The 141,300-nt window shown below is 42.5% G+C and overlaps 7 protein-coding genes, 1 long non-coding RNA gene and 2 other non-coding genes across 13 annotated transcripts in view; 5 read left to right on the top strand and 5 right to left on the bottom strand.

Annotated features, from left to right (window-relative positions):
* The window catches only part of Sod2 (superoxide dismutase 2), a 13,633-nt gene extending 13,327 nt beyond the window's left edge, over window positions 1-306 (bottom strand). Inside the window, exons 1-2 of the mRNA XM_076858073.1 lie at window positions 177-306; window positions 1-57 (exon numbers count right to left, since the gene is read on the bottom strand). The exon at window positions 1-57 is cut by the window's left edge and continues 146 nt beyond it. Coding sequence (XP_076714188.1) covers window positions 1-57; window positions 177-199 — 80 coding nt within the window. The 5' untranslated portion in view covers window positions 200-306. The remainder of the gene's footprint in view (window positions 58-176) is intronic.
* Window positions 307-605: 299 nt separating this feature from the next.
* Window positions 606-3,886, top strand: LOC143401770 (uncharacterized). 2 transcript variants are annotated; one of them, XR_013091700.2, is made up of 4 exons: window positions 606-669; window positions 782-1,017; window positions 2,332-2,387; window positions 2,469-3,886. It is a non-coding gene; the product is annotated as an uncharacterized LOC143401770 (long non-coding RNA). The 2 variants fall into 2 exon arrangements; XR_013091699.2 differs by having other exon boundaries at window positions 618-1,017.
* Window positions 3,887-25,764: 21,878 nt separating this feature from the next.
* Window positions 25,765-56,432, top strand: Wtap (WT1 associated protein). Of its 2 annotated transcripts, none has more exons than XM_076858072.1 (8): window positions 25,765-25,992; window positions 33,987-34,024; window positions 37,053-37,108; window positions 40,409-40,467; window positions 41,730-41,857; window positions 47,012-47,190; window positions 53,144-53,298; window positions 55,187-56,432. In XM_076858072.1, the coding sequence occupies exons 2-8, from the start codon at window positions 33,995-33,997 to the stop codon at window positions 55,765-55,767; spliced, it is 1,188 nt and encodes a 395-aa protein (XP_076714187.1). In that variant the 5' UTR covers window positions 25,765-25,992; window positions 33,987-33,994; the 3' UTR covers window positions 55,768-56,432. The 2 variants fall into 2 exon arrangements, with proteins under 2 accessions (XP_076714187.1, XP_076714186.1); XM_076858071.2 differs by lacking the exon at window positions 25,765-25,992 and adding an exon at window positions 26,126-26,237.
* A 6,327-nt stretch (window positions 56,433-62,759) lies between these two features.
* On the top strand, window positions 62,760-80,360 carry Acat2 (acetyl-CoA acetyltransferase 2). The gene is made up of 9 exons (XM_076858068.1): window positions 62,760-62,901; window positions 63,540-63,674; window positions 66,263-66,444; window positions 68,412-68,529; window positions 77,126-77,269; window positions 77,937-78,059; window positions 78,884-79,038; window positions 79,524-79,634; window positions 80,109-80,360. Exons 1-9 carry the CDS (start codon window positions 62,847-62,849, stop codon window positions 80,277-80,279), a joined length of 1,194 nt encoding a protein of 397 aa, XP_076714183.1. The 5' UTR covers window positions 62,760-62,846; the 3' UTR covers window positions 80,280-80,360.
* Window position 80,361: 1 nt separating this feature from the next.
* On the bottom strand, window positions 80,362-89,513 carry Tcp1 (t-complex 1). Its single transcript, XM_076858067.1, has 12 exons — window positions 89,256-89,513; window positions 88,592-88,677; window positions 88,294-88,422; window positions 87,074-87,171; window positions 86,421-86,531; window positions 85,857-86,038; window positions 85,475-85,601; window positions 82,349-82,524; window positions 81,885-82,008; window positions 81,235-81,427; window positions 80,987-81,150; window positions 80,362-80,664 (listed from the first exon to the last, which is right to left on the bottom strand). The coding sequence occupies exons 1-12, from the start codon at window positions 89,320-89,322 to the stop codon at window positions 80,448-80,450; spliced, it is 1,674 nt and encodes a 557-aa protein (XP_076714182.1). The 5' UTR covers window positions 89,323-89,513; the 3' UTR covers window positions 80,362-80,447.
* On the bottom strand, window positions 81,702-81,829 carry LOC143402673 (small nucleolar RNA SNORA20). The gene has a single exon (XR_013091746.1). It is a non-coding gene; the product is annotated as a small nucleolar RNA SNORA20 (small nucleolar RNA).
* Window positions 86,787-86,926, bottom strand: LOC143402680 (small nucleolar RNA SNORA29). The gene has a single exon (XR_013091752.1). It is a non-coding gene; the product is annotated as a small nucleolar RNA SNORA29 (small nucleolar RNA).
* Window positions 89,514-89,539: 26 nt separating the features above from the next.
* Mrpl18 (mitochondrial ribosomal protein L18) lies at window positions 89,540-96,311 on the top strand. Of its 2 annotated transcripts, none has more exons than XM_076858070.1 (5): window positions 89,540-89,671; window positions 90,168-90,421; window positions 90,644-90,824; window positions 94,968-95,199; window positions 95,945-96,311. In XM_076858070.1, the coding sequence occupies exons 2-5, from the start codon at window positions 90,370-90,372 to the stop codon at window positions 96,014-96,016; spliced, it is 537 nt and encodes a 178-aa protein (XP_076714185.1). In that variant the 5' UTR covers window positions 89,540-89,671; window positions 90,168-90,369; the 3' UTR covers window positions 96,017-96,311. The 2 variants fall into 2 exon arrangements, with proteins under 2 accessions (XP_076714185.1, XP_076714184.1); XM_076858069.1 differs by lacking the exon at window positions 89,540-89,671 and adding an exon at window positions 89,700-89,800.
* Window positions 96,312-97,367: 1,056 nt separating this feature from the next.
* Pnldc1 (PARN like ribonuclease domain containing exonuclease 1) lies at window positions 97,368-115,740 on the top strand. The gene is made up of 19 exons (XM_076859391.2): window positions 97,368-97,443; window positions 97,854-97,911; window positions 98,196-98,269; window positions 99,875-99,914; window positions 100,591-100,714; window positions 100,945-101,033; window positions 102,779-102,879; window positions 104,883-104,959; window positions 105,080-105,223; window positions 105,734-105,803; window positions 107,016-107,101; window positions 108,499-108,554; window positions 111,139-111,203; window positions 111,603-111,656; window positions 111,813-111,855; window positions 113,177-113,276; window positions 113,563-113,738; window positions 113,867-113,965; window positions 115,659-115,740. The coding sequence occupies exons 1-19, from the start codon at window positions 97,368-97,370 to the stop codon at window positions 115,720-115,722; spliced, it is 1,596 nt and encodes a 531-aa protein (XP_076715506.2). The 3' UTR covers window positions 115,723-115,740.
* Window positions 115,741-132,916: 17,176 nt separating this feature from the next.
* On the bottom strand, window positions 132,917-133,924 carry LOC143401732 (mas-related G-protein coupled receptor member H-like). The gene has a single exon (XM_076859358.1). The coding sequence runs from the start codon at window positions 133,922-133,924 to the stop codon at window positions 132,917-132,919; it is 1,008 nt and encodes a 335-aa protein (XP_076715473.1).
* Window positions 133,925-141,300: the final 7,376 nt, after the last annotated feature.

The raw sequence follows: 141,300 nt of genomic DNA, 5'->3' as shown, positions 1-141,300 counted from the left end.
CTGTGCTTCTGCCGGCAGCCCAGAGCCCCCAGGGCCGGGGCCAGCCTCGCGCCCGCGCTGGAAGACAGAGGGCACCCGGGTCACGTGCGACCCGCCCCGCGCCCGCCTCCCGACGCGCGCACCGGACACCTGCCGCCCCCGGCGGAGCGCCCCGGGCCCCGGCGCCCGCGTCTCACCTGCACGCTGCCCGGCACAACATTGCGCTCTCTGCCGTCGGCCGCCGCCTTAGAGCCTCTCAGACGCCACGCCGAACCAGACCAGCGAGCGTTTGCCCCCGGCGTCCGGGGCAGCGCATAAGGACCTTCGCCGTCTGGGCCCCGCCCCCTCCGGCCGCGTCCATCACAGGAGGAACGCGGGGGGAACCCAGGGCGGCCGGAGACCCGTCATCCCATGCAGGCCTCACACCCTGCGTCCAGTAGGCTGGAAGAGGGAGCGGCAAGCTTTTCTCGATCGTGACCACCCCGCTGCCCATCTGCCTGGGCTCCGTGACGTGTAGCGAGAGGAAGTCGCACGTTTCCCCCCCCCGATGTAGAGTTGGTATGGCCCGCAGGCCCGCCCTCGTCTCCGCCCCTCCGAAGGCGGGGCCTGCGCGGCCCGCTGCAGCCCTTCCCCTCTAGGCCTCGGTGGTACTGCTGCTGCCGCACGGGGTCTGGAAGCCGCCCCTGGAAGGTTTGGGGACTTTTTCTCTCCCTAAGGGCCCCAGGGACCGTCCCTTGGAAGGCAGCCAACGTGTTAGTGGAGGGTGAAGGGACAGTGCCCTCATGTTTTGTCTTCTTGCCAGGTGCCCTTAGTGACCTTGCTTTGCCAGTAAACTGGCCTTGAGTCCTTCACCAGGCCAGAAGCCAGGCCAGCACCATCCCGCTGGCTAACAGTAGTGCTGCTATGGACGTCTACCATGGACTGCACTGCAAGATTTACATGCATTTATCTCTGTAAATGTATGTGTTGTCGACTCCAGGCGACAATGAAATATTGTCGCTGAGATTAAGCAGCTTGCAGTGGTCCCCGGTTAATAAGGTAAGAGTCCGGGATTAGAGGCAATAAGGCGGAGAATGCCACTAATCTCAGGGCCTCTGGAGGTTGAAGCAGGTGGATCACAAATCGCCCAGCCTGAGAAATCTAGTGAGACTCTCTGTCTCAAAATACAAAACAAAAAGGTCTGGAGATGTAGCTTAGTGGTAGAGCATCCCTGGGTTCAATCCGCACTACAAAAAAAAAAAAAAAAAAAATTGTTGGAATTAGAACCCAAAACACAGAAGTTTATGCTTCATGACTACTAAGCCCAGTCAGTCAAGCTGTATGTATTTGTTCAGAGTGACTTCTATGAACCAACTGCCCAGGAGGATATAAAAGATGGACAACCGGGAAATCTTTCCTATGCTGTATGTCCAATGCTATGTTCCTGTGTCCAATAAGCTGTATCAAACGTTTTCTCAACAATTTTAAAATATCCTCAATTGTGTTAATTAGGAAAACACTAAGCTGTCTTTGACATGATTTGGGTCTTTACTGAATAGAATAATATCAAAAGAAGCAAAGCTAGGAGTGATGATGCTGGCTATAGTCCCAGCTACACAGTAGCTGAGGTGGGAGGATCACTTGAGTCCACAAGTTGGAGACCAGCCTAGGCAACACAGCCAGACCCCTCTCAAAAAAAAAAAGGTGGGTGGGGAGCAGAGTTTCTGTTATTTTCTTCCACACCCTTTGCAGCCTAAGGATGACTAGGTTTCCCCGTCAGGCAAAGAGGAACTTCCAGGAAGGGCTGAGGTTGTTTACAGATGGCAGGAAAATGAAACTCAGGGCATATGTCCGGGTGAAGGAGGAAATTCAGGTTGGGCCCTCATTATGGATTTTCTCTAAAACTCAGAAGAGCATGGATTTGATAAGATTGGTAAAGGGAAGTTGAGACATCTGTTAGCTGAGGAAAGTCATTGAAAGTAATTTTTCAGGCAAGGCAGTCTGGCATTGATATGAGGGCCAGGCTAGTTAGAAAGCTGTTGTGTTAATCCCAGAAAGAAGTACTGCCAGCCATTTTTAGAGTACTAGCTATGGGAACTTTGGGGAGAAACAACATTTTGAAGGGTAAAACAACAGAATTCAGTGATGGGTTGGGCACTGTAATGAAGGGGCTTGATCTAGTCAGAACAGAATGTCACACAAGGAGAGAGAGTGGTCAGGCTATATTTGTGCACTTCTTGTCTGTAGATAATATGCTACTTTGAGACTAACTGACTCCTAGGATATGTCCTTTTGAACAAGCAACAAATGTTGGGGTCAGGGGGAATGACAACAGCAAAAAAGAAGTATATCTAACATAATTAACTGCTTCAGCTCCATCCTTTCAGAAGACCACGCCAACCTCTGGAACACCAAGCACTGAGACCAAGGTGATTGGGGGTGGGAGATAAAGAGAAGTTGATTATCATCTTTGCATACCACACCTACTAAAAAGGCTTTTTCTTTTTTAGATGGCCACTGAAAGGAGTACCCCCCCCCAACCTACCCCATTCAAATGGCCCAGGGAGTTACATGACTGTTGACTGGGTTCTGTGCTCTTACTCCAGGCAGCTCATGACATCCTCTGCAACGTCAGGTCACCATGAGTATGCACTTCCCTCAGAGAAACTTCCTCAGGCTACTTCACAGCCATTGTGAGACCCCTGTAGTACATGTATTGATGGGAGCAGGCAACCAATGTGGGTTGAATTGAAATTTTAAGCCAGCTGTAAATTGCATTCACATCCCAGTAACAGCCAGTTGCAGTGTCTTAAACACAAAAGAGTATATTCCCTCACATATACAAGGTCTGGGGTAGACAGTTCAGTGACGTCATCATGGACACAAGCTCACTAGGTGTAATGACACACACCTGAAATCCCAGCAACTCAGGAGGCTGAGGCTGGAGGATCTCAAGTTCAAGGCCAGCCTGGGCAACTTAGTGAGACTTTGTCTCAGAATAAAATGGGCTGGGTGTGGGGACTGGGGAATAGCTCAGTTGGTAGAGTGCTTGCCTCACATGCACAAGACATTGGGTTTAATCCCCAGCACCACACACAAAAAAGATGGGGGACTGGGTGTGTATCTCAGTGGTAAAAGCCCCCACAGGTTCAATCACCAGGACCAAAAAGACTTAAAAAAAATCAAAAAGAAAAGATACAAATTCCTCTATCCCCATAGTTGCCTCATGATCTGTTAAAACTTCTAAAGTACCAGCCATGTTATTACGTTTCCAGGAAGGGGAAAGAATAAAAGGTTGGGTTCCATTTGTCTCCTTTTATGGATCCTCTGTGGGAGATTGATCCAACAAATTCTACTCAAAACATCACTGGTCAAAATTTACATAAAAAGCTACAGTTATCCAGAAGGAAATCTGGTAAATGTAATGATTTTGCTGTGCACATTTTCAGTTTGAAAAAATGTGGAATTCTGTATCTAAAGGAATAATAAATAGTGAATTAGAAAATGACAGTTTTTGTTACAAATCCTTCTATAACTTTATTTCCACACCCTTAGACATAAACACTATCATTAATAGAATCATCTTAGGTAGATTCTCTTGTTTTTCTTTTATGCCTTCTTTTACTTTGGTGTGTCACAGATCTGACCACACAGGAATCTAAGTGAGAAGGTCTTGTATCCAGTGTTGATCATAATCCCCAACACCAAAATCCTGAATGTTGCAATCCCTAAGGTATAAAATCCTGAAATCACTATTTTGAAAGATTATAATCCTGAATGTGGAAATCCTGACTGCTGAAATTCCCCAAACCTCAGTTTCGACATTGGGGAAAGCTCTCTAATGGGATAGTAATCCTGTTCCGGGAAGTGATTGCCATGACAACAACTTGAGTTTAAAAATGCATTCTCTGTTTGTACTGAAGTTCTTTCCAGCTGATGAAATTTCAAAATTTTTTTATGAAATAAAGCTGTATTTGCTTAAAGGAACTAGTGAAGTTACTGACTCACAGTTATGTGTGAATGAAATTGACCAAACTGTGTTATGTACATGTGCAAATATGCCATAATGAGCCCCACTATTGTGTATAATTAAAACACACCAATTAAAACAAAAGAAAAAATTATATGCTCAGTTGGATAAGAAGACACAGCTGGGTGCAGTGGTACATGCCCGTAATCCCAGCAAGATGATTGAAAATTTGAGGCCAGAGCTGGGGTTGTAGCTCAGTGGTAGAGAGCACTTGCTTCGCACTTGTGAGGCACTGGGTTCCATCCTTAGCACCACATAAAAATAAATAAATAAAGATGTTGTGTCCATCTATAACTAAAAAAATATTTTAAAAAAGAAAACTTTAGGCCAGCTTTGGCAACTTGGTGAGACCCTATTTGAAAATCAAAAGGACTAGAGATAGAGTTCAGCACCCCTGGGTTTAATCCCCAGTACAAGAAAAAGGAAAAAGGAGATACTTAAACAACAGTGTTGCTATTCAGTTGCCAGTATTGTTTCTGCCAAATCTGTGATCTGCATATGGGGGTTATGGAACAGATCTAATGCCCTCCAACATTGAACTCAACCCTGTCTTGTTTGTGTAGAGTTCAAGTTGTTTTGTTTGTTTTTTGACACTGGGAATTGAACCCAAGGGGTTACTTAACCACTAAGCTACATCCCCAGCTCTTTTTATTTTTTATTTTCAGAAAGGGTCTCACTAAGTTCCGTAGGCTTTCACTAAATTGCTGAGGCTGGCCTCAAACCTGCAAACCTCCCAAGTCTCTGGGATTATAGGGATGCACCATGAAACCCAGGTCAGCACAGTTCTAAGAACAACTCTCAAGAGCTACCAAATTACTCAAAAGTGGCCCAGAGAACTAAGGACAGTGACCAGGTATAAGGATCTTGGCTGGCTATATCTCCATCAACACACAGGAGGCATAGCCTTGTGTACCACTGAGGTTCTGTGCCAGAATGTAGTCCACTGGGAACTGTATGAAGGTCAGAGCATTTTGTGAGAAACTGTGTTTCGTCCCAGATGCTACCATCCTGGCCCGAATCACCCTACTCTAGTGCTAGCTTATATCTACGAGGCCCTTTGGTGAGAATGTCGCCTGTTTTGCCCACTGCAGTGTGTCTATCACTGAAACAAATTTTATCACTGAGATGAATATTGCTGAGGTGCACAGGTGTGAGGTGACAGGAGACCTCAGTTTCAAATCCACCTCTCTGATGCCAATGTTTGGGGATGTTTATGGGATAAAGAAGCAGGGTAATTTCAGGCATGGGAAAATGAGATTGGAAGGGAAGTAAACAGTGATCTGCTGAAACATAATCAGCCTTCGTGGCTCTTCATGGGGTACATGTTCAGAAAATGGCAGTGTGAGCATGAGATGAGGGCGTTTTCAGCCTCCTGATGTCAAAAGCTCACCTATTGGTGAGCTACATAGGCCCAAGGGAAGAGTTTGTGGTTTCCCAAAAAATGGCCCTCAGGTCCCTGAAACGTAACTTAGGCAAACATCTTTATAACCCATACCTCAGTAAAGATAGTGGGGGACTAATAATGTAATATTATTTTGAAGGACAGCTGTGTAGCCTCCAAAATCAGCAACTTAAAGCCTACTAAAAGCAAGTAACCAGGGGTCTCAGAGTCAGAGAAGTAAAAAGTGAAAGAATTCCCCACGCAAAGACACTTCTCCGGGAGAATTCCAATTTTATTGCAAAAAGCTGTGTGCTTATATAGAACTAAGGGGTAGATGATAGGGCTTAGATAAGTGGCAGGCAACCCGTTTATTGGCAAGTTCTTCCAAATATCAGCTCTGGAGCCCAGGAATTAGTTCTTATTGGAGCTAAGGTTCCCCGCCAGCGAGGTTTGAAATTGGCGCCGGCGGGAGAGTTCACACGGGTGGGAACTTTTCGCGCCACTGCAGAGAAGAAGAAGGTAGGAAGAAGAGGTCCTTAGGCGCCATGTTGGGGTTTTTTCCTCTGGGGTATGGCTGCCGTTTATACTTTTCCCAACAAAAAGTACAAAGGGTTGATAAGTGTAAGTGAGACTAGGCCATTTGAAAGGTTAGGATTCTGTTGTTCCATTCCTGAGAATAGCTCTCAGGTCCTTTAGAGAAGCTTCTGAGCTGCAAAAGATGTGTATTTACAATTATAAACCTTTGTTTTAGTAAATGCCAGCAGAAGGTTGTAGCCCATCAAGCAAAGACTCAGTTTTAAGAAATTTATAAAATCATGTAAAGTAAGACTATGAGTGTTCCATACATTAAGTAAAAGTCACAGGAGGGCATTGTTTTGAACTGAGTTCCTGCATTGGGCCCCATAGGCTGAAAATTAAAATGGAATCAACTTTGCTGAAATTCCATGTCACCAAAAGTAAAGCAAACTCTTTATCTGACCTGCTGAAGAATCAGAATCAGATAGAAACCATCCAGATTTCCCAAGCAGACTGGATTGATAATGAAGTTAATCTTTACTCCACAAAAATTAGTCTGTTATTAACCAATCAATTATTTTTCTATTGTTTTTGTCTCTTTCCTGCTTTCCAAGGAAAGTAACTTTGAAATGATCAATCCATTTTTTTGTTTCTGGTTTCTTCAATTTTTCACTCTATAAATCTAACCTTCTTTGTTCAACCTATCATAATACTCATTCTGTTTTGTGGAGTGAAATGTTGCCCAATTCTAGAATAAAAAAATAATGCTAGTCAGCATTTCTGTGATCAGTGACAAATCTTCTGAAAGGGAAATGAGGAAAACTACCCCATTTACAATACCCTCAACAACAACAACAACAACAAAAAAAAACACTTGGGAATCAACCCAATGAAAGAGGTGAAAGACCTCTATAATGAAAACTACAGAAAGCTAAAGAAAGAAATTAAAGAAGACCTTAGAAGATAGAAAGATCTACCTTGTTCTTGGATAGGCAGAATTAATATTGTCAAAATGACCATTCTGCTAAAAGCACTCTACAGATTTAATGCAATTCCAATCAAAATCCTAATGACATTCCTCATAGAAATAGAAAAGGCAGTCATGAAATTCATCTGGAAAAATAAGAGACCCAGAATAGCTAAAGCAATCCTTAGCAAGAAGAGTGAATAGGTGACTTCACTATACCAAACCTTAAACTGCAGAGCAATAGTAACAAAAACAACATGGTATTGGCACCAAAATAGACTGGTTGACCAATGGTACAGAATAGAGGACAGACTAACTAACCCACATAATTACATTATCTTATATTAGACAAAGGCACCAAAAACATACATTGGAGAGAAGATAGACTCTTCAACAAATGGTGCTGGGAAAACTGGAAATCCACATACAACAAAATGAAATTAAACTCTTATGTCTCACCATGCACAAAACTCAAAGTAGATTAAGGACCTTGGAATTAAACCAGAGACACTGCATCTAATAGAAGAAAAAATAGACCCATATCTCCATCATGTCAGATTAGGCCCTGGCTTCCTTAATAAGACTCCTATATTTCAAGAATTAATAAATGGGATGGATTCAAACTAAAAAGCTTCTCAGCAAAAGAAACAATCAGGTGAATAGAGACCCTACATTTTGGGAGCAAATTTTTACCAAACACACATCAGACAGAGCACTAATCTCTAGATACATAAAGAACTCAAAAATCTTAACACCAAAAAAACAAATAACTCAATCAATATATGGGCCAAGGAACTGAACAGATACTTCTCAGAAGATGATATATGATCAGTCAACAAATATATGAAAAAATATTCAACATCTCTAGCAATTAAAGAAATGCAAATCAAAACTAATCTAAGATTTCATCTCACTCCAGTCAGAATGGCAGCTATTGATAATACAAATAACAATAAGTGTTGGCAAGGATGTGGGGGAAAAGGCACGCTCATACATTGTTGGTGGGACTATAAATTGGTGTGACCAATATGGAAAGCAGTATGGAGATTCTTTGGAAAACTGGGAATGGAACCACCATTTGACCCAGCTATCCCACTCCTTAGCCTATATCCAAAGGACTTAAAAACAGCATAGTACAGTGATACAGCTACATCAATGTTTATAGGAGCACAAATCACAATAGCTAAATTGTGGAACCAACCTAGATGCCCTTCAGTAGAGGAATGACTAAAGAAAATATGGTATATGTGCATAATGGAATATTATTAGCATTAAAAGAGAATAAAATCATGGAATTTTCGGGTAAATGGATGGAGTTGAAGAATATAATGCTAAGTGAAGTTAGCCAATCCCAAAAAAATAAATATAAGGAGGCTGATTCATAATGGGTTTACGGGGGAGCATGGGAAGATTAGTGGAACTCTAGATAGGGAGAAGGCATGGGAGGAGAAGGGTGGGGGCATGGGGGTAGAAAGGATGGTGGAGTGTGATGGACATCATTACCCTAACTACATGTATGAAAACATGGTGTGACTCTACTTTGTATACAACCAGAGATATGAAAAACTGTGCTCTATATGTGTAATATGAATTGTAATGCATACTATCATATATAACAAATTAGAATAAAAATAAATAAAACCAGTGAGGCTTCAACTGTAGCTCAGTGGTAGAGTGCTTGCCTAGCATGTGTGAGGCACTGGGTTTGATCCTCAGCATCACATAAAAACATAAATAAAAATAAAGATATTGTGTCCATCTATAAATTTTTAAAAAAATAAAGCTAATCAAGATTTCAATTGTGATTTTGTTCTTTGACAGACACTAATTAATTAATTAGTTAATTTTTGGTACTAGGAATTGACCTGAGAGGAATTCTACCACTGAGCTACATTCCCAGTCTTTTTTAATGTTTTATTTTGAGATGGAGTCTGCTAAGTTGCTGAATCTGGCCTTGAACTTTGGCTCCTCCTGCATCAGCCTCCTGAGTCACTGAGATTACACACGTGCATCACTATGCCCAACTATAGGCAGACATTAGCTTAGATTATGAAACTTACTGTGTAAAAGTCTAGATCTGCTCACATGACAGGAAACCAATTAGTCAAGGGGCAAAGCAATGGTAGTTTCTATGATGAGCAAGCTGAATGGAAAAACAGCAGTCTAAAGGACCATCTTGGCTAACAACCACAAGTGAAGAGCTTACACAGAAAACTTAAGGAAGTGTGTTTTTAACCACTGATGAGTGGGTATCAAAATCATTAATCATGCACTGGTCTATTTGAGGCACATTCTATTACTATGTGAAGGTCACCAGATATTCTGTGTTCTATAAATCTAAAGAATGGTTACTAGGAGCTGGGGATGTGGCTCAAGCGGTAGCGCGCTCACCTGCCATGCATGCGGCCCGGGTTCGATCCTCAGCACCACATACAAAGATGTTGTGCCTGCTGATAACTAGATAAAATAAATTTAAAAAACTATATATATATATAAAAAAGAATGGTTACTAGATATATACAAATAACTCAATAAATGAGCTAAGGCACTGAATAGCCTCTTCACAGAGAAGAAATACAAGTTGATCAACAAACATATGAAAAAGTGTTCAACATCTCTAGCAATTAGAGTAATGCAAATCAAAACTAAGATTTCACCTCACTCCTGTCAGAATGATAGGGAATACATCAAGAATATAGGAAACTTGGGCTGGGGTTGTGGCTCAGTGGTAGAGCACTTGCCTAGCATATTCAAGGCCCTGGGTTCAATCCTCAGTACCACATAAAAATAAATAAATAAAATAAAGATATTGTGTCCAACTAAAAAATAAAATATTTTAAAAAAAAAGAATACAGGCAATAATAAATGTTGGCGAGGATGTGGTGAAAAAGGTACACTCATACATTGCTGGTGGGACTGCAAATTGGTGCAACCACTATGGAAAGCAGTATGGAGATTCCTCAGAAAACTGGGAATGGAACTACCATTTGACCCAGCTATCCCACTTCTTGGTTTATACCCAAAGGACTTAAAATCAGCATCCTATAGTGATGCAGCCAATTAATGTTTATAGCAGCTCAATTCACAATAGTTAGACTATGGAACCAACCTAGGTGTCCCTCAATAGATGAATGGCTAAAGAAAATGTGGTATATTTTCAATGGAATATTACTCAGCTTTAAAGAAGAGTGAAATTATGGCAATTGACAGTAAATGGTTGGAATTAGAGAATATCATGCTAAGCAAAATAAGCCAATCCCACAAAACCAAAGACTGAATGTTTCCTCTAATATGCGGATGCTAATTCACAATAAGGTGGGAGCAGGGAACTAGGGAAGAATAGCAATTACCTTAGGTTAGGCAGAGGGAAGTGATGGGAGGGGAGGGGAGAGGATGTGAGATAGGAAAGATAGTAGAATAAAACAAACATTATTACTGTATATATGTGACTACAGGACCAATATGATTCTGCAACATGTACACTCAGAAAAATGAAAAATTATTTCCCATATATGTATGATATATCAAAGTGCATAAATGCATTCTACCAATGTATAACTAATTAAAACAAATTTTAAATTTGAAAAAAAAAGAATGATTACTACCTACTGTGGTGGTGCATGCCTGTAATCCCAGTGACTCTGATGTTTCTCTTGTTCCTTTTCCCTGTAATGGCTGTATTTAGGTTCAGCTTTTCCTTAAAACTAGGAAACAAAAATTAAGTTTGCAAAGCTCCAGAACTAGTCAGCTCTGTTCAGTACAAAGTACCCCAGTTAATAGTGAGACGGCTCATCAATTTCTCTTGCACTGGGTTTGAAGAGTATCCTCTCCATAATGAACATAAAACTCTTTCATCTCAAAACTGACCCTGAACCGATGTGATTCTGCAATTTGTATTTGGGGTAAAAATGGGAGTTCATAACCCACTTGAGTCAAATGTATGAAAGATGATATATCATGAGCTTTGTAATGTTTTGAACAACCAATAAAAAAAAAAATCAAAACTGACCCTGGAGCCAGGCATGGTGGTGCACACTTGTAATCCCAGTGGCTAAGGAGACTGAAACAGGGTGGTGGTGGTGGGGGGGGGGGATTCTGACTTCAAAGCCAGCCTCAGCCAAAGGAGGCACCAAGCAACCCAATGAGACCCTGTCTCTAAATCAAATACAAATAGGACTGGGGATGTGGCTCAGTGGTCGAGTGCCCCTGAATTTCATCCCCCGCACACCCTCTCCCCCAAAAAACAACTGACCCTGAACACTCAACTCCTCTTGAACATACATCTTAGATTTGCCCCAGACCAGCTCAATCCTGAATTCAGTTCTTATAGGCTTTAATTTGTTTCCCCAATTCCTATGAAATTTAACATATTGAAGTTTAACACCCAGTATCTCAGAGTGTGACTATTTGCAAACAGAAACTTTATGGAGGTAAGTAAGTTAAAGTAATGTCACATGGACAAACCCCAATCCAACATGATTGGGTGACCTTATAAGAGGAGACTCAGACACACGCAGAGACCAAGAGGCAACCATCCACAGACTGAGGAGAGAGACCTGATGAAAAAATCAATCCTACAAACATCTTGAACTTGAACTTCATAGCCACTAGAACTATGAGAAAATATGTCTGTTGTTTAAGCCATCCGTCTTTGTGGTATTTTGTTATGGCAGTTGAAGCAAACTAATACACCAGGTCAGCAATTTCTGTAATCTGACCTGGTTATCAAAATTTTAACCACCGTTTGTGTTAATTGCAGCCACAGGACTTTCTTCCTACCTGGGACTCCCCCCTGCACTTATCTGCCCTTCCCTGCTGTGTTCCTTCAGAGAGCTTGGTGGTTTCTACCAGCACTCAGCTAGCCTTTCTCAGCTGGCTCTTGTTCTGTTGTCACTAGGCCCTGGGTATTAGTGACACCAGCTCTAGCCTTAGGCAGAGACTGAGAGAGAAGAGGTGTTTCCTGGCTTGGCCTAGTTCACTTCAGTTTTTTGTTTGTTTTTGTTTTGAGACAGAGACTTACTGTGTTTCCCAGGCAGGTCTTGAACTCCGGGGCTCAAGGTGTCCTCCTGCCTCAGTATCCCTAGTGCTGGAACCACAGTTTCATGCCAATGCACCTGGCTTGAAGTACTTTATGTCTTTCACACATGTCAGAGTTTTGGTACAGGTGACATGTCTGGTATTTTTTGAGCAAGATGTCCTGGACCCAATCTAGGTAGTTGCTATGTCTGCAGTCCTGAGATAGGACTTGTACATACAGCAGGGAAAAAAAAAAAAAAAAAGATACACTGAGTCTCAAATGAGAACTGCCAAGCCAGGTATGGTGGCGCAGCCTGTAATCCCAGCAACATGGGAGGCTGAGACAGGAGGGCTTCAAGTTCAAAGCCAGTCTCAGCAACTTGGTGAGGCACTTAGCAACTCAGTGAGACCCTGTCTCTAAATAAAAATACAAAAAAAAAAAAAAAAAGAAAGAAAAGAAAGGCTGGGGATGTGACCTTGTGGTAAAACGACCCTGAGTTCAATCCCCAATACCAACAATAACAACAAAAAAGAACTGCCAAAAATGAAAATTTTGGAATATGAGAAATTCCCATGAACTGTGGAAATGCAGGAAATTCCCTGAACTGTTAAAATGCAAAACAAGCCACTGTGAGCAACCCAGCCCACACCCTTGCATCCGTCTTCTTGACCCAAAAAAGGGACATGATGTGGTTAAAATGTGCTAGTCACAGGGAAAACTGGCATGAGTTGCATCTCCACCTCTAGCTCAGCCCCCTCTGTAAATAGTCAGACATCAGACCAATGCTTCTCTCTCTGGAGACCGACTGTACTCTCTCTCTCTTTCTCTTTGAGGTGTACTCCTTTGCCTTCCTAAATAAATCCCTTCTGGTGCCTGTCTCTGATGAACCTGACTGTGATCAGAGACAGACTCACTTCCATCTGGCTTCATCAGAGGTGGGAGAGAAAAGCACTCTCTAGCTTTCCTCTCTCACCTCTACCCATCTGATGCCAGTAGCACTGACCCACCTCCAGGGTGACAACCAAAAATGTTTCCCAAAATTGCTAAATGTTCCCTGGGGACCAAATCCCTCCTGGTTAGGAGCCACTTTCATAGAGGTATAACTATTACAAAATATCAAGTCAAATGAGTCAGCAGAGGGTGCCAGACCATGAAGGCCATGTTGAGTAAGACCAGAGACAACAGAGGGTTCAGAGGACCAGAGGAGCTCAGGCTGCGTCCTCAGGCCTGGGTGGTGATACACAGGGCACAGAGTGCTCATTGCATTTGATGATACCCCAGTTCCCCTGTGTTCAAGTCTTCTCAGTCTCAAACTAGCCATGGCCTGAAGCTGGTTTGAGGGGCTTACAATAAGTAAGAAGATAAATAACCTCTATGAGAGAATAAACAAGCTCTTAGGATCCATTACAAAGAAAGGATGGTTGGTTAAAAACAACAAATTAGAGCAAGAATTGGTGTACTTGCAAAAAAAGAAAAGACAAGACAAGAAAAAGAAAGAGGTTCACCACCACTGCATTACTCAGCTTCCTGCCATGTGATAAACACTTTTAAAGGAGAAAAGATTTATTTTGGCTCAAAGCTCAGACATTTCAGTCCATGGCTGGTTGGCCTGTTGTTTTTAGGCCTGGGGAGAGGAAGAACATCATGGCAGGAATGTGTGGCAGAGGAGATTGATCCCCTAGAGGCAGCCAGGAAGCTCAGGGAGAAACAGGAAGAGGCTGGGGTGACAAGGCATGCCCCCAGCAAGGTGTGCCCACTGGGCACCCCCCAGGAGCACCATAGGCTGGGTAACAAGCCTTCAATACATGGGCCTTTGAAGACATTTAAGGTCCAAACTATGCCAGAAGGGGTGGCCACACCTGTAATCCCAGCTACTTAGGAAGCTAAGGCAGGAAGGTCTCAAATTCAAGACGAAGACCATCTTGGGCAATTTAGTGAAATCCTATCTCAAAAAAAAAAAAAAAAAAAGCTGGGGATGTACCTTGTATACCTCTTATGTAGAAGGCCCTCAGTCCAATCTCCAGAACACACACTGAAAAATTTAAATAATGATATCAAACAAGAGAGATTATTAACATTTTTTCTTTCTATCTTTTTTTGAGACAGGGTCTCTCTAATTTGTGAGACTGACCTTGAATTTGTGATCCTCCTTGGAAGCTTCAGGCTTCCAAGTTGCTGGGATTGCAGACATGCTGCACTGTGCCCAGAAGGTGTATCTCATTTGTATAACTGACATTGATACCCGGGTTGAATGTAGGAATAATCTATGCTGGTACACAACAACCCATCTAGCCCAAGGTCAGGAATGGCCTAATGAAATTCAGTGGGCACTTGACTCTGGCTTTCCAAAAGTCAAGGCCAAAGCCACCTAGTAAATTTTAGAAAAATAGGTCAAAATAAAACCATGCCAAGTTTTATTCTTGAAATACTCACTAAATGTACATTTCTTCTCCCTGCCTTCTAGTGAGATTCCTATATAGGACAGGGATACCTTGTGCCATTTATCCATCTTGTCATTTGCTATTGACAGAGTTCGAGGCTCCCAAACACTCTAGGGGCTGGATCCCCATCTCTGTGTCCTGGACTTCTTCCTAAGGTCTGTCTTGGAACATAACCAGCTGATATATGTATACCTCTGCCTCCTGTGTCCCTGCTGGGCCCTGCTCAGGCAATAGTCCTCTCCAAACCTTTGTTGGCCTAGAACACACCTAAGTTTCCCATGGTTCTGGATGTGGCCTTAGGCAGCCTGGTTTCTGTTATTAAGGCTCTGTGCCTCTCATTATTTCCACACAGCCCCCTTAGCTTGCCTCCTGCCCAAACTTGTCTACACTATTCAAACTTATTGGGTCACCTGGCTATATTAAGTATTTTCTCTCTCTTATTTCTTTCCTAGGGAGCAAGAATAAAACCCACTTCTCCTGTGGCTAAGGTTTCTCCTATAAAAAAAGAGGCTTGATGTTCAGTTCAAGAGTATGTGGGCATAAATTGTGCACACCTGTAACACCAGTGGCTTGGGAGGCTGGGGCAGGAGGATCACAAGTTCAAAGCCGGCTTCAGCAACTTAGCAAGGCTCTAAGCAACTCAGTGAGGCCTTGTCTCAAAAAAAGGGGGGGGGGGGGCTGGGGATGTGGCTCAGTGGCTAAGCACCCCTGGGTTTAATCGCTAGTAACAACAATGAAAAAGTGTAAAGGCATAAAAATAAAAAATAAAAAAAAAGATGTTCCAAATATGGGACAGTGACTTTTTTCAGAACATCAGTCTGATGAAATTAAACGTACTTTGTCGCCTTCTATGAAGTAGTGGTAGCCTTGTGTTGCTGGAGGGTTGTCTTTGCACGTGGAAAACCTCTGGTGTGTGTTCAAGAGTGGGCCCTGGAATCAGCCCGTCTTCATCAGAGTTCATGCGTTACTACTTCTTATCTGTGCTGTCCAATGCCTCTGCTCTCCCATCTGTGGAGTGTCACCAGCCGTTACTTCCCCAGAGGTCCCATAGCGAGGAATAATGGAACATCATCTCCCATCCCTCTTGCTGCCTCTGCATTTCCCTATTCTTTTTCCTCTCCAGAAACCCAGCGGCTTCAGAGTTCCCCTAGCCCCCCTGGTCGAGGCTCCTCGCACGACTTTCCCCTCCCGCGAGGGATGAGCTTGGCTTTGATCAGATTCAGACTACTAAGTGGCCGCTGGCCTTCCCGGGTCCTCGCCACCGCTCCTGCCGGGTGGTCTGAGAGCCCACCTCGCCGCGGCGTGCTGCTCTCCTCGCGTCGCCAGGGGGTGCTCTTTCGCCGAGAACTGTCATCGCGCGCTTCCTGCTTCGGCTCTGGACGGAAAAACACCCGCAGCTCCGCGTGCCCGGGCTGTGCAGCGATCCTACCCGGGTCTCCCTGGGTGAACTACGTCGCCTCCCGCGGGTCTCCGCACAGGCCTGTGCCGGAGTGGATGGGTGCCCACCGGTTTTTCTCCAGGATCGTCGGAGCAGAGCAGTTATTGTCTAAAGCGTTCTGTCCGACAAGGGCGCCCCTTCCTGCTCTTTGGTTTGAGAGAGCAGGGTTTGTCCGGCGCTGTGGTGCACGCCTGTAATTGCAGCTCGGGAGGCTGAAGCTGGAGGATCGCGAGTTCAAAGCCAGCCTCAGCCATGCAGAGGCTCTAAGCAACTCAGGACTTGAGTGCCCCTGAGTTCAATCCCTGGTATCAAAGGGGAAAAAAAAAAAAAAAGAAAAGCAGGTGGTTGTTGTTGTGGACTTTTGGTCTGTGCTTGTTGGTATTTCCAGATTTCCAGCATCTGGGATATTGGGGCAAGAAAGAAACCTAAGCATCCCACTCCTTATACACTCTTTATATTTGTTTTATATAAAAAGCACAGGATTTTTAATGAGAGGAACAAGGACATTTTGACCATTCCATTTTCCCAGGAATGTGAAAGTCCCGGGCTTGTATTTGGAAAGGGCTTGCTATGTGGGAAGATCGTCTTGATGGGAAAGCAGGGGTGAGAGGATTAACCGGGAGGTTATTGCTTTAGTCCATGAGATAAGATAAAGACCTAGATATGGCCAGTAGCATTGGGTCAGAGATGAGAATAGGGGGAAAACATAGAAAGCTAATATAGGCAGAAAAAAGGAAGAAAAATAAGTCGTTTTTCCATCGTAAAGCATGTTAAACATCCCTATAATGAAAGACAGGTTAACAAGAGAAAAACAAAACATTTATTTTTGGTGCTGAGAATTGAATCCAGGGTGTCACCAATGCTAAGCGCACATTTAACCACTAAACTACACTCTCCAACCCCATAACAAATTTATTATTGTACATAAGCATGATAATTATAGGAAATATAAAACTCAAAGGTGGGACCATTTGATTTTTCACAGGATAAGAGACAGGAGCCTGTAGGCAATTTTTGAAAAGTAGTACAGAACTTCTGGAAGAAATGAGCTCTGAGAACAGACAATGACCTGGGGCAAATTCCCTCTGAGCTCTGGGTGTGGTGTTTGCTCTTTAGTCTCTTCTTCTGTGATATGTATTTGGTCTTTCTCAGTTCATGAAATTTCAGGAAGAAGATTGAGGACAATCGTGTTCCTCTTAGGTGGATCTGGTCTTTGGGTAGATAAGGGAACTTCAAGGATACCTCTCCTTGAGCTTTGGAAGAAAGAGACAATCAATCAAAGAGGATTAAGAGACAGGGATGAGGCTGGGGATATAGCTCAGTTGGTGGGGTGTTTTCCTTGCAAGCACAAGGCCCTGGGTTCAATCCCTAGCACCACAAAACGTGGGAGGGGGAGGGGGGGCGGAGTGGAGACAAGGGATGGGAAAGAGCAGAGACTTTGGTTTGAGAGTATTTCTCCAGCTCAGCAGTCAAAGCTCCACACATCAGGGTATAGTTTTCTGAGTCCAACGTTGCTGTAGCAGGTGTCAGTTTGACCACCAGTAGGATGATTGCCCATTCAGTACAGAGAATGTTTCTTATCTGTCAAGGGTACAATTTGCAATTTGTCAAAAGGCACATATTTTTGTATTGTCTGTCTTCAGGGTTGTGGTCTTCAGTCGGTGATAAACAGAGAGAACTGTCCTTTTCAAAAATTAGGAAAAAACTTCACTGAGTGTTCAACCAAACAAGATTTTATCTGTCCTATTCAGACGGTTAAACAGAATTAGCAAGGATATGAGGTTGGGCTGGGGATGTGGCTCAAGTGTCATGCGTGTGGCACGGATTCGATCCTCAGCACCACATACAAACAAAGATGTTGTGTCCACCAATAGCTAAATAAATAAATAAATATTTTTTTAAAAAAGGATATGAGGTAGAGGGAATAGTATTTTGAAAAGTCCTGAAAATGAGATTTCTCCAATACTCTTAATTTTGAATGTGGCAAGGTCTGGCTAAGCTTGGCTTGCTGTAAGAGAACAGTGAATTTTTGTCCCATCATACTGATAAACATTGAGGGCTGCTAAACAATAAAGCCATATGTCCCAGAACCTCTTAGAGATGGAGCCCAGCTTTATTGGCATTTTCCTGTTTTGTTTTCCTGGTGTATGACATAAATACCCTCCCTCTCTGTGTAGGTTAAAATGTGTTTGGCTAGGGGTAATTGGCCACCTAATGGGCTGTGATTTTAAATATAAGAATATTCCTGTTTTCTTAATAAAAAGTCCAGGGCTGGGGTTATAGCTCAGCTGGTAGAATGCTTGCCTTGGATGCACAAGGCCCTGGGTTCAATCCCCAGCACCACAATAAATAAATAAATAAGTAAACAAACAAATAAATAAATAAATACCAGGTGAGGTTAGAAGCTTAATATCATCCAGGATCCAGGGGCTTTATTTTATTTTATTTTTTATTTTTTAATTTTTTTTTTTTAAGATAGAGAGAGAGAGAGAAAGAATTTTTTTTTAATATTTATTTTTCAGTTTTTGGCGGACACTGATAGACCCAACCTGATCTTTTCTTAAAATTGGGAGCAATCTCGCCACAAGCCACGAAAAGCTAATTTCGGCTTTACTATAAATTACTGCAAATTCTGAACCTGCTTGGAATGCCTGCCCGTGCCTTGAACTCACCCATGCCTGGCTCTCTGACCAGATAGCAGCCCTCTCTGAAACTTAGTGACACCTCATAAATATTGGCCTTCCCTGGCCAGACAACAACCTCTCTGAGGCTCTAATGGTCCTCATAAATTCTGATGTTGGGGCCAGCAAAAAATGTAAACTACCATTAGTGTGATGCTTGTCAGAGTTCTGTTATCTGTAACCCCCCCTTTGTGTAACTTTTGGGGCTGTAAAGCTGGGCTGAAGGAAACCTGGGGGGCTGTCTTGTTCCCGCCATTTTGGGAGGGAAAGGCAGCCCGGCCGGTCGAAATAATAAGCTTGCTTTAATTTGATTTTAATTGGAGTCAGTGGTCTTTTCTTGCATCCTGGTCTAACAGACACAACATCTATTTGTTTGTATGTGGTGCTGAGGATCGAACCCGGGCCGCACGCATGCCAGGCGAGCGCGCCACCGCATACAGCACCACATACAAACAAAGATGTTGTGTCCGCCGAAAACTAAAAAATAAATCTTAAAATTCTCTCTCTGTCTCTCTCTGTCTCTTTAAAAAAAAAAAAAAAAAAGAAGAAGAAGAAGAAGAAAGAGCAGGCTGGGTGTGATGACACACACCTGTAATCCCAGCAGCTCAGGAGGCTGAGACAAGAGGATCAGGAGTTCAAAGCCAGCCTCAGCAATGGTGAGGCACTAAACAACTCAGAGTGAGCAACATTATTTAGTTAAAAAAGATCATGATACCCTATCTTAGACCATAGGATCTCATCAGGGACACGAGAGTATTGGAAATAAGTGGAGACACTGTTGGTTATAACATGAATTGAGAGGTGATTCTGGAGTCTATTGATGCTAAGTAGCCTAAAATGCATAGAACAATTTTGCATTAAAAAAAGATTTTTTTCTGCTCAATATCATGCTTGTTGGAAACACTGTCTATGCCAGGCACAGTGGGGCATATGCCTGTAATCCCAATGACTTGGGAGGCCGAGGCAGGAGGATTGCAAGCTCAAGGCCAGCCTGTGCCACCTAATGAGACCCTGTCTCAAAATTTAAAAAAGGTTGGTGATATGACTCAGTGGTAGATCACCCTGGGTTCAACTCTCAGGACCAAATAAATAGAAAAAGGAAGGAAAACACTGTCCCATGCCAGCCATAATCCACACCTTGGGTTGAAGATACTGCATTAAACTCAGTCAAGGCATCATCAGCAAGAAGAGGCATACACCTTCCTGCAGCATGTGCCCTGGTCTCCCAGCAAAAGCTGGAAGGTGATCAGTGGTGCTTAGTCATTCTGGCACATTGAACTCTTTTTAGAAAGCTGCTATTATTTGCACTGACCAAATGACAAGGAAACACATTAGAGAGAGCAGAATAGGGGAATTACTTCCAAAGGGTACCTTTTTTTTTTTCATAATGAAGGGATTTCCCCTGGGGTTGGAGGCTAAAGTTCAAATCTGGAATGTCACCAAAAGGCCAGGTATTGAAAGCTGAGTCTATTGAGGAGTAGTGGAGCCTTTAGGAAGTAGGGTCTGGTATAAGCAAATTAGGTTATTGGAACTGTGCCCTTGAAGGAGACTTGGGACCCCAGCCTCTCCTCTTCCCTCTCCTCTCTTCTCTTCTCTTTTCTTCTTGAAGTGGCACCCCCTTTCTCCACAGAAAAGCCCTCTTCACCATGGCTGATTTTAGGACTGTCAGAAAAAGAGTCCATTGTAGATAAACTTCCTATTTTCATGTCACCCTGTTTACTTGGCCACTGGCCCAGAAGATACCAGCACTCCAGGTGCTGGACACCCCCTTACTTGTTTTTCACAAACGTATCCAGTATAATACTTTGAAGAAATGTGCAAACAAGGTCTCTGGCCTTGAGCTGGGCTTCACAGAGATGTCTACATTTTTAAGATAAGTTACAAATGGGTCCATGGTAACAGCTGGCAGGGGGAGGAAAGAAAGGGGAGAAGAAGCTCTCCCCTTCTCAGGTGTTGTCCTTGAAGAGTTAGCTTGCCCAGAACAGTGAAAGCAAAAGCTGCTTTTATGTGAACTTCTGCAGACTGTGAACTTCTGAGCCCCTCCCCTTACACACTGGGTATAAAACTGTGAAACTCCCTGAACTCGGGATTCAGGGGATTGATTGATTACAGCAAAGGCTGTACCCTCTGAACCTGGCTGAAGCCAAATAAAACTGTTTCCTGCTTCTTTGGTGCCTTGCCTTGTTTGTCCCTACAACATTCTCTCTCTCCCCCCAGCCCCCCCCTCTCTCTTGCTTCCTGTAGGCAGACAGTCACTCTAGCCATCATGTTCTGTGTTGCAATAGGGCCAAGTAATCCTTGTCTGAAACCTCTGAAACCATGAGCCGAACTAAACCTTTCCTCCTGTAAGTTAATTTATCGAAGGTATTTGTCACAGTGACAGAAGCTAACACAAAGTTAATGTCCCTATCCTTACTTTTAATTAACACACTATGTACATACATATTTGTGTGGTACAGAGTGATCATTTAACACATTAATACAATGTGTAATGATCATAACAAAGCAATTAGCATTTCTGTTTCCTTAAACATTTCCTTGTGTTGGGAAACATTGAACTCCTCAATTCTAGTTCCTTATAAAATATATAATAAATTGCTGTAAATTACAGTTGCCCTACTATGTTATAGAACACTAAAACTTGGTGATTCAGGGGTAGAGTGCTTGTCTAACACACACCTCCTGGGCTCTATCCACAGTACTGGAAAAAAAATAAGAAAACAAAACAAAACAAAACAAAAAAACCTCTAGAACTTATTCCTCCCATCCAATTTTGGTGCCTGTTATATAGTCTCCTTCTATGTTCCCAACTCTCCACCCATTCTTAACCTCTAGTGACCACTACTATACTCTAATTCTATGAGATTGAGTTTTTTCTTTTTAAAAATTTGTTCTAATTAGTTATACATGACAGTAGAATGCATTTTGACACATCACACATAAATGGAGTATAACTTTTCATACTTCTGGTTGTACGTGGTGTAGAGTTACACCAGTTGTGTAGTCATATATGCATATAGCATAATAATGTCTGATTCATTCTACTATCCTTCCTATTTCCATACAGCCACCTCTCCCTTCACTTCCCTCTAATTCAAAATACTTCTATTCTTCCCAGCCACCACCATCCCTTATTGTGAATTAGCATCCGCATATCAGAGAAAACATTCTGCATTTGGTACTTTGGGATTGGCTTACTTTCACTTAGCATGATATTCTCAGGTTCCATCTATTTACCGCCAAATGCCATAATTTCAGAGATGAACACTTTTGAGACAGGGTCTCAGTATATTGACCAGGCTGACCTCAAACTCATAATCTTCCTGCCTCAACCTCCTGGGTAGCTGGGATTAGTAGGTATATGCCTGGCAAGAGATCATCTTTTTTAGTTTCCCCATGAATGAAAACATGCAGTTTTGTCTTTCTGTGCCTGGCTTAAATAAATAATTTCTCTTAAGGCAATTACTGATGATGGATAGGGTATCTCTCTTGGCAAGGAAGAGTAGAAATAGTATTCCAGCTGGAAGGAGTAGACCCAGAAAATGTACTGACTCATGAAAAGCATGATGGTCATAGTTGCACCAACTCTGAATCCAGGAGAGTATCTGGAACCACTACCAGCTTCTTCAACTACCAAATTGGGACCATCTTCAGTCTGCCTGAATTTCTTGGGTGTCAATACCAAAGGTTAGACTATTGCTATTGTCCTTTTCTTTTTTCTTTTTATTAAAAAGTCTTACAATAACTGAATGTTTGTGTTTCCTCCCTGAACTTCCTATGTGAAAACCCTAACCCCCAATGTGATGGGTTTGAATGTGGAGGTCTTGGAGAGGATCAGGTCATAAGGGTGGAGCTCTCATGAATGAGATTACTGCTCTTATAAAAAGGGACCCGAAGAGTTCTCTCATACTCTTTCTGCCAAATGAAGATAGGAGAAATCAGTCATATGGAAGCCAGAAGAGAGCCCTCATCAGAACCTGACCATGCTGCATCCTAATCTCAGACTTCAGCCTCCAGAACTGTGGGGAAAAACATTTCAGGGTGACCTCAAACTTGAAGTCGTCCTGCCTCAGCTTCACAAAAAGCTGGGATTATAGGCATGTGTCACCACACCTGGTTAGAGTAATAGATTTTTATTTATTCTGTTTTTATTTATTTATTTATTTTATTTTTGTGGTGTTGGGGATTGAATCCACAGCCTTGTGTGTGCAAGGCAAGCACTCTACCAACTGAGCTATATCCCTAGCCCTATTTATTCTGTATTTATAACCAATTGCAGTCACCCCCCCCCTTTTTTTAATGTGGTGCTGAGATCAAACTCAATGCATCAAGTACTCTATCACCAAGCCACAACATCAGCCTGTTATTTTCCTTATGATGCTAAAATTGCCCCAAATTCGACCTGTGGGAAATCCTTTGAGCTGGCTCCCAGGACTTTAAAATTTACAATGGCCATTGGGGATGTGGCTCAGTGGTGCAGTGCCCCTGAGTTCAATCTCCAGTATCCAATACATACATAAATTTACAATGGCCACTACATGTTGTACACTAATAATTCTAACCCATAACCTGTAACAAATGGCCCAAGAAATCAACCCCTTATCAACAATAACCCATCCTAAAGCCAACCTGCATCAATAAAGTCAGACTTGTAGGAAGTCAGACTGCCATCATAATAATCCAGGAAGCTAAGCAATAATGTTTATAAGAATCACCTCAAAATGGCCAGGATTTGATTAAAAACTGTCAAATTCTCTAATTTTGTTCCCACTTGCAATTTTAATTTGTGCCCAGGCTTCCAATCAGGGAGCTGCCCTTTCCCACTGTGAATGCTTTCCCCTTCTCTGCCTGCTCTGGAGCCTCTGCCAGAACCAAGAACATGGTTCATTCCCTTACTGCACAGCAAGCTCTCAATAAATGGCCTTTGTTTTTCATTTGGTTTGTGTATTTTCCACACTTCACTGAAATAAAATTTATGTGCAATACAATGCACCCATTTTAATGATAGTGTGAAGTTTGACAAATGCCTATATTGGAGGTAATGATATAGAATACACAACATATACCTGGGTAACCATAATACAGAGCATTCCATTAGCTCCCCCCCTCCCCCCAGTTTCCTTATGTTCCTTTCCAATTGATTCCTCCTCTCTTTTCCTCTTAACCAACTACTGATCTAAAGTCTATTACTATGGATTAGTTTTGTCTTTTCTCCTAAATCCTGTTGACATGGCCTTGATTGCCTAAGCACTTCTTGAATTCAGGCAATGACTCATCTCCCCCAGAAGTGGAATCCAAGGAGCTCTGGATCCTTTTAGAGGGAAAGGAATGTAGCAGCCAACATATGGGTGCCACATCTTAGAGTGAAAGCCATCTTGGTTTGCCTGGGGCAGTTTTAACCTGAAAGTTCAGTTTCCCAGGAAATCCTGGCAAACAAGACAAATGGTCACCCTTGCTTCCAAGCCATTGAAGTGCATAGAACTAGGAAATTTATGAGTTCAAGTTAGTATTTCAAATTTAATCTTTTTTTTTTTTTAAAGAGAGTGGGGGGGGGGGAGAGAGAGAGAGAGAGAGAGAGAGAGAGAGAGAGAGAGAGAGAGAGAGAATTTTTTTTAATATTAATTTTTTTTTAGTTCTCGGCGGACACAACATCTTTGTTTGTATGTGGTGCTGAGGATCGAACCGGGGCCGCACACATGCCAGGTAAGCGCGCTACCGCTTGAGCCACATCCCCAGCCCAAATTTAATCTTAATATTAGAGATTTTTTTCCCCTGAATGTCTTTGGTCCTCTCTTTATATTGCATCTCTCTTACCCTCAAAGTCTTTTGTACATAGTAACATTAAAATACTTGTGTTGTCCTATGATAGACATGATTGCAAAACCACAGCAACAATATTACCGTTAACTATAAATCATTTGAGTGAAACAAAAAGATTACTTTGTACTTCTTTTTCATCATTAGGATGTCCTTTCATACTACCATTGTGCCAATTTAAACCCTCCAGGGAATAAGTCTTTCCTCTGTGTATCTCAGGTAAGTTACTGATTTGTCTTAGTGTTAAGTTCATTTGTTTCAGTTTGCTTTCAATTTTGAGGTTTACGTTGTTTCCTTTTTTATTTACCTTTTCGAGATGTAAAACAAAATTCAAGAACTCAAGTAAGCCTTGCTTCTAGTTCTATCCCCTGCTTTTCCCCACCACCTACTTTAGGTAATAATTTTTATTGTTTCTAGGGTATCTTTCCAATCCCTTCTACTCAAGTATTTCTGCACCTTGCTTCATTCACTTAATATAACCTGGGACTCATTCCAAATCAACATGTAACTGTTTCCTATTTTATGGCTGCCCTGTATTTCATTGCATGGAGATACTATAGCTAACAGTTCCCTATTACTGGACATCAAAATTATTTCCAAACTTTTGCTTTCTCTGTCACTGCAAATTAACCTTGTGTCCATGTTGCCATTTGTGGAAGTGTATCTTCAAAACAAAGTCAGGATTTGAATAAGAATTAGAAGGTATGGGGTAAATGCACATGTAATTTTGGTACTCCACAAGGCTTGCATAATTTTTCCATTTCACCATGAAACGATTTTAATGTGTATTTCCAAATATTTTCTCCATACTGGCAGATTATATCCTTTGACCATCTGGAGGATGCTTAGTCTTATCCTTATTAAAAAAATCACTCCGGGGCACCTTCCTTGCGGATGAATACTTCAGGTACAGTCTGTTAAGCAGACCAATGCTGAGGATTCCCTGGTCCCTCTAGAAAAGCGGTAGGACTTCGCTTTACAGGTAACACCATGGTTCCTGCTCAGCGGCCCAGGCGGCGCTCACGGTCTGGCGCAAGGGAGCGCATGGAGGTAAGGGCTCGTTTTTACCAGGTTCTTTAAAGCCTCCCAGGATTCGCCGTCTCCTTTCCAAGTTTACAGGGTGTCCTCGGAGGGACCGTCACGTCCTGCCTCCACTAGGGAGCAAACAATAGCGCCTGGCTTTCGCTTCCAGAGATATCCAGGCGAGACGGACCAAAGGCCAGGAGGCTGCCGCGGCGGCGAGGAGAGGGCGCAGTCCCCGGGTGCCTCGGAGTCTGCCCGCCCACGCCGGGCTCCCGCGGCTGCACCTGGTCCGCCGCGCGGAAGCATCGCCTTTCATAACGCGCGCAAAGAGCGGCCAATCACGCGCCGCCTTCGCCAGATCCCTCCGCACGAGGCCGCGCCGCAGTCGCAGGTGCCCCCGGCGAGCGCGTCCAGCGGCGGCCGCCGTCCCGTGATGCCTCGCGGCTGACCTCCGACCTCGGCGGCCCGCCCCGCGCTCCGGCCGCTTCCCTCCCCGCCCCCAGGGAGCTAGCTGAGCCCCGGCGGCCGCCGGGCGCGCGCCGTACTCCGGGAAGGGCCGGGGCGTGGCGCGGCGCGGCGCGGGGGTGCAGCTGGTCTATTACGGCTCGAGGCCCCGCTCGGGCCAGGCGGACGGCCGGCCTCTCTCGTCTTTTCCGTCCCGGCGGGGCCGGCCGCTGGCGGGCGGGCGGGCGGCTGCGGCCGCGGCCAGGAGGCGACTCCTCGGTGAGCGGCCTGGGCGATGCTGGCGGGAGGCTGCGGTGGCGGCGCTTTCTGGCCGACGGGGGGGCGGGGCGAGGCGGGGCGGAGCGGGGCCGGCGGCGGGGCGGGGCCGGCGGCGGGGCCGGGTTTCCTCCCTCAGCGCCATTTTGTGGCAGCGAGACCCGCAAATAAAGGGGAGCGCCGGGGCTGCGGCGGCGCGGCCTCGGCCCTTGTGACTGGCGGCGCCCGCGCGGCCGCGGCCTGGAGAGGTAGGTGCGGGCGGGCGGCGAAGCGGCCGCGGGACCCCGGGACGGCGGCGCGGCTGCCCTCAGCCGGGAAGCGGGGCGCAGGGCCCGCGGGGCGCCTCGGGCCCGCCGCGCCGGCCTCGGGTTGCGGAGGCCGCGGTGCGCGGTACGGGCGGCCGGGAGATCGCGGGCCGCGCCGTGCCCTCCCGGTCCCCGTCGCCCCCTCCGCTCGCTCGGCCGGACTTGCGAGGGCTGCACCGCGCTGGCGGGGCTGCCGGGTTCCGCGCCGCGCGCCGGCTTGTCACTGTGGCCGCCTGCCCCGCGGACTCTCTCCCTGAGCGAGGGCGCGCCCGTGAGGGGCCGGCGGCCTGACAGCGCGGGAGGTGGTTGTGCACCTCGCTCGCGTCCCGGTCCCTGCGGGGCTGTGTTGGGCGGTGTTCAGGCCGCTCCCCGAAAGTCAGCGCCCTCGGCGGAAAAGCCCCAGCTCCGGTCTGTTGAAGAAGAAAGTCAGTTCATTTGCTGGATCTCGGAGGGTCATTAAAGTCTTCACTGGTTGTCAAATATAAAACGGTTCTTTCGCCCGGTAGGAAAGTACTTGGTCCAGCACCCCGGAGGCGTGAGTTGTCTGCCGCTTCGCCTAGCTTTTCATTAGCGATTTCCGTTGCTTTGGAAGAGCAATGGAAGTCACGGATCTGTCATCACGATTTTACCCGTTTTTTTTTTTTTTAATTTAAAAAATTTGACCCTTAAGTTCTCCACGATAGGTAAACATGTAGACATTTAAAATCCCATTTAAAAAATTGTGGGGACATTTTTAAGATTGGTAAATTTTATTTATATTTTAATTCATTCAGTAGTATATGATTAGGCAAATTGGGGAAAGATTGCAGTTCATCAATTAGCGTTGCGATGTGGTTGAGGTTAACTTCCTGAAGGGTTAATTAAGATAGGTGTGTTTTAAGAATGCTTTTAGATCTTCCCAATCTTAAGCGGATGGCTAAGCGGATCAGTACTTGCACACACCTTTCAGTGCCAAAGAAAACTACCGAATTTTCTGCATCCTAAAGCATGAACTGTAGTAGATATGGAAATAAAAGTTGTAACAATTATGTTTGTACAGTAAATTACAACTTTGAAGGTCTCTTGTGTCTTGAATGTATATAATATAGAATCGACTTGAAAATATTGTTTAAGTAGCAATCTTGATAATTACTGTATAATGCAGTTATATTTGAATCTTGCTCTTTGGAAGTTTATGTAGGTGAGTCCTTTATCAAAACAAGACTTGGATAGCATTTTGATTTTAGTCTTCTCATTTTTTAAAATTACTCCCACTTTCCTGCCTGTAAATAATTTTTATTTCTTGCAATTGCTAAGCATGGAGAAAACTTTAAAAAATATTTCTATGCTAGTATAATCCATTGGTTATATTAGAGTGTTTCATCAGACTAGAATTCAGTATTATAAATGTTTTTTGCCTTTTTTTTTTTTTTTTTTTTTTTGTAGATGGACACGGTACCTTCATTTTATTTTTATATGGTGCTAAAGATTGAACCCAGTGCCTCATACTTAGGCAAACACTCTGCCATTGAGCTACCACCACAGCCTTGTTGTTCTTCGATTTTGGGGATATATTTTATGGGATTTACTTTCATTTACTGAATGCTGTTGAAGTTTTCTTTTATGTTCATGTTATGTTCATGTTTTATTTATAATTCCTTGTACGTATAGCATTTTTATGGAACTGAAAGCATTGAGATTTGCAGCATTTGTGAGGCAGAAGAAGTTGGTATCTTCTTTTATGCTGTTTTGGAAACTATACCCCATAGAGCTAAGTGATTTGCTCAAGATCACACACATGACTGATTGATAGAATAAGGAAGTTAGGAATTCCTGACTTTCTGCTGCATTGCTAAAGCTACTACGATATCAGATGGTTGATTGCTTGCAACCAATTATGGTTTGTTTCAGTGATTTACATGCTTTTTCTAACTAAAGGTACATAGACTGGTGTTTGCCGCTGTACAGAGAGAACTGAGTTTCCTGCCTTAGGATCTAATGCTAAGAGCCAGGAAACTGGGATTTGGCATACTAGGCACCCGACTAACCAAAACTGAGCTCCCCATCCTATGCTGTTTCTCTGTGTGAAGGTTTCAAGAATAAAAGTTGGTTATGACATTATAAATTTGAGATATTACCTCCAAAGTATCTACATAAATAACCTTTATAGATAGTTTTAAAATCAATCATCTTAGACTTTTGAAAGGTAGCCAGATTGGCTATTTTGCTTTTCATTCTCTATCCCAGCTAAGCTTAATGGTTATTGAGGATGGGGGAGTGGGCCGTGTATCCATCTTCATTAGTTACCAACTTTTGAGAGGCACTGAATTTAGGGCCCATGCCCCTAATTTAATAGCTGATTTAATCTGAGCAAATCACCTAATGACTCAAGTCATTTCCATCCTGGAAAATGGGGACTGACTTTTGAGTTTGAAGGGTTGTGATTATTAAATAAGTCTGACTCATAAGTACTGAGTGTATATTCTTCAAGGTTCAGGATTCAACTTTGACTCCAAATGGTGTTTCAGTCATTCCATTTTTCTGATGGGAGAATAGTTTGTTCTTAGAACTTTGTATAATCTTTTGTCTTTATGTATCTAGATTTGACTTTAGATAGTTATTGTGCTTGTTAGTCTAAAAAACTTGAGGAATAATAAATTTGTTAGCATACTCATACATTGTGAATGTTAACATTTAAGGATCATTTTCTGTTTTGACTGAATAGTTGAATGTTGTAGATATTTAAAAATTTTCAATTTTTTGTAATTCACCTTTTGTTAGAGTGTGCATTTAAATCCATCTATGTGGTATATCGTGAACTCTTGAGGAAAGATTGACTTTTCATCAATTAAAGTTAAGGGAATATTTTCTTGCAAATGCTGAGGCTCTAAATTTCCCAAATCAGATTACCTATTACACAAGGAATAACCTGTGATTCTAAGAATTGATTTATGAAGAATGTTTATATGAAACAGATATTTATCCCTGACTTATATTGCAAATTTAAGATTTATTTATTTATTTTTTTGGTGCTGAGGATTGAACCCAGAGCCTTGTGCATGCAAGGCAAGCACTCTACTAACTGAGCTATATCCCCAGCCCTAAGATATTTTTATAAAGAAAAATTTGGATAGCATTCAATTCTAAAATCTGCCCAACATAAACTTTTTATGGTGTTTTTTTGTTTGTACTGGAATTGAACCCAGGGGCACTTTTACCACTGAGCTATATCCCCAGCCCATTGTATTTTTATATTTATAGATATTTTTTTTTAGTTGTAGATGGATATAATATCTTTTATTTTCATGTGGTACTGAGGTTCTAACCCAATGCCTCACACATGGTAGGCAAGTGCTCTACCACTGAGCCACAACCCCAGACCCCTATTTTTTATTTTGAGATAGGATTTTACCAAGTTGTCCAGGCTGACCTTGAATTTGAGATTCTCCTGCTTCAGCCTCCCGAATTGCTGGCATTATAGGCTGGTGCTTCTGTATCCAGCCTAACATCAGACTTTTTTTTTTTTTTTTTAAGAGAAATGAACATAAACCAACATTAGATATTTAAATAATTGGGTTTTTAAGAATTCTGAAAATTAGAAATCATCAAGAATAATTCTGTGAAAGAAACAGGAAGGCCATTTTTGGGGGGAGGAAGGTTACTAAGCATTTAACCCAGGAGTACTTTACTATTCAGCTACATTCTCCAGCCCTTTTTATTTTTTATTTTGAGACAGGGTCTCACTCAGTTGCTTAGGGTCTTGCTAGGTAGCTGAAGCTGGCCTTGAATTTGCAGTCCTCCTTTATCAGCCTCCAGAGTTGCTGGGATTTCAGGTATGTACTACCATAGGCAGCCCAGGAAGGCTTTTTGATTGTTCTTGTCCACTTGTGAATGATCTCTTCAGGTTTTTCAACAAACACTGAATGAGAGTCTTGTGGTATTTTGTGGGGGGCCATGCTGGTAATCTTTTTTGAGATAAGGAGCTAAGGCTTAGAGGTTCTATTCCTTTTTTGTTTGTTTTCCAAGTTTAATGTCCTTTCCTAGAAAACCAGGGTTATCTGAATTTCCTTCATATGTTTTCTAGTCATTTATTTATATATTGTAGTACCAAGTACTGAACCCAGGGCAGTTTACAACTGACATACCTAATTAACACTTCCCAGGGAAAGTGTTGGGTTGTAGGGTATATAATAAAGTTTAAACTAGAACTTATATGGAATGATATTTAAGGATTTTTTGTTTTTATTTTTTGGTATCAGGGATTGAACCCAGGGGCGCTTAACCACTGAGCCTCATTCCCAGCCATCTTTTTATATTTTATTTAGAGAAAGGGTTTCACAGAATTGCTTAGGGTTTTGCTAAGTTTCTGGGGCTGGCTTTGAACTTTCTATCCTCTTGCCTCAGCCTTTCCAACTGCTGGGATTACAGGTGTGCGCCACTATGCCTGCTGATACTTAAGTTTTATAACCAAAATCCTACATACCAAGTTGGTAAGGTGCCTGGTAACTAGATAACAGGTAGGCTACCTAGTCTTAGTAATAAATTTAGCTGTTTTTAAACTGTGACTCATATAATTCTGCCACAGTACTTATTATATTAAGGTCTGTTTTATCAGTTGCAAAATTTTATGTAATGATCACCAGCACCACTTAAAAAAAAATGTAATGGTCTGGTCATCTTGGTTAATTCTGAAGATAATTAGTTTGGCTTATTTAAATAAGTTCACCTTTATGATTTTACTATAACAGAAGCATATTCATTTGTTTATACTTTCAAGTAACATACTTTAGTGCCCGGTAGGCAATAGGACATCAGTGAATGAAACAATTCTGCCATTATAGAGCATATTATAATTTCAGGAAATAGGAGGTAAGCATAAAAAATGTCAGGTTGCAATAAAAATTATGAAGAAAAATGAAGGTTAATAGAAGGGGGATACCAAAAACTGGGTATGTAGTGGTTTGAGTGAGATGGGAAGCCTTTAGATTTTGGGTTTTGCTACTCTACCTTCCACCCCTGCAATCCAAAAGGGGAATTGTTCCAAGGGCCTTGTGAATGCTAAGCTCTTAGGAGCTGTACCACTGAACCACCCCCTCCCTTCCTCTTTTTCTTTTATTATATAAAGTACTGGGGATCCAGCCTAGGACCTTGTGCAAGGTAGGCAAGTGCTCAAACACTGAGCTATATCCCCAGCCCTTTTAAAATTTTGAGATAGAAGTCTTACTAAGTTGCCCAGGATGGTCTCAAACTTGTGATCCTCTTTCCTCAGCCTTCTGGATTGCTGGGATCATAGGTGTGCAATAGCTCACCCAGTCTGAATTAAACATATTTAGTGTGTGTCTATGTATCACTATTCTGGTTAAATCTTAAAGGCTTCCCATCAACCTCTGCAATATAGGAGACCCTGAAAGGCTGGGTGCTGTGGTGCACATCTTCAATCCTACCTGCTTAGGAGGTTGAGGCAGGAGGATCGAAAGTTCAAGCAAGCAAATAAATAAATAAATAAATAAATAAATAAATAAGCAAGCACAGTTCAAGACCAGCTAAATAAATAAATATGTACAGTTCAAATTATTAAAATTGTGGGTGATTTTTTTTTTTTAATTAAAGAGGTTCTTTACATTTACTTACTATATTTTTCTGTGAACAACTGTAAAATTACAAAGAGGTGCCAGGCTTGATTTCTGTTATAAGATTTTGTAGTCTAGTGGAGGGAAGATATAATCATGCAAAAATAGAAGCAGTTAGATCTTTGTGCAGATAAACATAGTGAGGGTTTCCTCAATGATTGGAATGAGTGATTGCTATCACATTAGGATAGTCACTAAGCAACTTTCTGTAACTATAGCATAGTTTATAAACTGCAACAAAGGCTGTAAAGTTGGTAGTGATGCTTTAAAGAAAAAGTAAAAATAGTATATATTATGGAAATATGGTCATGACTACATAGGAGAGAAAAACTTGATTAAAGAAAAAAAACCAAAATGTAGAACCAGGCAAGAAGGTATGTACCTATAGTCTCTTGAAAGTTTGTGCCCGCCCCCCTTCTGGTACAGGGGATCCAATCCAGTGCCTCGATGATGCTAGGTAAGCACTCTACAACTGAGTCACACCCCAGACCACATATGAAGATTTCTAAAGAGAAGAATGAAAGTAGTAATTTATGATATGGTCAGTGTATGATTTTCTTCCCCTCAAACATTTCTGAAAGGCAGGGTTTAATGATGATATGATTAGAATATCTTGACTATATGTAGAGTTGGGATTTTGTGTATAAATAGTACTAGAAAATAATCTTGCGGAATCCCAAATATTCACTAAGAAATGAAGTACCTTTTTAAAAAATTCACCTAAACATAATTTTTTAAATTACATCTCTAGTATTTTAGAGTTATACTAAATGTGAGTAAGTAATTTAAACTGGATAAAAATATTTTAAAATTTAAGAGAACAGTCATGAACCTGCTGTTACAAATAATACCTAGGAATAACAAAATTAGCTTGTCTTCTGATTAAATTTGAATATTAGGAAGTAGCAGAAGTGTTTGCAATGTAAGAGCTAATTTCTTAGTTGGTATAAATTATATTTCAAACTCAATTAAGATGTTTGTTAACAAACGGTCCAGGAACCCAAACTGTTTCAATATTTTATGCTTATAGAATTCATATGAACATTTTATTGGGTTAAGTTATTCTATCACATATACCTTTTTTCCAGCCTTATATTTATTTCCTTCATTCCTTCCTTCCTAGAATCGAACCTAGTGCCTCACATGTGTGAGGCAGGCACTCTACCACTGAGCTGCAGCCTCAGCCTTGTATTTTAAGACATTATTTAAAGTATGTCTGTTATACATTTCTTTCTCTCCTTTCCCCTTCAGTTTCTTTTTTTAGTTTTTGAATTGGTGTTTAACAAGTAATGACTGCTATTGGCCTCATTCTAAAAGACAGCATTATACAGTGGATCTGCAGTTAAATTCATTATTTATCTTTAAGGCATCATGGTTAAGTGAATTTTGTATAAATATATTTGAAGAGCTATTTTTCAAACATTTTGTGGAATTAGTGTAGAAATGATTTCATTAGGTATAAACATGTATTTCAGAACACATACATAGAAAGATAGCAGGTGTATGTGACACTGGAAAGTAGTGAATCGTAATATTATAATAGATTCTACCTTGCTATACAACATAATTCTGTAAAAGGAAAGGCTTGGAAACTGATACTACCTACCCTTCTCTATTCCTTCAGCAACATGTGTAGGTGACTGCCTGTGGTCAGTGTCTGATTTGAGCAGTTACCACTTCTGCTTTCACTGGAGGTTGGGGTGGGGGAGTTGTTAAGATCGCAGTGCAAAGTTGTATTTCTCTTGATCCTTTTTCTCAACATCAAAAGGATTCATTCCTTTGTTATAGGGAATTATTAAAAATTAACCAATAACCATGATAATGGAGACAACAATGGAGCTCATTAACAAAGAGCAAATTTGGTGTAGGGTATGCAGGAATTCTAATATCTTTCCACTTTTTTTATAAATTAAAACTGTTCTAAAATAAAAGGTTTATTTAAATTAAAAAAACGCTAATGATTTAACCAAAACTTAGTTTACTAATAAATTGCTTTGAAAGAGTATTTTTTGTTCTACTTTACTTGGAAAATAATCGATTGAACCTCTTTTCCCCAACTTTTAATTTTTTAAATTTTTTTTAGGATTCAAGATGACCAACGAAGAACCTCTTCCAAAAAAGGTATGTTTTCTCAGCAGTATTTTTTTTTAAATTTTATTTTAGTTGTAGATGAACACAATATCTTTATCTCTTTATTTATTTATTAATGTGATGCTGAGGATTGAACCCAGTACCTTAGGCATGAGGTGGTGAGTGTCCTACTACTGAGCCACAACCCCAGCCCTCTCAGCAGTTTGTAAGCACTTATTTTTTAATAATAGAGTTTAAAGGACTTTTCTGTATTGTTTGCTTATTTTTTTACTCCCTTTCCTTTATAACAATAATAGCATCTGGGCCATAGGGGGATGCAGTGTGCTAGCTAATTGTATCTTATATACACTCTATATTTAGACTATTTGTAGCTTTTGAAAAACATTTATCTTGATAAAATTTCCATCTTTCTCTTTTACTATATGTATGTATGTATCATACTTAATAAGTAATATATAATGTATAATAAGTAAATGTATCTGAAAAAGCTATTTTTGAAATACAGATTATTCTGTGGTATACAATTAGTATAGAAATATTTTCATTGGGTATGTACTTAATAAGTAATCACTGCTATTGGCCTTGATTCTAAAAGTCAGCATTATATAGTGGTTCTCCACTTGAATTCATTATTTATCTTTAATGCAAAATGGTTAAGTTACACAAATACACAATGTCAATTAAAAAAAGATTACTTTTCAAGTTCCCATATTGTTCCTTTTTCCTAATTTAAATCCCCATTATCAGAATTAAAAATTACTTCTATATATTTTTTAAGATTATAGCTAGCCATTCCCTTTGAAGTTGTTTTTTAACTTGAATTTTTCCCTGTTTTCTATCCCTACCTTAACTGATTTTTAGACACTATTGCCTATAGTCTGTATACATACACACACAATGAGTGTTACAAAAGAGTAACATAATTTCTAGGAGAAATTTAGGATTCAGTTAGTAAATAGGGTATTTGCTTAATAAATAGTTAATACTTTAATGCACAACTTAGATAATGTGTCATAGAAATTTCTATCCTAAGTTTTAGAAACATATTATTCACAAAATGAATAAAGAATTATATTGTTTTACTTTTTTGTGGGGGGAGGTACTGGGGATTGAACTCAGGGGCGCTCAACCACTCAGCCATATCCCCAGCCCTTTTTTGTATTTTATTTAGAGACAGGTTCTCACAGAGCTACTTAGCACCCTGCTGTTGTTGAGGCTGGCTTGGAACTCCTCCTATCTCAGCATCAGGAGCCACTGGATGTTTGTTTTAATTTCTTTGGGATACATAACGTTACTCCTTTGTAGCCATATGCACCCCTTCCCTCCAGCTCTAACACCACCACCCCCAACTCCTAATTTGCGTTCCCTTCCTATGTTACATAAAGGAAATCATGTGGTATATAATTTGAGATTATTTTTTCACTCAGCATAATTTTCTTAGGATTTATTCAAGTTGTTTATTTGTTTATTCCTAAATGGTATTCCATAGAATGGATGTATCAATAGTTTAACAAACATCTACCTTTTGAAAAACACTTGGGTAGTTTCCAGTTTGGGGCTTTATTTATTTATTTTTTTCTTTTTTGGTAGTTGTAGATGGACAGAATGCTTTCGTTTTATTTGTTTTTATTTTTATGTGGTGCTGAGGATTGAACCCAGTCCGTCACACATGCCAGGCAAGCGCTCTGCCACTGAGCTCCAGCCCCAGCCCCAGCCCAGTTTGGGGCTATTTTAAAGCTACCATGAATATTTGTTTTAATTTCTTTGGGATACATGCTTAAGAATGCAACTGCTGGGTCACTTGGCACATTGTGTTTAGTTTTTGTTGTCTTTGTTTTTGTTTTTATGTTTTTAGTTTTAAAAAGAACTGTGTGGTTGTGCATGCCTGTAATACCAGCTACTTAGGAGGCTAATATAAGAGAATCCCAAGTTCAAGGCCATCCTGGGCAGTTTAGCAGGATCATATCTCAAAATGAAAATTAAAAAGAGTACTTACCTACCAAATGCCCTGGTTTTGATTCTAGTACCACATGAATAAAGAAACAAACAGAACCAGCTATTTTTCATGGTGGGCATTACCATTTTGCTTGCTTTTTTTTTTTTTTTTTTTGCACCAAGGATTAAACCCATGGGCATTTCAACCACTGAACCACATCCCCAACCCATTTTTTATTTTTTATTTTGAGATAGGGCCTTGCTAAGTTTCTGTGGCTGACTTTGAACTTGCTGTCCTCTTGCCTCAGCCCTCCCAGCTGCTGTGATTACGGGTGTGCCCCACTGTACTTGGCCCATTTTTTCTTCTCACCAGCAATGTATGAAAGTCCAGTTTCTCCAAATCTTCACCAGCAATTGTTGTTACCACTTTTTTTTTAAAGCCATTTTAATCAATGTGTAGTGATTCCTCATTGGAATTTTAATTTGCATTTCGGTAATGATGATGCATATTAAGATACCAAATAGTGCTGGGCCCAGTGGCCCCAATATATTTTTTTAAAAATAAATGACAGTGGAATGCATTACAATTCATATTACATCTATACAGCACAACTTTTCATATCTCTGGTTTTTATAAAGTATGTTCACACCAATTTGTGTTTTCATACATGTACTTTGGATAATGATGTCTATCACATTCCACCATCATTGCTAACCCCCTGCCCCCTCCCTTCCTCTTCCACCCCTCTGGCAGTGGCCCAATCTTTAATCCTTGTTACTTGAGTGTCTGAAGCAGTAAGATTGCAAGTTCAAGACCACCCTCAGTAACTTAGCAAGTCCCTACGTACTTTAGCAAGACCCTGTCTCAAATATAAAGGGTTGGGGTGAGGCTTGGTGGTAAAGCACTATTGGGTTCAATCCCCAGTAACCCCACCCCCCCAAAAAAAAGATACCAGATAGTTTGCCTTTTTAAAACTACTGTACTTTTGAAAATATGATAATAACTACTTAGCATTATAAGTCTTGATGTTTTATAGGTCTCATTATAGAGCTCCTTTTGGGAATAACTTTGTGTATTTTCAGGAAGAACAGCACTCAGTTCATTTTTTAATTCTCTTTATAGGTTCGACTGAGTGAAACAGACTTCAAAGTTATGGCAAGAGACGAGTTAATTCTAAGGTAAAATGTTTTTTAAATCCTTTCTTTAGGGAGTTCATAACCCACTTGAATCTAATGTATGAAATATGATATGTCAAGAGCTTTGTAATGTTTTGAACAACCAATAAAAAACAAAAACAAAAACAAAAAACCCTGAACAACAACAACAACAAAATCCTTTCTTTAGAATGTTGTATTTTTATTCTATACTGTTATGTTTTTTTTTTTTTTAAACATTTATTTTTTAGTTGTAGATAAACACACAGTATCTTTATTTTTATGTGGTGCTGAGGATCGAACCCAGTGCCTCACATATGCAAGGCAAGAGCTTTACCACCAAGCCACAGCCACAGCCCCCTGTTACGTTTATCCTTATGGCAAATATTATTTTGTTTTTGAAGTTAACCTGTTCTTAAGTCATTTGATGTCTTTTTGAACATATTTACTTTGGTGTGTTTCTTCATTACATAAGGACTGAGAAACACAACACTTTATTTACAACATTAGCTTGGGTAACTTATAGACAAACATAGATAACATAGATTTTGATTTCTTTCTTTCTTTTTTTTGGTAGAGGTAAAATGTTCAGAGTTTGTTACTTGGGAGGCATTTGTACTTAATGTGTATAACTTGCTGTAAGGAAAGACCTGGCTCTAATTTTCAGTATAACAAATTAAAAGCTTATTTTGATATATTTTTCTTACTGTATATTGAAAAAGTTGTTCTAAATAATGACATTCAGTTATGGAAGGAATGCATGATTTACTAATGTTGGGAAGTTACTCTTCCTTCTAGGGTTGACCTTGACCAATTCATTTAACTTAATGTCCAAAGGGGTTGGATTAAATTGTTTTGAAGCTCACTTCCAGTTCTGAATTTCTGTGTTTGTTTTTTTTTTTTTTTGGTACTGGAGATTGAACCCAGGGCCTTGTGCATGCGTGGCAAGCACTGTACCAACTGAGCTATATCCCTAGCCTACCTTATAAAAGTTTTACCAAAGGAGATTATCAAGTCCCATATTATAGTATTTAAATATAAGGAATCAAAGAATAGGATATTTTGTGTTTTATAACTTACGTATATTTTTAATGTAAAATTATTAACCGTGGTTATTAAATTAAATACTTAAAAAGTTAGTATTTTTCAGGGCAACCACTGGAAAGTCATTGAACTCTGCTTTCCCTAGAAATTTCAAGGATTTTTTATTTGAAGGAAGCAAGTTTAACAGCTTGAAAGCAGGGAAGAGAAAAGATGTTTTATATGTTAAGGAGCCGGATGATGAGCTTCATCCGTCTACCTTTTGAAGACTCTTTCCAAGAGTCTGATTCAAATTTCCTACTTTCATTTGTATTAAACTATTCTATTGTGGACTTTAAACTTTATCTTTTGCTATGTAGTCTCAGGTATAAGACAGTTTTCTGAATTGAATACGTTTATCACTCTTGTCCTCTTTTGCTGAGAAAGACACCTGCTTGGGATATGATGTATCATATGGTCTCTTTTGTATTTTTGACATAGGACCTCCTTGTTTATCCCTTCTTAGGTAATTTCTCTAGTCTGCAGTTCAATTTTTTTTTTTTTTGTACCAAGGATTGAACTTGGGGGGCACTCAACTACTGAGCCACATCCCCAGCCCTATTTTATATTTTATTTAGAGACAGGGTGTCTCTGAGTTGCTTAGCACCTCACCAAATTTTTGAGGCTAGTTTTGAACTCGTGATCCTCCTGTCTTGGCCTCCCAAGCCGCTGGGATTGCAGGCATGTACCATTACACCTGGCTGTTTTTTGTTTTTGTTAGTGCTGAAGATCAAGCCTGGGGCCTTGCACATATAGTAGGCAAGTGCTCTATCACTGAGCTATACCCTCATCACTGCCCCCATCTTTTTTTTTTTTTGAGATTGGTTCTCCAGGCTGGCCTTGAACTTGTAGTCCTCCTGTTTTGGCCTCCTGAGTAGCTGGGATGACCTGGGATATTCTAATAATGTTTTTTTTTTTTAACTCTTGTCCAGGTTTGTTTTGAACTTTCAGGCTCTAGTGATCCTCCTGCCTCAGCCTTCTGAGTAGCTAGGATTATAGGTGTACAGTACTGTATCTGGCATGTAGTCTTTTCTTGATTTAATTATAGGAGGAAAAAACATGATAATCTTGCTGGGTGTGGTGGCACACACCTATAGTGAGAAGCTGAAGTAAGATGTTTTGAAGTTAAAATAAATTTTTGGCCAGGTGTGGTAGTGTATGCCTGTAATCCCAGCAATTATAACTAAACTGTCTTTGGTGGAAGATTAGGATGAATGAAAAATTCACAATTATACATTAATGAGGTAGCAATGGTATGTGGTGACATACAGTAGTCTGTGATTTCCGTTCTAATATGTATGGTTTTGCTTGAACATTTATATTTTTTAGTTCCTCTGAAATAGTCCCATGTATCCCCACCACCCCCTTTGATACTGGGGATTGATCTCAGGGCCTAACACATAATAGGCAAATATTCTACCACTCAGCTACATTCCCAGTCCTTTTAAAATTTTATTTTAAGGCAGGGTCTTGCTGGTTACCCAATCTAGTCTTAAACTGGTGATTCTCCTGCTTCAGCCTCCCAAGTAGTACTGCAAAAAGAAAGAAAAAAGTTTGAGAAAGATCTTTATTGTTTATCTCCAGTAGTGACTAAGAGCTGCTACTGATCTATATATATATTGAGGACAAAGGAGTTACAACAAGAAAGAAAGGCTGTCTCACCCTGGTAACATATGGCATTTGTATTACTTGACAAAGAACTAGAAGGTAGACGTTTGAAGGTTCTTGGTACAGAGGCATGGTAAATGTTTAGAGAGATGCAAATGCTGATTGCCCTGATTTAATCATTACATGTTGTACACATGTATAAAATTATTGCAATGTACCCTGTGAATATGTCTGTCCAATTATTATGTCAGTTTAAAAAGTAGGAAAAAATTAATACTTTGAGACAGTGACATGGTATTTTCACAAAAGAACATTTTATGTGCCTTTTGTTTTAAATGGAAAGTAGTATGGTGTTTTTCATAGACCTTCTGTAATCTATGCATTGTCCTATGTATCAGTGATACCAAATGAATCCGGGATGTGATCTCTCCCAGAAGAGTATATTTAGGGAGTTTCCAGCAGAGAACACTTTTCTTTATTTCCTTTTACCTGTCTTCTGTAAATAACTAGAATTGTGTATCTCACAATTAAAAATCATCCAGCAGAATTCTCAGTATTATGGATATGATTTTCTAGAATATTTAATAAAACCAATTTCAAAATAATAACTAATATGTGGATTTAATTTTCTACTAGATGGAAACAATATGAAGCTTACGTTCAAGCTTTGGAGGGCAAGTACACAGATCTCAACTGTAAGTTTGAATTTTAGCTTTCTAAAGATTATGTGAATAGTCACCTCATTTTAGATTGTTATTACATAAAGGATAATTCATTTTACTAAAGCAAATGTAATTTCTACTCAAGCATTTTATTGTGAGAATTGTCCAGGCACTTTGTTGAATGCTGGGAAATGTAATGATCTCTTGTGGAATTTCCAGTCTTTGCGGCCAACAGACATGTAGAAATCATATAATGGCATTACTGTTTTTAGTAAAATTAAGTGCTGGTTTCTGAGTATATATTATGATAACTCAACACCTACTTGAAACTTTACTTGATATGTACCTCCTTCTACATAGGAGTTTGAATTGAACCATGAATTATTAGTCTAGAGGGAGCTGTGTTGAAGCAACCATTATGAGAACTTAAATTGTAATGTTAGGATATAGCTAGATATTTATAGATTCCTTTCAAGGTCTGCTAAAAGTAATACCAACAAATTTAATAATTTTCAATCATTTTAGTCTCACTTTTCACTGAGTAACATTTGTGAGTGTAAAAACCAATGTAGTTTTCCAAGTCTAGAAAGCTTAATATCCTGATGTTTTAATAATTATGTAACTGTATTATTCATAGAAGTTAGGAACATAATGAATTATTATGTTTTGGTACCAGGGATTGAACCCAGGGGCACTTAACCACTGAGCCACATCCCCACCCCTTTTTTATGCTTCGATACAAGGTCTTGCTGAATTGCTTAGGCTTCGCTAAATTGCTGAGGAGCTGGCTTTGAGCTCTGTAGCTGCTGGGATTACAGGCGTGTGCTACTACACCTGGCACGAAAATTTAAAGTACTATTTGTCCATGCAGTTATTGGCAATTTTTTATATTGAATTGGTTAGAAAATACCAGTTGGCATTTTTGTGGATATTATATACAATAAACAAATTCAAATAATGCCGTTTCCTGTTTTGGTTTCATTGTGGTCTGACAGGTTCTCACTTAGTTGCTGAGGCTGGCCTTGAACTTGCCATAATTCTGCCTCAGCCCCCTAAGTCACTGGAACTATAAACTCATAACTCAGTGTAGTTAGATAGTTGTGGAACATAATATCATTACTTCCTAAAAAGAGTTCTCATAAGCAAGAACAAATATCCTTGTTTTAAAAATAGGAGGAAAACTATACTTGATTGACCCTGGATTTTATTAATCTTGACAGAGGTCATTGAAACTTTCTTTTGGTTTATCTTGAAATTATATTCATAATGTTTTGTAATTTTTTTCTTTTAATCAGCAAATGATGTAACTGGTTTAAGGGAGTCTGAAGAAAAACTAAAGCAACAGCAGCAGGAGTCTGCACGCAGGGAAAACATCCTTGTAATGCGACTAGCAACGAAGGAACAAGAGATGCAAGAGTGTACTGTAAGTATTTCACATTGTGTAAGCCTTTAGTTGAGGAATTGGATTTTAATTCAGATTATTATATGTTAATTTTAAATACTTACAATGGTAAATATGAATGCCTATTTATTTATTTATTTTTTAAAATTTTTAGTTGTAAATGGACACAATACCTTTATTTTATGTATTTTTATGTGGTGTTGAGGATTGAAGCTAGTGCCTCAAATGTGCTAGGCAGGTGCTCATAAAGAGTGTCTCATCATTAGATTTTAAATTTTCATCTGTGGCCAAGAAGGCATTCTCTGAAATTCTCATGTTTTATGAGAATTAGTATATATGACCCTCAGATATACTCTCAGCTTGATATCTGAGGGTGTAATTAATTAAAAAAAAAAAAAAACTCTTTTTGTTTATTGCCTAATTTCTACTGTCTAGGCAAGGCATCTGATTTCTTTATCTTCTACTCTTGACCCTTTGCAAAGAACTATTTACTCTAGCATCAGCAACTTCTGTGTCTCCTTTTTAATTGTTAGAGCATAAATTTGTGCTGTTTGACATGTCTACATAGATCTGAAATCTAGTGTTATGTTTGATTGTCTGTCTTTGATAATTTAGATTCAGTGTGAGATTATCTTTGACAGTCCTAGCCATTTCTTTTTTTAAGTGTGTGAATATATAAGAAAGACAAATTTTATTTAAAGATCAGAGGCAACACTACCATTGTGAGCCAGAGGGATTATAGGCATGAGCTATTGCACTTGGCTTGTTTCGAGTTTCAAAATCACAAATGCTTCTTCAACTCTTATTTGATCAGTCTATTAAAATCTTCTAATGTATAAGGCATTATTCTGGTCACATGGATATACTAAAAGTATATAGTGTGTGTATGTGCATGTATGTATACACAGTATAAAATACATTCCTATTTTTGCTTTCTTATAGAACATACATTAGGGCCCAGTAATGATTCTTTCATTTCCTGCTCAGAGAGCATCTGCATTTCTTCAAAAGCCTTATTCTTTTTTCCTTCATTTCATAGCATAAGATCTGCACACATATTCATTTTCTCTCTCTCTCTCTCTCTCTCTCTCTCTTTTTTTTTTTTTTTTTTTGTAGTACTGAGGATTAAATCTAGGGCTCTCTACCACTGAGCTACATGTCCCCAACTCTTTGACTGTTTTTTTAGGGGAGAGAGGGCGGGTTGGTGATGCTAGGGATTGAACCTATGGCCTCATACATCCTAGGCAAGTGCTTTACCCTGGAGCCACATCCCCTTCCCCCAGCACTTCCTTTTTATTTTTTGAGTCAGATTTACCAAGTTGCTCAGTCTGGCCTCAAATTTTTGATCCTCCTGCCTCAGCCTCCTATATTGCTGGGATTATACGCAAACACCACCATGCCTGGCTACTTTTTCGCTTCTTTCTTCACTGAGGAAAAGAGTTGGGGCTGGAGTTGTGGCTCAGTGGTAGAGCACTTGCCAGCATGTGTGAGGCACTGGGTTTGATGCGCAGCACCACATAAAAATAAATAAATAAAGGTATTGGGTTCATAAAAAAAATATTAAAAAAGGAAAGAACAAAGAGTAGCCTTGTGATCCCCACCCCCACCCCACCCCCCACCCCCGCTTTTCACCACTTTTCATCCTCAGTTTAGTTTCTGTCCTACCACTGCTACTTTTTTTTCTCCATGAGCAGTAACTAATGTCTTAACAAATACCCTTTTTATGCAAACCTTCAGAGTGCTACTACCTGGGAGAGAATAAATGGATGGTGTAATGTCTTATGTCATTTCAGTTTCTTTTAAGTTCTTTCTCTCCTCCTGATTTCTACTCTTTACATCATAGTTCGGGTTCTTCTTACTAGTTGCCTAGACATTAAGTATTATTGACTCATGTCTGAATCTCCAGCTTTTCATACATACATACACATATAGTGGCAGTTATGATCATTATCATGCTTGGTTGAATCCTGGTGGACAATATGCCATGACCCTTGTAGTTGTTTTTGTTTATTTTTGGTTTTTTTTTTTTTTTTTTTTTTTTTTTTAGTCATAGATGAACAGAAGGTCTTTATTTCACCTGTTCATTTTTATGTGGTGTTGAGGATCGAACTTAGTGCCTCACACATGCTAGGCAAGTGCTGTGCCATTGAGCTACAGCCCCAGCACCCCTTTTACTTTTTCAGTCTAGATTTTAAGATTATTTCAAGTAGATCCTAACTTTTTCATAGCTCTGCCTTGCATAGTACAGCCGGTTCCTTCAGTTATTATATACAGAGAGAAGGAGTAAAGCCCCAAGGAAAGGGTAAGATTATATGTGGCAAGTAACATTGAAGTTTCAGCTGAGGGTGAAAAGAAAGGATGAGGATCTGGGATCCTGCATATTATTCTCGGTAAGAGGGAGCCACTGAAGAATTTTGAAGCAGGAAATTTATGTGGTTGATCAGATTGGTATTTTAAGTTGATCATTCTGGCTCACATATTTAAGATAGATTTGAGAATGGCCTTACAACAAGAAAACCAGTTGGTAGTTCTTAAGTAGTCCAAAGAAGAGGGAGGCGTCCAAATGAGATAATAAAGCCGCTTGTGATAGGGAGTGGGAGGACAGGATAGATGTTTTTGAGGCACAATCAGCACAGCTTGTTCAGCTGGATGTTGTTGGGGAAACAACAAGGACATTTATGGGAGGAATCACAGCCGGATCTCAGGTTTGTCTTTTGTGTAACTGTGAGAAATGATGCTACTAGGACAGAGCCTATAAAAGAAACATGAAATTTAAAGATGCAAAATATCGTGTTAGGAAATAAAGAGCAAAATATAGTGTTAGGAAAACTGAGGAAATGCAATCCCATCCCATCCCTACAGTGGTAAAGAAATTGATTAATAGTGTGAAAGGCAAAAAGTAAGTTTCAGTAAAATAGGAATTTTTTTAGTTTTTATTTTTAAATATTTTATTGGTGTCAGAGATTGAGCCCAGGCCACCTACATGTTGCAAGTGCCCTACCCCTTTCTGGTATTCTTTTTTTTTTTTTTTTTTTAGTCTTTTGCCAGTCAAGTCAAAATAACATAGGAGTAAAACTGACTTTGAAAGTACTTCACTCAGTCATCTCTCTTCCCCAGCCTGTGGAATTTATTCTAGTTATGTTTGCCTCTCTTCATGACCAAAAAGTATTAATTGTTTGGAACTTTGCAAACCTATATATAGGAACAACGTAGAAACTGTTTTGGAGTGGGGTTTTCAGTTTTTGTTTTGTTCTGTTCTGTTATTGTGGGTTTTCTATTCTTTCTTTCTTTCCTTTTTTTTTTTTTTGAGATTGGATCTTACTCTTGCCTAGCTAGACTGATTGAACTTCTGGGCTCAGGCAGTCCTGCTTCAGCCTCCCAAGTAGCTGGGACTGCAGGTGTCTACCACCAACCATGGCTGGCTTAAATCACATTTTACTCTGTGATATCAGCATGTGATTTTATACTATAAGATATACCTTATTCTTCCTGTGTTAAATTATCTTTTTTTTTTTTTTTAAAGAGAGAGAGGGAGAGGGAGAGAGAATTTTTAATATTTATTTTTTAGTTATCGGCGGACACAACATCTTTGTATGTGGTGCTAAGGATCGAACCCGGGCCGCATGCATGCCAGGCGAGCGCACTACCGCTTGAGCCACATCCCCAGCCCCGTGTTAAATTATCTTAGTAGTTGATTTTATATTGAATAAGAAGTTGTACTTTTTTGTTTAAACTGATTTACTTTTAAAAAATCTGCATTAAGTTAAACATTGTTTCTTTTGTATGATGAAATAGTAATTAAATATATTCCTAATCCATTTAGTATGTTTATGCCTTGTGCTAAAGCTTTGGTAGGAAATTTTAGCCTTCATCCTGTTTAAAAACAGCCTTAATGTGGAGCAGAATCTTGAATCAGTTCTACTTTGGATATGAAGAAAGTGATGAATTTAATACTAATAACGGTATTTCACATTTTAGAAATGTGTTTTTAGTGTGCTAGTACGTAATCAACTCAAGTTGCAATTGAAGTTTTCATGTGTAAGTAGAGGGGTTCTTGAATGGTGGGAGCAGCTCTATGCTGAGTGCCAGGAGGCCCCAGAACTAGAATTCTAGTCACAGTTCTGGCCGTGACCTACCTTATTCTTGAACAGTGGTTTCTTTGTTTCTCAAAAATAAGCAGTTGGACTAGGTCAGTTAACTATCAGCTTTATAATTCTGTGATTTAAATCTACTCAGAAGGAAAATAAAAAGGATATGTACTTGATTTTGACTTAAGGTGCTTTAGAATTTTGCTTTTAGAAAGGTATAATGCCAACTTATATAACTATATGTACTGTATATTTTTAAATTTAGAAATGCAAATGTTTTTAAGTTATAGTCTTGTGTTTGGTATATTTTTAGGAGAATTTATGATTTTTTTTTAATGTAGAATAATTTCATAGGCAAAAATCACAACAACTAATCAAGGACTCCACTGACGTTTTTCTTTCTTTTGTGGTACTGGAGATTGAACCCAGGGCATGCTGTACCACTGAGCTACATTCCCCATCCCTTTTTGTTTTTGCTAAAAGGTCTTGCTAAAGTTAGCAAGGCTGGCCTTGAGCCTGCTATCCTCCTGCCTCAGCCCAGTTGCTGGGATTACACAGGCATGTGCCACCCCACCTGGCTCCACTCAGTCTTTTATAATTAATATTTTAAACTTTGCCTTTTTTTTTTTTTTTTTTTTTTTTAGTGTGTGTCAGTATTCTTTAGTAAATATAGCCTTTTTTTTTTTTTTTTTTTTTTTTTTGGTGTGTGGTAGTTTTATGTTTGCAATGATGAGGCCTTTTTGTTTCAGTGTCCCAAATACATGGAGATGCAATCAGATGGCCACAATTCTTGCATGAATAACAACTTTCAATTATAGTTGTTCTTAATTTAATCAGTGCTTTTTCTAGTGGATTTGTGTGTGTGCAGGGAGAGAAGCCAGGGCTTTGCATTCATGCACTCTGTCACCTCATGTGCTCTGTCACCTGTCTATTCCCTTAGCCCCTTAGGGGAAAAATTGTAAGAGCAAAGGGGATAGGGATTTTATAAATGGAGCTGGTAAATCAAGTTAATGCAAGGGCATTTCCCCCATCATTTTACATATGTTTTCTTTGATTTGGTAATAATTGTTTCTTTTGCTTTGCACAGACTCAAATTCAGTACCTCAAGCAAGTCCAGCAGCCGAGTGTTGCCCAACTGAGATCAACAATGGTAGACCCAGCGATCAACTTGTTTTTCCTAAAAATGAAAGGCGAACTGGAACAGACTAAAGACAAACTGGAACAAGCCCAAAATGAACTGAGTGCCTGGAAGTTTACGCCTGATAGGTAAACAAATCATACTCCCCAGTCAAGACTTCCCTGACAGTCCCACTGCGAGAAAGCTGTGGTGGGACAGCCAAGTACTCGTTTCCACACCAAGACTCAGACTTTTTGAGCCAAAAAAAAAAAAAAAAAAAAAACCACATTCTTATACCGTGCAGCTTGTAATGATTAATGTAAAACTTACCAGATGAACCTTGTGTTTCAGCTTTTTTTTTCTTCCCCTTCCCTTTGCTTCTGAGGCCTGATGTCGTCGGACTATTCCGAAGAAGAGGCCACCTCCGAAAAATTCCCCTTCTAGAACATGTAGACACTTGAGAAATGTTTCTGTTTGAAGAAAATAGAGGGAGAAACAGAAGTCTTAAGTCTGTGGCACACTGTGTCTTCAGACAGTTTGGAGGATTGAAAACCTAGAGATTTAAAAATCATGAATTGAACATGTAAAATTCCAGTAAAATGTAAAAACGGAATATGCATCGCTCTTAGCCTTGAGCATAATGACTTAGAGACACTGTGTATCAGTTTTGCCAATAAGACTGTGGACTTCATGATTGTTGTTGAACTTCTGGGTCAAAACTCACATGAGGTGATATTGCCTTTAAAGGTTTTTCTGCTGAGAACCAACTTTTAATAGTCATGAGAAAATCAAATAATAGCTGTCAGTACAAGTAGAGCATATATTTAACCATCTAGCTTAGGGCTCTCTCTTACATAATGGAGCCTTAAATCAATGGGGTTTTCATCAATGGTTTGTTCTTTGAATGGTTTTAAAAACTGCAGACAACTGAGGACTGTGCAGACATGAAGGTGTGGTATTGAACTTCAGGTTTAAACTGTGTGAAGCGTTATGAACGTTCATTTCACAACTAGATTGTATAAGGACATTGGCTGTGATGATGAGACTCACTGCATTATTTTTTCTCAGTAGTGAACTTTATGAATCCCCATCCCATTCAACAGGCACATGTTAAAAGAGCATTGTCACTGGTGTTAATGGGGGAATGTGTTCCTTCGTTGTATTGGGGCCTTTTGTATTACACTCTTGATATTAAATTAAATGTGCCTTGGAATAGTCGCTTTTTTTTTTCCCCAAAGTTCAAGGAATACTATGATTTTGTTGTACTCTTAACATTTTAATTTTGGGGGGCTGTGGAGAGCAGATTCATTTTGGAAAAATGGTTGCTGTGCTCTCAAAGTGAAGGAAAAAGTTATCTCATTTTTAAAAGACCTACTTTGTTCCAGCTGGTATCATAAAAGACAAGGAGACTTGATACTTATTACTTTTTGACACTTTGTCCTAGAGTATTGTAGTAGAAATTAATGTGGGACAATCTCACAGGGTGCCTGCCAGAAGATTGGGGACATAATATGTTGGAACTATGGGCTGGCCTAAGTGAGACATTTTGCGAAACAAAAAAAATGTATAGTGACCATTTCTAGAAAATTCATATGATCATTTAGATAAATGAGGCATTATTTTCTTCATGCTTCCATCCAATCCTGGAGATGAATTTTTTTTCATCAGAACATTTTATAAGTCACCAATTTGAATTTTCGCTTGGTGATAATGGAGTCTGAGATGAGTAGAAGATAAATGTTCCAGCTTGTCCCATCGTTTAAGTGCAGTTTTAACAAGGGTGACTTAAGTTCTTTCTTAATCATTCAAATCAATTGTAAGTATCTTGTATGTTTGTGCTTTAGGGAATTTATGGGGCAGAGGGTGGGTTGAGGTGGTTTATGTGACTTTGCAGCAAGAAATCTGCTTCTAAAAATTGTGTTTTAAATTATCTTATTGTGCCCACATTAAGTCTTTTGTATTTATTTTGTGCTTTTTAAGATTTATGGCCTAACTATATTTATAGTAGGTCAAAACGTAGTTCATAAAATGTATCAATTAACATGTACTCAAATTTAGCTAGCATCTTTCTTTGCCACTTAGGTACAATCACTTTGAGGTCTGTGGGCTATTATGTTATTGTAAAACTTTTCTCTTAATTAACAAGATAATAGATGCTTGTATGTAAAATTGAAACACTTGGAAAAAGGTAGAAATGAAAAGTGAGTGTCAGTCCTGGATGTGACCTCATTCTTCCACTCTGCTTTTCAGGAGTAGTAACCATTGTTGAATTTCTTGGGTATCATCAAGATAATTTGTATGCATACACAATCATTTTATGTGTATTGATTTAAACAGATGTGATTATACCATTACATACAAATGATTTGTAGATCCCCACCACCTTTCTTTTTTCTCTTGGGCATTTTTTAGTACATATAGTTTACTATATTTTAATGGTTACATAGTATTTCCATTTTATTAGTGAATCATAATTTATTTTAATGAAATTTTGTTCTGTAAAATTAGGCTATAAATCCAAAGTTCTTTGGGTACTAAAAATACATTATTAATTTGGAACAAATAATGCTCCATCAATTATAATCAATGTGTAATAATTCAAGTAGAATGGGGTTTTGTGTATGTGTGGTTATTTTTTTTTCCACTTTAGTATTTTACTGCTTTAATTTTATGGGAGAAAGATTCCTGGGTTATATTGTCCACTTTAGTCAAAATATTTCATTCATGTGTATAATGCGTACATTTTAGCCTGTGTTTCAGCACATTTAAAGGGGTATGTTTTAGTATTTGGCAGTTTTCAGTTTGCATTTAATCACATAGGTAATTGTGTGCTCATTTCTGCAAAATAGCCTGCCGGGCCTCCCTTCACCTCGAAATACAATGTTCATTTCTTCATTCCTTTTTTAAAATCCTTCTCTTCAAATATTTCTCATTATATTTGTTTTGTGAGTTATTTGGTTTTAGAAATGGGGTGTGTGTGTATGTGTGTATAATTTAAAAATTATTTCAGAAACATCTGAATGAATGAAAAAAAGAAAAAGAAAGAAACATTTGAATGAGAGGAATGACCCTGACTTTTTATTCATCTTTCAAACACTTTTTATTTATTTATTTGGTACTGGGATTAAACCCAGGCCTTTTTAATTTTTGTTTTGAAACAGGACCTCGATAAATTGCCCAGGCTAGCCTCATGTGCGATCCTCCTTTTTTTTAATATTTATTTTTTAGTTGTACTTGAACATAATTTAACTTTTGTTTATTCTTATGTGGTGCTGAGGATCAAACCCAGGGGCTTGCATGTGCTAGGCTGAGTGCTCTACAGCTGAGCTGCAACCCAGCCCAATATGTAGCAATCCTTCTGTCTCATCCTCCCCAGTTGCTGGGGTTATAGACCTGCCCCTCCAGTCCTAACTTTCAACTATTTTGTATGTTTTGTTTCTTAAACACTTTATTTACTTACTTAGTTGTGTTGGGGATCAAACCCTAGGCCTTGCACATGCTAGGCAAGTGCTCTATCACTGAGCTGCACCCCACTCCCTGTTTGCTGGGGGCAGGTGCTGAAGCTTGAATGTAGGGCCTCACATGGTAAGCACAGGTTCCACCCCTGATTATAACCCCAAGCCGTGTGTGTGTGTGTGTGTGTGTGTGTGTGTGTGTGTGTGTGTGTTATGCATCACATAAATTTTACATGAGATAATTAATAAAAATGAGATAAAATTACGGAATTTTTTTGAAAAGTTTTTGTTAGTGTTTGAGTTATCACTAATTTTAGAAGTGATAGTGTTATCTTAAATCAACTATTTATAAAAAGATGAGTTTTTTAAATCTTTTTTTTGCAATAGAATTTTTTTGGGAGGTGATTGAGGGGGATGCCAGGGATTGAAATCAGGGGCACTTGAACACTGAGCCACATTCCCAGCCATTTTTGTGTTTATTTAGAGACAGGATCTCATTGAGTTGCTAAGTGCCTTGCTTTTGCTGAGGCTGGTTTTGAACTTGAGATCCTCCTGTCTCAGTCTCCTGAGCCGCTGGGATTATAGGCGTGTACCACCATGCCCAGTTTGCAATAGAATTTTTGATGTTTTTATATGGGGTTAAGTCAGATCATTAATGTATTTTACAGCTTTCTTTTCTTAATCTATTAAATTCATACAAAAGAATTTTCAGTTTAATTGCTGTATGCCTTGTAAGAAATAAAGTTGTTGCAGCATTGGTAGCCAAGTGGAAAGAATTCCACTGCCTTTGACAGTGGTGTTCGTTATATCTTTTTTGTTGTTGTTGCCCATAATATCTTATTTCCTCATTGTTTGGTTTCTAAGTGCTTGTTCAGTGGAGGGTAAGTCTGAGGATGCTTATGAAAAATGGGATAAATCTGAAGCTACAGTAGCAATGAAGAACACCACCAGCTAATATAATTGAAATATAAAAGAATAAAACCCTTGTCATGTGCTAACTCGTGAGTTTCACCTTGTACTCATTTGAGTAGTGTTAAACTGGGTTTTACTGTTCCACAGATTTTTGTAAGGTAACTTACAGGCTTTTTGTTGGGTTAGAACATAAGCTGTGATAGTGAAAAGAACTTTGCCATACTACTTGAAAGAATAAGAATTATCTATCAAGTGCTCCCATTTTTAAAGTTCTAAGTCTTGATAGAATCAGATGCAGTCAGAAGTAATATATCAGGAAAGTGCATTACTACTAGAACAAGGAAAAACTAGAATTAAAATATTTTTAACCAATAAGGTCATTTTGAACTTAATTCAGTGAAAAGAATGTCATACTGTCCCTATCCACATCCCAAAGTTATTATCACAGTTATATACTTAAATTAATACCTTTAAAAGTACCAGTAATTTCTGTCAGTATTGCTGAGACTGAAGTAAAGCTGTTATCAGGGCTTCTGATTTTACTTCTGCCATTGCTGTGCATGTGCTTATAGGAACTACAGTATATGGCACTAGCATTTGGAAATGGAGCTATTGAAAGTAAGGCACTCCTAATTTGGTAGATATTTTTATGTTTGCATTATTTGTCTTAAGTAATCCCTGATCATTGTGATTCATGGTTGATCTTTTTCCACATCAGTAAAAGCTAAGCTGCGTATTAGTATTAAATTTTAAAACTTATGCCCCAGTTTGGCAACTTAAAAAATATCTATCTATCTATATGTATGATATATATATATATTTCATATAAAAAGCTAAACGAGACTGGGCGGCTGTGGCACAAGCCTGTAATCCCAGCTATCTGGGAGGCCGAGGCATGAGGCAGGAGGATAACAAGTTCAGGGTCAGCTTGGGCAATTTATTAGCAAGACCCTGTCTCAAAAAATAAAAAGGGCTGGAGGTGATAGAGTGCCCCTGAGTTCAGTCCCTAGGCTGGGGAAAGAAAAAGTTAAATGAGGCATTGATGAGTGAGTAGAAAGGAGCCCCCACCCTCCATTCCCACTGCTAGGGATCAGGCCCAGGGCCTTGTACATGCTGGGCAAGTGTTCTACCACTGGGCTGCCCCAGCTCAGAAGAGTTTTAAGGCTTAAAATAGTAATACTGAAAGTGCTTCACTTAACAGAATAGATATATTCTTGAGAAGTATGAAATATTCATGTGCCAGAGAATCTACTTAGTAGAAGGAATTTAAATGTTTTTCTAGCAAGGATAAATATATTTTGATTCATTTATAGGTATTTTAAAGAAAGTATATTTATGACTGATACTGCATGTACCTTTTCAAGAACTTTTGTTTGATAAAGCTGAGTACCTGAGTGTAGTTAATATGGTATATGCAAGATGTGTATTACTTAACTGGACTGTTTCTATTTTAAATGATATTTTGAGTTGAATAGATTATTGATGTAAAAGAAACACCAATTAAAAAAGGCTTTTTGGGTACTCTCTGTATAGGGGTTATTTTTGCTGGTGTATAGGCAAAATACTGACATAAAGAAGATGGACATGTTCCAGAAAAGAAGATGGTAATTATAGGGTGGCATTTATTGTAAAGTAGTTATGTTCTGTATGTGTTATATCTACTGCTGTAGTAATGCAAAGAAGGTTATAGAGAGTTTTATCTTCATTTTGTGATGGTTGGCTCTTTCCTTTGCAGCCAAACAGGCAAAAAGTTAATGGCGAAGTGTCGAATGCTTATCCAGGAGAACCAGGAGCTTGGAAGGCAACTGTCCCAGGGTCGTATTGCACAGCTTGAAGCAGAGTTGGCTTTACAGAAGAAATATAGTGAGGAACTTAAAAGCAGTCAGGATGGTAAGGGGTTTTTTGAAAAGTTTGTTTAACTTTGCACTGGCTTTAAAACACTGCCAGGCATGATCACATAGGTTAGATTCTGTGCATGCTGTTCTCTGTCTGGTTATATAAAATTATGAATGAAACATTTTTAGTTAAGTCAAAAAACAGCTATTTAATTTTAGGATTTTCCCCCCCTCTCCTAATTGCTTACTCCACAAATTGCATAAGAAATTTTTTTTTGTTTGGTGGTTAAAAGGTGTATCTTTAACCATTTCTTGGTAAGAGTGAATCTTAGAAATGTTTAGCAATTTCCAGTAGTCTGAAAAGAATATAATTTTATCTATCAGGGTCCTAGTGAATAAGAGATTTAATATTTAAATTTGCTAAGACAACCCAAGTTTAATTGTTAGCCACTGTCCTCTTTGGGGCAAGTAGAGGTGCATCCAGTGCTCTTTCTCCTGTTTGTGAAGAGGACTGATAGTGAGGCACATAGCCAAACTGAACATTTAAACTGAGGGATACCATATCTGATGGTTAATTGCAAAGAGAATCAGTGGCCAAGTACTACTTTTAAAACTACCTTTTAGTTGGGCACAGTGGCGAACACTGTAATCCCAGTGGCTCCAGAGGCTGGGACAAGAGGATCATATGTTTGAGACCTGTCTGGGCAACTTAGTGAGACCCTGTTTCAGAATTTAAAAAGGACTGGGGTTAACTTGTACTACTTGTAAACATGTTAACTAGGAGATTTTTACATATTAGTGAGGGACTTTGTTTTCCCAAAGTCTTTTAAAAACTTAACAGACGTATATTTGGGGGTGGGGTATAGGTAAAGGGAATTGAACTCAGGGCACTTGGCCATGAGCCCCATCCCAGCTTTATTTTGTATTTGTAGACAGGATCTCATTGAGCTACTAAGCACCTCACCTTTGTTGAGGCTGGCTTTGAACTCGTGATCCTCCTGTCTCAGTCCCCTGGGCCGCTGGGATTACAGGTGCCATGGGGCCCAGCTCGGACATGTGTATCTTAACTAGTCTCCTAGTAGTATTTTATGTGATTTTGTTCTTATATGTGAAGCAGTCTTTGATAACAGCACAGACCTCTTAAGAGAATTAAAGAACCATATTGTCCTGAGGACTGGACCTACTGTGGAGTTAAAACACTAAGAGGGTGAGGAGTAAGGGGATTGGCTGTGGTGAACCCACAGGTAAATATGAGCATTATTTTTCAGGCTGTAAACCTGTGTAGCAGGATGTGTAGCAGGATGGCTTGAATCATTTTCAGCTCGGTTCTTTAATATATTACTTGAAGTATCCAATTTGCCCCCACACTCATTTCTGAATGGCTATTTTATTTTACTTTTATTTTTATTTTTTTAAAGAGAGAGTGAGAGAGGGAGAGAGATAGAGAGAGAGAGAATTTTTAATATTTATTTTTCAGTTTTCGGCGGACACAACATCTTTGTTTTTTGTATGTGATGTTGAGGATCGAACCCCGGCCGCACGCATGCCAGGCGAGCGCGCTATTGCCTGAGCCACATCCCCAGCCCCTGAATGGCTATTTTAAAATTCCAAGTAAAAATTTAAAATGTGTTGTGGTATTAGCATCATTGTTTCTTAGCTGGTCTTGGTGGCACATGCCTGTAATCTCAGCCACTCAGGAGGCTGAGGCAGAAAAATCGAAGTTTGAATTCAGCCTGGGCAACTTAGCAAGACCTGGTCTCAAAGTAAAAAATAAAAAGGGCTGGGGATGTAGCTCAGTGGTTAAGTGCTCCCCAGTACCTCAAAAAAGAAAGTTGTATTTCTTTACTTACTATTTATTGATTGCTTGGCTTTATGACTTTATTGAGAAATATTTTAAAATATTTTAAGAGATATTAAAGTAGGTTTGACTCTCCTTTGCACAGAACTAAATGACTTCATCATACAACTTGACGAAGAAGTAGAAGGTATGCAGAGTACCATTCTAGTTCTTCAGCAACAACTGAAGGAGACGCGCCAGCAGTTGGCTCAGTACCAACAGCAGCAGTCTCAAGCCTCAGCCCCAAGTACCAGCAGGACTACATCTTCTGAACCTGTAGAACAGGCAGAGGCCACAAGTAAAGACTGCAGTCGTCTGGCAAATGGACCAAGCAATGGCAGCTCCTCCCGTCAGAGGACGTCTGGGTCTGGATTTCACAGGGAGGGGAACACAACAGAGGATGACTTTCCTTCTTCTCCAGGGAATGGTAATAAGGCCTCCAACAGCTCAGAGGAGAGAACTGGCAGAGGTAGTAGTTACGTAAACCAACTCAGTGCGGGGTATGAAAGTGTAGACTCTCCCACGGGCAGTGAAAATTCTCTTACACATCATTCAAATGACACAGACTCCAATCATGACCCTCAAGAGGAGAAAGCAGTGAGTGGGAAAGGTAACCGAACTCTGGGTTCCCGCCACGTTCAGAATGGCTTGGACTCAAGTGTAAATGTACAGGGTTCAGTTTTGTAATATTTTTCCAGCAAATTTTTATACAGTGTCATTTAATTTGGGAGAGGATACTGTCCAGAAAATTGATGCATACTTTTTGTCACAACTTGCCTTTTTATGGGTGTGTTTTTGTTTTGATTCTTTTCTTTTTCCCCTTTCTCTTTTCTTTTTTTCCCTGGCTTCAATACCTCTGCCACTTTGGAAATTGTAACAGTTAATTACTTTGAATGTTGCTAAAAAGACATTTTGTGTAGGGTCAAGTTATTTTTATATGAGTTAATGTGAAGTTGTAAATGGAAATCTTTCCTTAAAAGTATAACACAATGATGTCTGTATAAATCTGTGTCTCTAGAACCCGTGCTGTGTAAGGGCATTCTTCCTCATGCTGTTATATACTTCCGCACCATTCAGACTTGTTAGAGTAGATGTGGGTTTATGACTGCCAAGTTTGCCCAGTACCGTAGATTTTTATCACTAAAAGTTGGACTTGTTGATGGAATCCTATAGTAGTTTCAGCGTTAGATACAATTTTTTCCACCATACATCTGTGCATTTTCTCTTTAGGTGACTGAATGTTTAAGATATTTGTGTGCATAGTTAACTCAATTTTTATGAACTGTTGTATCCTGTTAATGCATATTGCTCTGTGACTCCAGTATATCTTACCTGTACTGACCAAACCTAAATAAAGATTTTTATTGTAACTCTTTATCATTGGTAAAAATTTTTTGTTTTGTTGTTTTGGGTATGTTTAGCTTTTGTCACATTGTCATTGACTTACTGAATTTCTAATCATTATCCTTTAACATGCCACAAAGCTGAAATTTAGGTCTGCCCATTCATCAGTTTTGATTGTGCACATGATTATTAATCTCTGCTTTTTTTTTTGCAAAATGAAGTTGGAGTTTAGGACTGTACTTTAATGTTTTTTTCCTGACATAAAAATAATTTTAAAATATTTGAAAATACAGAAAAGTCTAAAGAAAATAGTCACCCAGCTATTTTTTTGGTTTTAACTGAAAAGCAGCTTATTTCTGTGGCCTGATTTTAGTTAATTAGTGTATCCTTGTAGTCAGTGATGTTTGTTTTGAAACATAGGCCAGTATTATTGGGTTTCACTAACATATCTGTATATATTATATCACTAAGTCTATGGGGGTATTGGGATGTAGGAGAAAATGCTAAGATTGCTAAAGCTGGTTCCATTTTTTCCCCCTCAACGTAATTATACATTAACTATCAAGGACTAAGGCATCATGTCTTTAGAATTCTGTAACATATTTATATACGGTTGATAGAAAACATGTCATTTCTGCTAAAAGCAAAATAGTTTTTAGATATAACTTGTAACCAGTGAACCTCAGAAGTGGAGTTACAACAATAATTGTAACAGAAGTTCAACTTAATTTGGAAATGATGACTATATTTTGCTTATCTAGCTGACATATCTGTGGTCTTAAGTGGTGTATTAAAAATAATTACTGGGGGGGCTGTAGTTGGGGCTCATGGTAGAGCGCTCGTCTGGCACGTGCGACTCCCTGGGTTCATTTCTCAGCATTACATAAAAATAAATAAAATAAAGGTATTGTGTCCAACTACAACTAAAAATAATTATTAAAAAAAATAATAATGTATTGGGCTGTGGATGTGGCTCAGTGGTACAGTACTTGCATAGCAAGGCCCTGGGCTCAATCCCCAGAACTGTAAAAAATGAAAAACCTTTTTTCTTTCATTATTGGGTATTGTGCTTGCTAGGCAAGACGTCTACTGTGCTGAATCCCCAGCCCCATCCCTGCTTTTTGATACAGATTGCCCAGGCTGGCTTCACACTTGCATCCTTCCACCTCAGCCTCCCTAGTTGCAGGGATTGTAGGCATGTACCACTGTCTGGCCTGCACTTAAAAAAAAAAAAAAAAAAAAAAATATATATATATATATATATATATATATATATATATATATATATATATATATTATATTATATGTTAGTTATAGTTGGACACAATATCTCAATATCTATTTTTCTATTTATTTTTATGTGGTGCTGAGGATCGAACCTGGTGTCTCACACCTGAGAGCCAACTGCTCTACCACTGAGCTATAACCCCAGCTTTTGCACTGTCTTTTGATTAACCTTTTGTTCAGTCTTCTAAAGTGAATGAAAAATAATATACAATTTGAATTTTTGTAAGATTAATGATTCATGCTAAATTAATATTCCCTGAGTAGGATGTGGTGGTACATGCCCATTATCCCAGCAACTGAGGAGGCTAAGACAGGATGAACACAAGCTCAAGGCAACTTAGTGAGAACCTGTCTCAAGATTAAACAAAAAATTTTTTTTTAAAGGGCTAGAAATGCAACATAGTAAAGTACCTCTGCGTTCGATCCCCAGTACTAAGGGCAGGGGGTATATCTATGGAATGGAACTCACCTGTCTTGTTATCATTGGTGTGCAATAGGAAATTAGTTTTTCAAGGAGTAGTGCAATTTTATGACTAAACTTGTGTAGACTTCTTAATGTGACATTCCCAGTTTTCATGTTTCTGTTGAATCTGCCTTGATGAATAACATAAAGGACTTAGGGTTGTACATAGTCAGTACTCCTTATTTTTGGAACTGGATGATGTTTGCTGGTATGACTAATGGTAAGAAAACAGAGGTGATGTCACAATATTCAGGTTGAAAAAGCGGCTTCTGGAATATAGTGGGCTTGAATCTTGTCATTACCACTTACTTATTATTAAAACTATGTAAACTCTCTGGTTCACTTTTTTCCCCCATATAATACCATTAAGTGAGTTAATACATGCCTAGATGCTTTTTGACAATGTTGTCTTAGCTTGGGCTGCTTTAACAAAAATACTATAGACTGGGTGGCTTCAACAAACATTTTTATTTTTCACAGTTCTGGAGGCTAGGAAATCTGAGATCAGTTTGGTTTGACATGTTGGTTGATTTGATTCCCAGTGAGGGCCCTCTTCCCGGCTTGCAGAGGGCCACCTTCTTGCTAGATCCTCCAGGGCAGAAAGAGATGCCCTATTTCTCATATCCTATCCATAGGGCTCCATTCTTCTTAATTACTCACCTAATGTTTTCACATTGGGATGCAACACATGAAGGGGGGGGGGGCACCAACATTTGGTCCACAGCAAGTGCCAAGTACATAGTGACTGCTCAGTAAATGTCAGCCACTACTGTATCAAAGTGAAATTCCAGTCCTTTAAGTCCATCTCCCTTTGTTAAACTACTCCAAATAGAAATTTTTATTTGCAGGGTTGGGGTTGTAGCTCAGTGGTAGAGCGCTCACCTAGCATATGTGGGTCCCTGGGTTCGATCTTCAGAATCACATAAATAAAAAAAGGTATTGTGTCCAATAAAAATTAAAAAGTATTTTAAAAAATTTATTTGAGCAGTTGATTTTAAAAAGAAGAGATAATAATAGCTTTACTTAAAGAATCCTTTAACTTTTCAACAAGTTAGTTGTTAGAGCTGCCCCTTTAGAGTGTTGCCATTAGAGCTCCCTCAGTAATATCCCCCTCAAAGCTGGTAGCTGAACTATGATTCCAAGAATTGAGACACTGTTAGTCTTCCTTCATTTTTCAGTAAAAAGAATTGTACCTGAACCAGAGATGCCAACTCAAGCAGTCTTAATGACAGCTGTGCCAAATACTTAAAAAGTTGGGCACAATCATGTGAAACGGCAATGGAATAACCAAAAAACTACACAATTATGCAGATTTTAAGTATATAGCTAAAGACATTAATTTAATGGATTTAGTTAAGTACTGTCTCTTAGAAGTAATTTGGTGGTTAGGAGCAAAGCTCAATGGTAGAGTGCTGGCCTGGCAGGCTCTAGGCTGGTGTTATCCATAGCACTGACAAAAATGTCAAATTTGGCCTGTGAAGGAAATACCAATTTCTCGGCAAGAGGAATAAAAACATTTCACAAGCCAGGTGCAGTGGTGCACACCTGTATGTAACCCCAGCAACTCAGGCTGAGGCAGGAGGAGTGCAAGTTCAAAGCCAGCCTTGGCCTTAGCAAGGCCTCAGCAATTTAGTGAGACTGTCTCAAAAAGGGCTGGGAATATAGCTTAGTGGTAAAGTGCCCCCGAGTTCATTTCCCAGTAAAAGAAAAAAAAAACAAGTCTTGCCTTGAAGGATGACCAATTGACATATTCACATAAAGTAGTGAATGCCTCTATGCTACTACAGGGAAGATTTCAAGAACATTTGTTTTGTTAGTACTTGTTACTTAGAGCTCCATGGATGAGCTTGGCTTCTCAGCTGTTATGTGGCTGACCACTTCTGAGATACTTTTACAGAATTATGGAAAGTTATCCTGACAGTTTTGTCTCTCAGATGTTCCCCATTTCTCACACAAATAGCTCTTTATTCCCTGTACTCCATCATTATTCACTACTCTTCTATGATGATGCTGTCTTGGGCATTCATCTGTCTCCATGGCTATAATGAATATTTTATAGCCCTGAATAAAGCAATTATCTCTGATCTGGACCTATTACGGGGCAGTTGTGACAAGGCAGTGTGGAGCTACCCTTAGTGGTACAGAGCACACTGCCAACCTCCATCCTACGCAAATCTACTGGGGATTCACCACTCCTCACATGAATACCAATTTGCTAATTGGTAAGTTGGTGAATTCTGCTTTGTATCTAAAACCTGACTTGGACCCTTGCAACTGTTTATGAAACAACCAAGAATGGTTTCAAAGCCTCTACAGGACAAACTAGCTCTGTAATACCAGTAAAATGGTGGCTACTTATAAGCACTTGGAAATTATGGTGGTTACCCACCCACTTCCTCTGCTAAGCAGCCCAGGTAACATGATTCTAGATCTAACTTGAGACTTTTTTTCTCTTCTTTCCTCCTCAATATTCTTAGCCCCCATCTGGCCCATACATACTTTTTAGTCAATATCGAGGATTTCCTGGAAGACAGCTGCTGCATGCCACTCAACAAAAAGTTACCTTCTCAAGATTTCCTCCTAAGCTGGTTCTAGATAGAGCCTCCAGGCAGGAGACAAGTGAATATATTCTTGTCTCCAGAAGAATATATTCATATTTAATGCCCCTGATGTGCTAGGAGCTATATAACACGGTCACGATGCAGATCTTATAGTCTAGTAGAGGAGACAAATGAAATTAGGAATTATATGGTAAATGAAAGATAAGGTGAGGTATAAGACACTAGGGGGTGGGAGTGGGAGGTCACCAAATACAGGAAATTGGAAGCTTTCCTGAAGTAAATGAAGTTCAAAGGGTGTAGATTTCTGGTTTCGTAACAGAAGATAGTTGTTAGACTGCTCAGTGAGATTTTAAATAGAGAAGAAACAAAGGTGGGAAGAGTTAGATAAGATTTTGGCTTAATTGTGTTAAATTTGATGTGCTTATGGGAAACTTAAGTAGAGAAGAAAGACCAGTCAGCTCAAGAGACAAGAAGGTTGGATAGGACTTCACAGCTGTCAACATCAGGTGGTAACTGAAGCCAGGGAGTTGCCTGTTAGTAAGGGAATGCAAAGTAGGAACCTTGGGAATTATGTTAAGGGGCAGCAGAGCAAAACCACAAAGGAGAGTGAAGACTGGCCAGAGCTAAGATGAAAATATGCTAGAATAAACCTGAAACCAGGGGAAAGTTCTTTGAATTCCTTGGACTCTCATATGCTTGGGGATAGGGAACAGCTTCTGGATTATCAGAAAGCAGAGAATTGCAGTGCACTGCTGTTCCCATCACTACCCCAGACCCTAAGGATTTCTTTCAAAGGAAATACCACTATTCAGTTGTTTTCCTCTCAGGGACCCATCTCTGGGGCCTACACTGCAATTATCTGCTCTGGGTTATTTGACCCATTACACTTCTGCAAATCTTAGAGTAGGTTCCCAGTACCTAATGATTTTTTTTTTTTTTTTTCAGTCTACTTTGAAGTTCAGGAGGATTCTTTCTCCAGACTTGTCAACAGCTTTTCCCTCCACAATCTTGTGACACGTTCTGTTGTTCCATTATATAGTGTTCTCAACCAACTGCAGTGCTTGCCTAGAACCCCTTTCCTTCCTAGCATAGTAGATTCTGCCTTGCTGAGAACATGGGAGTTCTCTGCAGGCAAGCCAGCAAGCTGGGCAAGCAAACAGGATGGGTATTCTTTCAGAACAGTGGAAGCCCCACTGCTGGCCTGCAGAGGTATTTCCAGGAGGAAAGAGCTGAAGCTGGCACTAGGGCACTGAGGTTCTGGGGCTGGGGTTGTGGGGTTGTGCTCAATGGTAGAGCACTTGCCTAGCATGCATGAAGCACTGGGTTCAATCCTCAGCACCTCATACAAATAAAGGTTCATCAATATCTTAAAAAAAAAAAAAAAAAAAAGCCCAAAAGGGTATAGAAAGAGTTTGAAACAGAAGTGACCCCGCTTAATACACACACCCTTTGCCTTTCATCATCCAAACTGTAAACTATCCATCAAAGGAAATTCTGATTGTCAGACAGGAGGACAGTCCAGTTCCTTACCTTCTAGAAGAGGCCGGTAGTGCCGGCCCACCAAAGGCAAGGTGAGTCCTCCAGGTCGCGCCAAAGAACCCATGTAGCGCCCAGAGAGAACGAAGGGTTACTGGCGACCAGGCAAAATGTGGAGGAACTTTGGAAGACACTAGGGGCAAAAGGATACCCAGGAGTTGTCCCCAGTCTTACGGGTGGCAGGATTTGGGATTAAGTCTTGGGCTGACGACAGATACTCTTTTGTTAACTCCATTCTCTAGTTCTGAAAAACCCTCGGAGGTCCACATAAAGATTCAAGGTGTGTCCGTGCGCATCCGCAGACGCGGACCCCAAGCCCTGGCCCCGGTCCCCCAACGCCTCGCCTGGTCTCGGTGCCCATCTCCTGAAAGCCCGGCACCTACCGCACCGCGCGCTCTGCAGCCACCCAGGCCGCCCTGGTTCGCGCCTGCGCAGAGCGGACCACGCGGAGGCGGCGGGGGCGGGGCTGCCTCAGGCTCCGCCCCCAGACGCGGCCGGAAAGCCGCGGGGAAGAGCTTTACCGCACTCACAGGCAGCGCTGGGCAGAAAGCGGCAGGAGAGGTGGTCGTGGCAAGATGATTGCAGGTTCAGACCCCGTGGTCATCGTCTCGGCGGCGCGGACTGTCATAGGTGAGTGGCTGGAGGGTAGGCGCGGGGTCCGGGCCCCCTGCCCTTCAGTAGTCGCGCCGAGGGTCGGGCCTGTGTGGTGTGGGAAAAGGGTGGACAGGAGGGGTCATAGTCCGGCCGCGACACCCAGTACTACCGGAGGGCTCCAGCGCCCTGCGCCTCCCTAGCCCGGGCCTGCGGCGCCGCCCCCGGCTCGCCTGCTGCGCTCGCTCCGCCCCTCGTCCTCGGATTGGCTCCTCGTGGTAGAGCCACTGTGCTGCCAAGCCCTCCTATTGGCTGGCACAGGGAGGCGCCTTCTTGAGAGACCCCTGATTGGCCAGCGCCGGGAGGCGCCACCTGTCAGCTTGTGGTCGCAGGGGCTGGACCACTGGTGGTCTGATCCCAGGCACTGGGCGGAGCGGGTCTGGTAAAGCGACCATCAGCTGTGGTTGCCTCCACCTCCTTAGTGCGGCAGAGCCCTTGGCCCGCCCAAGCGCCGGCTGCTTTTGTTTGGGCAGCGTGGGACCGCATCCACACCTTCCGTGGTCTTTCCAGATGGCGCCCATCGCCCTGGCTCAGGCAACTGGAGTCCCGAAGCGCGTGGTGGGCTTCTGCAGCGCGCCCAGGGTTCAGATCTCTGCTCTCTCCACAATTCTTTGTAGGCTCATTCAATGGTGCCCTATCTACTGTGCCTGTCCACGACCTGGGCTCGGCTGTCATCAAAGAAGTCCTGAAAAGGGCCGCAGTGGCTCCGGAAGAGGTTTCTGAGGTTATATTGGGACATGTTTTGGCAGCAGGTAACTCCTGAGTGACCTCAGGAAAGGATAGGTTTATTAGAAACAGCCCCGCCCCGCGCACACACCACACACACTTGCCTCCATACATTTGCCCCAAATTCCCCCTGCTAGGATTTATCCTATCTTTCTTTTCCCAGCCTTGTAACTTCTTCAGCTCAGGATTCAGCTTCTTTACATGCTTTTCTTGAATGTTCCTACATCACTAACCTACACTGCCTTTCCATTCCTTAGAAGCAGGGCCAGCCTGATACGTAGAAGAAATGCATTGTCCTCCACACATCAGTGAAAATGTATTACATTCCTCCTATGTGCCTGCACTGTGCTTATCACTGTCTGGAGGAAGATGAGTCCTGAGAATGCCCCCATTGTACTTCCAGTTCCTGCTGGGTTTATAAATCAGTGATCAGTGACCATTCCTAATTTGATATTAATACTCATTTTGGGGAGCTAGGAGTGAAGCTTAGTGGTGGAGTGCATGGTTACCATGTATGTGGTAATGGGCTCACTTTCCAGCACCAAAACAAACAAAAATATTAGTTCATATTCACTCAATACTATAAATTCTAATTAATTGTAGTAATAACTCATAATACCCAAAACTAACTTCTGCCCCTACCCTGTCTGAGACCTGATGCATTTATCTGTGTACAGGTTGAATATCCCTTACTTAAAATGCTTGGGACCAAAAGTGTTTTCAATTTGTGGGTTTTTTTTTTTTTTTTTTCAAATTTTGAAATATTTGCGTATACGTACTGAGATATGTTGAGGCTGGGACTCAAGTCTGAACATGAAATTCATTTATGTTTTATATATGCCTTATACACATAGCCTGAAGGTAATTTTTATATAATATTTTTAATTGGTTCATGAAAAGTTTGTGTCACAGCTAAAGAGCCTGGAAAGTTTTTTTTTTTTTTTTTCCCTTGGGAACCTGACTTTTAACTTTGACCTGTCACATTAGATCATGTGTGGAATATGTGACATGTCAGCACTCAAAAAGTTTTACATTTTGGAGGATTTTGTATCTTCAGAACAGACATACTCAACCTATATTTGCAGTTCCTCTTCCTAATTCTGCTCAGCTTCTCCTTATGAACCTTAAAAGATTTGTATGAATTGTGACACTTTATCATGACTCTCCAAGTCTTTAAAGTATGACTGTAACAACCTCAGCCTGATTGTGTTCTGGCCCCTTCTTCCTTCCTTTTTTCCCAGACCTGTAATTCAGATTTTTTCATTTTTCATAGGGTGCTTCACTACTGGTTTCTCTCATACCTCCTTCCATGTTTCACTGACTTCTTTTTTTTTTTTTTTTAATACCAGGGATTGAACTCAGGGCCACTTGAGCACTATGCCACATCCCAGCCCTATTTTCTTTTTGTATTTTATTTAGAGACAGGGTCTCACTGAGTTGCTCAGTGCCTTGCTTTTTGCTGAGGCTGGTTTTGAACTCACAATCCTCTTGTCTCAGCCTCCCAAGCTGCTGGGATTATAGGTGTGTGACTGATACGTACCCAGCTGTTTCACTGACTTCTATAGTATATCTTACATAATCATGATAAAAATAATCGGTTGTGGGGGTTGGGGCTGTGGCTCAGTGGTAGAACACTTGCCTAGCATGTATAAGACACTGGGTTCAAACCTCAGAAGCACATCAATAAATAAAATAAAGGTATTGTGTTCATTTACAACTAAAAATGTAATTGAATAATTTTAAAAATTAAAAAAAAAATGGTTGTGAACTTGGGCATGGTGGTGCATGCCTGTAATCCCAGTGGCTGGGAGGATCACAAGTTGAAAGACAGCCTCAGCAACTTAGAGAGGCTCTAAGCAACTTAATGAGACCCTGTCTCAAAATAAAAAATTTGAAATGTGGCTCAGTGGTTGAGTGCCCTTGGGTTCAATCCCTGGTTTTAAAAAAAAAAACCTAAAACAAAAAAACCCAGCTTTGTTTATTGAGGTCCTACTAAGTGCAGGGCCTCTAAACTCTATGCTAAGTGTTTCCCTTTTGCCTCACTTAATCCTTTTAATAAATGTGTTGAATCCTAGTATCTGCACTTTACAAATGAGTAAATGAGACTTTGAGAGGTCAAGTAACTTCCCAAGGTCACAGTTTGAAGTGGAGGTAGCACACGGACACAGATCCACCATACTTCTTAAACCAGGTATCCTCCATAATCATGTAATAAGTATTTAATGAGCACCTACTGTGTGCCAGGCACCAATTTAACAGTTAGGGATAAGCACTGTGTCAGATAGGAATCCTCATTTTCATTCTATTAAATGCTAGCACTATTATGTTTAGTAATCATTTCCTAAATTTAGGGTTTTGTCTTTTTAAGGTATTAAGAATTTCTTTGTGGAGGAGAAAGCTTCTATCTGTTAAATATCTGGAGAGCAGCACAAGGCAATATATATTCAAGGGCTAGACTGACTCATGGAGACTTACAGGCCTTTGTGCTTTCAGTGCAACTTAGCTGTGGGCTTTCAAAAGTGGCAGGTGGCATAGTTGGCAATTTTACATGTAGTTGCACCCTGATATTTTATCTTTCTCCTCGATTGTGTAGAGTCTTCTGTTCTTCTTCCAGGTTGTGGGCAAAATCCTGCTAGACAAGCCAGTATGGGTGCAGGGATTCCATACTCTGTTCCAGCGTGGAGCTGCCAAATGATCTGTGGGTCAGGCCTAAAAGCTGTGTGTCTTGCAGCCCAGTCTATAGGGGTTGGTGACTCCAGCATTGTGGTTGCAGGAGGCATGGAAAGTATGAGCAAGGTAAGTCCTTTGAAAAAATGCCTTTCAGTGACCTCTCACTGATAAACTTGTGCCCATACCATTGCAGAATAAGCTGATGCGTATCAGAACTGGAATCAATAGTAAGCCAACAAAAAATGGACTCAACCTTGACCCTACCTAAGTGTGTATTAGTCTTCAAATTGGAAGGGAAATTCCATTTGAAGAAAAAACCTCTCAACTGGAACAGAACCCATTTTTTCCAAAGTGTTGTTACTGAAGCATACAGTATTTTCTGAATCAAACTCATAATGTTAGTTGTGTCCTTGGTTTTAAATTTCTTTCCATTTTGAAGAAAGTCAAAATTAGATGTTAAATTTTTTTTTTTAATATTTATTTTTTAGTTTTAGGTGGACACAATATCTTTATTTTATTTTTACGTGGTGCTGAGAATCGAACCCAGTGCCTCATGCATGCTAGGCGAGCGCGCTACCACTTGAGCCACATCCCCAGCCCCTAGATGTTAACTTTTATTTTCCTGCATATGACAAAGAGAAACCCAGGGACCAGACTTTGTTGACCTTTTGGAGGTAAACAATGTGGAAAAGAGAACTGCAAAGCGGTGCTCTTCTCCAGTAGGTTTGCCAGGTGGGAATCGTCTCACTAAGTCACATCCTCTAATTGGCACAGAGGTGAAAAGACAAAGGATATCCCCTGCTTTCTACTGAGGCGGCTCAGGTCTGACCTGGGAATCCACTAGTTGGAGGCCAGTTCTCAGCTATTGCAGAGTCAGAAAGAGGCAGAATGGAGGTAGCAAAAATGATCGGTGATTTTGATGGGATCCTATGATATACTTTCTTAAGTGCTTTTGTACATATTGTCACAAAAGCCCAGTAGGATTGATGATATTATTCCCAATTTACGGGCAAGAAAATTGATGCCCAGAGTCGGCATTTAAACACAGCTTTTGTTTTGTTTCTCTGAGATGGGTCTTTTTTGTTTTTTGGTACCAGGGATTGAATTCGGGGACACTTGACCACTGAGCCACATCCCCAGCCCTGAGTTGCTTAACGCCTCACCATTCCTGAGGCTTACTTTGAACTCTCGATCCTCCTACTTCAGCCTCCCGAGCCACAGTCATGTGCCACCGTGCCCAGCTTGAGAAGGGGTCTTGCTATGTTTCCCAAGCAGATCTCAAATTCCTGAGCTCCTTTTGAATCAGCTTCCTGAGTGCTGGAACTTGGGCATGTGCCACTCTGCCTGGCTAAATATAAGTCCTTTGGATCCAAGCCCATTACTCTTTCCATTCGGTTACAGGTGCCAGTGAGTTGGTGGAAGTTAAGCAATTTCTACTCAGAAATCCCTCTTATTAGTCAACCTACTTATTCTCATTGTATGTATTATGTCTCCTGTCAAAATAAGTAACACATTGTTAGCATTACGTAAGCCCTTAGGTGAATGCTTCAATTTACAGATAATTAGTTCCCTCTCTGGAAAGAATAATGGGATTCTGTTTCTTTTTTGGGGGGCGAGGTGGTACTGGGAGTTGAACTCAAGCCCTCTACCGCTAAGCTATATCCTCAACTTCTTTTAATTTTATTTTGATCTTATTAAATTGTGCATTCTGGCCTTGAACTTTGACTCCTCTTGCCTCAGCCTCTTGAGTAGCTGGGATTACAGGTATGCATCACTATACCTGGCTACAAATGGGATTCTTAAGGAAATAAGACACCAAATGGACAGGGTTGAGGGAGCCGTGGTAGTGGGTAGGTGGGAGAGTAGTCATTCCCCTTTTTTTGGACCAGGGATTGAACCTGGGAGCATTTCGTGCTGAGCTACAGCCCCAGCCCGCCTCTTTTTTTCTTTGCTTTTATTTTGAGATAGGGTTTTGCTAAGTTGCCCAGACTGCTCAAACTTGTGATCCCTTTGCCTCAGCCTCCTGAGTAGCTGGGATTACAGGCATGTGCCACTGTTTCTGGCTTAAATCCACTTTTATTTCTTGTTTCCAGGCTCCTCATTTGGTTCACTTGAGAACAGGAGTAAAAATGGGGGAGATGCCTCTGGCTGACAGTATATTCTGCGATGGCCTGACAGATGCATTTCACAACTATCATATGGGTATCACAGGTAAGGCAGAGGTAGCTGAGAATACACTAACTTTAAAAAGGTTGAAACAAGTCAACCTCCAGATCCAGCAGCCAGTCTACTTGACCTTTGTCTTAACTGGAAAGCTGAGTGTGGAATGGCACCCAGAGGACCCTGATAAGTGTATGGTGTTCAGTACTTTATGGTGATCGGCTGGCTAGCCTACATTTCCTTTGGGCCTCATGCCAGAAAGTGGTCACAGTTGTAGATGCCAGTGTTCAGAATAGGGCTTTGGTGGATGGAGTGTACTCAGGCAAGGAAGTAGGCCGTGCCTCCCAAATGCCTGCGGCTAACTGACTCCATCCTTAAGTTACCACACAGTGTCCTCCAGCAGTATGTCCCACAGGCCTGGCAGAAGGCAGATATCAGTACAAAACGTGTGGCCACAAAGTGGGCCAAGAAGACTGAAGCCAGAGAAAAGAAAGCCAAGATGACAGATTTTGATTATTTTAATACACGAAGGCAAAGAAAGTGAATAGAATAATCAAGAACAAAGTAGGAAACGTCACAGGGCAGCACTCCTGAAAGTGTCCCCTGGAAAACCACTAGCTCTAATGCTGCTGGTGTAGCTTTTGCTGCTGCTGCTTGAACCTCCTCCTAACCCCTAAGAGTCCCTTTTAGTCCCTCCTCCACTTTAAGGTCATCTGTCTTCAAGCTTCAATACTGTCTTTTGTTTAATCCACTGTTCTTGAGGCTTTCAAATGAGTTTTTCATTTCTTTTCAAAGATTTCTCTTTGGTTCTTTTTCAAAATCTATATTTTTGAACTGCTCATTCACATTCTTCATTGTTTTCTTCAATTCATTCAACTGTTTATTTGAGTGCTTAAAAAAATCATTCTTTTGAATTCCTTGTTTAGTATTTCATCCACTTTAATATTTCTGAAATCTGTTATTATGGAGTTATGAACTTTAGGTGACATTACCTTTTTTTTTTTTTTCCTATTTCTTGTATTTCTTTGTTGAGATTTGCAAATCTGTTGGGATTAATCTCTCTTCCACTTTTATGTGGTGTCCTTCTTAGTATGAGGCTTTCTTCTGCTATCGAAACATGGGATATTGGTTTGTTGTATGTGTTGAGTTTATTTTCAACTGGACTCCATAGTGTGTAATCTCCCTGTAGCTTCTTTAGTTGTGATTTGTGGGTTTGGGCACAGAGTGTATTGTTTCAGAGTGGGCGATACCAAGAGACACTCTGGTGCTTCAGAGTGGTATGGGCAGCACAATATGTGGGATGTGCCTCTGTGGCCACTTCTACCATGAGAGTGGCAGTCCTATCAGGAGCTGGAGATTTCCAGATGCTATTCATAGTAGCTCTGTTATAAATGATTATGATGCTGGTTGCTTCTGTTGTGTTGAAGCACCTGAAGCTCTTTTTCTGGTACCGGGGATTGGACCCAGGGACACTTAACCACTGAGCCATCCCTAGCCCTTTTTTTAATATTTTATGTAGAGATAGGGTCTCATTGAGTTGTTTAGGGCCTCACTACATTGCTGAGGCTGGCTTTGAACTTGTGATCCTCTTGTCTCAGCCTCCCGAGCCTCTGGGATACAGGTGTGCGCTATAGCACCTGGCCCTAAAGCTCTTGTTCTCTTTACTGGAGACTAGTGCAGATCTGGGTGCTTCACCAGGAAGGGCAGCAGCTGGATTCACGGCTCCTCTGTGGGAATCGCCTTCTGTCCTACCAGCCCTGTACAGTGAGTGGGTCAGGTATGGCTTTGGTTGATGTAGAGGACCCACTTAGATGCGATGTCAGCCACTGTTGTGTGTCTTCTTTCTGCAACCACTGTGGAGGTTTCTGCCTGGGAGCCAGCATGGGGACAGGTTCACAGCTTAGGGCTCATGTCCCCCCTCTTCTTTAAGTAGAACTTTCTGCCAGGATTTGAGCGGGCTTCTGTTGTAGCTCAGAGGCTGAGTATATGAGTTCTTGAGCCCAATCTCAGCACTGGAAGAAAAAGAGAGAGAATAAAACAAAACGAAAACAGAAAAAAAACACCAAGGAGAGAATACTTACATAAAAAAATAAAAAGGAGAAGGAAGAGAAAGATAATGATACAAAATAGAAATAAAAAGGAAAAAAATGAGAAAGGCACTTAAAAATTTAAAATGAAATAAAGTAACAGACTAAAAGAAAATAAATAATAAAAAGTAACAATGACAAAAAAATAACAGGAGTCAATAATTCCTCCTGGCCAAGGTGCTCAGGAAATGCGAGTGAGGGCCGCTGGTCATGAGCTGTGCCCGTCATCTCCCTGGGTCTCCTAGGGTTGGAATCCACCAAGTAAATCCACCAAGTACTGGGTGAGGGTCGGGGATCGGGGCTGTAGTTTGCTGGAATTTCCTCAGCTCTCAAACCAGTTGGGGTGCATGCAGGCTGTGTCAGATCTTTCTTGCCCAGTGAGTTAATGCAGACGTCGGCTGTGCCAGAGGTATATTCTCTTCAGAGGTTTTAGCCTGCACATCCAGGGCCTGGCAAATGCTGGGCTGTGGCAGTCAAGAACTTCTCACCAAGTTTGGGTGGAAAGCCACCTGTCCCAGGAGTATATTTGCTCTGGAGGTTTTTAGTCTGTGACCCAGAATTGTGGCAAATGCCAGAGCCTCCCAAAGTGGGAGTGGCAATTGAATCACTGAGTTCTGGGCTGACTGAGGATCCCGGGAACCAGGTGATCAGTTATCCTCAATCCCAGTGCCTTCAGACCTGGGCCCTGCAAAAACCAAACCAACTGGTATTGCTCCCCATCACAGAAGCCAGGTTCACTGAAACCACTGATTCCAGAGTGCTCTCAGCAGTGTAAAGCTCTTGGAAGTTTGTGTTGGCGACACTGTCCCAAACCAGGAGTGTCTCATGTGACTGCATTTCCAGTCAACATAATGAGGTGTTACTGGAGATTGTGGGGTTTTTTTGTTTTTTTTATTTTTCAGTTGGTGGACACAACATCTTTATTTTATTTTTATGTGGTGCTGAGGATCGAACCCAGCACCCTGCGCATGCCAGGTGAGCACGTTTCTGCTTGAGCCACGTCCCCAGCCCTGGAGGTTGTGTTATGCCAGCTTTTGTACCCCTACAGCAGTATAGCTGCATATAACAGGATCTTTCTCAAGATGGCTTCTGGCTGTAGCTTCTGAGAGGCTGGGGATGCACTGAATTCCTTCTCTGAAGCTGGCTTATTGTGCGGTCTCCAGGTCACTTATTTACTTAAGCTATTTGTCCAAAGGTTGCAGCCTTCCTGGTCATGCTGTGACTCTGTTTCACCTTTACCCCCACCCCCAGTGGGGAACATCCCCTTCCCCAGTCGCCTCGTGCCAGGTGCTGGGGTCTTCTGCTTCTTTTGCTTTCTTATTCTCCCTGGTTTCTGGTTTTCATCAGGTTTGCTTTTCTCTGTCAATGTCAGTGGTCACCATGGCCACTTTTCCTCAAGCAGTTACATTGCTGTTGTTTTGTTTCTTTTCTGTGGAGGAACAGTTAATGCATGGGGACCTCTGCCCTGCCATCTTTCCAACCTGCTAATCATTTTTATATCCTTACTTAGATGCATAATTCCTCTTTAATGAAATGAAATAAGTATTCTCTCCACTTTGTGAATCCTTGACATCAGATATGTTAGAGATGGGACGTACTTGGATTGGGGATATGGCTCTGTGGTTAAGTGGCCCTGGGTTCAAACTCCCATACCTCCCCCCCCAAAAAAAAGCAATAGTAATAGAATTGAGAAGTACCCCAGGTTTTCTGGATCAGTCCCCTCATTTACTAAATGAGGAAACAGGGCCTCCAAAGAGTGGTTCTTTCTGTAGTAGAGGCAATATCAGATACAAACCAGTACTTCTGGTATGCTGAGAGCCACAGCCGAGTCGGGATGGCGCCAGAAGGATTGGTTAAGAGGTGAGCCAGCGAGCCATTAAGATGATGATAATTAAATTATAATTGCTGTGACTGGATGATGCTGGATTGAAACAGGCTGTGTATTGAGTTGTATATGGACCCTGCTGTCCGACAATAAGGCGGCTTCTGCTGCCTCAGGCGCCTGCTGCTTTGGAGTCCCTGTGGAGTTCTCGAGGGGTGCCCGTTGAGTGGAGCCCGGTGGAGGGGGAGAGAGTTCCTGGGGAGGCATGTGGAGTGCTGGTTGAGTTCGGGCAATAAAGTTGTTCCTGTTGGAACCTACAAGTGCCTCGTGGAGGCTCGGTTATTTTGTGCCCTGCCAGACTGCGGCACTGGTACTTAACTATTTTTTTGCACTCCACGTTACATATTAGCCAGCTATCTAGAAGGCCCCTGGTTTTATGTTTATTGACAATGCAATTGGTAAATCAAAATAACTCATGCTTTTTTTTTTTTTTTTTGGTGATAGGAATTGAATGCAAGGACACTTTGCCACTGAGATACATCCCAGCCCTTTTAAAAAATTTTATGGTGAGAGGGCCTTGCTAAGTTTTTGAGGCTGGCTTTGAATCTGTGATTCTCCTACTTTAGTCTCCTGAGTTGGTGGGATTATAGGTGTGTGCCACGGCACCCATCTCCATATTTTTTATTGGGGTATTATAGTTGTATGTAATGGTGGAATTCATTGTTACATGTTCCTATATGCACATGACAATATTATTTGGCCAATATCATTCCCCAGTAGTTCTCCCCTCCTGCCTCCCCCTGGCTCCTTTCTTTACACTCCTGATCTCCCTTTGACTTTCATGAGATTCCATACCCTACCACCTTTTCCTTTTTCCTCTCCACTTTTGCATGTGAGAGAAGGCATACAACCCTTGACTTTCAGAGTTTGGCTTATTTCACTTAACATAGTGTTCTCCAGTTTATTTATTTTCCTGTAAATGATATAATTTCATTCTTCTGTTTGGGTGAATAAAACTGTATTGTGTATATGTACCGCATTTTCTTTATCCAGTCATCCATTGACAGACACCTAGGCCGTTTCCCTAGTTGGACTATTGTGAATTTTGCTACTATCAGCATGGGTATGTGTGTATGCTATAGTATGACGACTTTAATTCTTCAGGATAAATACCGAGAAGTGGTATAGCTGTGTCACATGGTTCCATTTCTAGTCTTCTAAGGAATCTCTGCAGTGATTTCCATAGTGGTTGTACTGATTTACAATCCCACCACCAGTGTAAGGTGTTCGTTTTTTCTCCACATACTCTCAAGCATTTATTATTGTTTGTATTCCTGATGACTGCCATTGTGACTGGTGTTGATGAAATCTAAATCTCAATGTAGTTTTGATTTCATTTTCCCAATTGCTAACTTTGTTGAACATTTGCATGTATTTGTTGACCATTTATTTGTATTTCTTCTTTTGAGAACTGTCAGTTTAGTCAATTTAGTTCATTTGCCCATTTATTAATTGGATTATTTGGTTTTTTGGTGTTAAGTTTTTTTAGTTCTTTAAATATTCTGTATATTAATCCTTTGTCAGAAGAGTAGCAAAGGTTCTCTCCCATTCTATAGGTTCTCTTCATATTGTTGGTGTTTTTCTTTTCTTTTTTTTTTGAGAGCAAAGAGCGGAGGATGAAAGCAGAGACTGCAGCAGAAGAAGATAGTGAGAAACTGATGTGACTCCATTTTTTTTTAAGAGAGAGAGAGATGAGAGAGAGAGAATTTTTTTTTAATATTTATTTTTTAGTTATCGGCGGACACAACATCTTCGTTTGTATGTGGTGCTGAGGATCGAACCCGGGCTGCACAAATGCCAGGCGAGCGCGCTAGCGCTTGAGTCACATCCTCAGCCCCCTCTTTTCTTTTTTTATGTGCAGAGCTTTTAATTTGATGCCATCCATATATTAATTTTTGGCATTATTTCCTGAGCTTTTAGAGTCTATTGACAAAGTTATTGCTTGCACCTATATGTTAGAATGTTGACCCCACATTTTCTTCTAGAAGTTGCAGTTTCTGATCTTATTCCTAGGTCTTTGATCCAGGGTAGAGCTAATCTCATTATTCTACATATGAATAACACCATTTGTTAAAAAGGCTGTTTTTTTCTCTAGTGTTTTCAGCACCTTTGTCAAGGGTCAGATGACTGTATCTGAGTGGGTTTGTCTCTGTCTTCTATTCTGTACCATTGGTTAATTATCTGTTTTATGCCAGTACTTACAGTTTTTGTTACTATAGCTCTATAGTATAATTTGAGGTCAGGTATTGTGATGGTTCCAGAATTTTTTTTTTTTTTTTTTTTTTTTTTACTTAGAATTGCTTTGGCTAGGGCTGGGGTTGTGGCTCAGCAGTAGAGCACTCACCTAGCACATGCGGGGTATTGGGTTCCATAAAAATAAATAAGTAAAATAAGGGTATTGTGTCCAACTAAAAAAATATTTAAAAAAAAATTGCTTTGGCTATTCTGAGTCTTTTATTCTTTCAATTGAATCTTAGGACTGCTTTATCTAGTTCTGTGAAGAATGTCATTTGTACTTTGATGGAGATTACATTGAATCTGTATATCGATTTTGGCAAAATGGCCATTTTAACAATATTAATTATCCATGAACATGGAAGGTCTTTCCATTTTCTTGGGTTGTCTTCAATTTCTAATATTCATTGTAGAGGTCTTTCATCTCCTTGTTTAGGTTATTCCTAGATGTTCATTTACTTGTTATTGGTCTGTTTAGGTGTTTTGTGTTCTCTTAATTCAACTTTAGTAGGTCATATATATCTAGAAATGTATGCATTTCTTCTTGGTTTCCAATTTATTGGAGTTTTCAAAATAATCCCTAATATCCTTTGAATTTCTGTGATGTCTGTGGTGATTTCTCCTTTTTCATCTCTAATTGTATTAATTTGGGTCTTTTTCTTTTGTTAGGCTATGGGCTAATCAATCTTGTTTATCTTTTTCAAACGATTCTTTGTTCATTGTTCCTTTTTATATGTTTTTCTCAATTTCATTGATTTTTGACTCTGATAATTATTTCCTTCCATCTATTGGTTTTGGAATTGGTTTCTTCTTTTTCAAGACCCTCCAGTCAAATGCATCATTAGATTCATTTGGGTTCTCTCTAATTTTCTTATGTGACGTGACACTCAGCTATCTTTCTTCTTAGAACCGTTCTAATAGTGTCCCAGAGGTTCTGGTATGCTATGTCACAATTCTCATTGGATTCTAAGAATTTTTAAATTTCTCCCAATTTCTTCTATCACTTATTCATCATTCATAAGTGTATTGTTAAATCTCCATGTGTTAAAATAGTTTTTCTAGTTTTTTTTTTCCTAATTTCATTTTATTATGATCAGATAAGATGCATGGACTTGTATCTTTTTCTGTGTGTCTGTGTATATGCTGAGTTGCTTTGTGGCCTCAAATATGTTCTATTTTGGATGTTTCCATGAGCAGCTAGTATATTAAGCTGATGTCAAATGAAATTTTCTATAGATGTCTGTTAAGTCCATTTGATTTAAATTTTTTAGGTCCAAAGAATCTTTACTGCATTTATGTTTGGATGAGTAATATACTGATGGGGGAGGTGTGTTGAGATCATCCACTAATATTGTACTGGGGTTGAGGCTTTAATTTCAGTAGTGTTTGTAAAGGCAAACTCTTCTTTTTGATATAAAACCAGTTAGTCCATATCAAAAGAATGTTGGCATTAGGAATCATGAATGAAAGCTAAAATTAATGAAGAAGTTTAATAAGAAGATATTTTCCTAGACTTAGAACAACTTCCCATAACTTACTGATTAATTATAAATGGAAAAATAGTACCTGTAGAGTTAGAAACCTGGCAGATACCACTGTAACCAGGGACCAAATCTGACATCACCTGGGATACATTGATTACTTTCATGCCCTGACAAGATTCCTGAAAGATCATGCCATCATTCGTGGTATTCTGCCTTTAAGCAAAATTGTCACATATAAGCTTGAGGAAACATGAGACAACCCAAATTGAGAACATTTGATAAAATAGCTGGCCCGTGCTCCTCAAATTTAACATGCACAAGGCTCTGGGTTCAATTTTCCAGTAAAGAGGAAAAAGAAAATGTGTAGTTCAAAGTCCTTTTCATAGAGCAGACTATGCTGAAAAATCTCAGAGCTGGAAGAGCAAGTTTATGAAACACAAAGGTAGTCTAAAGAATGTTCCAGATTAAAGGATACTAGAGATGAATAGTTAAATGATGTAATACATACTCCTGCATTGGATTCTGTACTGAAGAAGAAAATATCTTCCTATTGACTAGTAGGATGATAGGTTAAATTTGAATAGGGACCAAGAATTAGATAGTAGTATTAAATTTTCTGATTTTTATAACTGTGGTTATGTTAAAAAAAAAAAGGCCTTGTTTTTGGGACATGTACACTGAAATTAAAATTCAGGGGTGAAAGGACAGTGTATCTCCAGCTTTTACTCAGATGGTTTTGAAAGAGAATGTTAATGCAAATGGGACAAAAATGGCCTGAGTCATTGTAGCATTTTCAGATCCCTGCCAGGACAGGGCATTGCACACAACGCCCAACATTGCACCTCAACCCACTAGGAAGCCTGCTAGTAGGTGTGGTCAGCACTGCTTTAAGTGTGGACAGCTTGAACTACCAAAAGCCAGTTTATGAAAATGTTGGGTTTTACTTTGTTTTTCCACAGCTGAAAATGTAGCCAAAAAATGGCAAGTGAGTCGAGAAGATCAGGACAAGATTGCAGTTCTGTCCCAGAACAGGACAGAGAATGCACAGAAAGCTGGCCATTTTGACAAAGAGATCGTACCAGTATTTGTATCTTCTGGAAAAGGTGGGTAATAAAAATCATAATTTAAACCTTGACCTATTTATAGTAAGAATCATATATAGGAATTTTTATACATTTTTATCTTAGGTTTTTCAGATTGCAAGGATATATCCTGGTTACATCTGAATGTAAGGGAGAGGAGATGCTGTATTTATGGGACATGGTAACATAGAAAACTGTTATTAGCCATTGGCTTGTTATTATTAAGGGGCAACAGCTGACCTATTTCCCATATAAGCTAAACTAAACCTTCTCAGAAGTCAACATCCATTAATTCCTGTTGCTTCTGTGTGTTTGTGACTCATATTCTAAAAAATGGATCTTCTAGAGAATGGTCACATGTCATTGTCTAACACAGAATGCTGCAATCAAGTTCCTTCATGGATAACTGACATCTCACCTCCAGGCAATCTTGAGATTGGCTGTAAGATTTCCTGATTCACTCAGTTTTAACCAGCCAAAAGTGCTTTGATGCAAACTCTAGCACCTTTTGCTTTTACATCTCCCTCAGGAAAGGTTACGGATTTGGAACATATAGTAATTATACTTTTCTTCTACTGGAATGAGTGGGTATATATTAACAATCTTTCTGCCAAATATGAATCCTCATTTCTGGGAAACCTATCATTCCCAGGACACTCAATCTAAATCTTGGCTTCTCTTCTTGTAGGTCTCACTGAAGTTAAAACAGACGAGTTTCCTCGCCATGGGAGTAACCTTGAAGCCATGTCCAAGCTAAAGCCCTACTTTGTTACGGATGGAACAGGAACCGTCACCCCAGCTAATGCTTCAGGTTCAATTTTTGATGGGTATCTGGGGAGATATATTTTCTGCAAGGTCTAACAAGTGAAGCGAATACCTCTTTATACACAAAATGGTTCTTAAAATTCATTTTAGTTTAAGGAAGAATTCTATTTGATCATTAACCTATATTGAATTTGATTTCTTGGTAGTCCAACTAGACATAGAAAATACAGTAGAAGGCTGGGGATGTGGCCCAGGTGGTAGCGAAAACTAAAAAATAAATATTAAAAATTCTCTCTAAAAAAAAAAAAGAAAGAAAAAAAATACAGTACAGCTGCCTTTATGCTTTTCTAATACAGAAATTCCTAGTACCCTTCTGTGATTCCTGAGTATATTTATTCCAGTAGGACTTCCTAAGTCTCTACTACTCCACTGCTATAACCTCTCCATTCTTTCTCTTTTTCCCAGTATGATAACTGAACCAAGGCACTTTACCAAAGCTGCATCCACAATGTTTTTTTTTTGACAAGGTCTCGCTAAGTTGCTCAGGCTGGCCTTTAAGTTGTGATCCTCCTGCCTCAGCCTCTTATGGTTGGAATCACAGGCACATGCCACCATGCAGGGTCAAACATACAGATTCACTTTTTTTTAGTGTTGGGGCTCAAACCCAGGGCCCCATGCATGTTTCACAAATGCTCTACCACTGAGCCACATTCCTAGCCCCAAATGGCTTTTCTACACTATAAAGTCTGAATTGTGGCAAATGGCTTTGCCAAGATGGCCAAGTAATTTAATGTCTTCAAATGGAAAAGTGAAATTCTTTTAAGTCAAATTAATGAGCATTGTGGAAATCAAGTCGCTTACATTTTATAGGAATGAATGATGGTGCAGCAGCTGTGGTTCTCATGAAGAAGTCAGAAGCTAACAATCGTGGGCTTTCACCTTTAGCAGAGATTATTTCTTGGTCACAAGTAGGTGTGGAACCTTCCATCATGGGAATAGGACCTATTCCAGCCATAAAGCAAGCTGTAAGTGTAACTTTAGATCTCATCCTCCACTCTAGGTCAGAACAATAATCTGTGTTCCTGTATTCAGTTCACTTCACTTCTAATTTCTGCTTAGTCTTCCTACTACTTGGGATGCCAGGATTGTGCTTGGTTTTGTCAGGTTTCATCTGCTCTTTCCCTTTGTAGAACACAAGTCCTTATTGGTAGCTTTGAGTTGTTTCTTACCATGAAGAGCAGTGTTTGGCTCTTTTCTATTCCATCACCTTACGTGGACATTACTGATGCTACTGGTTCAATATTTATGAATTTGGAATTTTTGAGGGATGTTTTTAAACAGCACACCCTTAACCTTTTGGATAGAACTAAATCATTGGGCTGATCTAGGAACACCACATAGTGGTAGTTTAAGAGATCCTTAAATGTGGAACATTATCTTCATAAGTCAACAAACAAGGTTTAACTTTAAGCCTTTCAACCAGATCTATATCCCATTTATCTTTCTTTAGGTTGCAAAAGCAGGCTGGTCCCTGGAAGATGTTGATCTGTTTGAAATTAATGAAGCCTTTGCAGCTGTCTCTGCTGCAATAGCTAAAGAACTTGGATTAAACCCAGAGAAGGTAAATAAAAAGAAAATCAGTATGATGAAAATATGAAATTAGATATTTTTAGGGTTGTCCGCTTGGCAGTGGATGATATTGGGACTCGTTAACAGATTTCTTTTTTTTTTTTTTGCCTTGCAAAGCATGACTATATTAGTTTGGAAGTTAAATGAGCTTTATAAGATAATTACAAAATAACAAAGGGGGACTGCAGTTGTGGCTCAGTGGTGACGCACTTGCTTAGCATGCGTGAGGCACTGGGTTAGATTCTCAGCACCACATACAAATAAAGGTCCATCAACAACTAAAAAATATTAAAAAAAATAACAAAGGTTGTCACCAATGCATATCAAAGGTTATGATTTTATTTCTAAGCAGTCATGATGAAAATTGAGCTTGAAAGGTTTGACATTTAAGTGGACAAAGATATATTTGGGATTTTAACCTCTATCTGGAGATCAAGGGATCTAAGAAAAATCTTTTTCTTCTTAGGTCAACATTGAGGGAGGGGCCATCGCCTTGGGCCATCCTCTTGGAGCATCTGGCTGTAGAATTCTTGTGACGCTGTTACACACATTGGAGAGAACTGGTGGAACCCGTGGTGTTGCTGCCCTGTGTGTGGGAGGTGGGATGGGAATAGCAATGTGTGTTCAGAGAGGATGAAATAGTTAACAAGCACACTACTTTCTTTAACTAATAAAGTGATACCAAAGTGAGGATGGAAACCATCTTCACAAAACAGAAGTTGAGAGCATGCTTAACTTTAATGTATAATACTCAAGGTACAAGACATTGCATTTAACATTGTTATAAATAAAAGGGAGATTCAGATCAGTCATCAAGGGCTCCAGAGTGAACAGCATCTTCATAACCTCCATGCTTATCATCTTTACTTTCTGGGTGTAATTTAATAAGGTCATCAATCCGAAGAATGGTAATTGCCGCTTCTGTTGCAAATTTCAAGCTCTTCACTTTAACTATGGTTGGTTCAAACACTCCCGCTTGCTTGTTGTCTCGAGGTTTACCATTGATCAAATCAAGACCAATCCTACAATTAAGGTGAAATAGCTGATTAAATGATTTCCCACAGGTTGCTTAGGTGGCCTGTTAATTCCAATTATTCCATTCAAATATTAATCTTGAGAAATACTGGCTTTATGGTTACACTTAACAAACACAGCACTGTGCAATACAAAAAGGAAGAAACCCTGTTCCCAGACATCTAAAACACGTTATGTGCTGCATAACATTTTGGTCAATGAAAGCCCAAATATAAACATTGGTCCTTCCTAGAAGATGATTACTATTGCCTATACCTTACAATGTTCTCATGATGATCACTGTGAAAAGGAGAAGAACTATATGCTTACCATTTTAGATTTTTACGTTCTGGATTAACTTGAGCCTCATTATGAAAAGCTCTTAACTTTGCAACCAGATCTGTGGAGTCTTGAGCAGCATTAACTGCCAGTGTATTAGGAATAACAAGAAGAGATCTTGCAAACTCTGCAATAGCAAGCTGTTCCCGAGAGCCCTAAAAGGAAAAGATAATTAGGATCCCAGACAAAGCATGTTAACAAAATGCCAATTATAGCCCCTCTTGAAAATCAACTCTTACCATGCTGGTTGCATAGTTTTCAAGGTATATGGAAAGGGCTGCTTCTACAGCACCCCCACCAGGAACGACAGATTTCGACTCCAAAACTCTTTTCACCACACAAAGAGCATCATGTAAAGAGCGCTCCATCTCATCACACATGAAATCATTTGCCCCACGTAAAATAATCGATGCAGATGTTCGTGCCTTAGTACTAATAAGAAAAAAAAGTAAAACTGTTAAAAAGAACATTTACGAATACTGTACAAAAAGAATGTCTAGGGTTGGGATAGCTCTGTGATAGCTCTACCACATTTGTCTAGCAAGCTCAAGGAATTGGGGTTCAATCCCCAGCATTGTAAAAAGTAAAAGAGGGCTGGGGTTGTGGCTCAGTGGTAGAGCACTTGTCTAGCACGTGAAAGGCTGTGAGTTCAATCCTCAGCACCATACGAAAAACAATCAAAAATATATATATATAAAATATAAAACACTGTCTAGACCATGCAGAAGAGATGAAAGTAACTTCACCTCAATTTACAATGGCCCAATATTGTTTTATCCCATGCGTATAACTGCTTATATCACTGAGAGACTACAGCAGCAAATAAATGGGAAGGAAATTTTTTACTCCATGAAATCTGTATAGCTTTAATTTGGAAAGTAGCTCTTACTTTTTGATTAAGATCAATTCATCATCACAAATTCTCTCCTGGACCACTTCTTCTGCTTGTCCCAACATTGTAGCTTCAAAAGTTTCTTCACCTTCCAAATTGGCCAGGGTTGACAGAATAGTTGCTATAGGAGTTAAAAAGATCTCTAAATATTGTTTCCCATGATATTAAAGCCTTATGATAAAAGTGATACATTACAAATTAAAGGTTTACAGTTATCAGATAATTAACAGTTATATTTTATACTAATATGAAACTATATCATTTTGAAGTGAATAAACAGTTCATGAATTCCCAACAAACTAAAACTTTTCCAGTTCATGAAACATAGCTCTATATTTATTGTGGATAGTGCTAAGTGTTTTTGAAGCTGCTCAGTGCCAGTACTCTAATGTAAGGCTTGTGCTAGGGAATGCATATCAACACAAGGTTTTTTTTTATTCAAGATCTTGCAGTTGTAGTACCTCCAGAAGCTTTAGCAATACGCTTAAGATCCCTTTTCAAAACTCTTCTAACTGCCATGGCGCCAGCCTCCACAAAGTATTTCAGACACATATCATCAATTCCACCAGTGGTTAGAATAACGTTGGCACCAGTTGCCAGGATCTTCTGAATTCTCTCCTTGGTGATATCTGATTCTCTACAGAGAAAGTATTTTAGTTAACTCATGTTACTTTCTGTGTTTTTAAATACTACAACTCTTAACTTCCATTGAATACTTTTCACAAAGATTAGGGTAGCTCAATGGTACAGTGCTTGCTTAGCATGCACAAAGACTTGGGTTCAATTACCAGCACCACAAAATAAAAACTCCAAAATACTTACCATGAAATAACTGTAGGCTAAGTTATATCAACTGTTCTTTTCTACCCAGAAGCAAAATTAAAATTAACCACTTTGCTCTCTCCTCAACTCCAATTTGAGTTCCTATCAAGTATGGTTAGAAAAAAATAGGAGGCCCTGCCTTCAAGAATCTTATAGGGAATTATTAATTTCTCAGGGCAAATGTTTAATAAAGGGATCAAGCGTTAAACTGTAGAAATAAGTAGGACCAGAATATGAATCTGGCAGGCCACATTAAAGAGTCTAGATGGCTAAGATGCTGGTGTTTCTAAGTAACAGTAGTACTACCAAATCTGATTCTTTTTACACGAAGTAAAGACTTGAACCCAGGACCTCATGCATGTTAGGTAAGTACTAAATACTGTACCTCTGAACCATACCCCGCTATCCTTTGAATCTGTATTTTCAAAAGGATGCCAATGTCCATATGAAAGTTGCAGTGGAAAGATTAAGGACTGAAGACAAGGGGACAGTAACTGGAGATAAAGAAGTATCCCTTATGAGGACCGACAGCATGAACGAAAGTCAAACTACAGGCACAGGTAAATGGGAGGTATGGGCTTGGGGCAGGTTGGGAAACCAAGAGCACAGTTTGGGATGTTGTAAGTTTAAAGTCTCTGTTATTCAGGAAAAGCTGCAAAGAGGAAGTCAGTATATAAATCATAAGCAATTCTAGTAAGGAGATATAGATTCAAAGTCAATATACAATTGAAGTCATGGAGTAGATGAGATTATTCAAAGACTTTTTTCAAGTAGTCAATCATGCATTCATTTTGGTCAATGATAGGCCAAATAAACAACAGTGGTCCTATAAAAAATTATAATGAAGCTGAAAAATCCTTATCACCTACGAGCATTATAGCAGCTATCTTGTCACAATGCAGTGGACACACGTATGTAGTGATGATTATTATAAACTAATGACACTTTGATCAAAAACGACTGTTACTCGTCTGTAGACTTACCATACTTATTGCCTCTGCCTCTCAGGTAAGTGAGACTACAGACTACAAGTATGTACCACCATACTTAGCTTGTTTATTATTTTATAGAGTACTACTACTCACCCCATCTATTAAATAAGTACTGTGTATCAGATACTGAAGAACCAAGGCTACAAAGCCAAAGAAATAATTCCATCTCTATATTCAGAACTCACATTACAGTTGAATACACAGCAGAAACTGTGTAAGCCCAAGAAGACAAAGACTGGGAATAACCCAGATTGAGGGAAAGCCTCCCCTCTTTAAAGGCATGTTAAGACAGAATCGGCCAAAGTCTTGATAAAGATCAAGAAAAAGGAAGCTGAAGATGTCAACTGACTTTCATGCTAGTGTTATTATTAGTGACCCTGACACTGGAGAAGAGGGATGAAAAAGGGATTGAAAAATAAAGTCCCAGCAAACATGTTTACATCACTCTTGTGGCACCTGCTTGATAAGAAAGGACAGGGAGTAACTATGTCAGGTGGATGAGCAAAATGCTTTAAGGACAGGAGAGCTCCAAGTGGAATCCAGCAAAGGAAGAGTTGAGTTAAAGATGCAGTTGTTAAGGAACAATCAACGAAGGAGGGCTCTAAGGGAACAGACTCTGGAAAACATACTGCTGGAGAATTCCCCTCTGATAGAAGGAAAGAGTAAAAGGATACACATGCATATAGATTTCGAAGATGGGCAGCATTTCTAGCTTTTGGCAAAGATTTCTTGTTGTTTATTCAAAGTAACCAAATAGCAAAAAATAAATAAATAAAAATAAATACACACTTCCAAGAAGAAGTAGAGAATAGAACAGCAGTTATCAAAGTCTGGGAAGGGTGTGGGGAGAGATGCAAAAAGTTTAATGGGTTCAGGGACAGGAACAACTAACTGAATGTTTCAAAATAGCTAGCAGAGAGGATTCTGAATGTTCCCAATACAAATAAATGTCTGAGGCAACAGATAATGATTATCCTGGTCTGATCATTACCCAAAGTGAAGCCACACTGCACACAAATATGTAGTTACTACATGTTAAAAATAATAATAAAAAAATGAATGTGGATAAAGTGGAAGAAAGCAGGCAAAATCCCTGGGAGCAAACTACCTTCACAACTAGCTCTTCCTGTATGCCAATTGAGTAACACCATCTGCAGTCCATAGTATACAGTAGCAAAAAGTCTGAACTGCTTCTTTGAGGAAACAGGTTCTTGGCTTTTATACCTTTAATCTCAAATCAATTCATAAAGCCAAAAATTCCACAAAAAGTTCAGTTTTCACAGAAGTCATAGCACCCCAAATCCCTTTTAAAACATCATTACATTTCCTATTTTTTTTTCTAGAGGTTCACGTAGAACAGTTTGATTTGGGTAAATGCTTAGTTTTCCAAAACTCTGATATTTAAAAAGTTCAGTTCTGGAAATACTATGTTTTGCCACACAGTAAGCCATCAGAATGATGACTGTTCTGTCCTACGAGAAAACTCATTCTTTCCAGTCTACAGTCGCCTGGTTCAACACAAAGGAGTTTTACAAGCACCCCTGACAAAGGTAAAAAATCTCTCAAGGCTGAGGCAGGAGGATCACAAGTTCAAATCCAGCCTCAGCAAAAGTGAGTTGCTAAGCAACACAGTGAGACCCTGTCTTTAAATAAAATACAAAATAGGGCTGGGGATGTGGCTCAGTGGTCACCGAGAAACTGTGTTCAATCCCCAGCACTAACAGATTAAAAAACAAAACAAAACAAAACAAAAAAAAAACATCCTCAACATACCTCTGTCTAATTTGGTCCAATTTTTCAGGGTCTGTAATAATCACTTGTACACCAAGCTTCATTTTTGTTTTCTGTAGGCTGAAGTCAAGGCAAGCAATTTTTGCATTAACTATTCTCTTGGGCATGCCTATAAGTGAACATAATATTTTGTGATAACTATAACAATATTCAGTTCACATAATACACCTATCCCTAAAATTAAAAGAATAAAAATTATTAAGCCTTAAATATAAAGGCATCAAGGGGAGATAATTTCTTTTAATTTGCACGCATCTTAACATTTTTTATGTGCTCAAGTTACAAAAGATGTATTGTATGCAAATCACAAAAAGCTAATTTTAACTATAGAAATCTCATTCTATGATTAAATCTCAAACCTTACCCTGAGATCCCACCACACAGTTAAGTGCATAGCCATTGATCAGCATGCTCTCCATCTGACTTCTCCCATGGGCTTTCAGAATATTAACAGAATTGATAGGATAGCGAGGCTGGCCTCTTATATCTGTGTATTTAATAGCAAGTACAGCATCTACTGCCATATTAGAGAAGAAATCACCATCTCTAAGCTGATAGTTAAGGATAACAACAGACCGAATGAACAAAGGGTACACATAAAAATCAAAGGCAATTGAAAGTGACTTTCTTTTTAGCAATTTCATCAAAGAAAAAATATTTATCAAAGTGACTTATTACTTATCACCATCCACAATTCATATCACTCACACATGCTTTACATTATCTTTTTACCCTTGAAATGCACAGAAAGCAACAGGCAATTTCAACACAATGTCATGTCTCTGACAGATTTATCAATTTGCATTAAATTGATATTTAAAACTTTTACTGTTTAAAAAAACCCCCCAAACCTAAATCAGGTTCATTCCCTAGCACTCTACCCACGAAAGGGGTAGGGGTGCTAAACTTTACTTGGATGCAAGGATACATTCCAATAATTTTGGAAGACATGGAAGTCTTAGCAGCATTAATCAGGCAATCTTTTCCAAGTTCATCTGTGTTAATAATTAAGTTTTCACTGATATAGCGCACTGCTTCCCTGTTTAAAGGGACAGAAAAAAAAGTCAATCCAGTACTCAAACCTTTTAATGCTATCACATTAAAAAAAAACCACACTTTTTAATATTTATTTTTTAGTTTTAAGTAGACACAATATCTTTGTTTTATTTGTATGCGGTGCTAAGGATCGAACCCAGTGCCTCACATATGCGATGCGAGGCCAGTGCTCTCCTCTGAGCCACAATCCCAGCCCTAATGTTATCACATGTAACAGTTTCAAAATGTCAAAGGAAAGGACTTTTTGTTCAGCCATTTCATATAGAAGGAGAACACTTGAAAATCCTCCCTCTTCAGATCATGGCAACTTTAATCTATCCCATAAGCATAGCCACTAAAGTCTATTATTAGAAGAAAATGTGGTAGTCATATGGGAAAAAACATTACTGGCTCTAGTTCAAGTGTTACTTGGTTGTTAAAACACAACTTTTTCAAACCAAAATTTAATTATTAATCAAAACATTAAAACACTATTTATAACTACTGTGTCAAATAAAAAATTCCTGAGAATGCAAACAATCTTACTTGCAAGCAAGTCGATAGCCACTAATAACTGATGTGGGATGAATTTTCTGTTTGACTAATTCATCTGCATTTTTCAGAAGTTCTGCTGCAATAATAACCTGTTGAGAAAACAGTCATGCGCTAAGATGTCGGGCACTGGATATATCATGCACCCACAAAAGCAACACTAAAGTCGTCAGGTATTATTAACCAGAATGGTGAGTGATGGAGAAATGAATAAGTGGCTATTAAAAATATGAAAAAAGGAAAACACTACAAAATATTCTGTATGTCAATGGCCAAACCCAACAGATGAAAGTCAGAAAAATGTTCTAAGAAACTAGTTCAGCAGTAAAACAGAAGACAACAAATACATCTATTACCTTTAGAGATTAAGTGCCCAATGGAAGCTAAATTGCTATTGAAATGACTTGGACTGTTTTAGACTTTTGGGTTAACTCCTTTTAAGGAATGCTAAAAATGTCTTTTAATTAGACTTTTAGAGCTAAGGATATAGTTTGGAGGTAGCCTGCTTGCTACATCCAATCATTATGACTGCCTTTTGCATGTAAAATAAATAAATAAACAGTATTTAAAAAAAAAACATATATCATCCTCTCCTTTATTTTTCCCTCCTCCTTTTGGTGGAGTTTGAACCCAGGAGCATTTAACCACTGAGCCATATCCCTAGCCCTACTCCCTCTTTTTTGGGTACAGGGATACTGGGGACTGAACCCAGGGGCACTCAACAACTGAGCCACATCTCAACCCTTTTTTGTATTTTATTTAGAGACAGGGTCTGGCTAAACTGCCAGAGACTGGCTTTGAATTTGTGATCTCCCAGTCTCAACCTTACAAGCTGCTGTGATTACAGGTATAGACCACCAGCTGGGTCACGGGGTTCTTTAGATAATTACAATAGCAAAGATTTTAGACATTTCCAAGCCTCAGGTGATGGTGGGTAAGAGAAAATACATTTCAGAAGCCATAAAAATAAAAAAAAAAAAAAGTCCCCCAAACGTGTGAAATCCAATATTTAAAATGACGCTGAATTTAATGAGTTTGAGTTTCTTTTCTACTTATATTGCTCAAACTAGCTATAATTATCAAGTTTTGTTTCTGAAGCACTGCTGGAGAAACATACCGTTTTCCTTTTTAAATATGTAACTTATTTCTGGCCCACAGCTTCAAATAGGATAAAAATAATTATTCTTTAGCCCCTCTCCCAGGCGACTACCTACCACTGAGGTAGTTCCATCTCCAACTTCTTTGTCCTGCAGTTCAGCCAGCTCACAAAGAACTTTAGCAGCAGGATGTTCTACCTCCAGTAACTTCAGGATGGTAGCACCATCGTTTGTAATGGTTACATCCTACAGAAATTTCCAGGAAAAGTGAGATAAATTCAGATATCCCTATTATGACACAAAGTATATCATCTTTGATATTTTCCAATATCAGGTTCTGAAGAAAACAACTTGCAGAAAAAAAAAACTTCAGATCTCTTCTCTTTAGAGCAATCAAAGCAACAGATATACTTACACCAATATCATCCACCAACATTTTATCCAAGCCAACTGGACCAAGAGAACTCTTAACGATATTGGCAATAGAAGCCGCAGCCATAACTGTAGACAGTTAATGAAAAAAAGTACAGTAAAATCAGAAATGTACAGCTCTAAAGGACAGTCATCTCACCCACAGAAGCAAAATAACATCTCACAACCTCCAAACTGCTCTTATCTACAAACGCGCCCTAAGGAAGCCTAAGGAAGGGGACGGGCAAATTTCGTCCTGAGCACAGGAGGAACGCCCCGTTTTTAAGGGTTCGCTGCCCGGCTGAGTGATCAGGCCCGGAGCGCCAGCGGCGTTCCGTTACTCTACGGCAGTCGCCGAGGGTCGGGGCGACTTCCGCGGGAACACGTCGCCCCTAACTACGCGCCTGCAGTTCCGACTGGGCCTAGTCGCTGGTGGACGATCCCCGACTGACAAAAGGGGCCGCGGGCGGCGGGCACGTGTCTCCGCACCGCCCTTGCGAGTTGGGAACGCCGGCGGCGCCCTTGGAGTCCTCCCCGACGGCTAGGCCCCGCACGGCGACAAACGCCCGGGTCGCGCCCTCGGGAGCCCATTCCGCCGAGGGAGACGCGAGGGCGAGGGCAGGGAGCCGCGGGCCGCCCGGGCAGGCCCAGGCCTCGCCCGCCCTTACCGTTCTGGGAGCGGATGGCCTCCCCAGTGCTGCGGTCCCCAAACACGGACAAAGGCCCCTCCATCATCGCGGCAGGGTTTGCGTCGAATTTCACTCACACCACAGGTAACCCGTATCTTAATCCCCAGGCCGGGCGGTGGCCACTAGAGAAGTGGCGGCGGCGTGGAGAGACCCGAGCGGCACCGAGGGGGCTGCTGGGTAACTCCACCCCGCCCGCTGCCTCACTCCTCAGGCTCGGCCGCAAGGCCTGGCGGGAAAAGAAGGGCGGGAACCGGGAGAAACAGGAAAAGCAGCTTCAACTCAACGGAAATAAGAGAACCAAAAAGGGGCAGGTTCAGTAATTTTGCCCAATTAGAGACCGGAAGAGAAAGGACGCTGAGGGAGGAACGGTTGTCAGGAGTTGGAGGACGCTGGAGGTAGGAAGTACTCTTCTGCGGGCAAGGTTACGCATGCGCGTGTGCACATTCTCGTATCTTCTGGAAAAGTTGCACAGTAGGGCGGAGTCTGAAATTGTGTTACAAGAACGAGGCGGGTTCTTCTTCACGGTAGAGCTGGGGTTCTAGTGGGCTCTTTAACCTTGTGCTCTTGCCTTTCTTAAATGCTTGTTCGGGAAGCTTGCGGCAAATTGGGCTTTGTTGTGGGACTAATAGGTATGATCTTGCGAGTCTGCACTTGTTTAGTATGGGGCCAGGTTTTCCAAGGGCCACAGGGGAAAGCCTTCAGTTCCCAAAAGATGGCACCCTTTTTGAGGAAAAAGTGTGAGCATTGCTCTGCCTCATTTCCTCCCAATACCCAATTACAGTGTCCACGCTACAATGATTGGCTTAAGGGACCAGACAACCCAAATACGGTAACTTCTGGGGGCCGAGCTTGGTGTAAAGGGTAGTCTACAACAAACTGCGTTTCTATCAGGTGATTGGTTGGCGCCTAGCGTGATTGCGCCTCGACGTAGGCACTGATTGGTGGAGCGGGGTAATGTGCGGCAGGGGCCTCGTTGGTTTGAACCTTCAAGGACAGGCGCGGTTCGACTTTTCCCTGAGTTAATATGGCGGGTTAGCCGCTGAGACAACCGGGAGGAAAAAGAGGGGAGGCTTTGCTGGTGATCTCCTCAGCGATGGCACTTCGGCCGCGGCTCTGGAAGTTGGTGTTGGTTCGCAGGAATCCGGGTAATTAATCTCGCCCCGCTTGCCAGCCTACTCCCCGGGGCCTGCCCAGTAGATGAGAATCTACATGTCCTATTCTGTTTGACTTGTCCCGCGGAGAAGCAAACGCGCCCTGGGCGCTCCCTGGGGACCCGAGGACCGGGGAGCGGAGGCGGTGGAGTTAGGCCGGCCCCGGTGTCCACGGCGGTCGTGCTTAAGCTCCATGTGGCCGTGTCCGTTCCCCAGAGCGCGGGTTTGCAGCCCTCTGCACCACGCCGGCGGCGGAGCCCCACGCTGAGCCCTTGGGAAATGAAGCCGTCGCGCCCGAGTTCACCAACAGGAACCCCCGGAACCTGGAGCTCTTGGCTGTGGCCAGGAAGGAACGGGGCTGGGGGACAGTGTGGCCCTCGCGTGAGTTCTGGCACAGGTAACCAAGTCAGCCTGCGACGGCCCGACGGAGTAGCGCCGCGGCTCACAGATTGCTTTGCTCAGCAGGACGGTGCGGGACGTCGGGGACTCGCCCCGGGGGCGCCTCGCTTGCCTAGAGGCAGGACAAGCGGATGGGTCCCAACCCTTGAACCTACGGGTGCCCTGCAGACGACAGTGTGGGCTTGGGGAGCTGGGTGCTTACCAGGGTCGCGGAGGAGGTGACATTGAAAACGCTGAGGTCTGAAAGATAGAAGAAGGAGCGTTCTAGCAGAGGCAGCAGAGTGCGACTGCTCTTAGTGGGTGGGTGGAAGGAATCCGTAGGCCTGTGTATCTGAGTTGTTTGGGCAAAGCGAGGAAGATGAAATTGGAGAAGCACGTAGAAGGAGGTTAAGTCATTAGCTTTGCAAGTTAAGGTAACCAGTCGAGATTGGAAACTGCAAAATTTAAAATTTGAGCCTGAACGATCTGGTTTTTTAAAGTTCATTCTAAGGTCTGGGGTAGAGTGCTTGCCTAGCAAGTGGGAAGTCCTGCAAAAAGAATAGAAATAATTCTAGCTGCTTTAGGGAGAATAAACTTTTGAAGAGTGGGAGTAAAAGGAGGAAGACACACATGTCTTGTGCATGGTAGGCAACTGTTCTACAAATGAACTACATCCCCCAGTCCCTTGGTGGGTTATTGAAAATATTTTAATCCTTAAAATTACTTCACGGAGCAGGTACAATAATTTTCTCCATTTTACAGGAACGGGGCAGTTGGGGGAGACATCATTAGTGACTGCCTGAGCTAAGATTCAAACATATTTTATTATATGACCTAGAACCAGGACACTAAATTATTACCACTATGCTGCAGGACATAGTTATTATTTCCTTGATGAAGATTTGTTAAGAGTTTTTCCTGTTGTGTGTGTAGTGCTAGATATTGAACCCAGGGTCTCACACATCAGACAAGTACATTACCACTGAGCCACATCTCTAGACCCCTGGAGTAGAATTATTTCTAAAGGACTGCACAGTTATCAGGACAAGTTAGTAATCATAATTATGTAAATGCATTTATTTATTCAGCGAATGTTGGGCCTGTATCACTAGGCATTGTGCTAGATGTAGGAAAAATAATGATAGAGCATAAGACTAAAGGGCTCACTAGAACCCCAGTTCTACCGTGGAAAAGGGCTTGCCCCTTCTGAAATTCTTGTCACTGAAGTTTTTATAGTTTCATGATGGAAAGCAGAATGAGCATGATGTCCTAATTGCTATGATACATTTTTGCTTAGAGGATACAGGGAGGAGTCAAAGGGAGGAGGCAGTTCACTTTTGAAATAACCTGGATCTTCAGTCTAAAATTCTTTTGAAACATCCAACATTTCCTTCACTTAATATTTGAATCGTTTAAATTAGACTTATTTCCCCCCACTCACTGGGTCTGCCCTATTTACCAAATTATCACTACAGAATTTTGAAAGTCTAGGAAATGACCTTAGAGATGGAGTTCTACCCCTTCATTGAATACATAGTTGAAGACAAGGGTCTTAAAACTGTGGCCTATGCAACTTTCTATAAAGTATAATTTTTATTAGCACCACCAGCAAAACCAAGAGAACCCACATTTCCAAATCTAGTGCCTTTCCTGCTTTGCCTTAGGAATGCTAGTGAAGATCTTCTAATTTGAGTGTTTTCTTTAATTTGAGCTTAATTTAATTTTGATCTGGAGGTACGGATCAGTATTTGTATACTGATTGTGTATGTGTATACACAAAGCCCTGAGTTTAATCCCAGTAGTAAAAAAAAAAGGAAGTGGAACAGCCATCCCTAGGTATGCACAGGGAATTAGATTAAATATCTTAAATAAAATGGCACAGTATTTACATATAATTTATATTCTCCTGTTACTTAAAACTATTTCTAGATTGCTTATAATACCGAAAACAATGTAACTGCTATGCAAATACTTATTATACTGTATTGTTTAGGAAATAGTGACAAGGAAAGTCTGTGTATGTTCAGTACAGATATAATTTTTTTCCCTCAGATATTTTCCACCTGACCACCTGTGGTTTGTTGAATCCAATGATTTGTAACCCCATGTTATAAAACCCCACAGGGGGTGCTGGGGATGTGGCTCAAGCGGAAGCGCGCTTGCCTGGCATGCATGTGGCCTGGGTTCGATCCTCAGCACCACATATAAACAAAGATGTTATGTCCGCCCACCGAAAACTAAAAAATAAATATTAAAATTCTCTCTCTCTCTCTCTCTCTCTCTCTCTTAAAAAAATAACTAAATAAATAAAACCCCACAGGGACTAGTTTTGTATGTATCCTTCTAGAGTTATGCATATAAGCAAAAATGTCTTTTTTTTTATTATTATTCTTGTCAAATCATAAACATTGTTCTAGAATGTTCTTTAGCCCTCCCACTACTCCCTAAGCATATACTTAAAAATACGCCTTGTAGATTCTTCTTCCTGGTGGATAGGAGGATTGGTTCTGGAGCCAGATTCCTAGATCTAATGCCTGGCTCCATTGCTTCATAGTTGTAATCTTATGTTATTTTTCTGTGTCAGTTTCTGTAGTTTAAACAACACATGGAATGCCAGAAGCAGTGGCGCATACCTGTAATCCCAGCTGTTCCAGAGGCTGAGGCAGGAGGATCTTGAGTTCAAAACCAGCCTTAGCAAAAAGTGAGGCATTAAACAACCCAGTAAGACCCTGTCTCTAAATAAAATACAAAATAGGGCTGGGGATGTGGCTCAGTCCAGTACCTCTGAGTTTAATCCCCAGTACCCAAGTGAAAGAAAAGCAAATGGAAGTAAGATGGGATTATTTTGAGACATGAGCTATACCTATAAACAATTAGGATAAACCTAACACAGTAAGTGCTCAGTCAATGTTAGCTATTGTAATCATAAAATGTTACCTCTTTTTAGTGACTGTATAAAAAATATGGCATGCATGTTTTAGTTAACTAGCTTCCTATTGATGATTATCTTTTATGATTACAGTGTTGTAATGAATTGTCTCATCCATTCATTTTTTTAAATCAGAGATTGGGTGTATATTTTCCTGGATTTAAATGTCATTAATATTTTCTGTTCCTTTGAACAGTGTTCAGATCTTTTACTTCTTAAGTTATTGGTAAATTTCTTATTTATTATAGGAGATATTTTACAAATTACAGAAGTTAGTCCTTTAAAAAATAGAGGAGTTTAAAATATTTTTCAGCCAGGTTCTGTAGCACAAACGCCTGAAATTCTAGTTATTCAGGAGGCTGAGGTAGGACAATTGCAAATTTGATACCAGTCTCAGCAATTTAGTGAGACCCTATCTCAAAATAAAAATAAAGGTCTGGGGATGTAGTTCAGTGGTAAAGTGCCCCCAGTCCATGTATCAAAATACATAAGTGATAAATGTTTTTATTCTTTTTCATTGCTTTGTCCCCCATTGGTCCCTTTCCCCTGCCTATGCTAAGGATTGACCCCCAGGCCTCATAGATGCTAAGCAGGTACTCTACATTGGACTACAGCCACAAGTGCATTGTTTGTCTTTGAACTTAATTTTTGTTTGTTTGTTTTTTAACCATGTAGAAAATCTGTCATCTTTTATTTGACATCTAATTATTCTATAAAAACCATGGTTGATTTCACATTTAAACAGGCTTATCTTACTTTGACATTATAAAAAAAAAATCCCTTATTTTCTTTTAGTACTCTTCTGATTTCGGTTTTTACTTTTAAATCTTTGCCCCATTTTTCATTTATTTTGGTGTTAGCTGGAAAATAAAAGCACAGAGTAAGTATATCCTTATCCAGGATATAGTCAGCAACTTAGTTGCATCTCTTCAAGATTTCCTTTTTTGAAGTATATGTATAAAAAGTAAGACTCAGCTCTTCAGAAATACCAAGTTTCTCCTTGATACTTGAGGTTAAGTGCAAGTATTTGATTTACTATTATTGAGAATAGTCTCATTAAAAACAGGGAAATCACCTGTCTCAAGTAAAAAGCCAAGTAAGTATGTTGAAGTAAATCAACCATGCATTGAATTCTCAAGGGATACTTAGGCATTCATTCACTTGAAGTAACTTAACTTTAGGATGGATAGATGGATAGTTTTTTGACTTTTATCCTCTTCTCTTCCCATTTAGACTGCGAGTTATAAAGACTCAGCATCATGTAGAAGCGATTGTAGAGCATCGAAATGGCAAGGTCGTGGTTTCAGCATCCACTCGTGAATGGGCTATTAAAAAGCATCTTTACAGAACCAGAAATGTGGTAGCTTGTGAGAGCATAGGACGCGTGCTGGCAGAGCGGTGCTTAGAGGCAGGAATCAACTTCATGGTCTACCAGCCAACCCCTTGGGAGGCAGCTTCGGACTCGGTATTTTTTTTTTTTTTTAGTTGTTGATGGACCTTTATTTTTATTTATTTGTTTGTTCACTTATATGCACTGCTGAAAATTGAACCCAGTGCCTCACACATGCTTTGCAACTTCTCTATCACTGAGCTAGAACCTTAGCCCCCAGACTTGGTATTTTTGTTTCCTTTGTGTTTACTAAAAAAGTATTTTAGGGCTTGGGATGTAGCTCAGAAGTAGAGGGCTTCCCTAGCGTGTGTGAGGCCTTGAGTTTGATTGCTAGTACTGAAAAAAAATTGTAATACGAGACATTGTATTGATTCTTGATGTTAGGTACTTATATAATAATAGTTTCCAAGTGTTCTCCATTTTGGACCCTGGGGTGAGTATTCTGACATTACCTTATTTAATCCTTACAGCAGTCTAGAGTTAGGGATCAATTATTCCTGTTCTATACACAAATGAACTGAGGTCAGAGTCATTGTTTGGTTGATTTCAGAGTGACTCTCTAACCCATCATATCATCATGTTTATGTATTGACATCTTGTGATGTATTTCAGAATGCTGCTGATCCCTGACATTTCTCAATTCCTTTTTTTCTTACCTGTGTCATTCTTAAGATCCTTCTCTGAACAACCAGTATAGGCTGGGAAGTTAGCAAGAGCACATCAGTTGTTATTTCTTTGTCTTTTGGAAAGCAAAGTTTATTTTCAGCTTACTGATGAGCTTTATTTTTTCCTTTTTTTCCCCCCCGATTTTTAAAACAAGATGAAACGCTTACAAAGTGCCATGACAGAAGGTGGTGTAGTGCTACAGGAACCTCGGAGGATCTATGAGTGAAATAGAAGCATAGAAGTTTTGAACACATAAATATAAAACTATCAGCTTCTACAGCTGTCTAAGAAAGCATCTGGAAGAAAAACGAGCTTGGAAGTTTTGTAACAACGGAGTTCAGTGGAAGATTATTTGTAGTTTTGGTCATCCCCCTTCCCTTTTATGTGTGGTGGTTTTTTTGTTTTAATCAAGAGATAAATACTCTCTCCTTGGAGATGAGAAGTACAAAGCAGACACCAGTTAACTTTTGAAGGACAAATTAAAAATTGCTTGTAAGTTACCAAATAAAGGCATATGAGAACCATTGTTTTCTGGTTATATGAAGTTTCTTGCCTGTGAGCTCACTATTTTAAGGGTAACATCTGATGTTTGTGTAAAGCACTTATTACTACATTGGCTCATGATGAGTGATCCCAGTGAGAGTTACTTGCTGCTCAGATTGTGGGACTGTTTTTTTAAAGTGGGAGATGTCACTATTGGCCTAAACTTAGAATCTTAGGATAAGAGGGCAAATGCTAATAATAAACTCCCTGGGGCCCTTGATTCCCAGTGTTTGGAGAGGCAAATTTGAGAGTTAAAGGTGCCCTGAGGAACTGCAAATGGAAGTGGAAAGGAGGGGTAGTGTGTGCTCAGATTGCTGTGAAGTAAATAATAGAGGAAGCAAAGTGTTAACTCTTTCCAACTACCTGGGGGAAATTAATTGCTCAAGTAATTAAGGTGGCTTTGAAAGCATAATTTTCCCAATTTTTAGGTGTGTTCACCAATTACACATTTATTTAAAAATGAAATGCCATCAATCTGAATATGCAATGTAATTTTTGAAAGACAAGTCTTTGCGCCAACTCTCTTAACAGTGTGATTTATGTTGAGACTTTCAGCATCCAATGGTTTACTAGTCCCTTTTGATAAATAAATATCCCTGTGGGGACGTTCAAATTTACAGATTATTATTATTCCCTCAAAGATTTGAAGATCACTGTTCTAGAAGGATGTTCACATAGAAATCTAGAATTAAAGGGAAAACGTGTAAGAAAGATTGTGTACTAGTGAGTGAAAATTAGCTAACAAAAACAGGGTCTCCCCTGGGTGTAGGCGTGGAGGTGGGAATTGCCGCAGGGAGTAGGCGAGTGCTAGACAATCTGGGCGCAAAGGACACCTTCAGTCTAACAGGCAGCTCTTATTTGCAAACGACCTTCACCTTGGGAGCAAGTTAGGCTCTAGGCCGGTGGGCAGGTGCAGGCTATGCGGCTGCCACGCGGGGTGGGCGGGTTTCCACGTGCGCGAGCCCTTTAAGGCCCCGCGCAGCGGAAGCGCGTGGGTACTACGTGGCCTCACTGGCGCCCTCGGCCCAGCGGCCATGGACTTGGGCGCAGAGGAGTTTGAGCAGAACCTCCCCTTGCTGCAGGAGCTCGTCCAGGACGCGGACTTTGTGGGTAAGGTATCGGGGACTGCGGGCCCGGTCACCAGAGTGCCTTGGACCAGCTGGAGGACGGGGTAGCACAGGAGGGATATGGCTGTGGCCAGGCCGCAGGGGGCTCAAAGGGGCCCCTGCCCCTCGGAGGGACAGGCGAACTTCTTACGCCCGCAGGCACGGGGGCAATAGGCATCGCTCACGTGAGTGTTGAGTAGCCCTGATGTCATGGGCCATACTCCCTGAGGTCCAGGTACAACCCCCATGGTTTGGCTGGTCCTTGCCTCGGTTCCCTCCATTTTCCCCTTTTGCCCCCACCTGGCCTCTTGAACACAAAATGAGCGACGTGCTTAGGCCACCTGTGGCATCCACACTGTGGAGTGGTGTCTGCCCTGTGCTTGGGGACTCCTCTATCTTTTGCCTCCCCCTTAGGTCTGGACATAGAGTTCACTGGCCTTCGTTCTAGCCTTTCCGGACCGCAGCAGATCAGGTAAAGCTAAAGCTGTCTTAAAGCCCAAAGAGCTGGCTGGCTTGTGTCCCCCCCAGGCAGACCAACATGATTCTCAGCAGCGCAGGGTTGGCTTCCCTGGGTGGGGCAGGTCAGTTTGTGTGGGCTGCTCCCACCTGTGGGACCTAGTATTAGTCCCCTAATGCTGGTAGTATTCCCTAGTTTCTGTAATAAGGAAAAGATGTGACCCCTGGTTGAGTGGCCAAGTGAGCCTGCTCTGGAGCCCTAGTATCTTGACCTGATCTTGTTGATGCTTGTTTTTTCAGTCTTTTTGATTTGCCATCCGAGTGGTACCTAAAGACCCGCCAGAGTGTTCAGCAGTTTACCATCTGTCAGATTGGTGAGTCTGACGGTCATCTCTTCATTATGAATCTGTTAAGAAGATATTGTCTTTGTTTCCTATTGGTGAAAATGGCTTTGACACTTTTTCAAACACATTGGCTATGGTTTTTGTATTCTTCTGTTTTTAGCTTTAGATCCAACACTTTGGAGTAAGCAGAAAATTTAACCAACATTAAGTAACAATTACTGTTGTTCCTTGTTCCATCTTTCAACTAAAAATGGGTGTATGATTTTGGACATATGATTATATTACAAATATTTTGTTTTTCCCTTTGTTTTTACTTCATGGAGTTTGGGGTTTGGAGATCTATATATCAGCACATACAAACATGTTTATTTTTTAACAGCACATAGTATTACAAACTATCAGTGTATCTGTTAATCTGCTAATAAGCATGTTTCAATTACATTTGTGTACAATTAAAATTGCACTGACTGCCTTGGTGTTTATATATATGATCCTGTACTTTTGTGAGTATATGCATCTGAGATACTTCTAGCAGTGGAATTGCAAAGTTACAGTATGTGTTGGAATATTGAAGTATTGATATGTAGTTTAGCATTGTGTTGTAAACGCAGGGCTCTACCACTGAGCTGGGCCCCCAGCCCTCACTGAGTTTTCGTTGTTTACACTAATAGTGAATGTGTCTGTTTCTCCAACACTGGGTATTATCAGTCTGCAACTTTTGTCCACCTGGTAAAGGAAAAATGATTGTTAGTCTGTTTACATTTTATGATAGAAATGTTGACAACCTTTTCTATAAAGGGCTCCATAGAGAATATTTTAGATCTTGCAGACAATGTGATTTCTGATACAGCTACTCAATCTCACCCTTGTAATGTGAAATCAGCTGCACATAACATATAAACCCATGATCATGGCCCTATTCCTGTAAAAAGCTTTTTCATAAAAGCAGTCTTTGGGCCAGTCTACTGACTAGCTTTCACTATGGATGACGCTGGACATCTGTTTTCCTCCCTACCCTTGTCCTTTGCTATTTCTCTTAACTGTGTGATCTCTGAAAAGTGTGGACAACAGCTCTGGTGCTCTTGGTTATGTTCTGTTGTTCACCCCCCAACACACACACCATTTTGAATTTTTCTTTTATCTTTTGGTAATAGTCATTTAAAAACTGTTAAATTTATAAGACTGACTTTATGGGCTTTGGTGTTTCCTCTGGTTAGTTTTAAAACTATGAAAATTGATTTTTTTTAAAATACTTGTTTGAAGAACAGGCCATAGTTGTCTTTTTTGTGGGGGGATAGGAGGATATTGGGGACTTAATCCAGGGGCATTTAACCACTCAGCTACCTCCTCAACCCTTTTTATTTTTTATTGTGAGATATGAGACAGGGCCTCACTAAGTTGCTGAGTCTGGTTTTGAACTTGGGTTCTTCCTGCCTCGGCCTCCTGAGCTGCTGGGATTACAGGTGTGTCATTGCACCCAGCTTCAACTCTTGTCTCGTTCTGTTAGGATCTTATTCTGTACTGCCACCCACATAGTATCTGTGGATGCAAAGTCCTGTTGGAAATGTTTGGGCTCTGTGTTCACCTCGGGGAGCTTATTCTCAGTATTCATTACTTCCGCTATTGTTCTTCTAGGATTGTCTGTATTTTCCAGTATCGAAGGAGAGTTCAACAAGTACGTATAAAGAGCTTTTGCAAAGCAGGGCTTTTGCCCATCTGTGTTCTACAGCTATCTCCCCTTCATATTCTGCCTTGGTGTCTGAGTCATTTTGTCCTGGACACTCTGTTCTCTCCTACTTCTGGCTCTTCCACTAGCTCTGCCCTCTGTAGATTTCAGCTTACCTTCAGGTCTCTCCCGAAAGGTACCATTTCTGCAAGGCCTTTTCCACCACCCCTGCCTGGTACCTTATACGCTCCTGTCCTCTTTTCCATTGTCTCTTGTGCACCTTCACGAGAACAGTTAATACTGTGTGTTGTGATGAGGGTGCTGTCTGAACTGCCTGCTAGCTCACAGGTACTAGCTGGTTCCAGGAGTGCGGAAGGGTGCTCCCTTGATGGGGTGGCTCCTGCCCAGAGCAGCTGTGGGACTGAGCTACCTCTAAGCAGCAGCCCTGGTGGTTTTATTGAGAGCCTGCTTCTGTAGCAGACCATTTTCTGAGGGCAGGACCACTGCCTTTGTTCTTTGGCTCTCAGTGCCAGGCAAAGTATCTGAAGCACAGTTTTTCCTAAATGGATGAAGGAAAGAATCTACTCTGAAGATGCTTAATGAGTCAGGGAGGGTGTGTGTGTGTGTGTGTGTGTGTGTGTGTGTGTGTTTTAAATGCCTTTGGCTTTTTCTTATGTTTTTATAGGTATGTAGCCCATTCATATAACTTCTTTCTCTTCCCTACAACATTTGGGATTTTGGATTCAGAGTTCTCTTTCCAGGCTTCTAGTGTTCAGTTTTTGAATCAGTACGGCTTCAACTATAACAAGGTATGGCATTGGAGGAGGGGAGGGGGCAGGTTGAAAGTCCAGTCTAATGGGCCCACAGGACCCTTTTTCTCTTCCCATTTTTCCCGTGAGATACTAAGTAGGCCTGGCCCTGCATATCTCTGAGATGGGGTGCATTTGGGGTGGTGTGGTTATACACTCTTCTTCCTCCCCTTCCCCTTCCTTTGTGGCTTGGAGGGTGACTCTCACTAGTTTCTGTTTTCTGTGTTTAGTTTCTTAAAAATGGAATCCCATATATGAATGAAGAACAGGAGAAAAAAATTAAGCACAACATCCTGACAGGGAACTGGAGAGTTCGCAGGTAGGGTGTGTTTTTTTAAGTGCCTCTTGGTTTCTTTGCTGCTGTGTCCTGTGGGGTCTGTGCTGGTTCCTTGCTGGTGACCTTGAACCATCCATATGTCGTGGTAACTGCATCAGCCTCCTTTGCTCAGCCAGACGGTGTGGCTGCTGGTGCTGGGGATCCTCCACCTGAGGTGAGGAAAGACAATCCTATTTCCACCCCCCTTTAAGCTCCCATATAAACCCCTCACTGCTTCAAGTGTGATTTTTAGCATTTAAAAATGAAAAAGAAACAGAAGCTGACTCAGTTTGCTAACTCACCAAGATTTCCATTCCAGTGCCAGAGGGGCAACTCCGCTCTGTTGGACTTGCTGTGAGATGGTCTGTTAGTGTCCAGTGTGCTCTGAGGGCTTTTCAAGGCTAACTCGCACATAGCCCTGACTGTGCCAGTCATCCAGGCACTGACTCTGGACTCGGGCCTCCTTGGCTTGTCCCCCAGCATGCCTGACCCTGCTATGTGCGAGACTTGTATGACATTCCCGCTCCTCAGCCCCATGTAGGGTAAGATTGCTACCTCTTTGCTTTGGCTCCTGTGCCTGTCCCACACATTGCAGCTTCATACTGTCTGCACTATGGTCAGAAGTGACCAAAGCGAAGACAGTAGCACAGGGTGGCAATGGAACTGGCCACCCGGGTTCTTGTTGGTCAGTACTGTTGACCAGTTGTTAAATGAGTCATTTGAGCCTTTTGGGCTTTAGATTCTTCACCTTTAGCAGGAAGGGCCGTCAACTCGACAGCTTATAACTCTGAAATATGATGACTGCATGGTCCAGGTAATGATCTTGTGTAATGTTGGAGAGCTTCTTTGTTGTTTTGTTATTGTCCTTGTTCCTGATTTTAATATAAAAATGTAGGATTTCATAAGGGACAAAAAATTTTTTTTCTTAAATCTGACATTTTCAAATGTTGGAGAAAGAGCTTTCCTCACTTCAAAGAACACTATGTCCTTACATTTCTAACAAGGAGTTGAGGGTTTGCCAAAGTCCTCTTTTTCCTTATGCTCCCAGCGGGTGTTTCTGCCTCTGGAAGCCTTACAAAGAAGACAGTCCTGACAGTGGCCTTTAGTGCTGGTTAGAGCCACTTCCTTTCCTAGTGTGACAGGTGGGGATCACATGAGCTCTAGAAACCTGTGAAGAACGAAGGCCAGGAAGTTGCCTGCCTTCTGCATGAAAAGATGGAAGAACAGTGATCTTGTTTTGGTCTTTTTGTTGTTGTTGTTTGGTACTGGGGATCAAACTCAGGGGCACTTAACCTCTGAGCCACATCCCATCCCTTTTTTTTTTTTTTTTTTTTTTTACTATTTATTTAGTTGTAGTTGGACACAATACTTTTACTTTATTTTTTATGTGGTGTTGAGAATCAAACCCAGGGACTCCCACATGCTAGGCGAGCATTCTACCTCTGAACCACAACCCCAGCACCTCCTCTACCCCCAGCCCTTTTTTATATTTTATTTAGGGACGGGGCCTTGCTAGGTTGCTTAGGGTCTTGCCAAGTCGCTGAGGCTGGCTTTGAACTCATGATCCTCCTGCTCTAGCCTCCCAAGCTGCTGGGTTTGTAGTCTCAATCAACTGCATCCAGCTCATCTGTTTTCTTTGTGAGCTCACGATGTGAAAACCAGGAGCTCCTGAAACCTCTTATTAATGTAGTCTTGTGATTCTGGCATGGTTTTCTCCAACATTTGCATTTTCATGTGCCCATTTTCAGCTCTCTAGATAAAGACCAAATCAAAGTGGTGATTGATGAGGTGACGCGATGGCTGGACCTAGCTGAGGAAGGTGACCGGATGACTCTGCTTGGTATTGCTGGTAGGCAAGAGGCTGCTCCTTCCATACTGGGAATGTTGGGTCATGGTTACGTGACAGGAGTTGGGGGACCCATTCTCTTTCCCACAGATCCTGGTCCCAAATGCCTTTCAACTGAGTCTAATGCATTTGCTTATTAGTAGGTGCCCAGTCCTTGGGGTCATATAAAGCTTCAGAAATCAGAAAGTCGGAAAGCTTTTCAGCCAACATTGAATTTCAAGGCCAAGGAAGTCAAGTTTCATTTCAGAGCCATCTTGTTCATCCTGTCCTGAGTGCTCTATATCAAAGTATATCACTGACTATGACTTGCTGTTTTTGTACCATTTTTTTTCCCCTGGTGCCATAGCAGTGGTGGTTACACCTGCCAGCATCTCAGCACTGATTAAGGCAGGAGCCCCACATCATGCTTTCTTCACTGCCACTTGCTCTCAGTGCAAAAAGCCGATTTGGCTTAAGAAGCTGCTTGGTGAGGAAGTGGTATGAGTGCTAAGTCTCAGCCTTTGATAGGTCATCTGTAAGTATCCTATGTGAACATAGCACGCAGAAAAGCACTCTGCGGCTGTGCTGGTGCATACCCCCACCCAGTGGTGGGGCGAAGGAAGAACATTTGAAGAGCATTTGAGTGTGGGTGTTTTTTTTTTGTTGTTGTTTTTTTTAAAAGAGCTGGCTCTGCCCGCCCCCAAGTGAATATCATTTTCTTTCTAGAAAGATCTGACTGTTTGAACTTGGGATTTTGCATTTATTTTCCAAATGGAAAAAGTAAGCCTGACCCTTTAGGGAAAATAATGCATAGTAATAACAGTAGTTATGAAACACATAACCATGTTTTGAACTTGCATCTACTACCATAAGCTTGACAGCTTCCCAACACTGAGACTTTTCTGATAAGAATAGTGGTCAGATAGTCAGTTATACAGGTATCTTTTGTGGTTATTGTTAGTGAAATGTGTGAATATTTGGAGGATCTACATGACTCTGCAAACTAGTGTTTCCAAATAACCAATGCATGATGTTACAAAATCATGAATAAAAAATGCATTCCAGGGGCTAAAGTTGTGGCTCAGTGGTAGAGCACTTGCCTAGCACATATGAGGCACTGGGTTTGATCCTTGGCACCATAAAAATAAATGAAGGTATTATTTACTTACAACTAAAAAAAAAAATTTTTTTTTAAAATGCATTCAAGGTGTGAAATAGGCCAGAGGATTTTAAAGTAATAGTGCTAGAAAGTCCATTAACAGTGGTTTCAGATTCTTTGTGACAGCTGAGGTTTTAAGAAGTTACCACATGCCAAAATCTTACTTTGTGTTATAGAACACCCAGAGTCATCTGACAAGGCTGGTGATACTTTTTCAATGTGTCAGAGACTGGGATTTTGTCACATTTCAGTAACACATCATGAGTGCAAAAGCAGATACGATTACAGCCAAATATTAAAGTTTGCAAAAATGTAAAATAATATCATGATGTTTTTTGTCTTGGAAAGTAGTTCTTTTTATGAATTTTACTTTTGTTAATGTATATGGAGTTTTTTGTTTGTTTTAAAAGAAGATTCCATGTTTTTTTGATTTGAAGGTTTTAATTTCTAAAATAGTTAAAACATCAGTGGCTGTATCCAACAAAAACAAACTTTGGTGTCTCCAACTTAAAATCATCTTTGAGGTCAAAAACTTTGAAAATGCTGCCCTAGAATGTCACCACAGACCCTGCATGCTCTGTCATGTGGCTGGTGAGCTTAGGCACCTCTACCTGCCTTTTGATGTGATCCATGGCTCCAATCTCTGCATTTCTTTTCTTCTTGGGACTCTTTTTTTTTTTTTTTTTTTTTAAATAAGTTGTAGACGGACACAATACCTTTATTTATATCTGGTGCTTAGGATTGAACCCAGGGCCTCACACATGCTAGGCAAGTGCTCTGCACTGAGCCACCACCCCAGCCCGTCTTCTTGGGGCTCTTGAAGAGGAAGGGCTGTGCCACTCAGTCGTGCCTTGTGTTTGCCCCACAGGGTTCCAGGCCTTTGAGGTCCAATTGGTGCTGAGGCAGGCCCTCCCCAACATCTGGACGATGCTGAAAGATCAGGGCGTGAGTCCTCCCTTGAAATGGGCTGTCCTTAGCGGCTTCATTGCCTCTCTCAGCCCCCCAAATCTAGCCTCTCTAAAAGGCTTGTCCCCTGCTTTGTTATTTGTCTATTTTTCATGTCAGGTGGTGGTGAAGAAGGTGAGTCAGCAGCATCGCTGGTACCTTGAGAACGCCTCTTGTGATCGAGCTAGCTGTTGGAAGGAGCAGATTCTCCTCTCTGCGAGGGGTTTTTCTGTTTTTTTCCAGATGCTGGTGAAAGCCCAGAAGGTAGGGAAAAAAAATCTCTTTTCTTGGACTTTCACAGTCTTTTGTATTTCTGGCCCTAGATGTTGAAGGATTCTTCAACAGTAAAATCTGATTTCTTAAGACGAGTCCTTTCTTCTCCTTGATAACTGGTTTCCTTGACCTAACCGGTTACCAAATCATGATGGGTTAGTGTGGGGAAAGGCTCTCCACAAGAAATCACTTTTTTTTTTTTTTCCTCTTCCTGTAATACAGGGATTCCAGTAATTACCTAAAGTTTCTTGAAAGAGCTGTCTGCTTCACAGCAGGGAACCCTGCTTAAGTCCTTCCTTGAGTCTGTCCTGCCCCACCCTCCACTGATCTCCCCCAAGCAGTCCCACTCCCTCACATAAGACAGAGAGGATGAAACAGTCCCGTGACAACAATGGCAGTGGGTTCCAAAGATGCATCCTTCACAAGAATCTTAATCTTTGGTGTCTGTCTTTATAATTTTTAAAATTTCATTTCTCTCACCTGCTGATCTACTCCAAGTAGCCCTTAGTGGGGCATAATATGATGATGGATCTGTTGCATCTCCATGAGAAGTTCTTCAGACCTCTCCCAGGTAGGGACAGACTTGTCATCTCCTTCCTGTATCTCTATTTGCCACCTGGTCTGTATTTCCCAGTGTCGACAGAGGTGCAGTAGGGTCCAATCCTCAGATCTGTTACCATCTTCTCAGAGACAAGACCAGAGACTTCCTCAAGGGAGAAAAACCTAAATTTGCATTGGTATCCTTCCTCTATTCCTGAAGATGCTCAGGCCCATTGTGTAAAATTTGGCAAAATCAGAAATCATATTTAATCATATACATTTGGTTTTGTATTTGGAAGTATTATTTTATGTCATTAAAAACCTACTAAACCTATTGCATGACACTTTTAATGTCATGTGATGCTGTCTTGTGGCTATATTGCCTTTCCGTGGTTGATCTGAGCATATTGAGAGAATTAGAGGAGGATTAGGGGTAAAATTAACAGTGTACACTCAACAAAAACCTGAGCAAACTGTGGGACAAAGTATTCATGGCAGGGAGACAGAGTGCAGGAAAGGAAGAGGCACCTGGCTGCCACAGCATCCCTCGTGAGGGCGCCCCAGGGTGGTGCAGGCAGGCCTGTGGGGAGCTTGTGCTATGGGGTGGGGACAGCGGGAAGTGGTGATCAGCGCAGGTGCCCCGTCACAGCACGTAGGAGTCCTGTGGAGACAGGGGCATGAGACCTGAGGGAGGAGGACTGAAGTGGCTGCCCTGTGGACTAGGGGATGTGGTGGCAGGAAGAGGGCTACAGGGCCCCTCGTTTGGAGGTGTGTGTTGTGGGTTTGGTTTGTTTGCATTAAACCTCTTTTAAACTACATACAGGTATAACTTTGAATTTGTCAGTTAATAGTTTTCCCCCTTTATCAGTATACTTCTCATCAAATGACTTTTAGCTGATTTTTCTTGGATATTCTCTGAACAGTCATTTATAAATGATTTTTCTTTTATCTGCCTTTCCAAAACACCATTTCTCCCTCTTATCCCATTGGCTAGAGCTTCTCAAACTGCATTAGAGGATATCTTGAGTTTAGTGGGGAACCTCTTGTTCTTTACACCTGTAAGTGGTGAGGGTAGCTTGAGATTAAAAATTCCTCAATGGTCAGAAATAAGGTGGTTTTCAATTTCTATTTTGTTTCATTTGCTTTACTAGTTGGTGTTGGTGGCAAGCTAGGTTAGATGGGGTTCCTTCCCATTTTACCAACAAACTCATTCCCTTTTCACTCCCTGGATCTTTCCCCTCAGAAAGCTATGATCAGTTTAAGCAGAATATCCATGACCTGTTTCCTGTTCTCATTGATACCAAGAATGTGACAAAGGATATCTGGAAGGTAATGAATGAAATTGCGTGATTAAAAGATAATTGTGTCCACACTAATAACACTTTTCAAAAACTTTCCTTGAACTCTTATAAAATCGGTAAAAATCGGTATCCGTTTCCTTTCATATTTTGTCACCTATGGTTGTTCATCATACTAGTTATCATTTCTTTCCTTCCCCCATTCAAGCTCCCAGGTTTTGACTCATTTGTATATAATTGGGATGTGTTGGAGTGGACAGTGCAATGATTTGATTCAGAGCCTGATGTATTTTTCATAAACATTCACAACATAATCAAAGTACATGAGGATAGAAGGGTCCCCTCTCAAAGTCTTGAGAATTTTTTCAAGAGCGCGCTATCATGGCTTTGCTGAGCGCGCGATCATGGCTTCTCTGGGGACAGTGAGTTGGAATCACTAGGTGAGTTACAAACTGCCTCCAGCCCCTGTTAGCTTCCTGTGTGGTCTGCAATGGGGCCAGGCCGTTTTGAAAGCTCCCCAGGTGACTGTCATGTAGTCTGGGTTGTTGTCCTCTACACACAGAAAAGGGAAGGGCCCAGCTGTTTTAAATGCTTCTTAGAAATTGAGGACCAGAGAAAGGGGATTGGATCAATGTCTTCAAGCCTTAGGTTCCAGGTGTGGTGAAAGCCGAGGCAGGAGGATCGGAAGTTCAAGGCCAGTCTGGGCAAATTGAGTGAGACCCTACCTCAAAAACAAAAAGTCCCAGGCGTGGTGGCATATACACTAATCCAGTGACTCAAAAGGCTGAGGCAGGAGGATTGTAAATTTAAGGCAGCCTAAGCAACTTGTTTCCCATCTCAAATAATAACAGGTCTGTGAGTGTAATCGGTGGTAAAGCCCCCCTGGGTTCAGTTCCACTTTATCAGAGGGGTGGGGGAAATCAAGCCTTAGGGTGATAGATTGAGCTGTTCAAGAAAAAAAGCCACAAAAATAGGAGTGGGTCCCTTGGTCCCTCTTTGTCCAGAAAGGCTCTGGTTTTTGTACTTCATGGGTTTCTAGCTTTGATGAACTCCTAGGACTCCGAGGCCGGGCACTCCCCGTCCCTCTTGTTCTAGAATGCCTGGTATTCCACAAGTGTCCAGGCCTCTGGAGTGCCTCGGGTTCCGTATTTCTAGACCCCTACGCTTATCTGCGGAGGGAGGTGGTGTGAGGTGGTGGTGGGCAGTCATTCCCAGCCTGAACTGTGGGAAGCCCTCTGGGGAACCCCAGGATCTGGGTCCCTGGCCCTGCCCTTGAGGAGTAAAGGCAGTCGGGACGCTGGAGGAGAAGGAAGAGGTGGTGGGTGTGGGGTTCTTCAGGTCACTTCGGCGGCTACTGGACAAGACCTGAAGCAGATGGACGACAGCACAGTGTTCTTTTTCTCGCTGATTTGTTCTCCACAATTGCAGGAACTGCATTTCCCACGGGTCTCCAATCTCTCAGAGGTGTACGAAGTGCTGAGCAGGTGAGGGGCACTTCTGGAGCTGGTTCTGGGGCAGGGGGCCTGTGGCTGCAGCTGCTGTGTGACTCAAGGTCCCTCGGGTCTGGTGGGTGCTCTTCCCCGCCACAGCACCGCTTCCTGGAGCTGGTGTCCCCTCCAGGTCCTGCTGCCTCAGCCCATCTCTGCAGCCCTCTTGGCCCCCATTTCCAAGAATAAGGCCAAAGATGGGAAGAAAGCCCTCAGCCCCTGCCTGCCCTCGGGAGCACTTTTGTTTTGCCATCTTTCTCACGTCTTTCGTCACCAGCAGACCCAAGCCCTTCTGTGTGTGCCGGGCAGCCGGGGCTTGCCTCCCCTCAGTGGCCCTCTGCCCTTCTGGTTCCCTCCTCTCTGCAGCCTCCTGCTCGCCTGTCCTTCCCTTTAGCCTCTCCCTGGGTTTCTCTGGTTTCTCTCGGCATTAGCACTTAAAACTCAAAATCAAACAGAATCCCTTTTGTTTGGCTACTGTCGTGACAGCATGGTGCCCTCCATGCCTGTAGTGGACAACATGGGATGGGGCAGGTGGAGTGGGAGGGTCGTCACCTCTTCACTCTAGGAGAGTCAGTGCTGGGGGACTGCCTGCAGCACACCCGTGTTACTCAGAGATGTGGCACCTGTTTTCTGTGCAGCGAGTCCCTTCAGTGGCCTCCACCTTCCCTCTGTCCAGTGCTGTCAGGGGTTCTCTCACGTGACGCCTTACCCTGCGCTGGCTTAGCCTACCAGGGCAGGCTCGCCTCTGGTCTAAGATGATAGAATGGTGTACGTAAGGGACAAGACGTGGCACATAGTCCTGGACAGGTTTTTGCTTCACTGGGGCATTTGAGACCCTTGTCCTCTCCCTCCTTCTTCTGGCTCATATCCCCTCCTGGATTCTCTTTTCTGGCTGGGGTGGGTGCACATGTGCAGGGGTGGACATATGGGTGCATGTGGATTTTTCACCCATTCCATGAGCATTATTCAGTTCATTTCATGGGCTCCATCTCCTCTTGCTCAGTGCCAGGGGGGCCTCACCCACTCCCTTTCTGCAGCTGCTGCCACTTGGGTGCACTGTGGTCTGGACCTCCTCAGCCTTGGGGTACTTCCTGTACCAGCTGCCTTCTTGACCTGCAGCACCTTCGATTTCACGTTGATCTCAGTTCCTCCATCTCATCCCTGTGCCTCGGTATCTGCTGTCTTTGTAGCACCAGACATGATACTGGGAGCCTGTGTGAAGAGGTGGGACCAGAGAGGGTTTTGTTTTGTCTTCTAATACACAGGCTCTGGTTCTAGTCTTCCTTGGCTTAAATCCCAGTTTAACCAGCCTCACTGGTTTTTGCAAGTTACCTGCAGAAAATTGTTGAATCTCCCTGTGCCTTAGTTTCACCTCATAAGGTCTTTGTGAGGATTAAATGAGCTTATCCACCACAGGGACTAGGACACTGCTTCACCCTCACTGCATGTTTCTTAAATGCTGTCCATCGTTGTTGACGGTCCGTCTAATCCTCTAGTGTGGGCAAGGTCACCATGCCTGCCTTACAGACGAGGAAGTTGGGCTCAGAGAGAGGAAGCACACAGGTTCTGAAAGACGGGTGGGATGGTTTCCTCACTGTTGGATGCTGTCGCTGGTTTCACACCCCAGAGCCGAGTGTCCCAGAGCTGGGCCGCCTGTGTCTGTCAGCCAAGTCTAGTTGATGTTGCTCCATAAATCTCCTTAAAGTCTCCCCTTCTTCATTCTCGGGGTCACTGCTGTTGTTCAGGCCTTTTTTTTTTTTAAAGGAGAGAGAGAGAGGAGAGAGAGGATTTTAATTTTTTAGCTTTCGGCGGACACAACATCTTTCTTTGTATGTGGTGTTGAGGATCGAACCCGGGCCGCACGCATGCCAGGCGAGCGTGCTACCGCTTGAGCCACATCCCCAGCCCTGTTGTTCAGGCCTTTATTTTCCATTCTAATTGTGGTGGTAGCCCTCACTGGTATCCCAGCCTGTGGCCTGCCCCACTTCATTTCCCATACCGCCACTTGCGTGGTCTTTAAAATCACAGGTTGAGTTCTGTTCGTAGCTGAGTCTCTGGCACTCTCTGAGGCCCCCTCGTGCCATTAAGCTCCTTCTCTGCCTGTCCCTGCCTCCACTGTGGGCCTTGGCCACACTTTGCACAGTGTGTCCTAGTTCTGTGCCCCTGGCTCTGCCTCTTCTCTCCTGCACCACTGCCTTCCTAATGCCTCTAGGCCAAAGTGGCCCAGAGTGCACCGTCTACTCCTTGGCATTGCCTTTATGGGGGAAAGACGTGATTGTCTCTGTACTCGTCACTCGGGCCACTAGATGGCAAGCTCCAGAGGGCAGAGATGGCTCCTCTGTTTCTCCGGGCTGGGTTCAGGCTAAGCGTTTCCTGAATGCCAAGGATGATCCAGTCGGAGCCTCTAACACTGCTGATCTGTCACCTGTCCTGTTGCCTAGTTACCAAGACCTTATTTGTATATGACTAGACCTATGTTTAAGACACATGTTGGAGACACATTTATAACTTCAGGGACTTGGGGGAACAAGAAGGAATTTTCAGCAAGTTGTTCTTTATCCTATTTTTAATTCTCTAATAGTAACTTGAATCCCACCAAGAATTCTGGACCAGTGATTGTTCATGCGAGCAAATGTGAAAAATACGGTATGTTCCCACAAGCCCCAGCTCCTTGCACAGGAGTGCTGCGGGCAGAGCTGAGGCTTTTCCTGGACCTTGGTCTCCCAGGCTGTATGCTGTGGAGTTCAGGGTTTCCTTCTGTCTTCCTGTCCTGCTCTGCATAACTCCTGCCCTCAAGATGTGTGATCCCAGAAAGCCCCAGGGCTGTCTGTTTCCCCCTTGATGTGGGCTCCTGGCTTTGTCCATGTGGGGAGGACCAGAGGGAAGCTGGCTTGTGAGCTAGGAGAAGGCACCCATGGTAGCTGGTGGTCGAGCATGCTGTGGTTGCTGTGGACGTGAGGGTAGTGGGGGTGGAGAGACTTCTTTCCCAAGTGCATTGCTAATGGTTTACTTGATCTCTCTCCTTATTATGGAAAAATGCTTCAGCCCAGAACAAGTGCCCCCATGAAGCAGCATATGATGCCTTTCTTTGTGGGTCAGGTAAGAGTTGCCGTCCTTCCAGAGGAGACTGGCCTTGGTGGGTGCCCTCTCTAAGTTCTCGTTTATATCATTGCTGGGTTGCATAGAAAGTGAGAGTTTGCATATTTCAAGAAGGCCTGTGACATCTCTAGCTTTTTTTTTTTTTTTTCTTTCCAGTTCTTCTGAAAGTGGCTCACCTGCTCCTTCAGAGGGTGCACAGGTGAGTGTTCTTTCTCTCCAGTCACTCAGTTAGCAGTCAGGAAACAAAGATGTCCCAGGGCCCCCAAAGAGGAAGAATACTGCAACCCTGGGAGAGTAGACATCCAGCCTCTGCCTGTGTGGCAGCCAACACAGTGGCCTTGCTTCACAGAAGTCCTTTCTTGCCACCCCTGCCTCCTGCCTGGGTGGGGCTGGTCCTGCCCCCCTCTTGGCACTGGGAGAAGTAATGTCTGGGGACCAAGGGTTTGACTTGGGTTCTGTTGTCTGCTTCAGTGCTTCCCAGCTTGGTGTGTTTGCTGTTACCCCATGAAACTCCAAATTGGAATTTTGAACGTGTTTCCTATGACAGCAGCATCCCCCATGCCTCCAGCACTGGGCACAACAGGGACACCAAGTGCATGCTGTACATGTGCCTTCCATAGAGCCAGGCTGGGGACCCTTGCTCTAGGACTTGGCAGGCCCAGCGAAGGAGCTAATCAGACTCTGGCCTGCTCTTCAAGACTGACCTAGCAAGGCAACTTTGATCTGTGCTCTGTGAACTACCTATACTTGTCCATTTTTGGCAATGGATGCGACAAATACAAATGTTCTATGTCATGTTGATGTGAGTTTTATAACTTAAATGAGAAATCTACCAGTCTGGAGTCTCGTAATGCATCTAAAGAATTTTTTCTGAAAAAATTTTTTTTCTTTTTCTAAAAATTAGAAAGGCCCTCCTCCTCCCCACCTCCAGGGGGGGAAAAATTCCACCAGCCCACCTTCCTCCTCCCTGTAGTTTGGCAATGTCTGAATGTCCAAGTACCCACTGGCAGATGGTGTGTGCTGGGCAGGAAGAAGCTTCCAGCAGAAGGGCGGGCACCTTTCAATTCAGCTGAAAGCTCTCCTCTATCTAGAGAAGCCTCTGGCTGTCCAGGCCTACCAGTGCTCCCGCAGGGCCTGCACACAAGGGCTGGTCCCTGGAAGGGTGGGGCTGATGGTCCAGTAAAGTCAGGCGAGGGATGGCCATTTGGGGTCAAGTGGTGTCGTGCTGAGGAATGATGAAGTAGAGCCCCCTCACAGGCTTCTCGCTCTCTGAGCCTGCCTCCAGTGCTGGTCAGGGAGCGTCACAAAACTGTCACAGAGGGTGACCCTCCAGAAGCTCCGCTCTTTCTGGAGAGGGCTCTTTGAAATCAGCCAGTTGAGAAGCCCACTGACATGGGCACGAGACTTGGGGGTGGAGAATTGCCCAAGGCGGCCGTTTCCCTGTGTCGCCAGATCCTTGGCTATGGCGAGGACAGTGGATAAGTGCATGCCTGAGCGCTTTGGCTTCTCTGTCCGTGCAGCAGCGGACCCATGCCTGAGCCATCCTTCCCTCAGTATCTCGACGTGCTGGCTCCTTATGTGAACCAAGTCAATCTTATCCGAGCTGGGGTCCCTAAAATCGTGAGTAGGCTTCATTTTGTTCCCTTACCTTGCTCAGACTCCCTGTGGAGGTGGCCGGAGTCGCTGGGCTGAAGGGGTGTGAGAGCTGGACAGGGCATTTACACCCCTGTGAAGCTGCTTGTTTCTTGTGTTTTTCTGCCCAAACCCACATGTTCTCGCTCCACCCATCCTTCTCTTTGCCTGCTCTCAGCCCCAAACAGTCTTTCCTAGTCCCTTCAAACATTATCTAATTGCATAAGATGTCAGTAAAAATTGTAGGAAATCTTTTGTTCTTCATGTTTCTTAGAATTTTTCTGGCCCAGATTATCCCAGTATCCGGCCTCCCATCCTCATCCTCACTGTTAGGAGGTGGCCCGGGGCCAGTGAGCAGCAAGTCTACCGTGAGTTCCAGAATCTCTGCAAGTTCGATGTCAGGCGACTCACTCGAAGCCAGTTCCTGCTCCTGACCAATAAGTTTAAGGAGTAGGTGCCCAGGCCCCAAGTCCCTCCTCTCTCCCCATGTCATCCTTTTTGCCTCCCCCTGCTTCAGGCCTAAGAGCAGTCCCTGTGGCCACACAGTGTGGCTGACCTTGGCAAATTTCTTTTGGCAGTGCCCGCAGTATCCTGAAGGAGTACAGGTGCCACCCGACCCTGCAGGTCTCCCTATACCGGTACTGGAGACATTCCCCCAACATCAACTGCGTGTTACAGTAAGTGGCAGGCTGGAGCCTGCTTTTCTGCCTATGGCCCCATTGGGTCTGACTCAGCCCAGCTCGCTCACTGGTGAGGGCCATTAGGGAGTTGCTGACAAGTGCAGTGAACTGTAGGTCACTTGGTGTTCTACAGGTGCTGGAGCATCTGCAGTGTTGGGCACTGTTGGTCCTAGGGCTTCGTGAATGGGTAAAACAAAAGTTCTGCTCTCACAGAGCTCCGTACTAAAGGGCAGTAATCAGTGAGTGTACTAAACCAGAGGACCTTGTGATGTGTCAGTTGGCAAGTGCTTATTAAAAATGAGAGAAGAGCGGGTCTGGCAGGTCTGAGGGGTACTGTTCAAAGGAGGTGATGGAGGACGGGTCGTGTTAAAAACTCAAGGATGTCAGGGTGAGCCGGGGGGGTGCTCAGGACAGTGCAGGGCAGGGTCCTTGAGTTGGGAAGGCACCTCACTGAGGGCCAATGAGGCCACTGTGAGCTGACGTAGGCAAAAGAGGATGGACGAGGTAAGGAGGAACTGGGTCCTGTCTGAGTGGGCATAGTAAGGGCCACTTGGAGGAATTGAGGATCACTTGGGGTTTGGGCAGAGGAAGGGCACCATCCAACTGTCCTCTTTGCTGAGGTAGGCTAGAGAGGAGGCGGAGGGCAGGGGCACCAGGAGACCAGTGTGTCTGCGGCATGGCCCAGCCTAGTGGTAGTGGGGACAGAGAAGGAGCCAGTGGCAGAACCAAGAAGAGCTGTGTGCACTGTTGTGAGGCAGGTTGCTCAGAAAACACACGAAGTCTCAGTTTTGTCCAGATTGAAGAGTATTTAGCCGGCAGGCCGGTGACTGCCCCCCACAGGAGGGGTTATAACTGTCTCTGCAAGGAACAGCCCCAAGACTGAGCATTTTTAGGATATTTAAAGGCAAAAATCAATCCGGGTTGACATAACTGCAAGCAAGCAGTTACAGAAGCTGAATTGGGCAGTTAGCGAGACAATGCAATGGGTACATTGGTAATGCTCGTGGGACTTTTCAGGTTGGTATAGCAGCAGGCAAGCAGAAGTGAAGGGGATCAAAATGACCCTATTTCAGTTCACATTAGAGAATGGTTACTAATGTTTAGACAATCAATCTCTGTAGATTGCCCAGGAAAAAATGGAAACCAAAGAGAATAATTTGACATTATATAAGAATTGCTATTTTGTGTTGTCAAGTATATTATGCTAGGTAATGGGTACAGAGGTGGGGCCTTCCCATGGCAGAAGCATTTCTTACATGACATGGAGTCTCAGGGTAAAATGGAGTCTGTTTGGTCATTGCCCATATAGCCTGGCCCATAACATGCACAGTCAAGGTTCGCCCGGAGTAACTCGAAAGACAGACTTGCAGTTACTGAAGTTTTACGAGGATTCTGGTGTGCTATATAGCAGCTGGATCTGTAGTGGACAGCACTGCAGAAGAGAAATGGTAGCCTCCCAAACAGCCCTTTGTCCTCCTGCCAACCTCTGATCTAAATCACTAGGGAAGGTGAACTGTTTGTATCCCAGAGCCATGGACTCTGAGAGACAAGGAAGCAGCTCAGTGTTGGCACCAGGAAGAAAGGAAGGACCTCTGGGGTTGGTGGGAAGAAGGGGGAGTCTGCCTGCTACTTTGAATCCTGCCAGTGTCACAGAAGAGCCAGGCTTCTGACCCACATCTTTGTCTTACAGAGTCTGTGGAGTGGTCACTACCTGGGCTCTGCTGGCGTTCCTCCTGGGAAGATCCAGATCCTGAGTGCTGCAAGCCTCTTGGCCTGTGTTCTGTCGCCAGGCCTTCCTGGGGCATGTGTGCGTGTGTGTGTTAATATGTGTAAATCATATTCTCTTTGCAGGTGGATTGTATTGTCCTTACTAGAAATTTTGTTATGTTTTGAATGTGAAATTCTGTAAATACTATAGTGATAAATGTGCTATATGCAAAGATTTCTTTGTGGCAAAAGCTGTCCTTCCTTTCTGGAAATGACTGGGAGCGGTCACAGCTGCTGGGGATTTAAGCCAGCACCCTGGGCTGTCTAGAGCAGACATGACAGCTGCACACCAGGTGAACCAGGCTGATTTCCCTGGGGGAAAAATTAACGGCCAACAGGTTGCTGGAAGAATAGCTTAATCACAAAAGAAAAAAAAGCTTAATCACAAAGGGGGAAAAATAAGCTTGGCAGGGTCAATGTCATGTGCTGGTGACACTTTGGATCAACTTTTTAAATCATTAAGATACTCATTTTGGAGACAAGATTACCCCCAGCCCTGGAATGCACCTTGGGTTGGTCAGTCTGACCAATGCTTTTTTCTGTGGTGCTCCCTGCCCACCAGCTCCCAGTTGCTTCCCCCAGAGGGGGGTTCTGCTCAGCCTTGAACTTCAATTCAGCAAAGCCGCCTTCAACTCTAGATGTTTTTTCTAGAAAAAATAAAGCGTGCATGTAGCCAGGAGCTTGAACTTTTCCAGCATCTCTGTCCTGAGGGGTGGGAGACACGATTTCATGGCAGCTTATGATCAGATGACACCAGCTGTGCCTGCTGGGGCAATTTTACTCCTCAGCCCAGTGTCCGAGTGAGAGGCCCAGGATTTAATTTTTTTTTTTTTTGAATTTTTAATATTTATTTTTTTAGTTTTTGGCGGACACAACATCTTTGTTTGTGTGTGGTGCTGAGGATCGAACCCGGGCCGCACGCATGCCAGGCCAGCGCACTACCGCTTGAGCCACATCCCCAGCCCAGGATTTTTTTAATTTTAATTGAATATCTTTGTTTACCTGAAGAGAGTTCCCCTTCTCTGTGGCCTTTGGGGGCCTGGTGCATCTTGGGCAGTCCACAGAACAGCCAGCAAGGTGCAGTCCATCCACGGTGGCCCTTAATGACCAGGGGACCCAGTGTTATGCCTACTGTTCCCTGTAGGAAAGGCCGGAGGGAGTGGGGAGGGCCCGGACAGTGTGGCGGGTTTTCAGGTGAAGTTCACTTTGATGCCTGTGATCTGAGCCTCCTACAGAAATGGCGGTGTCCTGAGCTGCCTCCTGTTCTACTGGGGCAGAGCTTGCTGAGCTGCCACCAACCTTGCTGCTCTTTGCTCCGACACCTTCAGCTCTTCATGTCTGTTTTACCATCAGCTGTCCACTAAAACCCACAGACCCAGGGAACCAGGTGCCCTGCCCTTCCCTTAGCTCTGTCTGCCTGTGGCCCTTCTTCCCTTTCAGGATGAGTGGGTTCTGTCGCCCACCAGCAGCCCTGTGAGGCCTTAGGTGCTCCGGGGCCCAGGCCAGCCTGCACCAGCACCTTGCGTCTGCTGATGCTCTGCCCTGAGCCCCGGGGTCACTCTTCTCTCAGATGCCCTTGGTCCTTCAGCGTACGGTGTTGGAGGACTCGGCACCATGGGTTCTGTGCCAGCATGACTCCGAAGCTTCTTGTCCAGCTGGCATCTCTCCTGGCTGCAGGTCACCTGCTGAGCCTTCCTAGAGTGTCCCTCAGACTGCCAGACTCCGCCCAGCAGAAGTCCATGCCGCCTTCTCTGATGAAGCCCCAGCTCCTCCCGGTTCCCTGCCCTGCTCTGCTGGTGGTCTGCCCTGGCCTTCTCCACCCAGGCTTGCTCTGCTAGCAGCTGCTGGCTGTGTCTGCACCCTTCACAAGGCCAGGAGAGCCAGTGCCTTGGCTGTGACAGTCCTGCTGCCTGTTCCTCCTCTCTCTACCGTGACCTTCAGGCACAGGCAAGGGGGAAGGCAGACATGGCCATCTCCTGCCCACAGTCCTGTGGATTCTGTACCAAATCCTTGAACCCTGAACCTCCAGGACTGGGACCCTGCTGTTTCCTGCTTCTGTGGGCATCTGTTCCTTGGGTTCAGTTTCTCTTCTATCTCCCTGGGGCACTCACTCCCTTGAGTCTCAGATCAGTTAATGACTCATTATGACACCCAGCTAGGCTGGTGTCCAGGGTCCAGCCTGCTTCTGGGCACCTCACCTGCCCCTGCTGAGACATTTGGTACTTTGTGCCTTGGTTGGGCCTGCATGGGTGAGTACTTCAGGCTGTGGAACCTGCAGGGGTGTCAGTGTCTTCAGGAAGGGGTCTGAGCTTAGATGTTGCTGGAACCTCTGGGCCATGTGTAGTGTAGTGTTTTTTGGGGTACCGGGGATTGAACTTGGGGGCATCTGACCACTAAACCACATCCCCAGCCCAATTTTTTATTTTATTTAGAAACAGGGTCTCACTGAGTTGCTTGGCACCTCGTCATTGCTGAGGCTGGCTTTGCGCTCACAATCCTGTGTCAGCCTCCTGAGTCGCTGGTATTACAGGTGTGCCCGGCTGATTTTCTTTTGACATAGGGTCTCATTAAATGCCCAGGCTGGCCTCAAACTTGCAATACTCTTGCTTTTAGTCTTCTGAGTAGCTGGGATTATAGGTGTGCATCACTGTGACCAACTGGGCTGTTTTTATTTTTTTGGTGCTGCTCATCTGTCTTCCACAGCTATTATAAATACCTATAAAATCACACAGAAAAGGGGTTTCAGCCTGTTGCTTTTGCTGAGGTAGCCATCCCAGTGTAGAGAGTAGCAGAGCTTGGTGAGGAGACACAGCCAGGAGGGGACTGGAGACCTACAGCCCCCCATGAAGAGCACTCCCAGGGGCCTGGGATCTCCCGCTAGGCGGCATCTCCTAAATTTCCACTGTCTCCCAATAGTGCCCCTTCATGATCAAAACTTTAACACACAGGTCTTTGGGGGGACATCTCAGATCCAAACTGAGCATCAGGGAATGAGCTGTAAAGATGGCCCAGTCTCATTATTTTGTTCTGTCTGCCAAAGAGAAAAGGGATGAATGGGTCCCCCAAGCCTACCCAGCCCAGGCTGTTCTTACTGGTCCATGGATCCGGCTGCTATATAAGTGACGTGACTCCACATCATTGTAAGTTTTGAATCTTGATTCTTTGTAGTTTAACATTTTAGCATGAGATTGTGACTCGAAATAGGTTAGTTAACATTAAGATGAAGACTGCTTTCTCTTTACATCCTTCAAGTACCTCTTTGTTTGGCTGCTGTAACAGAAGAACCACAGACTGGGTGCGTGGCTTCAGCAACAGACATGTATATATTTCTCCTGGTTCTGGAGGTTGGGGAGTCAGATCAGGATGGCAGCAAAAATTTTAAAAAGGCACTAAACGAAAACACCCACCCAGGCTACTTGTAGGAGGCTGAGACCATGGCCTCTAGTCTGAGGCTGTGTGAGGTGGCAGCTCTTAACGTGCCCTGGCTGTTGTCTCCACAGTTCCTGTACCAGCTGGTGACTGCCACCTTCAGAGAGTGTGCAGGATGAGCTTGGTGGCTGCAGAGTGGAGTCGGCCTCCTGGGGGCTGCCGGTGCCTTACACCTTCCCTCCTACCAGGTCCCTGTGACCACCTCATGGAGGTGCTACTCTGTCACCTTGTACTGTATTTGCTGTGCTTCTTCTAATTTATGAAGCCGTTTTTATCCCTAGTTACATGTGTCTTCTATGTGGTGTAAGCTCCTTTGGGATGTAGACAGTCTCCTGTCCCTGCAGGCTGGTGGCATGGTTCAAGGCTGAAGCTAGGCACAGTCGCTGCCCTCCACCTAGAGGGAAAGCTGAGTAACTGTGACAGTAGGTTGGCAGGTCCCGGCTGGAGGAGGGCTGGCGCCTACATAGCAAGGGCCCCTACAGAGTGATGCCCCAAGTGGCAGGGAGGACACTCTTGTCCCTTATAAGCAATAACCTGTGGTCGTGTCCGGCAGTCGCTGCACGCTAGACTCAGCTGTCCATGCACTGCAGCTAAATAGTTCATTTGCTTCTCCCTGGACCTTGGAGTGGGGAGCACTGGCTCTTCCAGCCCTGTGGAGTAGAGGCTCTGAGACCCGGAGCAGGAGCTGCCTCTGCCAGGGTGGGCAGCTCTTCCTGCCCACGCTGCCTGCAGGGGTCAGGAGCCATTGGATTTCCTTAATGGTTTGTTTTTCTTTTTCAAATATCAGAGCTGTCAACCATTTTGCTAATCACACCAACCATTTTGCTAATCACACCAAAATTACCCTGGTGTAATTTTAAACCGGTTAACAAAACAGGACATGTGACAAACATCTGAAGGTGAGGGCTAAGCTGGGCATGGTGCTGCATTAAGGTAATTCCACTACACGGGCAGGTGACTGAGGCAGGAGGAGACGAGTAGTACAAGGCCAGCCTGGGCAACTTAGCGAGACCTTGTCTTAAAAAGTAAAAATTAAATAAAAATAGAGTGGGGCTGGGGTTGTGGGTCAGCTGCAGAATGCTCGCCTAGCAGGTGTGGGACATTCAGTTTGATCCTCAGTACCACATAAAAATAATAAAATAAAGGTATTGTGTCCAACTACAACTAAAAAAATTTTAAAAAAATAAATAAAGGACAGGGCTTGCCCTTTTATGGGACCTCAGCACACGCCCGCTGGTGGTGGTTGGTCCTCTGGGCTCCCTGGGAACCTCATTTCTCCCAGTTCTGGAAGAGAGCCTCTGGTGTCCCCATGTCAGAAATGTGGCTCTCATGTCCCAGTGTCATCGAGACTCATTCACTCTGCTGCTGTCCCTCTCTGCCAACATTGTGTTGTCTCATGTCCCAGCTGTCAAATTGCTGTCATTTTGAGACCCAATTCTGAAAACCTCAGCTGGTGCCAAGTGCTCCCTCACTGGCTCCCAGCGTGGAGAGAGAACTGCTTTCGACCAGTTCTCTGTGGGAGCAGAGCCATACAGCGTCCTCCAATGTCTGTTTTTATGGCCAAAGAGAGCTTGGGTGATGATTTTTATGGGTCTTGACACTCTTAATGAAATAGCTTGGACTGTTGTGTGTTGGACTCCAGGGGATGGTGGTGTTTGTTGGGGAAGACCTAATAGACAACCCATCACTGAAGTTACCTCTAGGCCCTTTCTATCCTCATGACCACACTTGTGGGGGCAAGCGGGGTGCATGCATTCCGAGCTGAGTTACCTTCAAAAAACTAATAATATGCATTAAAATGTTATCTCTTGGGAAGATTCTTAATTTATTTCTCAGGCTTCTCTGTATGCCACAAGTTTTCACAGTATAAGCTTGTATCCCTTCAAAATCAGAAATGGCCTATTTTAAAATATCAGTATATATAACTTAGTATCTTAGTGATCACAATTCTATGAAAGTTATATACTTTTGTTGAACAGGGAAAAGTATACACAAAGTTTACTACCTACCTAAGATTTGAAGTATGAGACTTATGTAACTTTTTATATTAAAAATTAATTGAAGTGAAATTAAAACTGAGATGGCAGAGAGGGACATATACTGAAGTGTGGACAAGAGTAGCTTCACTTAAGTAATTAAATTGAGCTATTCAAGAAAAAAGCCACAAAAATAGGAGTGGGTCCCTTGGTCCCTCTTTGTCCAGAAAGGCTCTGGTTTTTGTACTTCATGGGTTTCTAGCTTTGATGGACTCCTAGGACTCCGAGGCCAGGCACTCCCCGTCCCTCTCGTTCTAGAATGCCTGATATTCCACAAGTGTCCAGGCCTTCGTGGAGCACCTTGGGTTCCGTATTTCTAGACCCCTACGGTCATCCACGGAGGGAGGTGGTGTGAGGTGGTGGTGGGCAGTCGTTCCCAGCCTGGACTGTGGGAAGCCCTCTGGGGAACCCCAGGATCTGGGTCCCTGGCCCTGCCCTTGAGGAGTAAAGGCAGTCGGGACACTGGAGGAGAAGGAAGAGGTGGTGGGCGTGGGGTTCTCCAGGATACTTCTGCGGTCACTGGGCATGACCTGAAGCAGATGGACAGTGTTCTTCTCTTGGTGATTTGTTCTCCACAATTGCAGGAGCTGCATTTTCCACGGGTCTCCAATCTCTCGGAGGTGTACGAAGTACTGATCAGGTGAGGGGCGCTTCCGGAGCTGGTTCTGGGGCAGGGGGCCTGTGGCTGCAGCTGCTGTGTGGCATGAGATCCCTCGGGCCTGGTGGGTGCTCTTCCCCGCCACAGCACCGCTTCCTGGAGCTGGTGTCCCCTCCAGGTCCTGCTGCCTCAGCCCATCTCTGCAGCCCTCTTGGCCCCCATTTCCAAGAACAAAGTCTGATGGCACAAGCAGAGAAGGGGCTATTTGGACAGACCTGGCAGAGCTGAGGGAAGAGACCCCATTGTCCCCATTCCTCCATCACTCATTTATTCCCTTCAGCAAATGCTGACTGAGCACCATACTGCGGAGGCATTGGGCTTGGCCTCAGGAATCCAAGGAACAGCAAAACCATCGAGGTCCAGTTTCAAGGAGCGTGGGCTAGAAGCCTAGGAGGGGAGCCCAGCACTGAAATTAACATTCAAGTCATTTCCAACAGCGAGAGACACTGGAGGAAAAGCAGGAGGTGCTGTCAGAGCAGAGTGACAACATAGTATGACTGTGGGAGGGCAGCCTGCCTGCAGGGTCACCCGCACTGAGAGCTGGGACCTGGTGGGTTCTGGCACTGCTGATTCTGCCTCAGGAGAAGAGCGGGCATCCTGGAACACAGGTGTTTGAAGCCAGTTTTTAGGTGGCTGAAGAGAGAACAACCCTGCTGCTGCCTGCTCTCTTCCCGATGCCACCTATTGAAACCTTGTGTGTCTCTTCTGTCCCCATGGGCATGCATTGGGATCCTTTGCTCGGCACCTGGGTTCTGGCTAGGACTGGAGTTCACTGGGCTCCCACCCTAAGTCTTTGGTCCACCAGGGCTGACACAGTCCCTGGGTCATGGTGACTTCTGAGCCCATTTGTCCCGAGAGCCACTCTCTAGCAATTAGCCACCTATCTCAGAGGGCCAGCCCTGGAGGCTGTGTTTCTCAGGTGACATGCCTGCTGGTGTCAGCTGGGTTTAGTCAATGGGAGGCCTTGGAGCAGGGGCAGGAGAAATGGAGGAGCCAGCATATGTCACCCCATGTCACCCGCCCTCTTGGCTTCCTGGGCAGCACCCACGGATCCTCCTGGCCTCAGCAACAGCTTCCATTCTCTAGCTCCTCCCCAGGGGGCCGAGTCCAATGTTACAGGCTCTGGGGGTCCTCACGTCCTGTCTGCCCTTTCAGCCCTTCTGTCATCTACAGAACAAAATGGCCCCTGCAGGTGGTATCTGTTTTCCTGATTCCTGCAGGTGGTATCTGTTTTCCTGATTCCTGCAGGTGGTATCTGTTTTCCTGACAGAGCTGCCTAATTCAAGGGTGGCCTCTCGCCCATCCAGTGTGACTTCCCCTGGTTATGGGTTTTCTCATGGAGGTTGCCCTCAGGGTCGTGCACTGCCCCCAGGAAGGTGCTCTGGAGCCTTTTGGCTCTGAAGTCCCTCAGCCCATCGAGGCTTTTCTTCTGTAGCCCCAGCTCCCATCCTGGGCCCCCCGCCTGCCAGCCCCGGCTTTCCGCCAGCCTGGTTGCTCGAGCACTTATCTCTGTTTGGATGGAAAATTGCTCCTTTATCGTGGTGTATTTTTTCTTACCCATGATTTCCCTGTCAACTCCGCAGAATCCAGGAGGCCTGCTATGGAGATGCCATGCCAAGTCGTCAGAAATGTGAAAAAATAAACAAAATAAAACCTCTCCGAAGAGCCAGCTTTTGCAAATCAAGAACGCTTTGGCTTCCATACAGTCGACTCTGTTCCATCTTTCCAAAATTCTGTATAAATTAAGCTCAGAAGCCAAGAATGTGACTTTTTGGTCAAAGCTGTAGCCTACCTTCCCCTGGGACAATTTACGTCCCTGGCTTTGATGGATGGAGGGCCTTGATGGGCGGGGACAGGGAACCTCAGTTTAGAAATATCCAAAGTTCATTCTCTTAATATTGCCATTTTACAAAGGAGGAAACAGAACAGTTTTTGTTCCTTGCCAATCAACTAAGGACAAACCAATATCAATTTTCTTTCTTTAATGTTTCAACAAACTGTATTTCATTTCCTGGTCTGACAAAGACAGGCCACTGTGCTTGGCAACTGTCTCTCACCCTCCGACTTCTCTCTCATAGGTCTAGGAAGAGCAAAATGAAAATACCAGCTTTGCATCGCTGCAACAGAACACCAGAGGCAGTTAACCTACTAGAGAAGGCAAGCTTATTTGGCTCACAATTTTGGAGGCCACACTGGCCTGTTCTCTTGTGAGGATGGGATATGGTGGAAGGTGTGGAAACAGCAGTCATCCCTGAGCTGCAGAGAAAGAGATCTATACTGGGTCCCACAATCCCCTGTGAGGGCTGGCCCCCAAAGACCGGGAGACCTTCCTCTAGGCTGTCTCCCAAACCTCCTCTACCTCCCAGTATCCCCACCCTGAAGGACCAATCCTCCAATCACAACAGACCCTCAGAGGACATGCAGACAAATCAGCCGTGGGAAAGCCTTATTTGCTCAGTCCCACTCTGATTTTAGAAGCTCCATTTCTCTGAACTCAACCTGGTCAGTTCTTCATTCCAGTACCGTCTCGTGTCATCATCACCATTGTCACCTCTGTGCCCATGTTGTCCCAGCTTAGATGGGCAGGTGCCAGGGAGCCCCTTCCTGTTCCCTTGGCTCTGCTGCCGCTGCAACACCTAATTTCTAAACGGAGCTTCCTCGCTCCCTTTGCTCAGATGCCACTTCTATAAGATGCTGTTTTCGTCAGCTTTTTCATCACTGTGACCAAAAGACCCCACAAGAACAACATTAGAGGAGGAAGTTTATTCAGGAGTCTTGATTTCAGAGGCCTCAGTCCCAGGACAGCCAACTCTATTTTGGGGGGGCCTGTAGTGCAACAGAATCTCACGAAGGGTGTGGAGGAGGAAAGCAGCTCAGGACTTGGCCACCAGGAAGCAGAGAAACAGAGAGGGGGACAAAATGCAAACCCTAAAGTCAGGCACCCAGTGACCCACCTCCTCCAGCCAAGCCCAGCCTGCCTACCGTTACCACCCAGTTAACCATTCAAATGGATTAACGCACTGATTAAGTTAAGACTCTTATACCCTAATCATTTCACCTCCAAATTTTCTTACATTGTCTTATGCATGAGATTTTGGGGGGGAACCTCATATCTAAACAATAACAGATGCCATCCCTGACCACCATAGAAACATAATAATACCTCTGTCACTCTTTGTCCTTTTTCTCTACTTATTATTATTTTTATCTGCAGTGCCTTAAACAGTGCCAAGCACATGCAGGGCTTAGTGGACATCTGCTTAATGAATGGAACAGTCCTGACTGGAAGATTCTAATAGGCTGCACCTCAGTCCTATGCCTGAGTTGTGGTGGCCATGGGGTACAGAGAGGAACTGTGCCATGTCCTCTGCTTCCCACACAAGCAAGAGGCAGAATGGTTTTGATGCTAGGGCAGGAAAAAAAGAGCCATTCAGACTAAAAAGATGAGTATCCTCCTAAATTATTTTTATCATAAACTAGGAGCACAATCAGTAGATAATTGACCCTACAACCTAAATTGTATAAGAAGAATGATTTTAAATCACCTACATTAAACTCAAAATGGTTTTGTTTTGGAACATAATTTGCCCCTATTTCATCAGTCCGTATCCAGGAAGGGTATGCAGCAGGGGAACTCATGTTCTCACTCGGAAGTTCACCTGACAGTCTAGTCATTAGTGGGTTAATGTGGAAGCCACATTCTCAGATTCAAGCTTTTTGACAGTGCGTTAAGATTTTTCCATGATCATGAAGGGCCATGCTGACTCCTGCTCTGGAAGTCTTCAGGGTCAAGTCTGAGATGGGCTCTGTGCTATGTACCTTCATTTTTTGTTCACAAGCTATGGGAGAGCCAGAACTTTTTCTAAGTAAAACCCCAACTTGACGGTAAGTGCTTCTCCGTGTACTGGATGTTCCATACACAGATGGAAAACTGCTGTTGTGAGCATGAATCTTGTTTAGGCTTCTTAATTTTCACAAAAGTTTCTCAATCCCATCAGCTGATCAGTTAATTTTTGAAGTTTGTGTGTCACTGTTGGCCAGCCCCAGAATCTGTCTTGCCCACCAGGATATATGCGGGCTGTTTCTGCTCAAATTTGATCAAGTTCCCACCTGGAAAAAATGTACAGCCATAATTTGAAAGACTAACTATGCATCTAATTCATTAGATATTCTGTTAATTTCATGGACAGTTAGAAAGCCATCTACCCCACCACCACCCTAGAATTACTCTCTGCTTAATGAAAGGAGGCATCAGAAGTGTCCATGCAACTGAATATTATTTGGCAATAAAAAGGAATGAAATACAGATACATGCTATAATATTGGTTGAAAACCTGCTAAGAAAGAAGTTGGTCACAAATGACCACACATTGTCTGATTCCATTTATAGGAAATGCACAGAATGGACAAATCCATAGAGACTGGAGAGAGATCCACAGCTGTTGGGATCTGGGGCGTGATTGCCAATGGGCATGGGCTTTATTTGGGGGGAGAAGAAAATATTCTAAAACTAGATTGTGGCAATGGTTATGTAAGTCTGTGACTATTCTAGAAGCCATTAAACAGTACATTTTAGATGGGTGACTTTGATGGCTAGTGAAGTAGATCTCAATAGAGGTGCTTAAAACAGCCAGAGCTGCGTTTACTGTAGGGTGGATTCTAAGCCTGTATCCCCAGGAAGATCCACGGCAGAAACTGTTCAGAGCAAACGCAGCCTGTGTGTCTCCCGCCTCCTCCACCAGCCCTACCCAGGAATGGTAGGTGGCTTGCAGAGAATGCCGGTCACTCCCCACTGGCCCCCGGTTTTTCTTTTTATTTTGAATGCAGAAAGCCCACACCCTGTACCTGGTGCAATGTGACAACACATGACCGTGGCCTGCATGTTCACATCTTTATTTTCCCCTTGGCCTTCATCTCCGGTGCTATCTGTTACCCATTTCACTTTCCATTTAATTTATTTGCATCAGCCACTTCATGCCCTTTGGTGTGTGCGCAGATCAAGTGAACACACCTCCCTGTGGACATCCTTAGAGATGGGACTTATAGTGGCCTCTTGAGTCTTCCAGCTCCTCTTAGGATGAATCTGGAAGGTGAACCACAGTTACTCTGTAATAACCCCTTGCACTGTTTGGTTCTGGAGAAAGGGTGGCAGCTGACTGGCCTTTAGATAACCTATTTGCATGAATGCCTCAAGACCCTCTGGACCCAGAGAAAAGGAGACTTTGAGACTGAGGACCCTCCACATTGAATTGCTGGTTTGGAACTGAGCACTCTTGAGTTTTGTGTTTTCAGCTGAGAAGAAATTAAGAAATGCCATTAAAAAAATCTGGTAGGTTGACAAGTTTGCATCATGTATATCTAATATTTTTGTTAAATCCATCCAGCAATCCTACCCCCGAAGAGAAACAGCCACCTCTTTAAAAAGTTCTGTACTTTTAAGAAAGTGATCAAAGTTCAGGAAAGGATCATTTCAATTATTTACAGAAGGGTTAAAAAGATGATAAGAAACAGAGTAATGAATATCATCATTAGAATTATTTATTAAGAACAGAAAGCTCACGTAATAGCACAAAAATAGGGAACATAAGAGGGTTTTATACTGGTCAATGTTGTTTTTGTTGTAAACACAACTGCTCTCTTTTTTGTGTGATAAGACTTTTCTTTTTAATATTTTAGTTTTTAGTTGTAGTTGGACACAACATGTTTATTTCACTTATTTATTTTTATGTGGTGCTGAGGAGCCGACCTAGGGTCTTGCACTGAGAGGCCAGCGATCTACCGCTGAGCCACAACTCAGCCCATGATAGAACTTTTCTACAGAAATATTCTTTTGAAATTATTCAGTGTGCGGGGCTGGGGGTGTAGCTCAGTGGGAGAGCACTTGCCTAGCATGTGTGAGCTCCACATAAAATAAATAAACAAAATAGAGGCATTGTATCCATCTACAGCTAGGAAAAAATATTCAGTGGGCAAAATATTATTGTACAGAACTTGCATTCTTCCTTCCTGGTTTCTTTCCAGGTATCTTTGCAAAGAAATAACCAAATAGGATTGTTTTCTTTCTTTTGTCTTAACCTTGCAATTGATTTTCACTCTCAACACTGTCCTTTCCTTCAGTGCACCCCAGCTGAGATTCTTCTGCCTAGCCCTGAACTGCCTTTGTGGGGTCTCTGGAGAGTGAGCCGGCGCTCGAGCCACACAGACGTGTTGTTGGTGGAATTGCTACTTGAGGGGAATTTGAGGGAAACTTCCTGATACCTTCCCTGAACTTGGTTTAGTAAAATGTGTCCCACCGTGTCACCTGGGCCCCCACGACACTGTTTGCATCGGGAAACCAAAGGTTCAGTCAAACCCCACAGATGATCCCCGGAAGGCACCAAGAGTGGAACTTTAAAAACTGTCCACAATGGTCCTCACTACTGACAGTTGCTGTGACAAGCCCTTCTGATAATGGATGCAACATCCTTCTGTGTCCTGGGAGGCAGATGTCCACATTGTCCCCCTCCACCAGCATGAAGAAGCAGGGGGCCTTGGGGACTCGGGGAACTTGCCCAGGACCACAATCAGGCATTGATGAGCTAGGAGGGATCTGAGCCCAGGTTTGAACAGCCCTACACACAGACACAGACAGACACACACACACACACCCCAGGGGACAGAGTGTGGTGGAGCCCACCAACCCCTAACCCATGTGGAGACTCTGAGGGTGCCATGGTTGACAGAGTGGGCAGGAGCTATTGGATATGGAAAATGAAAAACCCCAAAATAATGAGGCCTGGGAAAAGGGAATGAAAAAGCCAGACTTTCTCAAGGTAAATCTCTTTCAGATGCTGGCCGCAGGCAGGGGAAAAAATGTGTCATCAATCCCAAAGTGGTAGTCTCTAGGGAGCACTAATCTCTTCCAAGATAATGCCTCTCCAGGTGCTGGCCACTGACCCCCAGCCCCAAACTCAAATTCCTCAGTGCCCAGACTGACACGCTCACTAAATCGCCCACAACCTATATGAGCCCAGTCCCCTCCTTTGTTCAGTGGCTCATTTTCCACCAGGAAAGTGGGTCTATTTACGTAGGTGTGGTCCTGATCCTGAGTAAAGGCTGAAATGATCTATGAAGTGTGCATCCGGTAAGCCCGTCTCTTTGTGCTAATGTTCTGCTAAATGAACTATGATTTGGTGGCACTAGGACTGTTCCAACAATGATTATCACCAAAAATAAATTAGGATGTACTTTAATAAATACAATAGTGGGTTACTATCCCTTAAAATATGGAATGCTCAATTAAATTGAGAAAAATGTTGGGCTGCTAGTGGATGAATGGGTGAAGACATGGTGGGTAACTTATAATCATACTGAGTCACACAGACACAAATGTTAATGTCTAGCCCATAAATGTAAGAAATGTTCAGAGTCACTAATAATCAAAAATAATAAATTGAAGTCACAGGATATAATTTTAGCCTATACAAATAGCATAGCCTAGAACCAATACAATTGCAACTTTTTCTGTATTTTTCTTTTCTCTCTGGGGGTTGTGGTGCTGGGGGTTGAACCCAAGGCCTCATGCATGCTAGGCAAGTGCTCTATGACTGAGCCACACCTCCAACCAGTGTGAGTTTTCCAACTAGCCGGAGTGGTAAGAAGGGCACACACAGATGCTGCCAAGAGGAAAATGGCCTGTTTTTATCTGGAAAGGTCAACAGCCTCACACCCTTGCTGTGTCCTGCAATGGAGGGTGATCTACTGGGGCTCATTTTTCTATGCTGAAAAGAGAACTTTAACCCCCTTTTGCCCTTTTGCCTTTTGCGGATGTCACAGAGAGGGTGTCTTCACCAAGAATCCCAACTGTAAATGCAGGCGTGCACCCTCTGGAGCCCTTTCTCATCAAACAAGCAGTTGTGAGGAGCAATAGCTATACATCACCCTCAGAAGGAAAAGATGCCATTCCCCATCCCCAGAAACTCCAGAGGCCGTGTCAGAGCTGAGTCCTCAGAAAGCATCGCTTCCTTCTCTTGGCAGTTGCCTGCCTTTACAAAATCGCCCTTTGATGGAATGTATTTGGCTTACCCTGAGAAGTGTACATTAGAAACCTTCCTACTGCACTACAAATGGGATGTCGTTGAGGACACCTCATCCCACGACCTTCCAGAAAGAATCAGGAAACAGTGTACGTCTGAATACCTATGAAACCATAAGCTCGACCCTTATTGCTAAACATTTTTTTTTTTTCTTTTTGCTTTGACTTCCAGAAAACTCAGAAACAAATGTATGCCTTACCTTTAGCAATTGCACCAGCCCTCATGGGAAGTGTCTGTGCTTTCCAATATGGCTTTTCTTTCCTTACTATATTTACCCTGTTCCAACCATCTGTAGTTATTATTTCAACCTTTAGTATTTACTTTGTTTTGGTGAACCACATCAATGATGGAGATATAAATAAATATAAGTTAAAAATATCAAAAGAAACATTCAAAAGCTCCTGTTAGATGTCAAGGAGGCCTTCTGAAAAAGTCTGGAAACCACAGGTCAGTTCTGAGAGCTTTTCACTGAGACTTTGTCCTTGTTCTCACACTGATTCTGTGTCACTTTTAGAGCAAATATTTGATTTCATGTTCTGTATTACTGGGAAAGCTGAGAAACCTGGGCATCTCCCAATGTAGACTTGATCTCTGTTATTGTTTATTTAAGTAGGAGAACCCATCCATAAAATATCTTTAGTTCCTTATAGGAAAGATTTATGTCAGCTATTATTATATTATTTTACATTTACATATTTGTTTATGGACCAGATATTTCTTGAGCGCCTGCTGTGTGTGGCACAGTTCCTGATCCTGGGGAAGATGCATAATAACTCTGTAGGAGTCTGGCCCTTCAGCTCTCAGGCTGGGAGACCCTGAGGCCAGGGCTGTGACTTACCCCTGAGCAGTCTCAGGCAACTAAGAGGCCTTCAGTAAGTGTTTGGTTAAATAAATAACTGATGAATGTAAAATTCTTACCCAAGCCTTGCTTTTCAATTTTTTATTTTTTAGTTGACAAATAATTTTTTGTATTTGTGGGATACAATGTGATGTGATCTATGTATGCATTATGCAGTGATGAGGACAAGCTAATTAACATATCACCACCCTGCAGACTTTACAATTTTGTGTGGTTTTGTTTCATTTTTGTATTTAAAGGTTACCCTTTTAGCAATTTTCTTGGTGCGGGGTGGGTGTTGTCATTGTTTTTATTACTAGAAATCGAACCCAGGGCCTCGATCATGCTGAACAAGTGTTCCACCACTGAGCTACATCCACACTTTTAGCAATTTTGAAATATACGATACATTATTATTAACTGTTAACTCCAGTCACCATGCTGTGCAGTAGGTCCTGAAAGTTTATTTCTCTTAACTGAAATTTTTGTACCCTGCGGTTGTCACCACCCAGCCTCTGGTAGCCTCCATTGTGCTCAATTTGATTGAGCATTCCATATTTTAATCATTCCACTATTGTATTTATTAAAAGTATATCCTAATTTATATCTGGTGATAATCATTTGTTGGAACTGTCCTAGTGCCACCAAATCATAGTCCATTCAGCAGAATCCGTAGGTAAGTGGAATTAAATTTATTACATGATGATCAGGTTGGACTGCAAGATAATTCCAGTAAGAAAATGGCTGGATGAGCAAAATTTATAAATAGTCTTGGAAAGTGCTGGGGCTTGGCTTAAAATAGTGAAGTCCATCAAGAGGGCCTTGGGACCACAGTGAAATGTTTTCTTTGTAATAAAAAAAGAAAACACCTCATTCCAAAAAGAGTTGGCAGCATCTCAAGTCGGGTACTCAGAACTGAATTGAGAAATGAGGGATGGTGGGCTGAAGAGATGGTGAAATAGCCATGCGCTGAAATTCTCTAGAAAAATACATGGTTTTGTTTTGTACACATTTTGCAAATAAAGTATTCTTCCATCTGTTGTATTTTATGGATATATCCATACCACAGATTAAGGGAAGGAAGGAAGGAAGGGAGGGAGGGAGGAAGGAAGGAAGGGAGGGAGGGAGGGAGGGAGACAAAAGTGAAAATTTCCATGGTCAAGCAAAGCTTCAGTGATTCTTTTTGAAATTCCCTTGCTTTTTATTTTATTTTTAAATTTTCATGGTACTGAGGGTTGCACCCAGGGCTTCACACATGCTAAGCAAGTGCTCTACCAGTAAACTACATCCCTAGCTACTTTTTGTTTTATTTTGAGGCAAAGTCTCGCTACATTGCCCAGATGATAGGCATGTGCCACCAAGCCCGGCAGTTCCTGCTCACTATTACAAGACGACATTCTTAAAGGACTTATGGGATAGTTCTCCTATTCCCCAACACATCCCAGGATGAATTCTTTTTTTTTTTTTTCTTTTTGTGGTGTTGGGGATTGAACCGGGATGAATTCTTAATATGTAAATAATAGGGACACTTCAATAGGACAGGCTGATAGTCCCTTATAAGTATTCATCGTCATCTTTGCGTCTCCAACAATTCACATTCCTTTCTAAGAAGAAAACGTTTTCCTCTGACTAATCAGGAGCACAAGGTTTGAAAAGAAGACCTAAGGGAGAGACAGTGGGGAGTGGTGTTGAAGACATTAGTGCAAACAGTTTTAAGATATCACCTCTCAAAGACAGTCCTGGGTATCATGGGTGCAAGGGAGGGCTTGGGGTCCGGCTCGGTGGGTGCTGTTCCAGCTGGGCCTTCCATGTGCCGTAACTTTACTAAACCTCTGGAAGCCCCACTTCCTTCACCTTTCATGGCCGAGTAACAGTGTTGGTTCCTAAGGTTGTTAAGAGATGAACTGAGACAATGTGTGTAAAACGTGGGGCTTGGTGCCTGGAAGAGAGTAAGTGTCCTAAAAGGTTAGCTGTCACGAAGCCACAGTGGCCAGGTGGATTGTGTGGACTGCATGTCTTGTTGCTATTACTAATTCCCAGGAGGAACAAAGGAACTGATTTTTATCTTAGGTGAGCTGCAGGTGGGAAAGCAGAGAGGTGTTTTCAGAACATGTCACCTTTTCCCATGGAGATAGCTTCCGACCCTCAAGAGTGTCCTAAGGACCTCGAGGTCGGAGAGGAAGGGGCAGCGTTCCCACCTGAAGCTGGCTCTGGCTTTTCCTCAAAGACCTTCAGCAGCGCTTCTTTCAGGGACTTTCTACTTTTCTTTCTCCTAAGACCACCCACCACGAAATAGACAATCGGATTCACACTGCAATTGATGGTGGACAGCAGGTTCAGATAGGGGAAGAACTTCCACACAGACTCGTCGCTGGGGTTGGAGTAGTAGACGATGATGAACAGGACCTTCATGGGCATGGCGAAGACCAGGAACAAGACGACGGCGGCCGTGACGATCACATAGAGCTTGGCCGGTTGACGGGACTTGAGGTGGCAGCAGACCTGGACGGAGAGGATCAAGTTGGAGAAGATCATGAGAGGAACGAAGACAAGGAAGGTCAAGACCCAGGAGAAGGCGTACACGTATCGGCACTCTGGGAATCTCGGCTCCGCTGCCAGAAGGCAGAAGAAGTTTTCCAACCCCGATACCAGCACCGAAAGAGCCCACAGCAGTGCGCAGGCCACGGCCGACTGGTGCCTCGGGCGGCGGCACTGGTACCAGATTGGGTAAAGCACCGAGAGGCAGCGCTCCACGCTGATGGCAGTGAGCAGGTGCAGACCCGTGTTGTAGCCGAAGATCATGAGGAGGAGGACGTAGCTCAGCAGGGTGTCATCGTGCAGGTGGAGGCTGTCCACCAGCTGGAAGATAGACGAGCAGAGAAGGACCATGAAGTCGGCAATGGCCAGATGCAGAATGTAGACAGTGAACGGCTTCCTCTTGATGCAGAAGATGAGAAACAGTATCAGGAGTCCGTTCCCAGTGACTCCAGGAACACAGATGAGCAGGGAAACGTAGACATGGCCGTGCTCTCTTTCGGCCTCTGACAGGGGCTCCCTCACCTGCTCTGATGACCAGGTTGTTCCATCCAGGGAGGCGTTTTTGGGATACAGTGTGGGTTCCGAAGGATTCAGGGTCACGGTCCATGGTTCCATTCTTGGGGATCACTGGTTTCCTCCTGCACACCTGTGGTCAGAAATGGAAGATGGAGCTCATGGTGTCATTTGCTGTGCATCCCACAGTGAGTTGGTTTTTGATCCTCCCTCACAGTGGTGTGGGAGGATGTGTGCTGCTGTGTTTCCCATCTTCTTCCCCCATTCCTCTCCCCTTCTGTTCTCTGCCCAGGCAGATTCCACTGTGATCTCTGGGTTTCCTCCACTGAACCCAAGGCTGGGCTTCTAACCTCACCTCCAGCCATTGCCTCCAACCAGGATACTTTCTCTCTGGCCCCGTGGAAAAACCCACTGTGTTCCTAATTTGTCCCCTGCCTTCCTAAAAGAGATTTCTAAGGGTTCTTACCAAAAATAGAGGACAGAGCTAGGAGAAAGGATCCAAAATAAAAAAGGATAAAAAAACGTACCAATGATCAATCAAAAGCCCATGCACAAAGAAGTAAGCGCTCATGGTTGTGTCTAGAAACTTCTGCCCCATCTCTCTCTTGAAATACTGTCCCTTTCCCATGCCTTGGCTTTTGTTTATAATATCCACATAACCCCCCAACAGTTTATATGCACCAGTAAACACAATTAACAACTGTTTGTGTCTTTCTCTCTTGTACATTGAGGGTCATCCTCTTGGGCTTAGCTGACAGGACGATCCAGCTGCCAATGGGAGAGACAGGGGGAGAGGGAGGGAGGAAGAAAAGAGGATTGCTCTGTTGAACTGGGGTTCAGGGGACAAGGGCTACCTAGGATGGGCGGGCATGCAGGATTGTGGGGTCGGGGCCCAGGACTGCCTGGTCCACACTTCTCTGTCCTTACCTGGTGTCCTGGTTGCCTGAGGATTCCCTGACCCCAACCCACTGAGACATGGGTAGGAACAGGATTCCTAAAAGTGTCCTAGAAGGTTAGGGCTTACAGGGCTTTCTAGATTGTTTCTCTGTGGACTCTTGACAGCAAAGGATAAGCCGTCTCATCTTGACAGATGGGACTGTGTTAAGAGTCACTTGTCAGTCTTCCTTGGAAACTTGGAACACATTTTCTAAGACTTGGCTGAATGTCCAGGACAGCCAGTGAACCTTAGCTATAACCAATTGAGATACTATGAAATATGTATTTGGTTTTTTCTCTTTTCCCGGCATACACTCCTGAAATCCTTGGAATCTCCAAAGTAATGTGTCTTTTGCATGCTAATGAAGTGGCTGGTGGCTGGAAGCTTCAGGATATGGCTGGTCACTGAAAGACCAAGGCAGGATGAGAGGATTGGGACTTTTAGCACCATCCTGCAACCTGCAGGGGGGGAAGAGGGGTTGAAGGTTATTGATCATCAATGACCAATGATGTCACCAATCATGCCAATGTAATGCACCTCCATAAAACCTGGGAGGACAGGTCCACAGAGCTTCATACTGCAGAACACACGGAGGTGCCCAGAGAGAGTATGGAAGTCTGTGTCCCTCTAGACCTCACCTCATGTACCTCTTCATCTGCATCCTTTGTAACATCCTTTAAAATAAACCACTAAATGTAAATGTTCCCCTGAGTTCTGTGAGCCACTTGAGCAAATTAATAGAACCCAACGAAGGTTCAATCGCAGGAACCCTGGTTTATATTGTGAGACAGAAGCACAGGTGAAACTTCCTGGGTCTTGGGACTGGCATCTGAAGATGGGGAGCAGTGTTGGGCACCAGTCCTCAGCTGGTGCCATCTGACACTGTCTCCAGGTGGATGCTGGAATTGGAGAACTCACTAGAATTGGAGGACACCTGGAGGTGTCTGTGGCTGCAGAACCGATGGCTTGCTTGCTGGTAGGGAGAATCCCCAGGCCTCTTGGGGTCCCAGAGCCTTCTGTGCGGCTTGCTGTAAGTACTGAAGGAAAGTGGTTTGCCTTCCCCATTCACAACTGTGCCAGGGGGAAAGAGCCTCAGCCAGGACCTGCCCGCCTCCGGCCTCCTCCCACCCTGGGCTGGCTTCACTTGTGCCCCTTCTTGTCTCTGGGTCCAGTAGTAGCTCTGGGGTTTCCCTCTCCACCACCACCAACCACAGTGGCTGGTGAGAATGTCCTTCTACCCAAGCAGCCACAGGGCCCCAGGGCATTCCTGTGGCTTCCCTTGTAAGGCTTCAGGGGAAGGGAATGGGCAGGAGAGCCAATTATCGGAAGTCTCAGAAGCACACTGTCCCTCGTGTCCCAGGCAGTCTGTGGCTTGGCCCTTCTCTGAGTCCTTCCTGCTCCTTTTCTACCATCCACATCTTCCCCTCTTACACTGGCAAACCCAATCCACCGTGGAAGAGGAGCCTCTGCTTCAACTTCTTTTGCATTTTTTTGAATGCTAAAAATAATAACTACTTATTTCACAAACTGTGCAAAAAGAAGAAAACAAAAAAAATCAATTTTCCCATTTTACCACCCAAAGATGAATTCTTTTATTTTTAATAGACACATAGTAATTGTACATGTTGATGGGGCATGCTGTGATTTTTCTATACACATTTAATGTATACAATGTGTAATGATCAGGTCAGGGTCATTGGTTTATCTGTCATCTCAGATATTTATCATTTCTTTGTGTTGGGATTCAAATTCCTACCTATTGTTTTTGGGACTGGGGATTGAATCCTGGGGCACTTAACTACTGAGCCACACATCACCAGCCCTTTTTATTTATTTTGAGACAGAGTCTTACTGCATTGCTTACAGCCTTACTAAGTTGCGGAGGCTGGCTTCAAACCTGTGATCCTCCTGCCTCAGCTTCCTGAGCTGTTCAGATTATAGGCATGTGCCACCGTGCCCAGCTCTCTCTACCTATTTTGAAATATTAAATTATTCATTGTCAACCCAAAGATAACCTACGTTAATTTGTTCACGTGTCTTGGAAACTGTAGTCTATGTGATTTTACACTTGCCTTTTTAACTTAACATCATATCATCAACACTTTGTTTCTATTAAAATTTCTTCAAAAATATGACTCCATAATGATATTCTATCTTTTGTTTGTTATTTTAAAAATAATTCCCCTATTAGAAAACATCTGCAGTTAATAAGCCTCCATAATTTCAGGAGAGGGTGTACCCTTGTGTATCTGTCTTTCTCTTATCTCTGATCACTTCCTTGGGACAGATTATTACAAGAACAATTACTCATACGGGATTTTAAGGCTTTGACCATGGGCTTTGGGATCAGAGATTTGGGTTTGACATGCACCTCCAGGTTACTAATTATCTGACCTCAGGCAAACTGCTGGTCTCTTCAGATCTCTGTTTCCCTGTCTATACAATGGAGATAATGGTGGTGCATCCCATGGGTGCTGAGAAGACTGATGATCTCATTCTTTAGAGAGCTCCTACGCTATGTCCCGAACCAGAGCAAATGTTGAGTGCATGTCAGTCCCCACTCTGACCATTTTCAAAGTGATTTGTTTCCAGAAGCAGCTCAAGAGGGAGCTTGCACAATCCAACCTTTCAGTATCAGGCCTCTTCCTAAAACAGTACAAAATGGAGAAGGAAAAATGACATCTAAATGTTTTGATCGGCATGCCTGATGACTAGTGAGGTGTACGTTTTCATAAGCCTGTTATGAATATTTTTTGTTTCTTCCTGGGTATGTCGCTCTGTGTTTCCATTTTTCTTCTCAGGTGGGGGCCGGTGTTCTCACTGACCTGCAAGAATGCACCAGCTCTTTTGTGCTCTTCCTCCTCTCCACCGGAAGCTCAGGCCCTTGGGCCAGCCGCTTGGCCTCAGAGCTGGTCCCCCAAAAGGGGTGAATGTTGAATGTTCCTCACCCAAGCTCAGTTCTCTTTCCTTCTTTCTCGTCCACTAAGTCAGCAGCCACAAGGACCCTGCCAGGGGCCCAGGGCAAAAGGAGGAGCAGGAAGGGAAGCTTCAAGACCTTACAGGGGATATATTCCCACCAGGCCAGTATCCCTGAGGGAGCTCCCAGCAGCAGTGTGCTCAGGGCCGGGCCAGACCGGGTCTGGAGGCCCTGCAGCCCTGTGTGGTGGCCAGCGCTGCTTACAGCGCGCCTAGAAAGAAATATGAACAAATAAGGGAACGGTGCTCTCTGCATAACACGGCCCACACTGACTTTCTGCCTGGACTCAGTGCATTAGAAAACAAAAATGTCCTTCCTCGAACTTTATGTTTTATTATTCTTGGTGGTGGGCGTGAGCCTGGATTTAAAAGAAAAATCGGGTAAGAGAGTAGAAATAAACCAAGTAAAATTATGCTTTACATGTTTTGGGTGTTTTCATTGGTTTTTTTTCATGTGCTTGTCAGAGGAGTCCTGTGTGGTCAGGGTCATCCCCATTCAATATGGGCATTGAGGACTCGGGGCTCCAGGGACCTGCCCTAGCTCTGCAACCTGCTGTCATAGCCTCTCCTGGATGTAGGGGTTTTCTGACTCCACTTCTGCTCCCCGTGTTCCCAGGCACCCCATTCTCCCATCTACATCATCTCTAACTGTCCCTAGAGATTCTGGTGCACAGAGGGGTGGGAGGGCCAGCAGGTAGGAGCAGCTCCAAGGAGAAGCCCAGTTCATCCTGGAAGTGGGGTAGAGTTTGCAAAATCTTCCATGAAGATTCCAGTGTGTTCTTGTGGTCACAGGGGGGCAGTCACCTTCTTTGCAAAGTCACCCCCATTTCTGTTTTTGACCATGTTGTCTGAAACATGTTATTTATTGGCATTTCCAGTGTTTACTTTCAGCCTCTCTTGGAGACTATAGCATTCAGGCAATGCAAGGAGCTCATATTTGTGTGACAATGTTACAGTGAATAATTTTACAATGAGTATGTGGTACTAGAGCAGTACCACATTTTACTATTGGTTCTGTTTAACTTTTCCAAATGATACCAACACTCTGTGTGTGTAGATCCAGTACTCTGCACACCACACACACATACACACACACACACACACACACACACACATGAGCACACCTACACATGCACAGGACAGGAGGGGACATCCATGAAATGACCGGAGCATTAAGGGGAACAATTAGGTTTTATAGATATTCTTAGGGGACACTCTGTGGTTGCAGCCAGAACAGAATGCTTCTGCTTTAGAACTCAGCAGGCAGAAGGTCAGGGCCCCATGAAGTAGCCCTGGAATTTGGGATTCCCTTAGGGTGGGCTCTCTCCTCCCACCCAGTACATCCCCTTGCTGAGGACTGGGGAGGAAGGGCCCTCCCTACAAACCTGAGTCGCTGTGATCTTTCTGCAGGGAGTGAGTGGGAGTACTCACCGGCCAGGGATTTGGGGTTTTGTTGTGCGGAGCTACTTTGGTGATCCCTAGTTCTTCCCTAGGGCCTGTTATTTCTGCAGATCCTTGTCCAGCAGACAAGATTCTTGAAGACTGGAAGACCGCAGGTCAGTCTGGCAACAGTCTGTTCTCAGGGTCTTATTTTGGCTTCAGATCTGGCCAGTGAGATCTGAAGTCCTGTTGGCCACGCTGGAGGACAGAGGGTGGAGCCAACCCTCCTCTGAGTCCTGTCAGTCAATTAGATAGAGACTAACTCACCACTCAGGGCAGTTCTCCTCAAGTCCCAGCCAATCAGAAAACTCCCCATTCTGCTCCCCACAGTGAGCCCAAGACATTTCTTGTGTTCAGATTTTACTCTTTTAAATGCGTGTTGTTCTGCACACCTGGCACTGCGGGCTCGGAAAGCCTTTGTGTTCCCCAACACCTCCACACCAAGGACACCCTTGGGGCGCCATGCTCCTGGCCCACCAGCTGTGGCAGGTGCGTGGGTCGGCGAGGCCCACAGCAACCAAGGCACATCCCACCCAGATGCTCACCACCCCACCTCTCTGTGGGTGGTAATGACCAAAGGGCATGGGGTGTGGGTTGCAGAGTGGGAGGGGACATTCCTGGGGGATTGTCTTTGCTGGTGACTGGAGAAGAGGCCCCGTCAACCCTGCTGTCCCACCTGCTCTTTCTTGGGGTCGCAGGGCTGACCTGTGATCATGAGATCCCAAGGAAGGGGTTGAAAGGAGGCTTGCAGAAGAAACTGGATTCTGACTGGGCAGCTCCAGCAAGGCTGGTGCCACCAGCTCCTGTGGAGCCCTGTGGAGCCACGTTTTGATGGTGTCACTGTGGTCAGCTCTGTTCCTTGTCCCTGAAAAACCACACCAGGCAGGTGATTATTTTCGATATATTTTTTTAAAAATCAAACAGTAGGGGCAGAAGACAAGCTCCCTGCTGTGAGTGATCCCCTTTGTGATTCCCCTTTGTGATCCCCTCCCATTGAGTCGGGGGAGAACTTGTGGCTTGCTTTTAATCAATTGAAAATGGTCAAGCTGAGAGAACCCTGTTCTGAGAGTCCCCAGGGTTTGCTTTAATCACCTACAGAACACATGGAGACATGAAGATGATTGTCATAAAGGAAGAAGTTTGTATTCACAGTCCCCAAGAAGCACGAGGCAGCACGGCTCTCGGGTCCCACAGGGAAGCACTGGAGTTGGAGAAGAGGCAGAGGGAGAGGGGGTCTGTGGGTAAGAGGCTTTACTGGTTTCCTGGAAATAACTCAGGTTCCTGGCCCTGAGGCGGTTAGGGCAGGTGGATAGAGGCCCAGAGTGTGAGAGCCCTGTAGAGGCCGTGGTGGTGGGAGGACAGTGAGTTTGCATCTTCTGCAAGACAAACTCTGCAAGACAGTTCACTGTCTCCAGAAATGCTAGCCCAGGGAGGGACTGTTACATGGCCAGCAAGATCCAGGGAGTCAAGCACAGAAGACAGCCCCTGAGGACAGGGCTAGGGCAGAGCTGCTGGCGAGGTTACACTGGGCTGCACCATGGTCCAGGCTCTGCGGAGTGGGGCTCCTGCACTGGGGACTGCCCACGGGGAGGGCTGCATGGTAGGGAGCTGCAGGCGGCCTCCAGGACCCAGAGCCTCAGTCCTGCTCTCCGAAGGCTCTGAATAAGAGGATCCCCCTCCTGCGTCTATACCTTAGACACAGTCCACACCTTGACCCCCACCAGTGAGACCCTGAGCCGAGCTGAGGATCCAGAGCTCAGGATGCATCACCCACAAAACTGACATGATAAATAAGTGTTGTTCTAGGCCACTATATTTGGAAAACAGCAAGAGAAAATGGATCACTATGGGAATATAGTTAGAAATTAGAGTCTTAAAAGGCTTATATTTTGCAAAGAGATCCTATTCCTATCACTTCCTGTTCTACTTTTAAAATAACAGCTATTTTGAATTTTTCAGGAGATTTCTTCTGGACTCAACTCTTCATTTAAAAACAATGAGTGCGCTCCGCCCTCCTTGCTCAAACATTGATTTCTTCCAGTTTGGGTTCTGCTTCATCTCACCACTTCCTCTCCAGCCCCGACCCTCTCAGTGTAATTCAATCTAGTTTTTAGTCAAGTTCATT

This window comes from Callospermophilus lateralis, chromosome 6 (genome assembly GCF_048772815.1).
Source record: "Callospermophilus lateralis isolate mCalLat2 chromosome 6, mCalLat2.hap1, whole genome shotgun sequence".
Taxonomy (NCBI): domain Eukaryota; kingdom Metazoa; phylum Chordata; class Mammalia; order Rodentia; family Sciuridae; genus Callospermophilus; species Callospermophilus lateralis.
This window is presented reverse-complemented; position numbering and strand designations above follow the sequence as displayed.

Excerpts from the sequence above, each read along its gene's own strand:
- Wtap (XM_076858072.1), top strand. The coding sequence starts at position 33,995 with ATGACCAACGAAGAACCTCTTCCAAAAAAG. Across the intron at positions 34,025-37,052 it reads AAGAACCTCTTCCAAAAAAG|GTTCGACTGAGTGAAACAGA; the intron begins GTATGTTTTCTC and ends TTCTCTTTATAG. Across the intron at positions 47,191-53,143 it reads TGGAAGTTTACGCCTGATAG|CCAAACAGGCAAAAAGTTAA; the intron begins GTAAACAAATCA and ends TTTCCTTTGCAG.
- Acat2 (XM_076858068.1), top strand. The coding sequence starts at position 62,847 with ATGATTGCAGGTTCAGACCCCGTGGTCATCGTCTCGGCGGCGCGGACT. Across the intron at positions 66,445-68,411 it reads GCATGGAAAGTATGAGCAAG|GCTCCTCATTTGGTTCACTT; the intron begins GTAAGTCCTTTG and ends TCTTGTTTCCAG. Across the intron at positions 78,060-78,883 it reads CACCCCAGCTAATGCTTCAG|GAATGAATGATGGTGCAGCA; the intron begins GTTCAATTTTTG and ends TACATTTTATAG.
- Tcp1 (XM_076858067.1), bottom strand. The coding sequence starts at position 89,322 with ATGATGGAGGGGCCTTTGTCCGTGTTTGGGGACCGCAGCACTGGGGAG. Across the intron at positions 88,423-88,591 it reads TGTTGGTGGATGATATTGGT|GATGTAACCATTACAAACGA; the intron begins GTAAGTATATCT and ends AAATTTCTGTAG. Across the intron at positions 87,172-88,293 it reads GAGATGGAACTACCTCAGTG|GTTATTATTGCAGCAGAACT; the intron begins GTAGGTAGTCGC and ends TTTTCTCAACAG.
- Mrpl18 (XM_076858070.1), top strand. The coding sequence starts at position 90,370 with ATGGCACTTCGGCCGCGGCTCTGGAAGTTGGTGTTGGTTCGCAGGAAT. Across the intron at positions 90,825-94,967 it reads TCGCGTGAGTTCTGGCACAG|ACTGCGAGTTATAAAGACTC; the intron begins GTAACCAAGTCA and ends CTTCCCATTTAG. Across the intron at positions 95,200-95,944 it reads GGGAGGCAGCTTCGGACTCG|ATGAAACGCTTACAAAGTGC; the intron begins GTATTTTTTTTT and ends TTTTAAAACAAG.
- Pnldc1 (XM_076859391.2), top strand. The coding sequence starts at position 97,368 with ATGGACTTGGGCGCAGAGGAGTTTGAGCAGAACCTCCCCTTGCTGCAG. Across the intron at positions 97,444-97,853 it reads CCAGGACGCGGACTTTGTGG|GTCTGGACATAGAGTTCACT; the intron begins GTAAGGTATCGG and ends CCTCCCCCTTAG. Across the intron at positions 111,204-111,602 it reads GAGCAAATGTGAAAAATACG|CCCAGAACAAGTGCCCCCAT; the intron begins GTATGTTCCCAC and ends AAAATGCTTCAG.
- LOC143401732 (XM_076859358.1), bottom strand. The coding sequence starts at position 133,924 with ATGGAACCATGGACCGTGACCCTGAATCCTTCGGAACCCACACTGTAT.